Source organism: Vanellus vanellus (genome assembly GCF_965231255.1).
Source record: "Vanellus vanellus genome assembly, chromosome: 4".
NCBI classification, from domain to species: Eukaryota; Metazoa; Chordata; class Aves; order Charadriiformes; family Charadriidae; genus Vanellus; species Vanellus vanellus.
This window is the reverse complement of record NC_138909.1, coordinates 73,897,625-74,041,803: the sequence shown is the minus strand read 5'-3', so window position 1 is coordinate 74,041,803 and position 144,179 is coordinate 73,897,625. Positions and strand designations below refer to the sequence as shown.

Below are 144,179 nucleotides of genomic sequence, written 5' to 3'. Positions count from 1 at the left end.
CTCCTGTATCTTCATTATTAGTGCCTCGTGCCTTTCTGCTGTTTTTCTCCCAATATCAGTTCAAACAAGTAACGCCTGGCCCTTGGCATTGCTCAGTGATTTCCTAGGACGTACAAACATACAAGGTGAGCCACGGAAACAGGTGAATGCTTTGGTTAAAGCTGTCTGTAGCCTCCTCTTTCACTGGTGGCTGCTTTGACCTGACTGCCTAGAAGAGCTTGATGACTTCTTCATATTTTCTTCAGTAAAAATAGACCAAATGTAGGGAAGCTGTCCAACACTTTACTATCATGGACCTGGGTTTGACAAACTCTGGACTTGGTAAGAGTCAGATGTCACAAGGAATGCTCCTTTCCCTGGACCTCACCTCTGTGCGTAGCATCTGACAACCTGCAGAGATACCGTACTTTCAAACAAGAAATTACTAACAACTGGATATACAAGGCATTATGGATTAGCACAGATTCACCCCAAACCAAAATACACAGAAATATAAATTATGAAGCAATAATATGTTTCTTGTTCCTTTTGGCTCTTCAGGAACTTACACTGTAGAGGTAACCCAAGGCTTGAACTGATTCTAAATTCCTGACCTGCTAACTGCAAAGATTTAGGTACTGACTATGGCTATTTAATACAAAATCCGTCTCTGCACTGGCATTTGCAAGCAAATTTCTGTGGCTGACATTCTCTGCTGTATGCATTAATTTTTAATTCCTTCACTTTCATTATCTGCAAGTAGTGATTTTCCCATTATACTTGTAAAGGTGCAGCCAAGAAAAAAAAAAGTACAAAACAACAAATGGCCACTGGGCAGGAAATGAATCACTCTGGCTTTGAGTGTGCTAACTACAGATACTGCAAATATACAGAAACACTTTGAAAACTTTCCAAGGACAATGCTCTGTTAAAACTATAACGTGTATTCTGGGGATCTGGATATATTATTACACAACTCTTTGAAAACAAAAAACAAGCGAAGCGCGCAGTAAAAAACCTGGGGATGTGTTTGGATGGGAAATTTTGTTTTAAATGGGCTGACATCTACTACTCTCAAGCAGTACTCTGTAGCCAGATCTCTGTTCTCCTTTCTAGGAAGGACTCAGCAGACTACTGAATGAGAGTCAGGTTAACTATTGTCAGAGAATTGTCTTATTTTCTGCACATCAGTGTCATCCCCAAAAGATGCTGCGGTAACATGTTGCCAGACAGAGATCTGTTTTGTCAGACAATATGTGACTATTTTTTTTTCAAAAAGGAAAAGTAAGGGGTTTCTCCATCTCCTGCTGGGACATTTGGCATTTTCAGAGTATGTCTCGGCATTTGCCACCACATTGACAGTTTACGTAATGTTCCCAGCTGGGTTTGCCTGATGGGATCCCACTTGCTCAAGAGGGCTGAAAGATATGTAGTTAAAATTGAAGGTTGTCTCAGAACTGTTTCACTCTCCTCTACTCCTACATTGCAACCAGAGCAGAATATTTAAAGAAAAGCTGCAAGCTATGGGCACAATTCAATCCTGACTCATCCTCGTTGACTCAGTTTAAGTGATGGGGAACACAAGCGGTTTGGATAGGATCCATTACTTCCCAACATTTTACACCATGTCATTAGTAGACATTATGTTTATTTCATCATCTTTTTAGGTACGCGCAGAAGGTTATCTAAAAATCAAATAAACTATTGACCTTCTTTTGGAGACCTCTTCATTGTGACTCCTGTTTGAGCTGCCCCAATCTGGCTGGGATAATAGGTGACTCAACCAGAGGGGAAAAAAAAACCCTAACAAAGTAAAACATCTGTGGCTCATTTTGAAAACATCATAACAAACAATATAAAGTGTGAAAGTTCATGCAGCTTTATTTGAAGAGGCTAACTCATATCAAACTTTCTGTGTTTCTTTTCCCTCAAATTGCCGCACAGAATGAGGTTGGTCATAGCCGGTTGGCCTTCAGTTGGGGCTGCAGCTGGGTCAGCTCTCAAATTCAGAGTTGCTGGAATGTTTCTTATTTTAAAAAAAGCCCAAGGGGAGAAAAAATAGTAAGTAACATCTGTTACTTACTCAAAAGAAAATTTTTAACTAATATATTTATAATTAAGCTAAGCTGGAGAGGGACTTTTCACAAGGGCATGTAGTGATAGAATGAGGGGTAACGGCTTCAAAATGGAAGAGGGCAGATTTAGATTAGATATCAGGAAGAAATTTTTCACTCTGAGGGTGGTGAGGCACTGACACAGGTTGCCCAGAGAAGCTGTGGCTGCCCCATCCCTGGAGGTGTTCAAGGCCAGGCTGGATGGGGCTTTGAGCAACCTGGGCTGGTGGGAGGTGTCCCTGCCCATGGCAGGGGGGGTGGAACTCGATGATCTTTAAGGTCCCTTCCAACCTAAACCATTCTATGATTCTATGATTTTAGACACATTTCAGACATAAGCATGGCAGCAAGAGTAAGGAGTGTGCAGGTTTGGTTGCTAGTCCAGGATATGGGACAATCTCCCTTCCCTACTTGACTTCATGCAACTCCTTCACACAGAGTTAAGAGCGCTGCGTGCTGCTCAGCCTGCATGGACATAGCCAAGGAACCATCACACAAACTAGCTCAGGTTCTTGGGCAGATATGGCAACATTGGTAACTTTCTATCCAGGTGCCGCTCTTGGCTACTCAGCAGGATGCAATGGCTATGATGCCTCAAGGACCTTCAACAACTCCTTGTAACTAGCCTGGCTCTACTAATGAGGTAGAGGGGATCGTTACCTCACTACCATGATTTGATATGAGAACCTCAGGTTTCACTGAGCAGGATTTGCATGGAGACTGATAATGGGTGCATGGCCAACACGAGGGCTGATGCTGGTGGGATGGAGTGTGCCATCTGCCTCTGGGTGCTGCTGAGGTGCTCCTCTCACACACAGTGTATCTCAGCACAACCTGGGCAAGCAGGAATCTGCAATGCACGTTTACCTCCACCCTTCACCCGAGACTGCTCCTGCCTCGGCAGTTCCCAGAAGCAGTCCAGTGCTCATCTGAAGTCAGCAAGAGGTGGAGAATGCGCCACTTCCCCGGCAGTCTGCTTCACTGATAATTGCCCTTGATCCAGCGCTGTGATCAGATCACTATGGCTTTGGCTTCCAGCTGCCAGTTCTTGCTATGCCTCTGGGCCCAAGGTTTTTCTGCCTCTGAAGGTAAATTCACAGTAATCAAAACACTTTTCATTTTTTCCATTCTCCTTCTTTTACTGCAACCTTCTTCTGCTCTTTCTCCTGAGCTGCAATGCCCTCACCCCAAATGTGGTCACAGACCTGTACATGGTCTCCATTACTTCTGCTTTACACAAAGAAAAATATTCCTCTGCTTCTTCTCCCTTGTGTATGCCATCAAAATTCATACGAAATCTTTGCGGCTGCTACAGATCAGGATTATTTTTTTGTGCACAGTAGTTTCTATGGTATTCCAGGGGACCGAACCATCTGCGTCCAAGAAAGTAAAGCACATAAATGATGCTGATAGGAAAACAGGCTGATGTAAAGCTTTTGGATGTTGCGTTTGTGTCTCACTTCCCATTTTGCACAGTGCTTGCTTAGTGCTGGGGGATCCTATCCTGCTCCTGTGCTCCTTCATTAGCAGGAGCTGAGACTGTTTAATGGGACCAACAACTCTCCATCAGCTGCTTCGCACTTTTTGTCCACGGCACCAAGAGGTGGGGGCTTGATGCTAGAATGACAACACTGCAGTCTCACAGGAGAGGACAAGAAGCTAACTAAAGCACTCCAAGAAATGTAAAATTAAATATTATTGCTTGAAATATAGAACTGTGTCCTGGGCCAGGAATAAGCGCAGCATATGAGACTATAATTGGGATTTTAGGAGGAAAATATTAGATGTTTATTAATTGATGTAGTTTTTGAGCAACAACAAATTGGAAGTTATTTGTTCAAATCTTATGTCCCAGCAAAGCATGCCCTATAGGCACGTCGGGCTCTGGTGCTCTCAGCAGGGATTTCCCTGCTTGTGATGCAAAAGGAGGAAATGGAAGGTGGACAGAAGGTCACAAACGAGAGCAAGTAGCTACTAAAGGGGGGGTCATCTGACATGAAGAGGGGCCTAAATGAAGTTATATCTCTGCTGTGCTTAAATCCATGTATAGATGCTGAACACTCATATACATGGATTTGAGTATGTATACTCAAGCATATGTACTCATTTACATCAAGGAGACTCTGGAGGAGTTGCACACACTGATCCTCCAGTGTCTTCTTCCCTCTCAGAAATCCCTTCTTCACTCAAATTGCTCCTGGGCTTTTATTACACATTTCTTTCCTCTGATACACAGCGTCAAAACTCTTTTTAATTAAGCCATCATGAACAGATTATTGCAGAACACAACAGGTAATAGGAATAAAACTAAGGGACACTCTACCTCGATATAGTAATCCTAGAGATTTTAAACTTCACAACCCGAAGAAATGTTTCTCTTTCAAGCAGATGTCTAAGGAGTGCAATGAGAAAACTTTAATTTGGAGATCACAATGTAAATAACAAATTCAGATATCACTCAAACGTATTATTCATGTTATTGGCAAATATTTGCATTAGGAGCTTTAATGAGCTTCTAAAAAATAAGTCATTTAGGGAAGCTTGTGTAATTCATCTTCATAAAATACAGAACCTGGTTACATACGGATAATAGTAGATAAGCCCCTGAAAATGAAAAAATAGAGATTTGATATGATGCACCGAGAGACAGGAAGCCAGTGACAGCTTTCAGAGTGAGGTGACAAAGGAAGAACAGCAGAAAAGGAAGGTGACCTTCCCTTGCAGCAGTGGTTTGGGTAGATTGATAAAGGTGTAGTGCCCTACCAGGAGACCAACAAAAATACACAGAGATAACTGGAAAGTGACAAAAATCTGAGGAAGTTTTTTAGTGGCTTAATATAACAGGCTAAGATAAGAAGGGCAGTCACTGTGCCAAGTGAATCCAAATTCTTCCCAAACCAAATTACCTGCGTGCTAATGGTTTTCTGAGCATCGATGTTTTACAACAGAAACTAGAAAGCTCTGACTTCAATGGATCTCCTTCTACCTGACCTAAATAAAAGCACTAAAAAAAAAAAAAAAAAGAAAAAACAAAAAGCATATAAATTTTTGGCAATGAACAAGTTTATTTATGGAGTTGCATTGCTTGTTGTTTAAAAACTTTGTATCATAGCCAGGTTATTGAAGTTCCCCAAACCCAAAGGGCATCCAGTTCTCCTGGCGTTCTTGTGCCACGTCAGCTCACTGCTTCCTCACTGTCCTTCTGTAAAACCGGTCGTATCTGGTATTACATTAGTGATTTTTACTAAAAAGCTTCATTCTGCCAGTACTGTATGGACTGTGCTATAAGATCCAAGTCATCAGTGCACCTCAACTCTGTTAAAACTAAGCAGGAGAAGTGTATCACATGGTGGGGGGGAAGAGAAAAAAGAAAAAAGACAAGTTGACAGTAATTAATGAACAAATTGTCTGCATCATATTAAGTCAGTAGTTAAAAACTTATTTTTTCTTGTATTTTAACTAGTTTATATTTTAACTAGTTATATTGTGTATATGGTAATGCAATGTATGCTTTTATGCGATGCACCCAATAACCTTCAATAAAATACTCTAAAGGCTGTTATGAAGCACGAAGCACACGCAATCAAAACACATTAGCGTAATTAAACTCCTTAATCTAGGAGCGAAGATCTGCGGTTGCAGTGCTGCTGTTGCTCTTCAGTAAAGACAGACTGGAAGCATTCTCACCACCGTTGCCTCCGTTTGCTTCTTTATTTTCCCCAAGAAAAAGGCGGCATGTCCAGCAAGAGGAGCTTTCCCCGGGGCTGCAGAGCCATCTAGTGTCGGAAGGGCAGGGTTCCCCCATACAGCTTTCCGTGCCACTTATTTTTAATCACCCAAAGGTTTCCCCATTCCATGCTTCAAAGATTTTATCACCGTTTCACAGAATTATCGAATGGTTGGAGTGGGAAGGGACCTTAAAGATCATCTAGTTCCATGCCATGGGCAGGGACACCTCCCGCCAGCCCGAGTTTCTCAGTCTCCTTTTTGTTCTCTGCATTACCTTCCTTTCTCTTCATTTTCTTTTCAGTCTTTAGAAATCTTTGGGCATGAAAGCACTGCCTGACCACATTGACTGCCCCTTACCCATACACAAATGAGGGTAGGTCCAACTGTCTGTGTTTGTTTCTTCCTTAGGATAGAAAATACAGGGATGGAGCTGAGCGAAGATCCTTTTATTCATCCAACCCTCTGCAATACCTAAAGGGTCAATTATACCTAGGCTAACCCTAGTAGATGTTGGTCTGTCCTGTCCCTAAAAACATCCAGAACATCCCCATTGCAAAGGTAGGAATTCCATATTCTCTCTTGCTGGCCTGTCCCCTGTGCTTACTCATTTTCACTTGGGCAGTTTGCCCTCAAGTCTACCTTCAGTCTGCTTCTTGCAAACCTAGGTGGTTCTTCCCTGAGCTGTCTCCTTGTCTACCCCTTTCTCCAAGGGTCTATCCCTTCAGCCAAGGCTTCGCTAGTGCAACGTGAGGGCAGCAGAAGGGCCTTACAGGTGACATAGCCGGTGCTGAGCTTGGGTGGCCACCTCAGGTGGGGTAGAAACAGTCTGAAGGGCTGCAGAAATCCCAGAACACAGCAAGTAAAGAGAGGTCTGAGTGTGGGGTGCTCAGAAAAGCAGGACTACAGGCTCAAATGGGAAATACTATGGGCAGTTCCAGGTAGCTCGTGAATACTGGTGGCCCTCTGGGTAAGGAGGAGTAATGTATGTAACATATATATGCGCATGCACAATTCCTACATTCATGAACACTGAATGTTTCAGTTCACTCTGTACAAGATAATGCTTAATTGTTCTAGAGATGGAATAAAACTGTCTCATTTGGCAGACTAGCCGGAGAACTGGTTAGCTAAATAAAGGTACGGTTTTATTTTGTGACCAAAGTACTTGTTTCAGGCAACAGAAAGGGTCTATGTAGATGTCTGTTCTGGGTCTTTTAATCAACAATTGAAAAAGAACGAGAAGTTTGGAGCTAGAAAGCTTCCCTAGTTCAAAATTATGTTTGTCTGCTCGACTTTCGGCTACTGGTGATGAGTTTCATTTGTATGCGTGGTGGTATATGTTATCCAATATGATCTGCAAAAGATAAGCAGCTCTATCCTAAACAAGAGAGGACCTCTAAGGGATGCCTTTTATACTCAAGTCCAACTAGAGCAGGTTTCAGTGATCCACTTTGGAAGGGGGGAAGAAAAAAATGATAGACGCAAGCTGCCATCCAAAACCAGGGGCAAACATAAATAGAGAGCTGAAAGGGTCCGGTGGTAGGAGGGATATGGTTACCTAAACATATGAATATCCATGTTAGATAAAGAGAGGCATTTATCACTCCTGCCTCTGTTTAAGTATCGGGAAATAGCAAGTCCAAGAGGATTTTGAAAGCAATCTGGCAGAAAGTGGGTAACCTCAGATTTCCACTGAGACGGTTTATTTTGAGGCTGGTTTCCTAAGAAACAAAGTGCGTGCGATCACACTGTCTGTCTCCCACTAATAACTTCTGAACCTGCTGGCCAGGTTTGATGGAAGGCTGGCAATTTCAAAGATATGAAATTCCTGTATGTTCCATGAAAATCAGCCACTGGGTGGAGGAAAGAGACCCAAATGAGTATGTCCATGGAGAGACAAGTCATGGAATGAAGTCAGCTGGTTTTGGTACGATTTGGTCTACCGGCTGGGCAATAACTAGGTACCGGGCAGACAAGAAATAAATGCGTGCACATTGCAGACCCTGGTACAGCACAGCACTGGCTGCTGCCTTTTGGGGCTGTGTAGTGTCCAGCTGTTGGGCAGAAACTGGGTGTCCCGGGGGAAAGAGGGAATATGAAAGCGATGGTGGCACTGGGAAGGGGAGCTCTTACTCAGGGGAGTTCTTACTCAGGGGAGTGTGAACTACCTTTAATATTGCTGGTGAGTGGAAGATGCTGGATCCTCTTCAGTGATGTAAATAAGGTGTCTGCTTCCTCCTCTGCTATTCTACCAAATAAAATATCTTAGATTTGTCTTAGCTTTTGTTTGTGTTAGCTACCCAGCAATCAATAATTTTATTAATTGGAGATTACTGTTTTGGGGAAAAAAAATCACTTGTTTGCCTCATCTTAAAAAAAACCCCATAAATAATACCCCCCCCCCCCCCCCCCCCGCATTTGTAAAAATGTTTGGCTCACAATAGCTTTTAGGACATTTTAGGACCATGGGAATGGATGCGCTTTCAGACAGACAACTGCCTGATGGAATACCTTAGCAGAGTTAGCAGAGCACAAAAATGAGAAAAATAAGGTGGTGGGTTGTGCATCTGTCCACTGGAGGCTGAGGGGCGTGGGCTGCCCCACTTCCACAGATCACTCCTCAGGAGAAAGGAGGTACCACGGAGATGCCAATGACTTTGGTAATATGAGGCTATGCCAGTAATTGGCTGACAGCATCCACTGGTTCCTGAAAGTATGTGTTTACTCCAGGCTTTCTTTAGAGGCTGTAGTTTCACTGGGTTATTGCGACATAAGAAGTCTCTGCCTTACAGCGGGTTTATTTGTGAATTCCTGACATTTCTAGCTAGGGTGAGGTAGAGAAGGTATTGCTATATCCTCCCATCTTTTTCCTTCACCTAAGCTTCACCTGTTGCTGGAAAAAGATCAGAAAGCAAAGTTTAAGACCAGAAAACGGGGTTAAACCACAAGGTAAAACCCTGATCATAGAATCATTTAGGTTGGAAGAGACCTTTATGATAAGAGCTACTTGCAATTCCTGGACAACAAGTGTGCGGATTATTCCAAGAATAGAAGCAAAAGCAATGTGTTTTCCCCCTTATTCTGTCTTGTCCTTGCTGCTGTGACATACCTGAGGGGAAATGCGATTTATCCATGTAAAAATCTATATTTCTACGCATTTTATACAGCATACACGCATGGAAACCCCTTGGACCTTCTTTGGGGGTCAGTTCTCTGCATTTATAATGTGACTGTGTAATGCCAGATGTGTAACCTGAGCTCTCCCAACCTTCAAAAAAGATGATGGCAGGTCCTGCTCCATCTTCTTAGATCACATTTGCTGGGCAAGCCAGTGGCCGGGAGACCTCCTCAGCCAGAAGCACCATCAGCTCTTGGCTTGCTGGTATCCCCCCATGCTGATGAAGCTGGAAGCTCTTGTAGTATCCAAAGTGGAATAGGTATTTGGATCAGCATATGAAATGTCTGCAATGGTTTGACGGGTGGTGCAGGAACCAGTGGCACATCAGGTGCTTTGGTGGACCCATTGATGGCCAGTCCCAAGTCCCTCTCTACTGCTCATCTTACCAAAGCTCAGTCCCGAGCTCTCGATGGCACTGACAGTGGCCTTCCCACATTGCTTGAATGTGCAGCCTCTAATTAAAACCCAAACCTTGATAAACCCTTCTAGTAACTGCTCTGTGATCTCGTGCTTCTCCCCTCTCAACAGCCTGTGTCTCATCTCCCCTTCAGCAAGCTTCTTAGGCAGGTCACAGTTCTGGTAGAGCTCCTCACTTAACTGATACGTCTTGTATGGCACCGTGTCAGATGCTTCGCTGAAATCAAAACAGAGCAAATCTGCTGGGAAAATCAACTGTCTTGTCAAAGGAAGACACTGGGTTGGTGCGGCACTGCCTGCCTTTCAATGAACCCACACTGCTTTTTTGCCTTGTTTGTAGCTTACCTTCATGTCTTGCATTACAGTTTCCTCCCTACCAAGTGACAGCTCTTGGGAGGGAAGAGCCCGGTACTCAGACCAGACCAGCACCAGTGGTCATCCCTCTTGTAAAGAATAGGGTTCTTGAGCTATGGGTGTTCCTCAGTAACTACTAGCACCTTTGGTCACAAACAGGAATTAATTAATCACAAAAAATCCACACCAGTATCGTAGCCTGGTATGCTAGCGGTTGTTTTTCTATAAAATAGAGGCAGGTAGCACTAAGGGGTCTTACTGCCAATGCTGGCTGGACAAACCCATCAACTTATAGAATCATAGAATCATAGAATGGTTTGGGTTGGAAGGGACCTCAAAGATCATACAGTTCCAACCCCCCTGCCATGGGCAGGGACACCTCCCACTAGACCAGGTTGCTCATAGCCCCATCCAGCCTGGCCTTGAACACCTCCAGGGATGGGGCAGCCACAGCTTCTCTGGGCAACCTGTGCCAGTGCCTCACCACCCTCAGAGTGAAAAATTTCTTCCTCATATCTAATCTAAATCTAGTTTGAAGCCATTCCCCCATATCCTATCACTACATGCCCTTGTTAAAAGCCCTTCCCCAGCTTCTCTTTAGGTACTGGAAGGCTGCAATAAGGTCTCCCCGGAGCCTTCTCTTCTCCAGGCTGAACAACCCCAACTCTCTCAGCCTGTCCTCATAGCAGAGGTGCTCCAGCCCTCTGATCATCTTCGTGGCCCTCCTCTGGACGTGCTCCAACAGGTCCATGTTTTTCCTGTGTTGGGAGCTCCAGAGCTGGATGCAGTACTCCAGGTGGGGTCTCACCAGAGTGGAGTAGAGGGGCAGAATCTATGTGCTGGAAAGTAGTGTGTGTAAACTTTTTTACACACACACAGCAGTGATTAGATGAAGAGATGAATGACAATTCTTTTATTCAGAAGTGATTAGTGGAGATATCAATCAAAACATGAGCAGTACCTGGAACAAGCCATTGAGATGACAGTGGTAATATAACCACCACTCCCACTATCCGGTAGCAAATTCCTGCCAGTGTAAAGCCGTGGGGTGTGTAACAGCCTGTCTGCTGTTACTACCAGGCACTAAGAGCCCAGTCCCACCGCAGTGGGTGCCAGAGTTTTCCAGGAATCACGTTCAGTTTGCAAGCAAAGTCTGTTTGGTCCATTTGGGATCCTTACAGACCCACCGGCTGCAGTGAGTCAGCTCTCGTCCCCTTTTCTCACCGAGGCACAATTTTCATTCCCATCATCACACATATCTGCGCAGAGACGTGAGCCGGTGTAGCCAAGATGGCAATTCGTCCCTCTGGATGTGTTCCCGAGGTAGGGGATTGTTCTCTTCTCTCTGCACCTGAAGGTTGGGTCACTGCCACGTGACGCGAGGAAGCCTGGTTAGGTCATAGGAGACGTTCAAATGCTGTTTGGCCTGTGGACAAGCCTTGTTTCCCATGAAAAAGAAACAATGACAGGGCTATGCCGGCTATAGTCTCGTGCCCTTGTTCTCCGCGGGGCACGGGGTAGAGAGGGGAGAGAGGATATGGTAGCAGATCACTGCTCATTTTTAGTAAAAAGCCCGGCACATTGGAAACGACGTCTTTTGTCTTTCAAACAATGTCAACAGCTAATGCAGGAGAATTACTGCGATCCCGCAGCCCCGTGCAGCGGGTGCTCCCTTCTCCCAGTACACTGGAGAGAAGTGATTGTCTCCAAATAAGTAAGTGTAACCAGAGCCCTGAGTCTCCCTGAATTAATAAAGAATTATCGGCAGTGAGTTTCACTGCCATTCTTCTGGAGCTTTTCAGCTGCCGCTCTGCAGCAAGGAGATAAACACAAGCCCTAGGAGTCTCTCACAACTTTCCCACGTACTGTAACATAATTTGGAGATCTAGAACAACACAACAGAGTCCAGCGGAACCGAGCAGCACCACAGAACCGCCGAAACTGGGGAACGGGTGTGAGGCACTGCACTGCGCTTAAGTTGCTTGGCGAGTTTTGCAATGCCCTTCAGCATTTTTAAGCAAACAGACAATTCTCGGGCATTGAAACAAACTTCAGTAAATACAGCAGACCAGAAGCTCTGATTTTAAAATGTTTGGGTCAGCAATCAGGTGATTGTTACGCACAGTAAGAGTAATAAGAGAGAGATGACTCTTGCCTGACTTGAGGTGCCTGTGAGGCATATTTACATTCCAGATTAGTGACTAAGCACCCTTTAGAGTCAGCAGAGTTAATGAAATACAGACAGCAGCTACTCTTGCCTAAAGCAGTTGACTAGTTTGGGCCAGGTGGATTAGGAGATCTCAGCTGACGACATCTCCTCAGGCAGGATGGGCACCCAGGCACCAAATTCAGACGCAGGCACCTACCGCTGCAGTCAACGTCTAATGTTAGGCAAGATGAACATGGTCTAGATATCTAGTACCTCCTCAAGGTGACCAGGTACAACTGTTACAAGAATAATTAAGAAGATGCTATTAGCAACAACCAATACAGTGCCAAAGCAAAACCTTCTCAGAAAGAGCTGATTTCTCCCCTGCTTACTGACAGGAATAGGAATCGGAGAGCCTGAGAACAACGAAACTCCCAGAGCGCTTAAGAAGAGGAAACTAAAGGGATTGCCTGAACATCAGAATTATTTATAACCCACTGAGCAAACGTGTCTCTCCAGCAGCACTCGTGGCATGCCCTCACTTCCGAGATAGCTCTCAGTGATTGAGAAGTTATCGGCATCTCCTCAAAGCAAAGCCCACCCTGAACTGTAGTGCCATGCTGGTGAGGCCCATGTTGGGCTGGGTCCGTATTCCCCAGCTCCCTGGGCTTCTGCTGGTCTGTCTCTGCGGGAGGAGGCGAGCAGGAGCAGGGCAAGGAAGGGGAAGCCAGACGGCACTTGGTCAGCAGCACCTGCAACCTCGGTGCAGGGATGTGGGTCTGGAGATGGGATGAAGAAGATGCTGCCCACTGACCACCCCCAAACCCAGGGAGGTCACCCAGCATTAGGTGCTTCCCAAAACACCTGTGTGGTTCCCAGGAGCAGCTGTACAGACCTGCAGAATCCTTATCAACAGTAAAGAGCAATAAGGTTTTTGTCTTCGTAGGGCTGTACTTTTCTTAGTTGCTTACTGATTGAAGCAAAGGTCCTTTGCTTGCATCTTCCTTTCACAGGGCTTTCAAGCACAAGCAGGAATCCTTGCTGCCCTTTCTTTCTGTCTCTGTTGATGGTGGGACCTGCACGAGACCTGAAGTAGAGATGCTCCATGGTCACAGGCTGACAACAAAGTTTCTTCTTTGTAAAAGAAGTGCATTTTTCTTCTTAGATATTTGTCATTTGTGCCCCGCTTTAAAGAAAACAAAACAAAACCAAAACCAAACCAAACTATTTATAGGTGAACTAAATTAACTAAGGACCACAAGTTACAGATATATATGTGTGCATGTATGTGTGTGTGCATATTCTAAATCTGGAAATATTTTTTGCCCGTTTTGTCTCCTGAATTTTTTACATCTTAGCAGTGAATAATTTAAACATTATTAAAGTGTCCATGATCAAGCAACTGCAATATAATCACTACCGGCCTGCACAGAATGCAGATAATTTACATACATCACTTCTTTTTGTATATGACATGCATTAAGAAGTATACCTAAAGCAATATTCAGTCCTCGCTGAATTTTGTTTTAAGAAACAAGTGGATTCAGACTGACAGCATTAGCATATTTGGGCTGTTGTGTTAAACAATATCAAGAGATTTAATTAAGGAAAATCACCCCATATTGTAAGTAACACTGCGTGACCATAGCACCGACAAACCTAAGCGATTCCTTGATGAACGCTGCCTCATAGATTACTAATGTCAGATGAATAAATAACGCTGTCCCCTGCTCCTCCTGAAGCCCCCTTTCTCAGCAAGGAGCCCCCCCCGAGTGAAATGCTAAAGAGAGCAGTTCAAAGATTTGCATAGGTCAGGATGTAAACCTCGGGGGAAGTGACAGATTTCTCCAAGCAAAGAAACAGGAAAGGGAAAAACAGCCGCTTTCCTTCTTCCGAGAGGGGAAAACAGATAAAGGGTCCTGGTGGCTTCTGCCAAGTCCTCGCACCCGCTGTGCCGCAGACAGTCCTGCCTTTCATAGGCCGCCCAGCAGCGGCCATTCATTATCAGCAGAGATTTAACTGCTTTTCCCATCTATTTTTTCCTTTCGAAAGTATGAAAACTGGCTCGTGGGAGAAGCTAAGACTTCGCTTTGCTGTATCCTGCCACTAACGATCAACCAAGAGCATTAAAAAGTAGAAGCAGCGATAGGTTTTGTTTGGCTGGGCCTTCTCTCCCACCCCCCCTGATAATTATCAGTCCCTAGTTTGATAATTGAAGTCAGTGTGCTAGAGATGGAGAGCATCGCCTGCCCGGGAGCTGCGGGTCATGGCAGCCCCATGTCCCCAGAAGCCCAAGGTCAGAGGGCAAGAAGCGGTGTGGCACTGACAAAGTGAGATGTCAGAACGGACGCGTTTCCTGAGAAGCCCTTCCATCTTGATGTCTGGGCACTTTCCCACGCAAGACACTTCAGTGGAAAGTTGATTCATATCTGTTTACAGCCAAACTCATCCCTGTAAGGCAGTTATATGTTAAAAGCTAAAAAAAAGCTGTGGTTGGTGGGGAGGGTTCCTACTGAAATAGCAAAATGTTGACCTTCGCTGGTCTCGTTGCTCTGAAATCTTCTGCTAGTGAAGCGTACTGCAGTGGGTGGAGAAAGGAAGCTTCGTCCCTCTCCAGAGCATCGATGTTTTTTGTGATCTCAGGCTGCCAAAAAACTTTTCATCAGTTTTATAGCCCCAGAGAGGTTCAGGACTACAGCCAAAAGACGACTGAAGTGCTCAAAGCAAAGCTTGGTAGGACTTTAATTGCCAGAACGAAAGTCCATCTTGCAAATTTTGCTCCCCGGTCTGTGTACGGTTGGGTTTGGGTTGCAGTTCTAAGGCACCCTACTTTCCCCCTACACAAAATGGGAGGGCAGGTGACTAGGTCTGGGCTTTGCATTTCCAGTCTGTAAGTCTGAGTCTGCAGACCAACGTTTGCCCCCCAGGGGAGTCTTCTGCTGCTTCATTTCTGGACCAGGCTTGGCTGGTGGCCGTGCAGTGCTCCTGCCTCCCTCTGCGCCCTGCAGATAGACCGTAGCCATTCCTCTGCTCTCGCCCAAAGTCAAGCAGAGCCTGAACCGTGACCTCCAGCTCACAGTTCTTCTGTTTGCTTTCAATGCCACGCGTGTCTCGATCCCTCTTCACCCTCGTGAAGCCCGCGCATACTGTGTCTTTGCGGCAAACACGACGCGGGACGGTCCTCCTCGCTTAACAACCAGGCGGTGCACAAGCCCTCAGCTCCTCAAAGCACAATGAGGAGTTTCTTCGGGGCTTTCCAATGTTTTGTTGCGAGTTCATGAAAACTGTCCCAAGAGCGTACTTCAGGCCCTCGCACGTTTCAGAGGCTGCAGGCAGGGGGATTTTGCGCAACCTTCTCGCATTCGAGCTCTTGCCACAGAGAGGCAGCCTCCGCCAGTAAGACAGACAAGGGGAAAAAAAAAAAAAAAAAAAAAGGAGTGAATGGGAAAGAGGAGCTTTGTAGGAAGCATCAGTAAAAGGACAAATAGGAAGCGTGTAGTTGGGATGCGAGGCTGTGCCTGACCTGCTCCAGAAGTGGCCCTCCACTTTGTACTGTGGATGGGGGCAGCGCTCCGCTCCAGTGCGGTGTTTTACATACGGTGCCAAGGGTAAGTTTTTCCTAACTCATGAAGGCAAAAAAAAAAGTTTTACCTGGTGTGAGATATAACAGCAGCATCTTAGTAGTGGCTGGTTCTCAGGAACGGGGCAGCAGTGGTACCTATCCTGATGGTTTCTGTGCCCTCGCTGAAGGGCTTGGGGAATTCCTGAGCCCACCTTCTGCAACCTTGCTGGTGGAGACCACCCCATTCAGGCACACTGGGCAGTGTAAAGAGGGAATGAGCAATAACTTACAGCCGGTAGGGATTTACCAAAACAATGAAAACCATATATAAATTTTGTCTCATATTAAAAGACCAAATTGAGGACTTGCTGGTTTTTTTTTTCTGACTGAATGTATGGTCCTTTTTTTTTTGAACTGGGAACTCTGCAATATCAACATTCCTGAGGACAAAAGTCCTTAGCTTTCCACCTGCGAGTCAAGGATGTTTTTCTATTAAAATCCTACTTGTATCAATGAGGTTTATTCATTGTTTCAAAGCTACTAGCAACAATTAGCATGCTGATGTTTGCTGATTAAGAGAAGAAGGAAAAAAAAAATGTCTAAGGTAAATAAATCAACTTAAAAATTATCCCTTTCTGCAAACAACAGCTGCACAGGAAAAGGAAGACTGTTAGCCATCTTTCACTGATGTACTAGGCTGATCCAGTAGATGCGTTTCAAGTACTCTGCGGCTGCAAGTTAATATATCCTACACTCCACAGGAAAGGACCACGCAGGAAAACCAAAAAAAAAAAGGCAGAACAATTGTGTGAACCAAACGCCCCATCTTATTCTGAAAACATCTGGGCCTCTGAACATTTCATTCATTCGTTTGGTTTATTCGGTGCAAAAGCTGCCCAAGCGTTAGCCGCCTATCTCAGTTAATAATAGAAAAAGCAAATGTTGCTATAGAGGTCCTTTGCCTTTTATTCGGGAGGACATGGACTCGGAAAACAGGAACCGCTCAGGGGCTGAGGCTATACAGAGTATGAAGAGATTCAGTATGGAGGAGGACGGCCGGGACATCAACGCAGGGGTTACGGGAGGGGATAATGAACACCAGGAGTTTTGGAAATACTGGTTTATGGAGAGCCTCAGTTCAGCACAAAGTACAGGAATGCTGGAGAAAAAGACTAGAGGGGTGAAAGAAAGAAATGGAGGATGAAATGAAGATTGAAAAAAGTCTGGGATGAGCTTGGCACAAAGCTTCCAAAAAGCCAGGATTTTTTACCAGTCAGGATATCACAGTTTCCGGCAACTTCTGCCAAGCTCAGCCATGGGACTCTGCTTTGGTGCTGAGGAGTGCCCTGGAAAGGGTTAAGCGGTGAAAGAGCAACTGCTTCATTTTTCGTAGATAACACAACAAAGCCTGGAAATGCAAATACGTTCAGAAAAAGCCTTTGAACAATTTTTTTTTTTTTCCTTTCAAAGATGTTACGTTATAGAGGTTTAAGAAAAGTCCTCACTGTTTATTGTCGCGTGTTTATTACTGTGGACGTCAGGAGCGGCTGACAAGTTTACATAAAAAATTCCGGATCTTAACATTTTCCCAGTTGTTACTTTTCCTTTTCTACTGCTTCCATCTTTACAGAAGAAAGGGATTAAAAAGTGATGTATTTTGTCGCACTTTTTCCTGCGGTGAATTAACCCTTGGCCAACAATGACAAGGAAGGCAGCACAGCTATATGGAAATTAATACAGCCCATAAACACGAGAGCCCGTTGTTCACTGGATTTCATTTTAATAGGCGTTAACAAAGCTTTTGGGTTAACTAAGCAAATAGAACTAGCCCTGAAACTATCATTTCATTTCGTAGCCCTTGTCACAGGGGTTAGCTATCAGTCTGAAAGGCCTGTGAGGCTTCATCTGGCTTTTTAATTCAAGTTGTACCAAATCCATCGCAATTCCCTTTTGCTCCTAAAATGCTACAAGCAAGTAAATAATATTCATTGTGGATCCTTATATCTCTTGGTACGTGTCAGATTTTTAATGAGAAATTTGAGGTTGGAATGGTGTAAACCTGCACTGCTCCACCAAGGGTAGATCCTGCCTATTCCCAGATCTTAAGTTAGCAGGAATCTTAATTCTACAATGACAGTTTTGCTTTAAAAAATGTCAAAGGTACATCCAGGAGCCTAAGGAACAGCTAAGCCTGTTTCGCCTCCTCTCAAATTTTAGGCACAGCTTGTGCCTGGGCTGAACTTGAATTGGGTCCAAGCTCTCTGGGTTAGGGCGCCAAGCTTGGGTCACTCTGCAAGTTAATCAACATTGAAGTGACATTTCACTACAGTCCTCGATGCTATCGTTCTGCTCATCATCCTCCTCAACTATCTTCCCCTCCCAGAAGTAATACAACAATTAACAGCTGAATAAGAACAGGGGCGTACTCTGCACGCTTTGTTTGGGGGGTAAAAGCACGCAGAGTAGCCACAGTGCCGAAGAATCAAGATGAGTGGTTTTAATAATCACTTCTGGCTGAGAGCAGTGTATGGGAAATTAAAATAATGCTTTTATACACGCTCGGGCTGAGCAAGTCTTCCAGTCAAGAGAAACCACAGAGCTTCCTAACGGGACAGTCAGGAGCTCTCTGTAGGTGTTCCCATCGGGCCCACGGACGGTGATGGTGGTACCAGGCTGGATGGTCCCAGCTCTGCACAGAGGCACCAAAGCTTGAACACTTTGATGATCCCGAGCAGCTTAATGGAGTTGTACCACCTGGTGCCTGGCATACCAGAGAGCAGCCCCCTATTTCAAGCCAGCCCTGTAAAACTGAGGACCACACTGTAAGTGGCACGGTGACTACATCGCACCTTGACCGGGAAACACCTGAGACTGAACGGTTCTGAGCAGAAGTCAGTTGGTGCTGACACCTAGCGTAGGACCATACCAGTGGTTGGTCATCGCATGGTGCAGGGATACTGCTAAATCGGGGCTGAAAAACGGGGGTCTGAGGGGGCTGATGTTAGAGCATGTGACAGGACAATCAGCTGTGCAGCGCTACCATGCCCGTTGGTACACGCTTCTCAAAGCACTGAGTATATGGAGTTGGGTGATTGATGTAGAACTGTTTTCCCAAGGATTTGTGATCAGATCAGCCATGCTTGCATCCTTTTCACCTGCCTTCATGCAATTGTTTGTTTGTATAGATATTTGCAAAGAGTCTTTTATTTATACGAGTAGGTATTATTCACACAAAAGTGAATGTGTTGACGCATGAACAAGTGTGTTCCCAGAAACACAAGCACACTCTCTCTGGAAGTGATCACCCTGCCACCCCATACGCACACATTTACGTGATGAGAACGTGACTAGAGAAACCAAATGTAAAACATTCAGGACGGCCAATAAACATCGTTTATGATGTGTCCTGGTCAGGAAGGAAACCGGCTATTTTTAAAACAGGGATTTATAAATATAGCCAAACGTAAGGCATGCTCTGAAGAGGACAGGCAGGAATTGAAGATGCTCGGTAGCTTTCCTGGAGCGCACAGCTTATTCACCATCGCTGTTACTGGCCCAGACCCAAGTAGAGCAGAGCCTTTCTAACACTCTCTTAACGTGAGCGTCTTCTGCTCTTTTAGTTAATAGCATCAGCACGTCAAAAAAAGTCTGTTGAAATATGCAGGACAGGGCTTAGCACTGTTGTCGATTTCTGGCTCACGAGCAGCAGAGGGGTTGAGAGTGGAGTTTTCTGTGCGTCTGCCTTATGCTTTCATGCATAGACGCTCACCCTTCACACGCATGCACCTGACTGTGGTTCTTCACATGTTGGGCCAAGACAGCATCTCTCTACTTTCTTTCCTCTTTTCAAGAACTCAAAAAGACCCAAATGGGTTAAATTGTCCTAGCAAAATCCCAATGTAAGGACCGTGTCTTATGGCTCATTCAACACTCTCAAGTCTCCATCAATACCCCCACTGGAGGATCCTACCATGCAGCTCCTGTAAGAAGGATGTCCTCCAGAGAGGTACATGAGCAGGATCCTTGCATGGGGGTGCCGTCTGAAACTCAGAATGCCGAGAAGCTCAGTGCCTGGAAAAGTCTGTGATTCTGTGCTAAAGAACATGAACTTAAATATTGTATTAAGATCTCGTATATAACATCTGTGATCTCAGCAAAGGGGAGGAGAAGGAGGAGGAGGAGGTTGTCATGAAGAAAACAGCAATGTTTACTACACGAAGGTTTCTATTTCAAAGATTTTCAAAAATATTTAATGTGTTATTTGCAAAGATGTATACTAATTAAAACATGCACTGAAATATTTATTACAATACTGCATCTCGCTCTTGGCTCCCTCTCTCAAGCTGACTCGGAACTATTAGATCAGCTTTGGGGGGGGGGGGGATTGTGTACAACAAACAGCCCAGAGGCTTAATTTTGTGCAGCACTTCTCGAAAAGCTGCGACTGCAAGCTGTGCTTCAGCAGAGTGTGAGGTTGAAATGTAGCAAGATATTGCTGTTTTAATGTTCCTATCACATGGGTATATAAGGCACGGGAGGTCATCAGTAGCTGGTTATTAAAAATCAATCTACTCCAGTGTTCTACAGTGCAGACATCCACCATCATAATTAATGTAAAAAAAATTTAATTTTATTGTGAATCTGCTAATACGTGGATTAAATTTTCTGACTTTTTTTTCTTGGAGCTGCAGTTCCTGGAAAAAAGAGCACTTGGAAAGGTGGTGTGCATTAAAACGTTTCTGGACTGATAAAAAGACACAGGTGTTGCCTTCTTAATTCCCTGCTTTGAAACCATTCTTATGATTTCACACCCCTTACTAGTGAATTCACCTGTCACTGAATTTTTGGGTTTCCCAGTCCTGCCTGCATTGATTACATGCAATAATTAGCAATTAAAATGATGCTTATGCTTTAAGGTAATTTTTTTTCCATTCTTCCTAAATTTGAAGACTTGATTTTACTCTCTAAATTACAGTTATAGTCCGTAGCATGAGCTTCTACTGGGGCTGTTCAAAAATTGTATTTTTAATATCTGTTTTCAGTAGCTTAAGAGACTGTTGAATTTCAGTGTGTTTGGGGATGTTATTTTCCAGTGTGGGAGTCCACCTTCTCTGAACAAATACTGTAAGAGTCTAGAGGAAGAGAGGAAATGTTTGCCCTCCTTACCAGAAAGGGATGATATCCCTCAAGAGAAGTTATTGCCTTCATGCTTTGAAAGGATGGCTCACTGTCATGCACACAACCGGGCCATGTTTAAATGGCATTATTAAGATGGCAAACTCATCCATGCAAAAGGTCAGAAATGCCAGAATTATAACAACATATTTTCTGGGGGAAGTTCTTTGTGCACCGCGATGTTGATCCTATGGAAAGGATTGATTGATATTTCTCTGTAGACACTACATTTTGCCTAACAAGTTGCTTTCACGTAACTCAAATACATCTAGTTAAGTTATAAATGCTGGAATAGAGGAGGTGAAGCTTCTCTCTTTTGTTGTTGACATCCCTTTTCATTATGGTTACAAATATCCAATGGTATTGGACCTTCGCATCTCTCCTACGCAGCCTGCACAGCACTGTGGAGGAACGTTTGTTATGAAATTACAGGTATCGATTTAACGCCAAGAAGGACATTTGGTATTCTAAGAGCTGGATTATACCAAGGTAAGACACTTCCTTCAAAGCTATTCTAGATTCACGTCAGTGATAATTTGGGGAGAGGTAAACCTCCGCTACAGGCTCCTTTGAGGCATTTCTGCAGCCTTGGGGCTCCGTGGACTCATGTGCTCTCCAAAACTGTCTCCTTTAGACAAGGAGCAGGCACCGTAGCCAGTGGCAAGATCTTCTCCCCCTTCCTCTGCGCTCCCCGCACATCACCAACCCCGCAGCTGAGCAAGGACTGCTGCTGCGCGGGAGGGGGTCAGTGCTCACATACCCTTCTTTCCCCAAAAGCAATCTCGGACTGATCACCGGTCTGAATAGCAAAAAACCCAAAGCAGACAAATTAATGCAGGAATGGCAGGAATCTCCTTCGGAGCCAGTTTGGAAAGCTGTACTGCTGCATGTGCACGCTGGTTCTTAACGGTACTGCTTCACAGAGGACTTTTTGCTTAGCTTAGTTAAATGGCAAACAAATGCCAAATAAAAGATCATTGCAAAAGGTAGCAAAATAAAACTGCTTTCCAAATGCCTTGTGATTAGGACAAGAAATATCAGCAAAGGAAGCTGATGTTAAACTTTATTCCTCACTTTCTACCTATACGGTGAAGCACTGCAGCACTAAGGTGGGAAGCTGTGGAAACGCCATCCTGGAGGGTTTTAAGGACAGGTTAGCAAATATCTCCCAGAAACAGCTTGGGAATCGCAGATCCTGCCTGGGGGTAGAAGAACAGACCGGATGAGCTCTCAGCATTTTTTTCTAGTACAACCCATTGCACACCAGAAATGGGGCTGCTATCCCAGTTTAAAAGAGATTCCCGGAGAAATGTGTGTTGTTCATTGGCACTGCCATGGGTCTCCCAAATCCCACGTTGAGCAGGCTGCCTTGTGCGGTCCCCAGCACTTGCTGCTGTTTCACACTGCCACTGAGCCATCAGAGAGCAGAGCCCGGCCATCACCCACCCAGGGAGAGCGGCCCCAGTGCCACCAGCAGTCACTCCAGCAGCGCCGTGGCAGGGGAAGACGCATCCTCAGCCCCTCAGTAGCTGCAGACACCTCTCCCTGGCGGAACCACATTAGCTTTCTGCTTCGTTGTTTGTGTGAATGCGGTTGCCCCGTGGCCCACTGAAACAGCCTATAGCCAGCTACTGTTCCAGTACATCCAACATCTGCTGCTCTGCACTGGCTCGACTGAGTCACCACTGTTGGAAACACATGCTTTGGAAGAGCACAACAAGTCCATCTCACTTTGCCTGCAAACTAGACTGATTGTCTTCCCACAAAGAAAACAAAAAGAAGTCTCTTTCAGGGACTGAATTTCAACCCTTCCTCCATCACACTCCATCATCCCCACAGCCATTGGTGGTGTAAGGAGGTGTAAAAGCTTTAGCGTAACCACTGCACCTTGCTAACAGTAGACACTAGTGAAAAAGAATAGCTGGAAGGTTCTTTAACTCTTTTAAGATCTCATTTTAAGATTTTAAGTCTCGACAGAAAAAACAGTGTGAGTGTGGCTCACACCGTCTTGAGGGGACAAATGAGCTTAGACAACTCGGCAGCCAACGAGCAGAAGATGGGGAGCTACCGAGCAGGACAGCTTGATGCCAAGAGCGAGCAGGGAGCTGATGTGCCACCAGCTTCATCTGAATATTCAGGAAAGTTAGTTAAACGGTGACACCTTGTCCTGGCACATGTCCCTATCCTCTCCTGTAAAACAAACCCTGGCACACAGCACATGTCGTGTCACTTGCCTTTTTTCTATCGGAGGAAGAGCGAAAAAATTCTGCACATTTGTGAGACATCTGCATTTAAAGCCACAATAGCAGAGAATGTAGATGACTTTGCCCTTCAAAAAGTAACTCCCAGGGCATATTTTCATGGAGTGCTTTGTGCCCTGCCCTTGCTAGACTTGGGAGTCTTAAGACCACAGTCACATGGATTAAGGCAGAGGCACTGCATAGACTGAAGGTACCCGCCATGCTAAGCAAAGATTTCTGGATTAAGAGGCATAAAATCTAGCAGAAACTGAGATGGTGAAGATTTAATAGTGCTCCTAAAATCGCCTATGTGAGTTTCCTGGCTGCTCATGGCCTGGAGGAAATGCTTTCTAGGACCAGGGCGGTGCGTGTGAATCTGCAGTTCACACCCACCAGAGAATTTGGGGGGAGCGGGGGGAGCCGTGTAAAAGTGGGATGCGTTTGGGAAGCTGTGGGGCGAGGTGGCAGGCAGGGTAAGGGCAGCAAGAGCAGATGGAGGAGTGGGCTGTGCTAGGCTGGGCAGGGCGCAGGGAAGCTGGCAGAGGAACCCGGCTCCTTTTTGGAAATAACTCCGAGGTGCAGGACCAACTGCTTCGTTAGTGCAAAGCGAGGGCTGTGGGGAGGGTGGCAGCTTTAGGGGAGATCACCCAGAGCTCAGTCCCCTTTCCCTCCTGTCCACGGCTTTCGTTTGCAGACCTGGAAAGTTCTTGGCAGTGCTGTGTTCCCCCTTGCCCAGCTCACCTGGGAGGATCCCAGGCAGCGGCCACCGAAACACCTCCCATAAATCCTCCTCAACACCCTCCATGCCCATGCATGCCCTTCGGCGCCGCTCAGGATGCCCAGATGGCTCACGCGGTGGCTGGACCCTGAGTGGGACAGTCGGTCACGGAGCAGTGACTGGAGCCTGCCAGCTCCGCAGCAGAGCCGGTGCGGCCGCCGTTAGCAAAGGGGTCTGAACTGAGGAGCAAAGAGCGTGTTTTCCAAGGAGATTATTTGGTGCTCGGTGGTTCGCCTCCCAGGTGACGGTGTTGGTCATCGTAGCAGGGACTGTGCATTAGCTGGCTTCAAACACAAGGTTCGTCCTGCAAATTACAGATGAAACCAGAAAAGGTGATCAGAAAGATAGGCTCTTCAAAACCCAAAGGTCAGGTCTCTGGCTTGGTGTAGACACAGGTTCTTCTCTAGTGGTGGGTAATTATTCTTCTGTGGAGTACGGATTTTGTGAAGCATCACAAAACACTATCATAAATCAGAGAAGGCTAAACCCTGAAACCTCACATCGGAGACACTGAGTTCAGGCTTCCCCTAGAAACTCATCCCTCTGGCTCTGTATCCCAGCCAAATCCAGGCTGAGGAAGTGCCCATGTTAATCCAGTTAAGGAGGATCACCACAAACATCTCATGACAGCAGCTGACCTTACAAGAATGCCTCCCTCACGATGGCTGAGACTTGACATAGAAGCCTGAACTTGCACAGCATTTGTCATTTTGAAGTGCCGCGTTGGGACAAGAGTTCCTAACATCCTTTGGATCCCCAGGCCTTGCTCTCTAATTGCTCTTCAACCTGAAATCCAGTCTTCAGAAGAATTCAAGTTAGAGTTTTGCAGTGTTTTTCTTCAAATATGTGAGCTGACTTGGAGAAAACATGATCTTTTCATCTCCACAATAGCCATTTCTCAACGGAAATAGAAGGGACTTGCTTTAAAGGTAAAACAATAATTCTTTTCAGCTGGTTAATAATGAAAAAAAATTGTATGTGAGAGTTTGTATTGTCAAATCCTCCCATTAAACGTAGAGAGAGAAGGGTTGCAGAGCATGGCTCTAGGACGGGACAGTCATTTAGTATTATCCCTATCTATTACACCTTTAAAAATGATCTGCAAACTGCTCCTTCAGACAGCTCAAGACAAAGGGTCTCATGGAGCCAGAGATAAGCACCATGTTTTATCACTGAAAATTCCTTCCGTCTCCTGCCTGATTCAAATAGATGTAATCTAGACTGGAGGCCTAATGTTCATGTACCTTTTGATATCTTTCTGACTATGTAATGGGACCACAAATGGGGCATAAGTATAATTTATACATACTATAACCTCACTTTTCATTGCCCCAGTGGAGACTTGCTGACTATGAGACTCAGCCCCAGAAAGTTCACATTAATTCAGGCATTTGTTGTTTCCTCAAAGTATTAAATGGCAGTTGTACAGCGGAAAAATCCCAGTGGCAGCACCGTAGCTTCACAAGAGGAGACAAATAAAGCATTCAGTGTTCAGAAAATACCACAAGGGCCGGTCTTGGTGAATCTGCTGATCTCCCCAGCATCCATCAAGCAAAGTCTTCTCAGAGAAAAAGCATCTGTGTTTGAGACTTCCCATACATCTGACAGCTCCGGAGGTGACTCACCCAACTGGGGGGCTGGTATAGAGTCAAGCTGGCCAACCTCGGTCAAAACCAGCTCTGAGAGCAGAGAGAGGAGCAGGAAGAAAAGAGAAATAGCCCCGTTGTTACAGCCACGCTGTGTGACCCGAGCCCAGGCTGGGGCCAAGGGCAGCGGGGAGGCTGCCGTTGTTTTCTTTGCCTCCTCCTAGAAAATCTGGGCTTCCAGGCATTTTGTTTTCCTGGATTGCGGAGCAGCCAACGCCATTGGGCTGCATGAGCATCTGAGTCCGCACAACCGAGGGATCGGTGGTGGGCAAAGGCAGGCGGTGGCTGCTAACGCCCCACAAAGGCTCTGCCAGGCGATGCTCCCGAGATCATGGCACTTGGTGAGTGGGTGTCAGTAGAGCTACGATCCTGTTTGCATTCGCTGTACCCCAACCTGTGTTACCACGGAGGAGGTCCGTGAAGAAGGGAGACCCAAGCGGTCAGCACAGAAGGGGGGAGACTTCTGGGGTCTGAAACTGCTCCTCTTGGAGCATCCATCTCACCGTCCTCAGTCCTCTGTACCAAAAATGTTGTTCACAATTAAAAGCAGTTCTTAAAGGCGTGCAGACTAACTCTGCTGTTTAACAACAGATAGTAGCAATGCATAGATAACTTCTATTTATTTTCTTAATCTTACATTAAGCCAGGAATGTGTGTTTACATTTAGGATTTCTAAGTATCATGCTTCTCATGTGTGCCTGATTTTTAATGATCTCCTGAATAATTCATTCTAAAAGCCTCTTTATTTTCTTCTCCCCAGTTTAATTAACCTCTTGGTGCAGTCGGTGGGATTTTACCATAAAAGCATAATGCATTTTGCATTAGCATGTAACTCATGCTGGAGGAATCTGAGTACAGCCACCAAAGAGTTAATAGCAGGCTCTGACTTAATGCCATTTTATTATGGATGATGAATAATAACAGAACACCTTTTTTATATGCCTGAGCGCTACCTCAGGGTACCCAGAAAGGAGTATTCATCCTGCCCAGTGCCACTGGCCAGACCTCTATACACAGCCCCCTCCTCGCACTGAGGCAAGAACAGCATCCCATGTTAGTTTCTTATGGAGTTCTCCCTACCCTTCCCAAAAGGCTGAAGAAGGCTCCCAAATGTATGCTGGTCCTCTGCCAGAGCCTCAGGTGACAAATATTATGGGGGATGCAATTGCAACATCAGGAGGCTCTTGACAGACACGTGATTTTGGGTTCCCAGGTAGAGGATTTTTGGATTCCTACGGATGGACCGCATTGACCATCCCATCCAAAGACTTGGACTTCATCTGCAGCATTTCTCCTTTGTGCTGCAACTTGGCAGTGATTATCAATAACTGTGTGAGCTAAGGATCCTTTTTCAAGGAGCTAGACTGCTTTCTGCAAGGAGAAATATTTTCTGCTTTGCAAATGGAAGTTGCTGTAACATGGTAGTCTTTACAAATGACCGTGTATGAGGTATGTTCTTACTTCCAACATGTCTTCTCTTCCAGGGTTTGTAACTGCCCTATGAGTGCCTGCAAACTCACCTGCCTAATTTCACAAAGTTTGGAGATATTATTCTTTCTCTTACAGAGGTTAGGAAATGGACATACAGAGAAATTAATAAAATTGCCCCCAGTTCTGTCACCTGGGTAGAGACACCAAACTGAACCTGTGCTTGCTGACCCCAGCATGGTGTTTGAACTGCAAAGCCAGCTTTGCTGCAAAATGTCCCCTGTGCTCATACCCACTCTCAGCAGGTGCAGAGGCAGTTCATCGCTACAGCTACTTCAGAGACAGAAGACCCTCGTGATGCCTTCTGCATTTGTCCCATCTCTGGGCAAGTTTCTGTATCTCTTACTTGGTACACAGTCATACTTAGAAACATACAATCATAGAATGTTTTAGGTTGGAAGGGAACTTAAAGATCACCCAGTTCTAGCCCCCCTGCCATGGGCAGGAATCCCTCCCACCAGCCCAGGTTGCTCAAAGCCCCATCCAGCCTGGCCTTGAACACCTCCAGGCATGGGGCAGCCACAGCTTCTCTGGGCAACCTGTGCCAGTGCCTCACCAACCTCAGAGTGAAAAATTTCTTCCTAATATCTAATCTAAATCTCCCCTCTTTCAGTTTAAAACCGTTACCCCTCGTCCTATCACTACGCTCCCTGATAAAGAGTCCCTCCCCATCTTTCCTGTAGGCCCCTTGACCAAGTCATGCTTGGGTCCCCTTAGTACAATGTATTTGCAGCGGACCGGCCGAGCATCACTTTGGTCCCGTGGTGATGGCACGGGGCCATGTCAGGCTGCTCTGGGGAGGACCCAGAAGATGTGCAAGAGTTTGTAACAGCAAGGAGCCGTGTTTTTCCCTGGGCCTGTGAAAGATAACCCATCATTAGATAAAAGCCCGTCCCTGAAGATTAGAGAACAATTCCTAAAATAGGCAAATGTTCAAGCCCCAGCTGGTTTGGTCTGGACTAATTGAGGCTGAGCCTTTGGCTGGGAAAAGTGACATGGGATTTAAATGAGCCCTGCACCGTTTCAGGAAACAGACTCTCTTGTGCTGGTTTGTTGGGTTCCCCCCCTGCCCCCCCATAACTATTGTCTGGGTTCAGATTGTCAAAACACTCCATGGCGGTTCATCGCTGTTAATTATTCGATCCTTTCTTAAGATCCTCTTGCGCAACGGCTTCGTTATGCAATTAAACAGCAGCAGGTTGCCACACGCCAGGCGGGGTGCGAGGAAGCCGGCCCTACCTTAGATAAGCGTTGGGGGGCCGGTGGCCGGGGGGCCGCGGGCCGGGGCGAGGGGGGATGCGGGGAGGGCAGCGCTTCCTATGCACAAGCCGCACCAGCGCCACGGCTTCCTGAGCATCTGCGGCTCACGGGACGGGCAGCCCTCCCAGCTTTCCCAGCAAAGGCCTTTTTGCTTCCTTTCCGCCCAGACGAAAATATAATAAACCACTTACGTTTTGCAATGGGGCTAAACTGAAACCGCCCGGGTCGGAGGGGGGGGTTTCTCATCTCCCTCTCTCCTCACGCACACAAATACACCCTAAAGAATGCAGTATATAATTCCGAGAAGAGACAGCCCAGTTCCTTTGTTATTTTTCACAGGATTCTCAGTTTGAAATCTTTTGCAATTCTCTTTACTGGACCTTATGGACATTTATTCTTTCCTCAGTGCACAACGCAGCTCAAGCTTTAATCTCAGACGCAACGGCTGCCTTCATGAGAGAAGGGATGACTCTCAATTATTTTGCTCCTGATGGTTTCTGAAGACATTTCAGTTGTTTGCATCCTGGCTTTTTTCGAGTGGGGAGGAAAAGCCAACACTTTCTGAGTCTTTGATATTGCAAAGCGTCACACGCATGTCCACAGGGGCTCAGAAAGGGACAGAGATGGCACTGGAGCGGCTCCATTCCCCGTGATTTGAGGGAGCTCAGAGAGGGGATCTCAGAAGCCGGAGCTGGGCTGCTTTTTGCTGCTCAGGCTCTCGACACGGGGGGGTCTTCCACCTTGCCCTGGGCAGCAGCTGGCAGTGGTACCCTGGCTGGACATGGGGAAAGCCTCACTGCTTTCCCTCACGTGCTCTCACCTGGCACGTAAAGCCTGGTTTGCAGCTTATTTAAGGGGAAATTTAAGGGACGGGTTTTATCTGTGAAACCTTAAGTGATGTGGTCCCTGGGCACCAGCGACTGCCTCGCTCCTCATAGGACACGGTGGCCAGCCAGCTGGCAGCCACGTGGTTTGTGGGGAAAGTGCTGGCAAGTGACATCTCCAGTCGTCCCTGACACTGGCCCATCATGCTGATCTGCCCCAGCCTGCATTTGTGGCTCTCAGCCCCTGCCCTTCTGGGGAGAGGGGAGAGCCCAGCAGGCGGGGGGGTGGTTTTAGGCATGGGCATTTGTTCAAGTGTAGAACCATAGAATCGTCTAGGTTGGAAGGGACCTTTAAGATCATCAAGTCCAACCATCAACCTAACACTGCCAACACCACCACTAAACCGTGTCCCTCAGCACCACATCTACCCGTCTTTTAAATACCTCCAGGGATGGCAACACCAGGGTTTAGTTTATTAGGATAACACCACGTATAAAAAGGCATTCTATTTTAATGTATTTTAATACATACTTAAATGCTTCCAGCTCCAAAGATTTCTCTGAAGACTAATTTAAAACTTTTTTTTGTGTTGTACATGGACACCATCATACTGTTCCACAGAAGGGAACATACTCATGAGGACATTATGATAAGCCCTCTTTTGATGTGCCTCCTTATTAATTTTTTTTAAAACTCTTTCTAATAATACACATTAGTTCAAAAAACTGGTATCCTGTATCTGGAGCTTCAAAATTAAGAAAGCATTCAAAGACTATTTGCCTCTGAGGGCTTCAGAAAGGTCCCAAGCAACAGTTCTCAGAGAAAAGAAAGCAGCAGTTTGTATTTTTCATGTTAAATAATTCTAAAAGTTAAAGAAGTTTAAAATTTAAGGAAGTTTAAAATTTAAGGGATAAACTCTTTGGCTCAGATCCATTAAAAGAGGAACTGTGCATAGAAAATATATTTTTAATTTTTTTTTTTCCCTGTGCAATCAAGTAAAAATTGTGCAGTCATACTTCAGGATATTTGTGTTTTTATCTTGTAATAAGATGCTATTTTTTCTACAACATCTTAGCATCCGAAACATATACCAAAACTGTTGCTTAAATTCCAGCCAATTTAGACTGTTTGGTCTTGTTTGTTCCCAAGCTTCATTCTCAGCCAAGAAAGTTAGATTTCTGTGTCCTAGCTGATTATTATCATCTAAAATTATTTGCACTGAATGAAAACACATAGGAAATGCAGATAGTTTGTGGGCTTTACGGATTGCTGAGGAGGAAATTCCTTCAACGTACAATCTGTCCGTCCAGCTGTAACTTGCCATGTGTTGAAACCTTTATATGACAAACATATGGTATAGGGTTTAAGCCCCCTCGTGCTATGGATAGCACATCTTTGAAGGCATGACTTTGACACGTTCCTTCTCTCGGGAGACCTACCAACGCACAGCAGCACTCTCTCTTCGAGCACATTGAGACAGTGGTCCCCGAGTCTCCGTCTTTACCAGCAAATTAACTGGGGAGGGGGACAGACTCAAGCCCTGCATTAGGGTGGTTTACGTGCTGCAGGGAAAGCCCTATAGTCCCAGCAGAGACCGTTTTACAGAAAACCTCGAACGCTGAGGTGGTGCTTACGTACCAAAAGTGTGACTTCTCAAAAGAAAAAAAGACACTCAGAAAGTTTCCGTTGCTGCAGGACAAATTTTCCTTACCGCGGCGTTTGTGCCAGCACGTACGCTGCCATGTTGCATTTCTAAAGGTTTTCCAGTCCAACCCAACATGAACCTTCTTGCTGAATTTTCTAGCTGGGGATCGGCTTTCCAAAAAATCTCTAACTACCCCGTGCATCTCTTTACAGGATAGTGTTGCGATGTTACAAGAAATGTCATCTAAAGAGCATAGCGTAATGCTCCGCCATAAATTATGTTAGTCAGTCTTCCGGAAAGCTGAACTGCCAAGGGCAAAACACCACCCCTCTGTGTCTGTCAAACCGGGGTAATAATAATACTTACCTATATCACAAGGGCGCATTTAGGATTAATTACCCCTCCTCATGCCAAGGATGAATTTATCCCCATGGCGTTTGGTACTGCCACCCATTAGTGGTAATTTGTATAACTAATTATTGTGAGGCCTGACTGCCAATGTTTTCAAACACACACACACATGCACACACTCGACATCGTTAACTTCTTTCTAGTAGATCTTCTGGCACTAGCAGAAATTTTGGGCAGATCTTTCCCAGCTAGGTCTTGCTCATGTTTTCTTTTAAAGAAGTTTATCTGTAAAGCAATCTTGACTGATGAATCCCCAAGCAGTCCGGGCTGCTTGGCCATAAGGCGCAAGTATTTCCTGCTGACATTTTAAGATACGCTTTCAAGCATCTTTTAGAAAAGGAAGTAGAGAAGGACCCAGAGAGATCCTGCCCCCAAAAGGGGCTGCGAGTCTCTCTTCCAGCTGGTGGCATTAGATTACGGCATGCAGCTGGGCGAGAAGACCCGTCCAGCTCGGTCACGTCAGGGCTGAGGTAACGCTCGCTTCCCCAAATTAATTGGAAACCTAGTTTCCATTTCCAGAAGTCATTTGCAAACTGTCTGAAACTTTTAATGATTAAAGGATTCACCTCCCGTAGCTTCAGCAGCATAAATGCCGGCTTTGTGGGCTTGAGTGATTCATCCCGGCGCGGAGTAAAGCACCCAGGACAGGTGAAACGGCCTCGCCGTCGGCTGCAGAAACCAACCGGGGCGGGGGGAGCTTGGTCAGGACGCCTAACGTTCAGACAGCCCAAATTAACCGAAATTAATCCCGCTTTAAGATGCTTTTTTGAAGAGGGGAATTAGTTCGTAAAGTCCCAGCAGCCCGCGACGTCAAAGGTCAGCGAGCACCTCACTCGGGCTGTTTTCCTGGGTTTGAAAATGTCCGCTCTGCATCACGTGAAACTCTGGTGCGCGGTGAAAAATGCCCGCCCGGTTGCGCCTCTGAACTTGTGAATACAACGTCCTGTGTATAGCACAGTGCGCTATACTGTTTGCATCCCTTAAATCTTCTTCCACTGGAAAATTGGCTCTCTGGCTTGGGCTATGTGTGACACATAGGAAGGATGTCTGTAATCACTTACACAAATGTCCATATCCTTCTGTTCTTCCTGCTCCTTCCTTACCGTCTCTCATGCCCAACCAAACTTTATCTTAAACTGGGAAACGAGAAGCCGTGAAGTCTTTTCAAGCAGTTAGAATGACGTTTGGGTCTCGAGTATCATAAAAGCCAGAAAAAACTGCATTTACTAAAGCCTTTTTCTCTGAAAATGTATTAATAATGTATGATCATACTTTGCAGATAATGCAATAATTGCTTGCTCGATTATGTAGCCAAAATAATCATTTTCAGAGATGCTTGATTTTTGCCTGGTGACTACATTTTGTATCATTTTCAGGGCAACAGATGCTCGTCTATTTGTTCTGGTTCAAAAAACAGCTCTAAATTGAAAGTGAATTACTGCAAACCTTCCGCAGGCATCTAATTTTACTTTAAAAATACATGCAGCCTAAACGGTCTTATACTCAGGAGGAGAAAATCCACACACGAAGTCCATGTTCAGAGGACTCAGCGCGCTGCAATTAGCGTCACACCATGCCAAAACGGACAAATTACGCACCCAGAGAATACACACTCGCACACGCACGCGCGAAAACACGTTGATTCTGCTTCTTTGCCCTGAGATGACAGTATGTCACGCACGGGTTTTAAGTACATGCCTATTTCACTGAATAAATATAAGTAAATAAATAAAGTAATTAAATAAATATAAGTTATAAATGTAAGTAAGTAAATAAACAGAAGTAAGTAAATAAACACAGGACACTTTTAAGACAATAATAATGGACATTTTTAAGATAATAATACTGGACGCTTCAGATTCAGCTGACCTGAGTGTGGGGCCATCTTGTCTAGACCATGCTTTTGCCAAAAAAAGTTGGACCGGATGACCCTTGAGGTCCCTTCTATGATTTTATCATTCTATGAAACATAAGTTGTGACCTTGACTAGGCTGATTTCAGGCTGTTTGGTTAATGATTTGAAAAGTAATGGAGTATGCAAAACCTGACGTGCAAAATGGGAACAAACTAAACATGTATCTGCGGATAAACAAGTACTAAGGAAAAAAAAAAGAAATATCTGTCTTTTGTGATTTTTTTTCCAGTAGAAAGCAGCACAAGGCTGCAGCTGGTTATCTGCTTCGCTTTTAGGGTTGTTATAAAGATATTCTGCCCGAGGTATTCAAAAGTCACCACCTTTGAACTGACTGCTTCCACCTGCTTCAATACCAACAAGACGGAGGCTTGGTGAAGACCCCAGTTTCCAGCCTTGCCCAGACCAGCTTTCTTTTTAAGTGCCTCGGTGTGTTTTCACTGCTCTAACCCACAGGCGAAGGTCCCTGCAGAAGAGGCTTTCCCACCCCTGGTCCGATGCTGTGCAGCAAGAGCATCAAGAAGACCATGCTGCCGGTGGGCAAAACCCACCCGGAGGGGACAGCCGCCGTCACGCCGAGGGCCAGCACGGCCGATACATCACCTGGTGAAGCTGAGCCTCCTGCTGTGGGCATCATTGCCCCAAGGAGGAGCCTGTCTGGAAATCAGATTGCGCCATGGACCACTGATTTTTTATTGGATTCTGACAGCTCCTGCTTGGTTTTGCCAGATACATTTTTTTAAACAAGGGGCAAAGTGCTTTGTTTTTTGCATAGATATGAGTACCTTATTTTCTAGTTGTCTTCTCCCTTATCCAAGCATATTTTCTCCATGGCCGGGCCTGAGGTAGGAGGCAATTTAGGGCTTGAAAAGAGTTGTGACCAGATGCTGCCGGCAGTGTAAATGGGCTCCCTTCTACTCAGCCCCACTTATTAGATCCTCATTCAGGGTGTTGCAATTAGATGAAGTAACGTCTGAGACTAAAAGAGGGAGAATGACTTTGTTAAGGACCTTTTTTTTTTTCTTTTTTCTTATTTTTTTTTTTTTAAATAAGACATTGAAACGAAAACAAAGCACTGTTGCACTGGAGAGGAAAATGCAAGAAAGAATCGGCCAATCTGATTAGGGAGAGGCTACTTTAAAATCTGTTTCTAAACGGGAACTTGGGGTGGAAAGGGAGAAGGAGACACCCCAGGTATGGCTGGTCATGGCACGCAGACTAAAGGGCATCAGAAAGAGAATCTGTGCATGGCAGGTGGAAGAGGTTGGTGCTGAGGAATGACATTTTGGGTGGGAGGTGAGGAGGAGCTGCTCTCGCCCCTCTTCCTGCGGTCATCTCTCCCAGCTTGGCTTCACCGCCGTGCCTCCTCCTTCTGCTGCCTATGCCCCGTCCCTTCAGACCGTGGAAAAGATTTCAATAAAAATGAAAAATCCTGGGAGACAAGCTTAAAAAAAAATTAAGAAAAAATAGAGGCAATCTACGCAGTCATTAACCACCCAATTTAAGAGGTGATTTTTGCAGTCATTATATACCTGATTTCACATCTTAGGGTATAATGAAATATGGTTAAAAAAAATTCCTTATATGATCTGTGTCCAGTCGCAGCCCCTGGTTGCTGTTCCTTGAATGGGCATATGTAGGTTAGGAAATAAAGTGGGAGGCAAAAGCAATGCCGCTTCTTGACTTCAGCTGCTTCTTCATACCATGCGGCACAAAATCCCAGGGCTAAAGGACCAGACGATACTTTGTGTGTTGTCTAAGCATGAACTGAAACCTTCTTTAGGCAAAATGTAATGGGAACTACCTCTGTTTCCACAAGGCCCTTAATGGAACGGTGCAGGCATCAGTGTTAGGCCTGGGTTTATTTACTATATTTCATTATTCATGATCTAGAATTTTACAAAGGAGTCAATTAATTACAGTTGCAGAAAAAAAAACAAAACTGGAAGGTACATTACTATGCTGCTGCCAGTTGTTAAAGTCAACTATTTCTTTGCCAGGAAGATTTTTTTTTCCTACCAGCCAAAATTAAAAGTGCAATTACCCCGAATTGCTCTGTCTCCTCGTCCCCAGAGCTACTCCTTCAGGTGGTGGAGCTGGGTGCCACCGACCCCCCAGGGTGCCTCCTGAGGGCGTTATACGTCTGATGGCCAGGCTGCCTCAGGAGCTGCGTGACTGTTCTTCGAGCTTGTTTGTTCAGACCGCGGAGACAAATTAGGACAGAATCCGTGCTTTCCGAGCCCTCAGAGCATCGAACCTGTCTATTTTTATCCTTTCTATACACTTCTTCCCACATATATCTGGGGCAGGCACGGAGGAGAAGGGGAGCAGATGCGCAAGGGCTACAGGTGGGTGCTGGAAAGCACCGGTGGGGACATAATGAAGAAGATGCTTTGGCAGGAGCCATCCTAGGAACAGCGAGCATCCTCCGGGGAAACCAGTTCATTTGGCAAGTTGCATCTGCGGGCAGTTGGTAAAACAGTTCTCTTGACGAACTTCTCAAAAATAATCACATCTTTTTTCATGACAAAAGGCCTCTGGATGGCAGGATGAAAAGCGCTGCACAAAGGCTACGTGGAAGAATAATGCGAATTCTGAAGTATTTCTTGTAAAGTCTCCACAGTAAGTCTGTCATGCATAGTCATGTCATAATATGCATAATATGCATAAACCATAATGCATAGACTTATAGCTGGCTGTCAAGCAGCCCTGTACAGCCCACTTTCTACACTTGGGGTAAAATGCTAAAATCTATTGCAAAAGAATTATATTGAGTGTGTCTGCTTGGAAGTGAGAGACTTTCCAAAGCTGCACTGATGTTCAGGAATGGTCTTTTCAAGTTCAGCATATACTTATCTGGGAGAGAGGATTTGGACATTATTAGACAAAACGAACCGTATTCATATGGTGTTTATAAAATACATTTGGTTGTTATTTCCCACTGCGGCAGATGGTACCCAAAATAAGAAATGACCTGGAACCTCATTACCAACTGCATCAAGTCTGCACAAAACTGCACAGGGAAGTAGGAAAATATTTGACTCGTTTTCATTTGAAGAAGGCTTTGCTTACTTTGGGTGTCCTAGAAAACAAATTTTGTGGAAGGTATTAATCACAAATACTGCCGTGACACTGGGCAGGATGGAAAGTTAGAAGAAATATCCAGCCTCATGCTGCAGGGTACCAACCGCCAGTCACTGCCTTGAGTTATGAAGACACATCCCCGCCATGAGGCAGTTGTTCCTGAGGTGTGTGTGATGGGCGACTTGTTTCCAACCTCCCCTGAAGCAGCTGATGCCCAAGACTGCAACGCTAAATGCCAGCATTTGTTTTCCAGGGAAATGGCCGGCGTCTCAGATGTCGCTAGATAAGTGTCCCGATGTCATACGATGTGCCCATCCTTCCTGCCCAGCCACGGGGACGCAGATAAAGGTAATTATCCAAAGTTCCAACACTTGAACGGGTACCCATCTCTAACACTTCCCTATTTTTGGTATCGTGCGCCATAGATTGCTGGAGTTAGCAGCCAATTAGTTTTTCCATTAGTTTCTGCCACTGTCATGAGTTACAGAGGACAAGGACGAGCACGAAGCACAGGACTGGTAGGTATGGTGCTAAGCCCAGTGCGAAGAGCAGCAGGATGCAGCCAGGAAAGGAGCCTGAGCCCTTGCAGGAGCTCTTGAATCTGAAACTCCTAGTGATCATCTGCACCTGTGTTTGCCCGTATAAATGTTGAATGCAGCCGTGCCTGGGTTTGCTTCATTTGCTCTTTCTGGTTGACCCTTCACGGTGACCACCCTGAAGGCTGGTGGCTGCTGTGGGAAGGGGCTGAGCCAGCAGCACCCAGGCCGTGGGAGCCCCGACTTTCTCCCAGATGATGGACGTAGCCTTGGGCAACCTGGTCTAGTGGGAGGTGTCCCTGCCTATGGCAGGGGGGTTGGAACTCGATGATCTTCAAGGTCCCTTCCAACCTAAACCATTCTATGATTCTATGCTGGGAAAGCCTTTTCCCTTCCCTCTCAGTTTGTTCCCCCTCCCATGATCGTTGTAACCTGTCTGTATGAATAAGCTCTGAGGCTGGATCGCCCCATGTTTTGGGTCTTTGTTGGGTGTCTGACCCCACAGACCCCACTCTCAGCATGGCTCTTACCACTCAACATATTTCAGGGCTCCTTCACTCCCGCAAACCGCGGCTGTGTTGGCTTCCCCTTCCACGCCAGGTTACTAAAAGTCTGCCCTCTCCTTCCCACCAGCTGGGAATGACCTTCAGCGGGGTTTCACGGGAGGCACAAGGGGTTGCCGCAGTACTGGCAGCAGGGGATCCCCACTGCTCTCTCTCGGGGAGGCTCAGCCCAGCCCAGCCCAGCCCAGCCCAGCCCAGTCCAGTCCAGTCCAGCCGGTCGGCTCCGATGTCCCAAAGCTTGGCTTTCCTCCCTCCTCTTCTTCCTGCTACTTGATGCATCGTGCAATTTTGTAGTTTGATAGCGAATTTTAGCCTAAGCAAACGGGTGTCAGTGTGTAATTCAAGTTTAATCTGCCAACAGAAAAAAAAAATCACTCTTTTTAATTTAAAATAACCGTCTATCTGCTGATTGAGCTCTTTAATAGTTATAACTGGAGAAAGAGCCATCCCAGAGAATAATAATGCTTCAGTGTCAGAAAGCTGTTTTTAGCCAGTTTTCTAAAACTTCCACTGATCCCCGAGGCTGGTTTTTTGTCACAGAACAGAAACAAAACAGTTTTTGTTCAAGTTCCGTGTGCAAAGGAGAGGAGACATTTCCTTCTCCAGCGGATATGTTGTAGATCAGCCCTAACCATATTTGCAGGTATCGCTGCGGTTAGGCTTGTACCTAACCACAGATTACAATTCGGGTGCCAAACAATCTCGATAGCTCATCATATGACTGTAACGATCTCACGGCGCAGCGCAAGTGGGGTCCACAGTTTTCTGTGCCATCTTCTTTGCTTTGGCACTGACCGCACGCAAGTATAAAACTGCAACCTTCATCCTATCTGGTCTTCCATTGGAAGGAGAAGGCTTGAGTGGGTGGGCAAGCAAGGTGCGCTGGTACCCTTCCACAGACCTAATTTGTGTGTTTCTGTGGGCTCGGGTGAAAATTAGGCTCTGCTCCAGAGAGGTTTGCGGTATCAGAAGAAGAAATCTTGAAAAGGTGACGAATCCGCAGGCACGCTCTGGGCTGGTGGCACCGGCCGCGTGTTGTGCTACAAGACAACTAGGGCAACTAAGATGATTAAGGGCTTGGAGCATCTGCCTTATGAGGAAAGGCTGAGAGAGCTGGGACTCTTTAGCCTGGAGAAGAGAAGGCTGAGGGGAGACCTTATTATGGCGTACAAGTATCTAAAGGGTGGGTTGAAGGAGGATGGAGCCAGGCTCTTTTCAGTGGTTCCCAGTGGCAGGACGAGGGGTAACGGGCACAAGTTGGGACATAGGAAGTTTCGTTCAAATACACAGAAAAACTTCTTTACGGTTCAGGTGCCAGAGCACTGGCACAGGCTGCCCAGGGAGGCGGTGGAGTCCCCTTCTCTGGAGATTTTCAAGACCCGCCTGGATGCAGTCCTGAGTAATGTGCTCTGGGCAATCCTGCTCTGGCAGGGGAGTTGGGCTAGATGGTCTCTAGAGGTCCCTTCCAGCTCTGAAACTCCGTGATTCCGTGAAGACTTGCGGGCATCAGGCCAGAAAATATCCTCGGCAATACTGCAGTGTTGTTTCTGAAGATATTTCTCTTGTAGTATAAGCGGCTTAAGATATTCCTCATGTAATAGCAGTGGCTCCTCGGACTGTCCAGATACTGGACGGTAAATGAAGGGGTTGAAGTCTTACTTTCCAACTGGTTAAAAGATATTTTCTTCACCATTTGTAATTATATTATTAACATCCCTGCACTATACAATGTAAAATACTTTGAACTTTTATCAGGACCTTATTTTTCTCTCCCCAACTCTGAACTAAGGGTAAAGCGTGAGGAAACAGGTGTGATGTATATAGACTCTTAGAATCTAGAATTTAGAATAATTATCTGCCTTGAAAAATGTGACAAATCATAGTTCTCCTTCCAGCCTTCCCCGTCCCTCCCCTCCTTCCCTTCAGGAACCTCTGTTTTAAATGTTCTTTGCTTTGAATAAATAATAAGAGCAGGTCCAAACCACGGTCATATGGTGATTCACACAAGCGTTGCTCGGGGCAGAGCCGACAGCGCCGGTCTGATCCCACGGAGGTAAATCCATCTATTCCTTGTGATGAGAAAAGTGCCGGGGTGGTGACCAGCACACATGACCATCACACGGCCGGGGGAGCCTACGTAATTGCGACAATAGTTCACGAAGATGATTAAAGGGAGATCTGTTCCTAAAGCCGTTTAAAGAGGGGGCCGGAGGGGCTTGTGTCGAACCGCACCGCCTGCCTCAGCAGCGCGTTTGCCTGCGGGAGGGACCCTGCTTTCCACACTAACACACACACACACACACACACACACACAGAGCCCAGGGAGGGAGCCGGAGTCTCGCTGCTGCCGGGGAGAGACCTCGAGCACGCTGCCTAAAACCAGGATCTTCCCCAATTTTGTACTGCCGGGCATATCAAAAATATATGAAGGTGGCAAGATCTGAAGCTGGATGGGAAACTTTATTTAGCAGCAATAAAAAAAAAATAAATTAAAAAAAGCAAAGAAGCCTTAAAGATCATAAAATTTTTATTTATTTTTTTTTTTCTTCCCAGCTCTTTGGGACAGAGGCTGTAAGGAAGCAGGTAATATGCTTCCTGCTGGGATCAACGGGCAGAATAAGAGCGGCCACCTGGGAGGCAAATCCTCTGGGTTAACTCCTACCGCTCCGAGAGAAATTCCTGTCCCCTGCCAAGTGCCGGTGGCTTCTCTGCAAGGGGCCGGTGAGATGTAGTGCGGATGTCCTCCCTGACCCTGGAAGTGCCGCGCGTGGCCCCAGAGGAAAGCTGGCGGGTCAGCCCAGAGCCAGCGCTGCTGAGGATGCTCGTCCCCATGCCGGGGTCCCAGCGGTCCTGCTGCCCTGGGTGCTGCCGAGGCATCCTTGCAGGGGCCGTGCAGCAGGACATACAGTCGCTGGAGGGATCTTGCAATAATATTTTTATAATGAAAAGCTACTGTTTTGTTTTGTTTTTCCATTTCAGTGGCCAAAATCAGCTTGGCTCTTTTTGCTGCAGCTTTACAAGGGAAAGACAAACAACTGCTGCCATTCAAAGGAGCCTGAGAAATCCTAGAAAACCTCTAAAGAGCTGACAGTTGATGGCTGGAGGGGATGGAGAAAGGCGCCGGTCAGCCGTGCCCTCTGGGCTGCTGCTGGAGCTACCTCCCTGGGCTTCTGCGCGGCGGCTCCCCATCGCCAGGCTCAGGCGCTTGGGGACAGTGCCCCCAGGCCTCGGAAATCTCCAGCGTCTTAACCACGAGCTTTTGAAAAGTTTGTTATTTATTTATCGTTAAATTAATCCTGGGCTTCTATTAATTTTCTTGGGAGGGTTTTACCAATATTGCTCATATCGGTATACTTTCTCCATGCCCCGAAACGCCAGAAGCTCTAAAAGCAAAGAACAAAACTTCTAAAATGAGTCATACAATATATATGAGTTATAACTAATCGTAGTGAAGCGATTTGATTTTTATCCTAGTTAATTAGTTTCATCGAGACATAGTTCAAAGGATGCTGACAAACACGCTCTACAAACATTTATTTCTGTTATTAAAAGTGAAGGTATTCTAAAACACACTTAATTCTCCCCCACCTTAAGTGTCTTATTTCTCTCAGATTGAGCAGCTAAAATGTACTACACCAGTAACTTCCCTCCCTTCCCTCAAAATGAAGCTACCGGGATGAGTGAGGACCCCTTTGCGGGCCTGAGTTAACGAAGGGGTAAAGCCAATGTTTTCTTCCCCTGCTGCTGGTACCCAGCACGAGAGGCTCCTCACGCTTCTGCCGCCCCCCGGCAACGCAGCAGCCCAAGGCTGCCCTCAGGCAGGCGGGGGGCTGCGCAACTGCTTACTGGTTTTGGTGGAGCAATTGCCATTTTTCATCTCTTTTTCTCTAGTCCAAGGAGAAGTCTTTCCTTTGGTGCTTTGGTTCAGTGACATCCTGTCTACCAGAGAGAGCTGAACCCCAAAAAACGTTGCACAAGACCTCTGGAAATTTCCAAATGACACTAATTTCTGGAACACCATGACTGGCTAATGTTTGGCCACAGCAAAAGAAGAAAAATGCAGAGAGATTTGAATGAAAAATGACCGAAGGGGAAAATACAAAAATGTTTTCATCTCATAAACGAGTTTGAATTGTTTTGCTATTTTAACTCAAAAGAGGAAATGCCAAAACCAGCATTTGGGAGGTTGCTATTGCCCTTTTTAAATTTTCTGAGCCGGAGGCGTGAGGAACGTCTTTCACCCCTTTCATCCCCAGCCCACCAGGGCCAGACCCGGGCCGGCTGCCCTCCTCCCACCCTGAGCAGGCAAATCAAACGTCACACGTTATTTCAGTCACCAGAAGTGAGTGCTCAGATGTGCCACTTAGCCAACTTGTTTCGGTTTGTTTTGGTTTGTGTTTTGATGACCACGCCAACCCCTTCCCCCCCTCCCCAACCACATATCAAGAGCGAGGCCCCCTGCCCGGTAACGATGCTTAGACCAGCCAAAAACACGTGCAGGATAAGCCACAAAAGAAGTACAGCCAGCCACTGGTGCTGGTACTCCTCAGAATGTACCTATTTGGGGAAAGCCGAAGATTATTTTGCACCTTCTGCAGCTGCAGAAAGCACGGGGGTAGCTCGCGCTACACACTGATGTGTACTACAGGGGAAGCTCCACACTGTGCCTTCCCGCGGGGTGACCTGATGGTTGGATAGCGTTAAACCCGCCGCGCCAACCCCGTATCTGATGGTGCTGACGTTGCTTCGTGAGGGGCGCCGAGCGCAGCCTCAAAGCCCAAGGGGGCCTTTGGGGGTGAACTGGTTTCAACTGCCTGTCACAGCCTGGCTAAAATGACTTCCAGGGCATGGACAGAACCACCAAGTCACTGGAGCTATCGCTGCTAGTAAAGCATCTCTGCTGCCTGGCTGGCAGCTGACAGATAATAGTTCTCATCGAAAAGAGTGACCGATAATCAATTTATGAAGTATGGACAATCTTTCAGAAAAAATAGCCTCAGAGCAATTTTTGGACATAAACTTACTAGTTACACTGTAATCTTTTAAGAAATTATTGCTCAGGAAACGTGGCAATTGAAGGTTGTCTGTAACCATTATTCATAGTTACAGAAGTTTCTAGAAACCACAACAGAACTGCAGTCGGTTTTCATATTTTTCTTATAGCTTCAGCTCTAAGCCAGGGGCTAAAAAGTCTATGCAACTGCTCCTTGTTCTCTGTTGAGACTCAGACCTCCCCACAGGATAAGTAGGAAGTTTCCTAACCCGCGTACAGGAAGGGGGAAACGTTTCACTCTTGGTTTCAGCCTACAACCAGCAGAATTAAGGATGCTGTTATCCAACCTCTCCAGCGATCGCTGTGAACGTTTCGGTCCAGGGTGTGACCGGTTGTTCCCTGGTGACTTGGGCAGCCGCATCGTGTCCCCGTTTACAGACAACCTCCACAAAGACTTACACAGCATACAGACGTGAAGGAGAACCAGAAACAAAAAAAAAAGCTGGCGGTGGTGATGTATACGATACTGGTCACTAGCTCCATGCATACTGTAGTGTGTCCACAATCTTTCTTCTTCTCTCCCACAGAGTCTCCCAGTATTTTCTTCTCTAGCTAGTAAAGAGAACAGAGGAAGAATCATTCTATAGTGTTCAGTACAAGGGTGGGATTTTCGTTTTTACTTCGGGCCAAGTGAACGTTACAGCTGAGGTTCTCCAAAGCACTCTTGCTGATTGCAGAATCACAGAGGGTTGAGGTTGGAAAGCACCTCTGGAGGTCATCTGGTCCAAGCCCCCTGCTCAGGCAGGGCCACCTAGAGCCAATTGTCCAGCACCACATCCAGATGGTTGAGTATCTTCAAGGTTGGAGACTCCACCACCTCTCTGCCAAACCTGTGTTGTCACCCTCACAGTAAAAAAAACAGTGTTTCCTGATGTTCAGAGGGAACCTCCTGTGTTTCAGTTTGCACCTGCTGTCTCTGGTCCTGTCACTGGGCACCACTGGAAATAGCCTGGCTCTGTCCTCTTTGCACCCTCCCTTCAGATATTTGGTCCATGATGGCCCATGGTCCTGATAGTCCACGCTGGTAATATGGTGCTGATTTCTCTTTATGTGTGGGTACAGTAATGCTTTGAAGGACAGATAAAATACACATTAAAGGCTTTCCCGATGTGCTTTTCCATGTAAGCTATTGCTTAGAACTGGCACAAGAAAATTATTCAGGGGGAAATGGTCCGTGTGACCATGAACAGGAACAGAGGCAGTAATCATTGCGCGCCTTGTAATAAGAAAATAGGAGAAAGATTTTTTTCCGAAAGCAGAGATGCTGTATTCTAGGTTGCTTCAGGAGGGGAAACATTTCAGGAAAATAAAGTTAATGACATGCTAACCGAATAAATACATAAAATAGCTCCTTTGGCTATGCTAAATGAGAATTCGTGAATTATTTGTACCACATCAGCTACTGGGATGCCTTAGTATGAAGTCTACTTTGCTTGAATGGGGGGGTGGACAAGTCAGGAGAAAAAATGGTCCAAAATCAGCCACAATCTTGGTATCTTCCGAAGCATTATTTGAAAACTACAACAATGCTAATTGTGGCAAAGCTCGCACCTTCTGGCTCCTGACAAAATTAGTTTTTAACTTCACAGAATCATAGAACGGTTTAGGTTGGAAGGGACCTTGAAGATCATCGAGTTCCAACCCCCTGCCATGGGCAGGGACACCTCCCACCAGCCCGGGTTGCTCAAAGCCCCATCCAGCCTGGCCTTGAACACCTCCAGGGATGGGGCAGCCACAGCTTCTCTGGGCAACCTGTGTCAGTGCCTCACCACCCTCAGAGTGAAAAATTTCTTCCTCATATCTAATCTAAATCTACCTTCTTCCAGCTTGAAGCCAGAAGAATTTACTTAATTAGTTTTAATAAACAGACCCAAGACCTGGGTGGAAGCAAAAAAGAAAAAAAAAAAAAAAGAAAAAAAAAAAAAAGGAAGCTGTTTTAGAAAGGAAACTCTGAAGGAGGGAAGCTCTTGAAGGAGGGCTGCTGACAGAAGAGAGACGTTTACGGACCAAAACAGTTGAGGTTTGTCTCTCGTATGAGGGGTTTTGGGTAAGACAGTTCTAGAAACTGTTGCTTATATGCGCTGTTCCTACTACTAAAGCACGCACCAACCATGCTGATGCAAAGCGTTACGCGGCAGAGGAACAAGCGTGAGCAGGTAAGTCACAGATTTCCAACCTGGAGTAATTAAAGCAGAGGGTCTCCCACTAAGAGGCGGGGCACCTGCTCAGCAAGGGAAGCATCACGTTTTCTCTTTGTGACGCCCCCAACCCAAGCAGCGTTAGGTATCTCGTGCTGCCTCCCCCGCCAGCGCGCAGGAGAGGACAAGAGTGTATATGTGCGCACGCGTTTGAGCGAAGGGGGAATCTCCAGCATCGCTGCAGCCTTTGAGTGGCTCCAACTGCCTCCGCAACCAAACCCTTAGTAACACTGGGATATTTTAGTTCCGTTTTAAACACTATTCGTGACATACAGACTGCATCGGCAGCCTACAGGATTCATCTTGTAGTTGCGATTTTTTCCAGAATAAAGCTGCACCCAAGCTTCCAAGTATTTGTCCCATACGTTCACAGGTAAAGAACTTTCATAACAAATAAACATTCAGGTTTTCTGGCACGCATCTGCAAAAATGTTCCAGAATGCCGGACTTGACCTCTGTGTGGCCAGACACTGAGAGTTTGCTTAAACCCAAGAATTTATTAAGACTTACATGAAAATATTCCTTCTTAACATAGTACACATCAGTAGCATTTGAATACATATTTACAGATTTATTTGAACTTTTCCGAACTGCAATTCTACAACCGAGCAACATACCCATAAGTGTTTCATAAACTTTCAAACACTTACATATTTATACATATAGTTTTTGCATATATATATATAAAAAAATATTTTTGAGACTCAAGGACCGAGAATAGTCAAAAGGACATTATTGCTACATTTCCATATTTACAAAAACAATGCATAAACCCATTCAAAACACCAAGCCATTGCAAAATAAGTTTCAAAAATCCCCAAATTATAAAAATATAAATTTCAAGAACAAAAAAACCCAAACCTCTTTCAGCTAAGTGTCCGTAAAGTACCGAGACATCTATAATTATAACAACTAGTTTGCCTACAGTTGCTCTGAAAGCCAACACGTTACGAAAGAGCTTTTATAGCATTAAACTGAAAATGCTCAACAACAAGTATGCATAAGAGTGCCTCCAAACAACTGGCTAACTTTGGAAAGGTGCAACAGCCTAAGTAAGTTCAGTGCAAATGGCTAATTTTTGACTTGACTCTGAAAGACAGATTCCTGTAACAATAAACCAAATGCACAGTCATAGAAGGAGCGTGGTGTTCAACATGACCCAAAATGTACTACCAGTGTGTGTATTTACAATTACTTTATATTTGGGCAGTTAGTTACACATTTAAATTGCATGTAAACTCAACCAAAATCCTGGTAAAGTATAAGTTACAGAGTGCTTAAGTGCATTGTAAATAAATAGGTACTCAACTAGTACTCTGCCTCTGACAAATGCTCTTCTCAACGCCTTTACTAATTTCCAGGGAACAGAAACAAAGGAAGAAAAGAACTAGCAGTGTTTCCGATGGGAAGAAAAGGGGTTAGAAGATACTGGAGCCCAACCCTGGGCTCAGCAGATACCCACCCCCAAGCCTCACGTCTGGCAAACAAGACTGAAGGGATTCTTTCTTTTATCCCGTTTACAAAGTCAGCGCTCCCCAGTTAGGCTCTTCTTCGTTATGATCTCTGTACTACTACAGAAAGATGAAACGACTCGGGCGGGGGAAAACAGCCCTTTCCAGTTAGCACTATCCAAGCCTGCCTGCGGGAAAGATTCACCTGGGTAGGTCAAGATAAAGAAAGGGTCCCCAGGAGAGAAGTTTTTGCCTCTGCTCTCGCTTAGATAAGATGACTCGTTAAACGGCCTCTCCTCCAGACACACAAGTTTACTGGAAGCAGCCCTCCTCCTCTATTTTGACCAACTTGGCAGGGCCCACCTATCTTTGGTGAACACTTTTGGACGTAACTATTAGCAAAACAAGCATCGAAGCCCTGGGGCTCCCAAGGCAGAGGGGCACGGGAGCACTTCAGGCTCCGTGGTGGGGGGAGACCCAGCGATGAGCAGCTCCGTCCCTGGCGGGGAACGGGCCAGTGGGAAGTAGTGCATTTACCCGCGGAAACCTTGGAACCGGTCTGCAAGGCTGACAGCGCAGGTGGGAAGAAGATCCACGCTCTCTTCTCCCCTCCTCGGGTTCAAACCCCAGAGCTCCCGGGAGGGTTTGTTGCTGCGCAGACCAACTTTGGAAGGGTCTTGGTCCCCTCACCCTTCTTGCCCAGGTACACACAGCACCCTCGCTGGCCTTCAACCTACAATACCTGCCTGGGAAAGCTTCTCAGGCTTGGCTGGATGTGGAAAGGGGTTTGCAAAGCCATTAGCTTCATATTCATTTATTTCTTCAATTCAGCAAAACAAGATTAACTAGAAAATGACTGCACGCTTTCCAGGCACGGATCCAGAGAAGGATCACTGCAGATTTGGTTTGATCCGTAGTCATCTCGTTCCACACCCTGGCTCAGGATTTCTTTTGTTGGTTGTTTTTTTTTTTTTCCTTCAGATCTGGCTCTCTACTGCAAATACACACAATATAGCAAAATATATACAGCTTCAGTTAACGTTGCAATGATGCCTGTAACCGTGCTCAGCAGATTAAGTTTATATGTAACAGTGTGTGGTAAAGGACAGCAGTACAACAACGTTTCAGCTACACAGTGGTAGTAGTGAGTAAAAGTAAGAGAAATTATTGAAGTCGTCCCTCTCTCACCCCCTGCACAATACAAACAGCTAATACATCTGGGCTCCTCTTCTTCCAGATGTCACTCAAACATCTTCACGTACCAGGAGAGGCTGAGTAGATGAAGCACTGCTACCCACGGAGTTAATCCTCACTGAGTGATCTGGAGCGTTTCCTTGACTGGAAGGCGGAGTTGAAAAATTCGCATAAACCTGCAGAAGCCAAAGACCAGCGTCAGCGCTGCGCTCCCTTCACGCATAGTCGGAGAGCTCTCCTTTCCGAGCCTTTCCCCACTGTATGCTACACACCAGCATGGAAGGGATCCAACTCAGGTGTTTCTTTCCAAATCAAAGACAGTTTCAAAGGGTCTCGGGCTTAACTCCTCTTTTAAAGAGCCAAGTATCTCAGTCTCAGTTGTTAAAACTACCGCAGCTTCCAACTGCACACCAAATTTCAACTGAGCTTGAAAACACACAGCTCAGGTTATTACTAAAACTCCCCCAGAAACCTCACTAATATTTCCTTTGCATTCTTGCTTTTGTTTTAGTAATGCCTGCACCTGCCAAAAATACGCTACAGGATGCAATCGAACACCAGCAGCTTTCAGTTTCCTCTTTTCTCAAATTGTCAGGAAGCCATGTACTGGGTGCCCAAACAAGGCATCCAGAAGGCAAAAGGAAGCTTTATTTTTAAACCAGGTTTTAAACTTACTTTTTAAAACCCCAGTAACACATAATGCTATTGCGAGAGAAAATCCAAGTCTCTGATGCGCCTCCACTTTTTCTTTGGACTGTTTTGTCCAGTTACCCTCTCAGAAAAAGCTTTTTCCGGGGAATGGAGCCGTGAATACAGTTTGTCGTGACATACCTCCAAGTTTATACAAATAGAGCTGGGGGAAGGAAGTGAGAAGAGGCAGAAGAGCACCAAAAGTTCAACCCCTTCATCCAGAAAGCTTTTCTAATAAAAGCTGAGTATACTTCACTTCTGAGATTTTTCCCATGGGAATAGAATTTTTCATAGTTTAAGATAAGATGGATTTATGCAGTACCGTTGCATTTTGTAACACCAAAATTGTTGTGCCAGGTCGATTTTGAGTGAGAAACATCAAGCATACAAAGAGTCTTCTCCAGCTGGTACCTGTTTCGGGCATAGGCTTAGACAGCTACTGTCTACTGGCACAACAGAGCAGAAATGAGTAGCCCGGGCATCATTCCTACCACCTAATCTTACAGTGCAAAGCTACATAAATAATACCAGAAAATTAATGAAGCGCCCAGAATCTTTGCTCCTTGTGGCTCTAGACTAAAATCTTGCTTGAAACTGTTTTGACTCCAAAAAACTGATGATCCATAACTTACCCTGGGAGCATTATCTGAAAGCTGCTGCTCTATCAGCTGTACGATTTGTTTAAATGTGGGTCTCTGTAAAGGATCAGCATCCCAGCAACTCTTCATTATGTCATACCTGCAAAGATACTGAAATTAAGTACTGATGATGAGGAAATCCTGAGTTCTTATCTTGCTTCCATTACTATTTGACAGAAAAGTGTGACCCAGTATCACAGCTTACCTTCTTCAAATGACTTTTAAGAATAGAAATAGTGCTGCTAACACCTGTGCTTGAGACAACAAAGGACCGGGTACTAATGAGAATCTCTGAATGTAGTTTTTGACAGCTTGCTAAGTGCCGATCCATTTACAAAACAGTGAAGTAGGGATGGCTCATAAAGAAGATCAGAAGCCAGTCCTCTTGCTGTCAGGATGTACAGTACAAATGCAGATGCTGTACAGTCTGGCGATGCATCTCACTGACTGCTTTATCTGAATTAAAAATGTTTAATTATGTTCCGTGATTTATCAATAATTTATTGACACGGAGCAGATGCCACGACAAAGTGATCAGATGGTACAAGGCACAAGTGTATTTCATTGCTTGTAACAACACAAGCATGTATTCCGGCAGTTAGATTACATGAATTATTTCAAGCATGAAAAGAACTTAAAAAAAAAAAAAGACAATGGGGCAGTGCAACCATCCTTAATGCAAGTCTGGAAGCTTCTCTTCCTTTGCATCATTGCTGATGTTTGGTGATTAGAGGTGCTGGTTGCTCACTTACATTTCGGGCGGTGCACACTCAGGGCTGAACATCCTGTATCCCTCCTTGATCATTTTGTAGAACTTGGAGTCCACGGGCATCCCTGGATACGGGCTGCTTCCTGGTGAGAGAGCATGTGAGCAACGTGATTCCTGCATCTGCAGTAAACCCAAGATTAAACAGAAATCGCCTGAAGTACAGATCTTGAAGGAGCTTACCTAAAGAAAAGAGCTCCCAGAGCAATATCCCATAAGACCAGACGTCACTCTCAAAGGTGTAGACGCAATTGAAAATACTTTCAGGTGCCATCCACTTCACAGGAAGACGAGCCTTTCCAGGGAAAAGGGAATAAATTAAGACAGTGGACATAAGGCATACAAAATTTACTAGATACCACAACCTTTTCTACTTGTTATGTGCTTTAAATACTCGTTAAATCAAGAAATAGAAGTATCCAACCAAAACCGGAAATCTCAGTATTTTAGAGTCTCCAAGTGCTACACAGTAATTGATCCATCCTTCTGCGGGTCTACCAAACTCCTGCAGTTCCTTGCACTCTGATTTTCTGTACACTGTGTGATTCCTTCTGTCTAGTTTTTAAGGGATGGCAGGAAGTCAGAGCAAAATAATATAAATGACCGTGGCATGGTTCCTTATGCAAACATGCAAGTCTGCTTTCGTGGACCGGCTACCATAGGCACACAGATGAGATTCACGTAGTCAAGATGCTTCAAGGCTTTAATCAACAGTGAAGACATCTGCTTTAGCTCCTCAGTGTATCAGGAAAAAAAAAAAAAAAAAGAAAATTCACATGAAAGAAATATATATTGACATTTTTCCTAAGTTTGCGTGGGGGCAGACATCCCTCAGGAATGCTAACTGGAGCAGAGAAAAGGGCACAGAAAGCCTTTGGATTTGCTTCCACCTTCCTCTCCCTGCTTTGGCCTTTCCTTGTCTGACTGCAGGAGCCGGTCCGGCTTCTGTCCTAAGCGTTTGTTCTGCTGTGGGAGAAACCAGACCTCTTCCTTTTTTAGTGGTCTTCCAATGAAGTGTCCAAAGACATATTTCAACCACGCTATAGAGAAGAGCTTTGATGTCTCGTAAGGAAAGGAGACCCAACAGAGAAAGCAAGTAAATGGAAAGGAAAAGAAATGAGGTGGAGGAAAGGCAGCATTTGCCATGGGCTGGCTCACCAGAGAGGCAACCAGAGCTGTTTATTTCCTGAGCAACACAGACAGCAAACACTCTTCCTGGCCAAGCCCCCAGGTGCTGTGAGCAGCACTGCCTCCCGGCAGTGTCCCCGGTTAGGGACGCCCCAGCACTCCTGATCCGCTTTAAGATGGGGCCAGATGCAACTAGACGCCTCCTGCAGCCACGGCTCCCTCTCTCCCCAGGCTGCTGCAGCCTACCCTCCTCTGACCCTTGCAGGCTACATAAAATCCTATTGTCAGGCAACTCAGAAAACTTAACTGGTAGCCTAGACACGTAAAAGTTCATTACTTACTGCCCACTTTCCTCCAAAGTTGTTGGTCTGCACTTCCCACTCGGAGCCTTGACTGATCAAGCAGCTCCTGACCCTGACCCTGAGCCTGAAAGCAGCTTTCTTACACTCAATATTTTGCCAGGACAGCCATTCCTGAATTATTTCTGCTCCTGTTGTTCCCTAACCTCAACTTTTAGGCACCCAGTGGCTGGTACCAACATTGTTTTTGAAGACAACCAATAAACCTGTCTCTCCTGTAGCCTAAAATAGGGCTGCTGTAGGTACCTGGGACATTGGGGACCGCTGGGTGACAGCAGAGCAGCAGAGATATCTCAGATACCTGAGGTGCCACGGACTGACTGCGGTTAACCAAGCATGGCAAACCACTTTGGCGAGAGATGCTCAGGTGTGGGTCAGCTTGCCCAAAGCCCGGATGGGCAACCTTCGCTTTGTGTGTTGTAAAGTCCCTAACTAACGACCAGCCCCTGAGCGTGGAGCGCTCAGCGGGGCTGGGGAGGAGGGCTGCCTTGCTGAACACGGATCTTCTCTCCTTTGAAAAACCGTGCCAGTGAAAACAAGTGTACTCGGAAGGCAGTGGATGGCTGCGTGTGTCTGATGCAGACTTACAACATTAATCCAGGCAGCGCAAATCCATTTGAGAAGCCTATGCCTATTTCGTAGCACACTTCTCCAGCTTAACCACAGACAGACTCAACTTTCTTTTGTAGTAGGGCTCCTTTTACTGCACTAGCCCTTTAAAGAGGACTTTGAGTGCTGCCAAGGTAATCTGCATCACTTCAAAGTGTCTTCGTACCCCTGCAGAGGTCTACTACGTACCAGTGTAATCGGTACTCTTCTACACAGGAGGTTTCAAACTATTCTCATCCAAATGTAGTGTCTTGTTCCAACCCTCTTACAGGGTTTGAATTACAGCTGCAAGTTAAAGCTGTATGTTTCACATACAAGGTTAAAATCTGTATATGGAATCAGAGAAAACCAAGGATTTTTGCCTTCCGCTCTGCCCTAATCAATAAATTCACACTTCAGAATCCAGTTTCTATCGTCTGAGTGATGCTTTATAGCAAAGAACAGGATGCAAACCCCTGATTATTTAGGTATTTTTAAAATAAACTATTTCAGTAATGGAAAAATACAGCGATGCCCAGAGAAAAAAAGTTTCAAAATAATTATATTTAGGATTGGGCTACCAGAATATCCCAATGGCAAAACTTGCAATTACTCACAAAGCTGTAACTTTTAGTATGTTCAGGTATAACAGAAAGACTGGGCGCTATATTGATGCAGCAAAAACATCTCATCCACTACAACGTACATTCAGACACTAGCACATTTTTTCCAGTATAACAACATGTATACACCAAGGGGTTTGCGAGCACACACATTTACATCAAGAATCGCCCCTCCTAAAGTTCCTGACCAGCACGGATACATGCCAGAATTGGGAAATCTATATTTCCATCTAAGAAAGACTTTTCTTTGCTTGTTAAGACAACAGGAACCCCCCTAACTTAAAACAGGTGGATAAAGTATCATATATACTTACGTTTCCTTTGACCACATAATTTGAGTCATTCCTTATATCTCTTGCCAGGCCAAAGTCACAGATTTTTGTTATTCGACCGTGAGTTAGAAGAATATTTCTTGCGGCCAGATCCCTATGAATGCACTAAATAACAAACAGACAAACAAACAAACAAAGCTATTTTATAATATCCTTAGCAGGCTGTTGCTTGGTTACATGCTTACTTAGCTATTAACTTACTGCATTATGCATTTTATGGCAAGCTGAAAGTCATAATGAAGCCATGTGTTAATAAACTTAATCACATTCTGGTGGAGTATCTTTACTACCATGACATTGATCCGCATGGTTAAAGTTGTCTATGCATTTTTTTTAAAAAAGACCACTTGCAGTCACTTTGAATTTTCTAGTGTTTCATGTTTGCAGCTAAAGTTTAACGTACTTTTTCTCTGACTTTCTATCAAAAAAAAAAATCACTGGCTTCTTTCCTAACACAGGACAAATAAGGGGAAAATGTGGCTCGCTTCTAAAATAATACCAATCTTCTATTAAATAACTATTGTGGTTGAGGGAAAAGTGCTGAAAAGCTGAAAATACAGGAAATTACGGTAACAACTTCAAAGCACACAAGTCCAGAAACTGAATCCCATTTCAGAAATACTCCTCTGGAAGACCTGAATTATTAAGTACCTAGGAGAGCTTTATAAGCATTTGAAAATACCGGAAATTTTCCCATGCCAGTATCTTTCAATGAACAGTCAGGCGTTCAGTGACCTAGCTAGCCTATATTCCAGTTTTCAATTGAGAAGTGTGTGCACGTGTTTGCAACCGCAGCTCCAGAAGGGTGCCTGAGTTTCCCAGCAGCCGTCTTCCTTTGCATGCAACTGTGGAGCCCACGTGAGTTTGTTAGAGAACGGAGGTAGTTCTCTAACAAAAATGATCTCTTTTTCCATCTGGAAAGGAGAGGGTGAAGCTTCTGCTTTATTGATGGTAAATAGTACGCAGGCCACAGCTGTCTAAAAAATAGCTGAAGATGGTTCAATTTTTCTTTTTTCCTTGAAATACAAAATTTCTGGAATTCTCTAAAAAAAAAAAATTACTTAAAATATCGAGAGTTATGCAAATCAAACTCAAGAAAATAACTGCAGGTTGCATAAGCAACTTAATCTCTGTCCCTTTTGTGTGCTTACAGGAGGAGTTATTTTTAGTGACAATGACTGTCTCAGGCGACTCTCCTTCACCTCCCAATCCAACATATTCTGCACTTTGCATATGTAAAGCTGAGCGTAAAATTGCACTGAAGCAGTAAAGTGAAGGAATGGCCAAGCATCCAGCACGCCTCTGCCTTGTTCCTCAAGTCAGTGCGGTTTGCATTGAATAAAGACTTTGTCCATTGGAGGAAGCGCTGTCTTGTGATGAAGGCACCGTGTGCTTAATAAGGGAATTATCCCCCCAGGACCGGCTCCTCCTGCACAGAGGCACTTTTATGTCTCTGAGCCTTGACACACAAGCAAGTTGCAGAAGAGCCGTTGATCTGCGTGGACCCTCCTTTCCCAAGGGCGTGAGGCAATCTGAAGCATCTTATCCATCAGCCCCCAGTACTCTGCATGTGCTAGCTGGACCTGAGAGTGGGTATATACGCAACGACCGAAGAGGACCAAGCACAGCCATGTGTTAGCGCACTGCAACTTAATTCTGTGATAAAGCTGTTAATTCTGCACTGCCAAAGCGATACTGCACGTTACTTCCCAGCCTCACGGTGAGGTGGTGTTACATTCATTATTGCCTTTGCTACTCAATGCCACTGTGTCTGTCTGTATTCATGGAAAGACTACAAAGAAAGCAGTTACTGGGAATGATGCACAGTGAATCCTGGGGCTACTCTTTAGGAAAATAAAAAGAAATAAAGAATATGTGTGCTAAGCACTGGGCATACTGAATAGTGAAGAATGCAGGAGCCTAGCGAAAACTATGAAAATCTGTAACTTATTGTGTTTGCCTGCCAAGCCTGGTTTGAAGCTGTCGATAGATGAAAAATAAACTAAAGGGTTTGATGGGAAGAGCAGCTGGGGGGAAGAGACAAGTGCAAGAGCAATTACTAACATGGACTTCCTCCAAAGCAGAATTAGAGACACATTTCCCACTATCAACCCAAGATCCCAGGACTACCTTATTTTCCTTGAACTGCGTAAGTTTGGCTTTGTGCTTTATCCAAGGTGCACCTGTACAACCTGTCTCTCTATTAGTTACAATGTTTACGTGTTAAATGGCATTTCTCCAATAAAATGTGAGAACAACCATAGAAGATCATAATTATGCTGTGCTTAAGACTTCTATTAGTTAAAACGCCCTTTCTGTTATGCAATACCTCTCCTATGAAACCCGGAGAAATGTCTATTATGCTCAGGGTAGCCAACGCAGATCATTTGTGGGTCTCTAGGCTGATTTTATCTTTCCAGAAAATTGAAAAACAAGACACATCCTGTGCATTAAGCCATACCGCTAAAACAAAAAGAAGCAGACGATGTGATACCTCCCCTGTTTAAGGCAGTATTCTGCATGAGAGAAGTAGCAAGTGTTTAAAACTCATGCAAACAGATAGCTTTGCAGCTGTCTTCACACTGTTATTAATTTGTAAACTCTCCAGCAGTGCCACAAAGACTAACTCTTAAACTCTCGAGATTTAATTGTTTTTGAAGATGTTCACATGTTGGGTTTCTGGTTCTTTCCTGAATTCCATTTAATTCCCATACACCACAGAAAACTGAATAAATAACCCCTTGGGGTTCCTATGGGTTTCACTGCCTCCAAAACCACCAGTTCTCATGAAATTACCTGGATGCCCCAGGAAACAAAGAAAGGGCTGAAGATCAAACCCGAAAGAGGCACCACCCAAGCTTAGGCAGGGTTCAGCTGCACCTGCCATCTCCCAATACATGATATTATTCATCAGTGGAGGCTCAGGGTGCAGCAAATGTACTTCACTGCAATTCTCTCGATGTTTCTATGACTAGTTTCTGTTCATGAGCAAGGCCACTGCTTCTGCTAGCCTGAACTGTGGACACACAGTAGCACTGCTTCACGTTGACTATCGTGCACCCTAAATTCTGTTTCATGGGATATAAAACACCACTTTTGGCAAATGAGGACAGTACCGAACTCCAACATTAGCCAAAGCTTCACATACGAGAAGGAACGTATCAGTTTGCAGCGCTTGTTGAAAAGAACATGAAGTATTTCAGCATTTAAACGTCTGGATCAGATTAAAACACTGAAAGTGATGTCAAAGGAAATCAGAAATCTGCTGATTCCGTCCAGCTCTGACAGGTTCTTAACTTACGTTTTTGGAGGCAAGGAAGCTCATGCCCTTTGCCACCTGGTAAGAAAAGCTTAGTAGATCTTCGACATCTAGAGCAAGCTCATCATCTTCCAATATAGAAAGGGTAACATCCTGATCGGTGTAGGATCCTACGCAATATAAACAACAGCTTTTGAGTGGACGAGGTATAATCGTTTTGAAACAGATTCGTCTTACGTTAAACAAAACGGTGATCTTAATAAGTACCAGACTAGAGGCGCATAAATAGCCAACCGCCAAAAAGCCAAAAGTAAGCCTGATACTCCATTTAAGTGTGAAGAAAAAACAAGACACTGTAATTTATTTTATCAGTCTTTCTTAAGCCTTCTCATATCAATTAATGGTATGTTTTAATTGTCCCCATCCATGATAGAGAAGCATGATAAAACTGAAGAAAATCCATGAAGCCTTCCTCTCTGCACTGCTGCCAGCAAACAGAATTCCTTGTCAGTGTACTCACCAGACTTCACTGGTCTTTTTTTATCAGCTTTTGGTGGGACTGCGTATGACACTCCCGGTTTCATGTCCATGTACTCATTGGCAACATCACTGCAAAGGCAGCAGATGAAAAGAAACACAGTTTAGCGAAAAAGGTCTCAAAAGCCATCCAAACAAAAACCCAAGGTTATGCCAATCCTCTAAATATAATGCTTTACGAATGATCAGTAGACTGGAAACTCAGGGGTGTGTAAAAAAGATGAGGAAAGGCCTGTGCAGAAAGAGAGGTTTGTCAGTACGGCTAACAAAAGGTCTCAAAGTTTGGGGTTTGGCTCAGGTGAGCAAACAAAACCTTTCACACGGATACTGTTTATACAGACTTCATTCTCTATAAATTAACACCCAGATGTTTCACAGGACTTGCTAGTGCTTCCTTCTTCTGCTCAGGCCAACTTCTAGCAGAATATTTCGGCAACTCAAGTAGTAATTGAAATGCAGAAGACAAATGGTAAAAGATGTCAAATGCAGAGATTCCCAAGTTCCAAAGGGGATTTGTATATATTTCAAAGAATCAGCCGAGGCTTGGGACAGCCATCTGCTACATTTTTTAAGTTTAAGTTCTCTTATTGCTATATATAATTCAAATGTACAGATTTTCATACTACATGGTTTATAAATATACCGTTAGGCACCTTTAGGAATGATGGATGTACTTTGGCATTTTTCACTTCATTGCCATTAGAATTCAAACACATGACCCTTCCTTAGCCTGAAATATCTGTTTAGTTTATGAACAATAAACGCAGCCACAGAGCTAACGTGGAAAGGAGTAATGAGATCACCAATAGCTTTAGTCACCACCACAAAAACATCTCGCACATTTAGCAGCTGCAACTTTACAGTAAATACGTATACGAGAATTTGGTAAATACTCTGCTGTTAATACCTCAGTTTACAATATGTGCTGAAGCAGTGAGATTCCCGCACTGAGCAGTGGGCACACCTCCAATGGCAAATCACAGGTTTATGTTCATCACCTCTGTGGTCCCAACCTCCCTGGGGCATCACCAGCTATCCATATATTACCGTGGCACAAACAGCTCCACCAGCGCTACGTCTTGCTGGGACAAATGACTTTACCACCTCCTAAGGGTCTGCCTGGTTCTTTTGTGTCTGCCAACACAAAGTAACGGGCCCACTGGGGCAACAGAGAGACTTAAAATAAAAATGGGCAGGTATTGTAACAGCCCCTCTGCTTTGGCAAGTTATGTCTCCCTCACTTTGCAAAGGGAAGGAGCGAGCAGGAAATCTGCTTGGAAACATATCTGGAAAGAGCTCTGGGCTGGTATTGAAAACAGAGCCGTTAAAAATATACAGATGAAGTAACTGAAAAAAGCTCAAAGTACGAGAGCAAACTCAGAATCGTGACACGGGTCGTGTCATCACAAAATCTAGCGAGCTATCGGTGGCAGCCTGCCTCTGATACTGTAAGGCGCTGGTTTGATTTTGTAAGAAGTCATTTCTGAAGGCAGGAACTTAAGAGAGCTCAGAGTATTAACACCCCAGCACTGGGGGAATTGTCATTCAAGCCACCAAATGAGCACTGCCAATGTTTAACAGGAACGATAAACGCAAATACTTGTGAAAATTGGAGCCAAGGAGTTGCATGAAATAACTACGGGAAATTTGATAAAGAAGTAAACCAGAGAGTGTATGTATACACCCAATCGCGCTCTGTTAGAATAAACCGCCCACTGTACAAATCATCTCTTTAATTAAATTGTTTCCTTGCACAGCAAAGAATCTTCAAAGCCTGCTGCATGAAAGGTTTCTCCGCATCTCTTCTCCCTAATAAACTTTGATATCTCCTCCTTCCCAATCCTCTAAAAACACGAGTACATTTCAGCAGGTCATACTCACGCCGCAGGCTCAGCCTGATGCAAAAGGTTCTCGTAAACCGCTGCTTCTGCGTGTTCTTCATGTTTGGGACAAATAAATGAATCTCGTTTCCGTCTCAGAAAATTTAAAAGATCACCATAGCAGCAATATTCTGTAATGACCAGCGTGGGACCTGTAGATGTATGGGAGGTTTAGAAAGCAGGTGAGTATTGTTTTTAAAGCAGAAAACCGTACATAAAGACAGCATTCAGCCAAGCACACAGGCCGAGCTATTAAAAATCACACTGCCTAGCGCTGTCTAGACTTGAAAAGTTATAGAAAAGTAACCCTGCATCTTCCCTTTCACAGATCAGCAACTATGGTCCAGCTAAAGCTGTGTCGCTCCCAATTAATTTTCCCTCCGTCAATAGCATTGCATTGTACAAAAATTAAACAAATAAGTCTTTTTCTCTTTCTTCATGTGATAATGTTTCTGGCCAGACACATCTGTTTGATTTCACTCACTTCCTGAAGGAAGTTATTTGTTCCAAACGTTAGAGTAATTCAAGCTTCAAACATTAATCCTTTTGATTCACTTCTGTTTACAGTAGAGCTTCACACTCCTCCAGTAATGTTTTGGAAATGATGTAGAGTGTTATATTCTGCAGTATAATAGGAAAAATCATTCAAACAGAACAGCCTGCTGCGACAGAAAACTACATTGCACAAGGTCTTAGAATATTAAAATGAAATCGGAAAGGAGAATCAAGTCATCTCCACCACGGATGTTTATAGATCAAATATACGTTTTCTGAGCGAATGACTCCAGCTATGGCCCTTGAATATGTAATTGCACTGCCTGTTATTTCATCTGTAAGGTTATTCTGTGCTGCCGTTCCCTAACCTCACTAGTGTGTTTCCATTTTTCTGCAGTTAAAAATTAGAGCTTTCCTAATAGCAAAAGCAGTGTTTGTGGCGGGATTTTCTTAAGAGACGCCACATTTTTTCAGCTGAGACAGACATGCGCTCAGGCCAGCGAGTCTACTTTGTTGACTGCTTAAACAAAATTGTTTCATCCTATTTTTAAGTCATTAAATGTGAAAGTGAGAAATGTTTTGCCTCCATCTAACACTATGAATTTTTACAAGCTCCTTTTCTTTGAAAAATGAAGCAAAAACTTAAAGAGCAAATATTTGTGTAAGAAGCGACACCATCTTTCATATTAAAACGCACATAAATTAAAAATACAGGACTGTATCGCTCTGTATTGATGCTTCGGCTGTTCTGTAGCTTTTACTATGTATGAAAGCAAACTTATTAAGTTAATATTAAACGTGAAACATTTGGGTTGTGCAGTAATTTATTTGGAAAATTCTTTTCCTCAACTTTCCGCTGCTTAGAATTTGTAACTTCAGCGGTGCCTTAACAGATATATTTGCAGTTTAAACAGAAGGCTGGAAGACTATACAAGACAGGGCTGTTGACTTCACCTTGGATACCAACAAGGAATCAGTTCACGTATCTTTTCTCATTTGTGAGAAACAGTGTGGTTGAGGAAAAGACTTTTTCATTTCTCAAGAAGAAAGCGCACAACGGCTCACATAATGAGGGTAACCGTAACCTTCCTTTTTAGCTGCAGCTACAGCAGTCTCATTACTGCTTTTAGGATGAGCCTAAAAATCTAGATTCGGGGATTCACAGGTGCTAGTCATGATGATCTGCAACCTGCCTAAGCAAGAAACGTATTTGAGATTTCTGCACTCGGCGGCACTGCATTCTTCTTCACAAGGTTCCTCCTTCTGGCAATAAAAAAGGAACAGAAGTAATCGATAATCTGTTGATAACCCCACCTCCAATAGTGCAAGCTCCAAGCAGATTCACGATATTAATGTGGTTTCCAAGGTAACTCAGCACTTTAAGCTCTGACATCAAGGCTTCTCTCTCTGTTAAATGGGCGCTTGCTGCAAGGCAAAGCACAATGTTCAGTACGTAACACGTCAACCAGAAGAAAGTGAGAAAAAATTGTACAGTACGTTAGAGCAACTTACGTTTTAACATCTTTACTGCTACTGTCATAGCGGCATCAGACTTAAACAGACCGTAAGCAGTGGCTTCAACAACTTTTCCAAAAGCTCCAGCACCAAGGGTTTTACCTAATAAAGCAAAACAAAATACTCTGCAATGACTCGGAGCACTTATTCCTGAAGGGTTCAACATTTTATTTTATGATATCAAGGAAGCTATTGTAGATACGCCTGCTTGCTTTTAGTCCCAAGGTAAGTATGAGCAATTATCACTATTTGCATTATTGCACAACGCTTTTTTGACAAAACCTTGCTGTGTTTGACCAAAGTCTCATATGAGACCTGAAGGTTTCACCTTGCAGCTGAAATTAAATAAATCTAAACTAACCAAAACTCAACCGGTTTCTAGGAAATTCCCATTTGTGATCATAAGGAAGTTGCGTTGGGTCTATGTAAACATAGTTGTTTCCATTTATTTCTTCAACAACTTTCCACTGAACTTCGTATTTGGGTTTCTGGAAAAGAAAGAGAACGGCTTTAACTACCAAAGCCTCCGCAGGCAGCTCACACGCTTTCCTAACTTGGATAGAGGGGCTTCTGATTTTACCTGCAAATAGATGTACACCAGGATCATGACTATGATGCACATCAGTCCGGCAGCGACTCCAAATGCGATTAGCAAAGGGGTGAAAAGGGTATGGGTACGGATTTGTTCTGGAAAGGAACAGAGAAAAATTCTGCTTGAACACCGAACAAGAAAAACTATATTAAAGAGTTGCAGGTGAAAAATCTTTTCTTGGTTCCTCCTTGTGAAACATGGTTTGGGGTTTTGACTTTCCCAGATGTGCTCCACGTCCACCAGAATGACTTTCCTGAATAAGCTGTGGGGGACAGAGCCGGCACAGAAACCATCCGGTTTGCTGCCTCGGGAGTCTCTGCGTCATCAGTTCAGGAGGGGTGATGCTCAGTCAAGTTAAGTTAAAGAAAGAAGCTTTTTTTCCCTAAGCCCTAATTTCTTCTCTTTTTCCCTCCTCCAAGTATGATCTTTACAGCACAGTCTTTACAAGTAGAGGTTGTGCCGAGTAGCGAAGGAATATCATTCCAGTAAAACCCATCTGCCCCAAATCTGGCTTATTTGTTTATGTGTTATATCTGGGTGTAACAGAGGAAAAAAAAAAAAAGCAGCAGAACATTTGATTTTGCAAAGGAGAGCACAGATTTACAAACACATTTCGAGTCATCTATGTTCTAGCGCTGTTTTTTCCCCCACAAACCCACAGATACTGCTACAAAACTCATAAGCCCTTCTGCAGTTTGTTGTTGTTACTTTTTTTACAACAGCAGGGCCCTTCGGCTCCAGTCAAGTTCGGGACCGCATTTTCCTGAGACATTGTAAAAACACTAAAAAAAATGCAGTTTTTCCTGGAAAAATAAAACGATGGCCTAAACAGTTAAAACAGACAAAGACAGGAAAAGAAAAAAGGGAGACAGAGAAGGAAAGCCAGTGTAATGCTGTAGCCGGTTTGCCCCTGTGCTGCGCAGACAGAAGAAAACCAGCTACCTACTGCGCTGCAGATCTGGCGCCGTAAAAAGATGGTACCACAATATTCACTGAAAAATTAAAGCAACGCTTTGACAGGCAGAACACGTAGCATAATACATTATACACTCAGCCACAGTACCATAAACTTTCTTATGGCAAAGGTAAACCACTTAAGATGCTCTTGCGGAAAGAGCTGAATGGCACCCACGTTTTCTGGTCTCATTCACTCCAGCTGTTACCTTTAATAGCAAAGTTGAAGAAAGCAGAGCTCCTGTCCCCGTTGCTGGAGGCCTCGCAGCACACGGTGCCGGTGCTCCTGAACATGCTGGCGTTAATGGTGCTTTCAACCAGGATTCGTTCAAACGACGGCACCGATGAATTTGCGTAACTGATTTTGACATCCATGGGGGATATTGTCGGTGAATCAAAACACCTGGGAGAAACAACACTGACAGTTACCCGCCATGGATTACTACCTGGAATGGATGACAGGTCCTGCTGTTGAGGCAGCCAGTCACTGCCAGACCGTCAGACAACTAAACAACACTGCTCTATAAAGGGGTTCAGCTGAAACTCTTATCCTCGAAACTCAGCCTACTCACGATGCCTCATTGTCTTGTATGTAGTGGGTGAAATGGATACATACACCAAGACTGACCCAACCGGGCACCGTGAGGTCTTTGCGTTTGCTTTTGGCTAGAGATACCTACAGGTCTGTAAGTCCGCTAGGGGTTTTGTACCATTCAACCTGCATCTCCAACCTCAGCTTCGAGCAGTTGTGGAGTTGTGGTCTATTACCTACTCTTGAAAACTTTCCCCAAGCATCGTTTTATCACAGCACAAAAAAAAACCCCCATGATGCACATACACCACCATCAAGCTTATACGCAGCCAGAAAATAGCCAGTTCTCTTCTCTCAAGATGCTGCCTCTCCTTCATATGTCACATACTTGCTACATGAGCATACAGTTAAGATTAAAAAAGTGCTATTTAAAAAAATTAGGGAAATAACAATTATTTTAGGCATAAACCAAATTAGGCGGGTGGAAGACCCATGACTTTCTAGTACGAGATCTACAACCACGGTGGAAGTTAGCCAAAACCTTAAAACGTGCTTCACAAATGCTCACTTCACAGCGAAACTCTACAATCTTTTTAGAAATGTGGTAACCAGACATCCGGTTTTATTCATAACTTGTTTACTTGTCATATGCTTCAAGTGAATAGAAATCTAATTACTTTATGTCTTGAAAAATTATATCATTGCATAATAAACCAAAAGATAACAGCCATATTCACAAGTGATTCTGTGATTGTCATTCTGTGAAATTGCATACCGAACGTGTGTCATTTGGGGCCAAACTGATACAAACCTTAGCTAGCTTGCAGCAGGGAGAAACTTTGGCTTTTACTTTTCTGCAGCAGAAAATGTTGGTTATTCCCCTTTCAAGGAGAGGATGCAAAGGGGAATACTGAAACGTACCCCTGCTTTCGCCTCAAACCACTGCAAGTAATGCAATGCCGAAAATGATGAAAACAGTGATGCAACGTTTGAACACAACTGTTACCGAGTCATTTTATGTTCTTACTTTTTAATTATAAGTTGGGTGCGTTGCTACTTAGAATAACCTTTGGAGACTCTGGTTTACTTAACTCACCTCTGCTCGGTTCCTGGGCAAAAATACCAGTATATGGTAGGGGCTGGGAATCCAGCTGCTACACACTGGAGAATACCACTGCTGAGCATATCCAGAGTGAGAATCTCCGGTTTTGCTGCAATAAACAAATCCAAGAATCACACATTAGGGGACCACAGAATTTGCACTGCTATTTGCTCTTCACCCCAGCAACTTGTGTGCATCATCGTCTGTAGAATTACTCAGGTGAACAGAGCTTTGGATGTTCAAGGGTGTCCGGGTCTGAACTGGTGTCCTGCGAGCACTGCGAAAATATCAGTTCTACATTGGTACGCTCGGGCTGGATTTCAGAAAAATACCTTACTTCCACTGAGTATTTGGTTTGATGAAAGATCCCAAACCAGCAAAGCCCAGAGCTTAAACAACCCAGAGAAGAAGTGTGTGCTTGGAAAAACAGCGCGGTTCCTGTTCCTGCACAGCATGACTTTACCCGCCTGTAAAAAGGACAGTTTCTTCACAGTTAGAAGCGCACTAAATCTGTCAAACCACATCTCTCTTACATCTACCCTCTGTATTAAATATTACCACCGCAACCAGAAAAGGAACTACAGTGCAAGGCAACCAGTGCAGAGAGAGTCCCCGCAGAGGACACGCATCCCTCTAAGACAGCCCTACCGAAACGCCCCGCTGAATGGATGCCTGTAGGAAACATTGCACACAGAGGAAGCAAATATTGCGCTGAACATATTAGCTCTCCAAACGATAATTCATGATTGCTATGGTAGTATAGAAAGCAATCTGGCCAGCCGATGCCTCCCGCCACGTCCTGCACCCGAGCTGGTCCTGTGCTCGGTTCAGGAGCTGCTGTTTCGAGTATGGTGGGAAACCAGAGTGATCAGATGGACATCACAGTCATTAGTCTGACGTCGCAGGCTTCAGCCAAGGGCACCGCCAACCCAGTTCTGACAAATATTAGCAAGATGTTTTTCTTGGAGAAACTTCAATTAGAGGCCTTATTTCCATTACTACCGTGGCTTCCTTGCAAAATCAGCCAAAAAAAAGATAATGGAAAAACCCCAGACTGTATTGCAATGATGTTGCTCACCTGACAGGTACAAGTTAAGACTCCATTATCGGTTAACACAACTTTACAGCAATGTGAGATGAACTTCTAGTACTCTAGAAAGTTGTGAAGCTGTATAGACTACACTGGGGAAACGCCAACTTATTTCAGATAAAATCCACGTGCAAAGACTGCACGGTGTCAAGTTTTTAATGAATATTCTACTTGCTGATTAAATTAGAGGCAATAAAGCACACGTATATTCTCAATCACATAGCATCTCCTCATGACTCATGTTACAGGAACCGAATGTTCTTTCATTTCTAAATCCGCATGTTGTGTTTTATGCAAACCACCAAGGACCAAACATTGTTGCAAAATGTTGGGACGGATTTTCAGCATTACTCATTCCGTGAGGAACTTTTTGAGAGCGCACAGCATCTCACTCACCCATCTCATCCCATCGGTGCTTATGGAATACACGTAATCCACATTTCCTAAACCCCTACCAACAGGGATTGTGAAATTGTAATTAGCTAATCTACTACCCACGTGCAAGCAATTTGTTTAGGTATATGCTATGTTCTAGGCAACATTACAACGCAATGTAATTCAAGAAATGAAAAGTCAAATATAAGAGGAAAATGAACATTAAGTCCCAGAAAAAATATTGCGCCAGATTTGGGCTGCATCTAACACTTTGAGTGAGGGAAATGAAAATGCCCACATTAACCAGGTTTTTCTCCCTGTGCAACAAAAGCACATGCCCATGCTCTCAGCCTGCAGCAGCGGAGGGTGACGAGAAGCCGCGCAGGGCTGAACGTCGCCGGCAGTCGGGGCAGAGTGGTCCAGCCCCGGTGCCACGGGGAGCTGAGCTGCAGCAGGCGGCTGAGAAGAGCCCACCTGAGAGCGGCTCTACTCCTGACGTCCCCTGGTGAAGCTCTTTGATGTGGCGATTAGCGTGATCAGCCTCCCCCCACCAGCACAGAGCGCTCCCAAGCCTCCCTGGCTCAGAGAAATTAAGGGATGCGTTTGACTTGCGACAGCCGAAAGCCCCCCCCCCAAAAAAGCTCCGTACCCAAGGGGACGGATGCAGCGGCTGCCAGCATCACCCCGGGCTGCGTGTCTCAGCACCTGCACCCCTTTCTGGCAGCCGGAGCTTCTTCCTCACCCACCAGCATAGGTGCTCCAGGGGATGCTGGAGCAAAGATGGACTGGCTTTGGCAAACAGATGCCAACCTGTCACTGAGCATCTTCTTTTTAAAAGAGATTTTATTCTGCTAGATTTTATGACTTTCACTGCCTAATTACCCCTGGTATCAGACAGGCTCCTAATGACTAGACTTTGCTTACTGTTTCAGCTTTAACCCTTTAAATATTTAATGTTTCATTACATTACTTGGCATATATACATATTGCCTTCCATACTCAGTCATTAGATGTCTTAAACTTCTAATTTCACTAAATTTATTAACTGCTTTTCAGCTTTTATTAATGTTGATTTGGCATGTAGCAAAGAGGATTTCTAAAAGGTCACTCCTATTTTAACTCAATGCTCTTGTGCATTTAATTGCTTTCTAATGCCGATTTCGTTTCCTTCATCATTAACAAAGTAAAGGTCTAAAAAGTAACATTTAATAGGTATTGTCTCATTGCAGTCAAAGAGAGAGAGCTTTCCTCCTGAAGCCACATTTTCCGGATTGGAACAAATCTTTTTATAATATCACGGTGACTCCTCAATTGTTCCCTGCATATTCCAGCGAGAGAGAAATCCCTGCACTAGGCTTCACGTGTTCTATAATACCGTGACCAGTTTTCTCTTTGCAGCGTAAGCCCCAACTGCACAGGTAATATTTTGTTGACTATAATTAAGCCCAGATATTATTTTGCACTAAACTCAGATGCTAGTTGGAAGATTCCTCCACTAATTGCTAGACACACCGTACCTTGACACTCTGGAGATTTCTACAATTTCTTAATTGTAACTCAGTTCAGCATGCTGCTTGTCAAGTTGTAATTTTCTTTTTGGCTCCTAATTTCAGAGCTCCTTCCTTACTTTATGTCACATTTACTATGACTGACTACTTTTTTTTTTTTTTTAAAGCAATTTAGTATTGTTTCAGATTAGCATATGCAATTGCTAAATGTGTTTAAATCCAAGGCAAGCATTTCTGCACAGGGTTTTTCACGGCTTTCAGCAAATGCTTCAGCATCAATTCTTGTTTATGTGAAGACACTCTCCTGATTATGAATCCTGTTTTACCTGTTTGATTACTTTCTGCTGATTACTCGCCCAAGCCAGAGGTGTAAACATCACGAGCTACATCCCAGGAATTTATGCGAAACCTCTGATGATAACAATGCCACGTCAGGACACACTATTAGATCAGGATCTGACCCACCCACACAGTGCCAAAGAATATGGTACGTTGTCGTGCAGTTTGCGTTTCACACCTAAATGATGACCATCTTACAAGCCACCGAAAACGTGAGGTTATTTTTCTTAAAAACAACCCCCTAGAAGGATCAATCCATTTCACCTTTTCCTTTCAAAATGAAAAAAAATATTTGCAGGAGCTTAGTCAAAATGCCAAAAGAAACTCTTTTTGAGTCAAGTGCGTCGAATCCATCTGCTTCAGCGATGTCTGCGGTCCACCCAGGGCCACAGTGCATGATAACCTGGGCTCTACTGAGATGCCTTAAATGTCCTCATTGCATCCCAAGGCTGATCTTAGTACTTCCCAGGCCAGGAGTTGAATCAAGAGAGGAGAAGGCTTGAATGCTGCTGGTGGCACAGACAAGCCATTCAGAAAACTAAGTCATCCACTCTCCCTCCTGCCTTGGCCATACTGCTCCACTCTACTGCTCCTAGTCTGGTTTCCTAACTGCGACCCCAGGGCTTCGCAGCTTTTATCAAGTAGTAGATCCCTCAAAAGCGGCAACACAGAGCTCTGCACTGAGAACTGACACCTTATGATGACAAAACCGCGGTGGGTTTTTTTTAAGTTACTGTGCCCAGCAGAGGCTGGGAGAGCTGGGAGGCCCAGGAACAGCCCCTTGGCTCCGTGCACACTTATGGTGCTGCAAGTCAGCAAACACCATCCAGCCTCATCTGAACTGACAGCTCCATGGGCAACCTGCAATTTCTCCCACTCCTTCCCAGTAATTAAACTTCTGGCTCAACAGTTTGCTCCACTAATCTGTAAAATAGTAGAATTACCCCTCATGACTGTAATCCACACTTATCCAGGGTGGCAAATGACATCTGAGGTCACCAGTGCCCTCATCTCAGAAATCACAGCTAGGAAATGGAAAAGGCACAAGAATATAAATGACAGCCTTCACAGAGGAAGGAAGAAATGCCACGTTCTGAAAGGGGCCCAAGTGACATTTCTAGAACCAAACTATGGCATTGCTAATAGTGATGCTACAAATGTTGACCTTCAGTGATAAACAAGAAGAATTCAGGAGTTAATATCTAGGATTTTGTGTATTTGTGGAAGTCTCAACAGTCCTCTGCATTAGCCTATGCCCAGAGAAGGACACACATTGCTGCTGAAGCACAGCAGCAACACAGACCTGCACTTGCAGCACATTCACTCACTTTCTATACAGTTTCTCCTGCTGGGCTTGAAGGCTTCACTGTCTCCTTCGCCTTAGTTTCTCCATTCTGCCTGCAGTCCCCTCCTGGTTTAATTTTCCTTAAGCTTGGCCTTTAGTATCTGCCAATATTTGTCTGCTGAGAGCATTAAATTCTCTAACAGGATGGCTCTGCTAAGAAGGACAGGGTTTCCTGAAGGTTTCACTGAACTAATTTTGAAGTTTAGCTTTTGCCTTGAAGAACGCTATTTGGAACCGAAACCAATGCTCTTTTTTAACAACCGGGTCCCAGAAATGACAGCACATGTGTTTGTAAAGCTACGCAGATTTCTCTAAAACAATGGTGATCTATATTATTATACAGAAGTATTTATATGCCAAAGGGCACAAGTGAATAATTCTCCTGACGAGCTTTCAAACTCTGCATCCAACCCAAATAAATGAACGACAATTAATAGCTTAACTTAGCTGCCAAAAATGCAAGCGATAATCCCTGTATATCCTGCTCCACCTTAAATTATCAAAGATTTATGGTACATGCTTATTTTTGCAATCACGTTTCCAGGTGTTACTTTTTTTTTTCCTGCATAAACTACCTAGCTGCTCTCTGGTAACCTCTGGAATACGTTTGCTAGAATGTAAGGTCATGCTGGATAGTAGGTGGATTTGTGTAAGTACTCTGCACTTTTATATCTTGACATTTGAATAGTTTTCCAGCATGCGCTTCACTTCAGAAAGCCTCTCATATGCTGAACCACACTGTGACATCTTGTGCATACATTATGTTGTATAAAATACAATGACTGCGATAATGAAATATTTCAGACTGTTCACTTTACTTACTTTTCACATAGACATTAAATGTTACAGAGGAGCTGGCATCAGAATTGGACACAAAAAATGTGTAAATGCCTCCTTCTGTTCCTTTTAATCGAGTAAGGTGAAGTTCACTTGTGTAACTGTAAAGAAAAAAATTAAGCATTACTGATGCTCACAACTTGCGGTGAACAGGCAATTGCTGTACGAAAGCTAAGGAGTGAATTATTTGCGCAGCGTCTTCTTCTGCAGACACTGTCCACGCCGACACTCTTATCTTGCGTTATGACTGCCTTTGCGCTACAGCATCCAGAAGCTGTGCCACTTCTAACACCCGGCTGTGTGCTCACATCACAGCCCAGCACCAGGCTCGGACCCCGCACACGCACCACCACCTCCTCCTTTTCTCGATGAGGGGGGAACCCAGGTACACAACCCAGGCCACACGTGCTAGGTGCTACACTGGATTTTTGGAGGACCAGGGCTCGGGAGAGAACAGTGCACAGCAGAAACAAAAGCGTAAGCTTTTGTCCAGGGCACTGGGCTCTGCTGTGGTGGGGGAGGGCGCCTCTGCACACAAACAGCTGTACCTTCTTATTTTTGCGTATTGGGCAGGACTGGCATCTTGTAGGCGAGTAGTGAGTTTGTGGCCCACCGGTCCTCAGACGGTGTGATTAGCTCAATGCTATTCCAAATCTGGGTCAGCAGACTTTGCACCAGTTACTGTGGTAAGCCATGTGGACTACGAGATCTTTTATAATCACAATTTTCTCACCGTCTCTCCACTTTCACCCTTCCAGAGCAGACTCTAGTTTGCTGTTCCAAAGTGAAATCGATAGCACTTACAATCATTCATATTACCTGTTATTGCCCACAGTCTTGAACTTGACGTAATGGTCTGATGAATTCTGTAATGTTTCGTTCATGTACATCCAGACTTCTTCCCTCGGCTTCGGATATGCCTCATATTCAACTGTTAAATTTCCATTTTGTCCTGCATTTATATCTATTGTGGTATTCATTGTTGCAAACAAACGGACAAATCCTTTAGCTGATGGCCATAAGAGGAGAAGAAAAACAATTTCAGGGCCATTTAGAAGACTGTCAGGACTCTAACCACACTTAGACTACTTCGAGATCCAGTGATCAAACATCCAGCTGTGAAACAGGAAACCTTATCTACAAAGCAGAACTTGAACCCTCACCTGCCGAAACCCAAGGCCACTAGCTATATATAGCAATGAGGCACAGGACTTAGAGCAGCCTTGAGTGCCTTAGCAGAAATAATTCCATCTTTTAGTGATGAATAGCCTCTATTTGCTTTTGGAAAAATGCAAGCACGTGCTTGCTTCTGCTCAAGTATTTACATTTTTCCAAAAAATCCAAAAAATGTATGGTACAAAAGAAACGCTAAGAAAAAAGCAAGATAAATCGATCATTTATGGCAATATACTAGAATATTTAAGGTTTCTTTGTCAAGTGTAATTAAGAACGACATTACAAATGAAGCTATTAAAAACTGTAATTAGAGAAAAATGTGCTAAGTCCACAGGCCTGGATACCAATTGTCTTAAACTAAAGCATTTCTGTTCATCTACTGCTGGGTTTTAATCTTTTATTTGGCAGATACCATTTATCATTGTGCAGTTCCGTTCCAAAATACCATGTGGAGCAGCATCCTTACTGCAATGGTTTTAATTTCATTAATAAACTCATCAGCTTCAGGATTATTCACTTTGAAAAGACAAATTTTTCAGTCCTATTCCAAAAACTCATATGGGAATTATCAGTTTGACAGGCAGACTGCAATTACAATGAAACACATTTACCGAGAGAGCTTGAATTTAGACCAAAAGTCAATCTCAGATCCCTGCTTCTTCCCGCTTTCTAGTAATCAAACTGCTGTGGCCAGCTGGGCACCTGAGCTCGGGAAAACCGAAGCCAGCGGGGCTTGCTGGAAGCATATGGAGCTGCCAGAGCACTTGACAGCTGCTTCAGAGACGAACGGATGAAGTAAACTCACAGCAGGCAGGTACGCTCTAAAATGCTCTCCATCATTAGAAATGAGAAAAAGGTTTTAAATCTGGAAACTGAAGATTTTTAGTTCCTTCGCAGAGCTTTTTTTTTTTCTATTTTCTGTATAAACACAGGATCCCCTATGCACCCCGAATTCAAAATCTGACCCAAGAGCCTGCAAATAAAATTTTATGATTGTGCTACCAGTCCCCGAAACAGTTCTAGAAACTGTTTATGATTAGATAAATCAACTGTTAAAAAAAGTAATTGGGAAATTTACCAAAAATACCCATTATTTCTTGTAAACCTTTTGGCTAATGTTAAAGCCACAGCTATTTAGAAATTGATACAATCCCAGGATCTCTCCAGTACTTCCCATATACCACTTCCCAGGACTCTGAAGCCGGCACAGTTCAGATAAATATAATCAGTTTGAAAATGAATGGTGAAAGGCATCCAGGAGACAGAAGGTTTGGGTTTTTTTTTTATTTTAAGTCGAATTTGAGAGGCTGGGAAGAGAAAAGTATCTTGAAAAGAGAAGATTCCAGCTTTTCTCGGGTATTTTTTATTAAATACAAACTTTGCACTTTACTAAATGCAAACTTGTTACGTTATTTTCTACTTTTTCTAATGCCATGCTTTATTTTAGTCCCCAGACCTTCCAGAGTCAATCCTTTTTAAAGCCACATTTGCATACATAGTAGTCCTAAGAATTTCTTTAGTTAAGAACTTCCCTCCTCTTACAATAAAAGCTTTCATATTGTTCCCCTTGGGTAAAAGATTTTCTTTCCTACTTCACACTGTTTCACTCTTTTACATATGAATTTAGTCTCCCTGGTAAAAAAAAATGAGGAAAACAAGCCCCGTCGTTATGAGCCCTACCCCCTCAAACGGCTGAGCAAGGTCAAGGGCACTCAAACCTCTGCCGCTCTGCTGAAGATCTGACCCACGTAGGTCACACACTTCTGCTTTCTTCAAGTTATGGGGAAAGCAAAACAAGCAGTGATGCAGGAGTAGCCGTGCAACAGAAAAACAGATCTGAAAAGGCAAAAGGATCCAAGGCTACACTGCCCGCAGTTACTACACCCTTGAGTGGTGGGGAACTGAAACGGTTGTAGCCAACTACGCAGACGTCTTCAGAATGATCTTATTAACTATACCAACGTGTCCTTAATTTATCAAATTAGCAGGTTTGGGCAGCTTTAAAATTCAAAAGGCACTGTGTGTCACCCAAGTTAATACATAGCAGATTCTAAACGAGTCTGTTATTAAACAAGAGGAGGGAGGGAGTTCACTGACTGTTAAGGGACACGATCCAAAACCTGTGGAAGTGATGGATAGTGGATTTATCACGGGGATGAACTCCGGAACAATTTCAGGCTGCCTATGCACAGTGCAATGTTCCTTATGGCATTATTTTAAATAGAGGTACATATAAAGCTTCTATGTGAAAAACATTGACACTCCGATGTCAGCAAAATTTCCCGTGCTTGGAAGGCAGGTATTAAAGATACGCTTTGCGCTTTGTGCTGCCAAATTACTTAAGCGTAGGGATAGTACCAGGCCAAGGTAAATTACTTGCTTCATTAAGACTGGATTAAATTTAAAATTAAACCAGGAAGGATGAGACAAACCAGAGAGATGGAAACACCGTTGGATGGTTGTTCTAACATCACATTCCAATAACATGCAAACGCTTATAGAAATTAAAGTAGTCATACACACACCACAACACTTCCTCAGCCATCCCATATGGTACCAGTCAGCAATAACCTTTTAATAAAGCAACTTTACTCACTGGGGTTTGAGGGGAAGGAGAGACACGGAAGGGAAGGCTCCCCAGTGTTCTCACTTTCCACCTCCCACTTTTGGAAATGTTAAGGTTTCTACAAGAATTAGTTACCTAGTGCTTTCAAGGTTACTGTGGCATTGGTTTTTCCGAAAGGGTTTTCTGCTTGGCATGTGAATTCTCCAGAATCATTAACTCCCACTGAACGGATGTTCAATGTTAATTTCCTTTCGTATCCATAATCACCCAAATTTCTGCTTTTGCTTGTAACAATCTGTCGGTAAAAAACAATTAACATCTAAAACACTGTGTATGCAGCATCTTTCCTAGATAAATTAAAAATAGAAGTAATTATAACTTTGCTATATTAATATTCATAACTTTAAACCGGAATAATAAGCCAGCACGACAAACCTGTCACTAGAATCTCTCCATGCAAAACAAGTGTGTGATCAGCGGTCTTTGGGAGATAATGTCCTCCCTAAAGTCCTATCCCCTCCTCTTATTCCTTATTCTTTTCCTCCTCAAGCTCCACTGTAAGGCAAGAACACATGTGTGTGCGTGTGTTCACCTGCTCCGAGAGAGCCAAATGGGAGAGACCAGCCCAAGCCACAAAGCTGAAGCTCTAATTTCTTCAAATATTTCGATCATATTGAGAAAGGGGTGTTGTGCCCATCACACCCGGTTCACCCTGGCTAAATTTCTAATGCTGATGAAGGTGAGGAACCGACAGCAGGTTTTATATGCACTAACAAAGCTTCAAGCTGTAGGGCTTGATGCAAAATGAACACTGGGTCTTGACTCTCCTAAAGCTCAGAAGCTGCAGCTATAGTAAAAAGTCACTGCAACTCTGAAGTGTGGTTCACAACTCAAGTGGTGCCTAAAAATCACTGAACTCTCTAATGGTTGCAATGCTTCCCAATGAATGACAAGAGAAAATTTAAGGTGCTAAAGCTTCATTTTAAACCGGGTCGGCTCTACGCCCCGAGGCCGTGGCATCTCTTCATTGCAGCCATACTGCAGAGAGACCTGGTCATGGCACCTTTACACGGCATCCTTGCTCCGGAACCCACACTCTGCTGCTCGATCCATAACAATCCAGACTTATTAATCTTACAGGCAACTGGAAACCTCATTTTCTCTCACAGAATCACAGAATGGTCAGGGTTGGAAGGGACTTCTGGAGATCATCTAGTCCAACCCCCCCGCCAGAGCAGGGTCACCTACAGCAATCCAAAGCATTGGGTATATCATGACTCTATGCCTATGTATGCGCGCTGGAACTAAATAAAAAATAAATGCTTTGAGGTGTTGACTTTAATTTCTGTGAGAATGCTCGGTGTGGCTGCAAAGACTGATAAATTTACACTGATTAATCCAAATGCAGACCTGGACTTGTTATGATTTTCTAGTAGAATGATTTCAATTCTTGGAGGTGCCTAGAGGTTCTAGATATATTTTGGTTCCTCCTGAAACATACTAATGACAAATAGCAGTTTGGTTTGTACGGATGTGCTTGCTTATAACAAGTCTCCTAATTTTCAAAAGTGGTGATAACTTCAGTCACACAAGCAAAGTGGTTTGTTTTTGTTTTTTTTCCTTGGACCTAATCGGGACAAAATGCAATTCTGCATCTATATAAACATGAATTTTATGTATTCCGTTTCAGTGCGAAATTTAATTTGATAGTCAATATTTAAAAGATAGCATCCCATGCTATTTACCAGAAGGGACAGAAAGGTCAAACTTATTTGGTCAAAAATATTTTCCTTGTGGCTTTCACTCATAAAATGGAAAGTGATAAAGCACAAAAACTTAAGGCAAGACCCTGATTTCATCACACTGACACAAAGAAAAGGGTGGGAATGACAGAAGAAATTAAGTTCTCAGATGAAAGACTTGTAGTTGACCTTGGCACAGGACCAAAAGCCCCATCTGCGTGTCCCATGCCGCCTTCATGTCATTTAGACCCCCTCAACCCTTGGAGCTGCGAGGCGGGATTTCTGGAGTGGCGAGCACTTAGTGGGAGCCGCTCTGCCAGAGCCGCTGGATTAGCTAAGTGTGGCATACCCTGCCCCAGGGAATGGGCCTCCCGTTCGCTTTTCTGCCCGAGGACATGTGATTTATCCAAACACCACAGCATCACAGAAGCCTCTTTTCCATAAACACGCGGAGTGCAAATTACGTATTCTGGTCACTACAATTAGCAGTAAAAGACCAGCCAATTAGCACGGGAGCTTATACAGCAGGAGTTACTAACAGGTCGTCACAAGGGCTTTTAATTCATTTACATTTCAGGGTATACGCAGAACACCAAGAAGCATCCTTAAGAACAACCCAGTGCCTGCTGCTCATTTCAAAGGCAGAGCTGGCCGCACACTGGCTGACCAGGGGAGGGGATCTCTCTGCCCCTCGTCTGCAGAATAGCTGCACTGCCGGTAACGAACTCTCCTGGAGCACTTAGCCAATAATTTAATTTGGTGATGCCAGGCAGTAACTTCATCTATCACTACAGACAGAAGCCAGTTGACTGTTTCATTTTTCTGAACTTTCCCTGTTAGTGAGGCACACCATGTAATTTAAATGAATTAATCATTCCTGCGAATGCTTACTACTATTCCTGTCACATACAATCCCATGCTAATTAGCAGGTATTTTACTGTTAATGATAACGACTAGAATATGTAATTTGCAGTCCATGTGTTGATATTTGCAGCTCCCATTGATTGCAATGTGATGTGTAGGCACTCCGTGCTTCCGTATTTAGGCAGCCCAACAGAGGTCACCTAAACTTCACATTGACGAGCCTAACTTTAATTTCTGTTTGGGAAGAGAAGCCCGTGCGGATGCTTTTCCTCCCAGTCATCGGCACGGGCACGGGACAGCTGTTCCGGGCCCCTCACCAGTCTGTGGGATGCGGAACCTTTGGAAATGCAGCAAATCCAAACCCATCCAGCGTCAGGCATCCAAGACAAGCATGAGAATATCTACAGAGAGTTTGTGTACTACACATATATGATACAATTAAAGGAACTCACCCCACTTTTGTGATAAATCCAACGAGCTTTTACACTGCTATCCACATCCGTGATTATGCATGTAACTTCAAACTCTTCCCCTTCTTTGAGAAGCTCGTAGCTTTTGGATAAGGTGATGACAGGAAGAGTTTTATGAACTGGAAAACAATTTAAAAGTGCGTTACTTTTCATTAGCTTCAGAGCTTCCAAAGGGGGATAAAAATCAACAGTCATTAACTTTCCAATAAAATTTCAAGCCTCCGAGAGGTATTAAAATTTCTTTAACATATTACACAGTTGTTCCTTTACAACAAGCACATTTCTGCTTCAATCTCCCTTCAAATTACACTTAAAGTTAGATAATACTTGTTAGAGCATAGCAACTTGCATGAAGAAACTTGAACGATGTTGAACTGTCAATGAGATGATTTATTCCATGATGATTCCATGATTCCATTAAAACGTTGCACTCTGGAACCTAAAACACTGTGATGATCAGCCACTGAAGAACCGCAGCCTAGCATTAACTGCAACTTTTAATTACAAATTAGGACAGCGGACATGAGGAACTGTCTGACAGGTCCCTGAAAAGCCCCTGACGGACAACCTAGGAAGGACAGGTACAGCTCAAGGACTTCAGCACGCACGCCCCCGAAAGCACCACAACCTCTGCCCACAGTGAAGGTTCACAGAGGTGGCTGGAGCCAAGACCATGGACAAGTTTGTCACCCAAGAGGTAGGTGGTTACTAGCAGTCGTGGGCTAGCTGTACCCCTCTTCTGCTTCAGGGTGTCTTTTGTCAACAGTCAAGTATATTTGAGGATTATGTGCCTCTTATCTCCACAAAGTTCTTCAGCTCTTCCTCTGTTCCCTCTACTGTTTGTTTTTCTGTTTTCTTCATCCTTTCTTCAAATTTTCCTCATTCAAGAGACTCCACTGAACTTCCCACTAGGGCATTTATGCAGGAAGACTCACTTTCAATCCGTGAATGCAACACATATCAGATAAGGCCTTCCAGACTCTCTTCCTGCCTCTGACACAGGCTTTGTAGTTGTCTTTTAGGTAAATTATATGAAACTTAGGAAAACTCCATGCTTTTCAGCCATTCATACTTTAACAATAATGTTTTCCTCATGTTCTACAGAAGAGAACAAAGGACCGTGTTTGCTCTCTTCAGATATAAAGGCTCACATAAAAATCCCCCCCCGGCATTCAGCAGTACCCAAGAGACAGGAGGAAGCCAGTGCAGAAGGCGTGCTGTGTTCTCACCCGCCAGCAACGTCTACAGACAACCAAAAAAAAAAAAAAAAAAAAAGCCGTAAGGCTATAAAGCCCCTCATTGTTTGGAGAAGGGCTGGACATAAACACTCCCTGTGCTATCGTAGCAGAGCTGGTGCGCGTCTGAGTACGCCTGCACAGCTCCCCGTTTCATGGATGCCATCTTTCTGCACCAGAAGCTCAAGCCTGGGGGTCTGAGCGACACGGTTATGATTACAGAAACAATGCCCACCAAAGGGTCTCCAACACACTTAAGCCTTCAGCCAAGGAGAAAGGGGGAGTTTTACCTAGTGAACTCGACCAGGATTGAACACAGCAATCACAACACTGAGGGTGACAACGCTGCTTTGCTGCTGATAGCCTCCAGCAGATGCTTCCACTTACCGTACACTCTTCCACAGATGGAGACGTGGGCAGAGCGCCCAGGTCTCGCCAGCCACCTACAGCTGCCCACCATCAGTGGGCCACTGGAGATGGATGTCAGGACCCTCCCATCTGAAGTCACCGCTCTATCAAGCAAATACAGACTCTTATCCCGTAAAAAAAGGCAATAGTGCAACACCACAACTTGCATTCTCCTATGTCAGAGATATGTCAGTTATGCCAATCAACCGCTTGCTTTCTTTGGCCATCACTGAAGAAACAGTTGAAAAAAACCCTTGTTACAGAACAAACACCAGAGACAGCAAGAATGGACTTGATTTTTGTCATCAAAGGAGAATGCCAGAGATGCCTGCACTGATTAAACTTTTGCACTCATCTCATTAATTGAAATTTATTATTCATTAAAATTCACTATATCAGAGTTTCCAAATCGCCAGGAAAAAAAGACTTCTTCAATTTGCCACAGCGAAATGCAGACTTGAGACATCCCCCACCACCGAGAAGCACAGCACCGGGCAGGTCACATCACAGAAGCTGCCGGGGCACAATGCAGGGGTGTGCGAGGACAGGGGGTGCTCCCTCCATCCCTCCCTCCCCGCTCAGGCCGACCGGCAGCCTCTGCGTGGCACACACGCCGCGGCAGAGACACGCTCGCAGCCGCAGCGAGGGCTGACTTTGTTCAAAACACCCCAGAGCTGCGTGGAGAGCAAACCTCATTTACTTCCCCCTGAGGAAATGCTGAGCCATACCGGGCGTGCTGAACCGCTCCCTCCACTTCGCTCCTGGGGATTTATAACGTGGATTAACGACATACAGGGTAACCGCAGGCTCCAAAACGCCCCCCCAAAAAACAGCCTGTAATGTGCTGTGCAGCCAGACGTCGGGCTTGTCCTCCTTCCCAAACCCATTTAACCTCCCAACAAGGGCACGTGATGATCAAAGGTAGGGCATCATCAACAGGGTCGCAGAGCTAAGCGACACATCTGGCCGTTCAGCCACAACACACTCCTCATCGTGATCTGGGTGCGCGGTTGTGACCATCCTCACTCATGGAGATGGAGACAAACAAGGGCCTTCTGCTGTCCCAAGCTCTGCCTCTCCACTGAATACCTCTTCTTCAATACCATCGATCAGTTCCTCCTGCTGTCACTTGTGGGCAACAGACACATGAGTCAGGCACTCAAATCTCCACCTTGCCTGCACAAACCTGTCCAAACCTCAGGACACTGGTTTGCCCTCAAAATTTAACAGCACAACCCACATTTCTTAGAATAGTGAAAAAAACCACCTGGAAATCACCAGGAACAGAAAATGACAGCAATCGTGGCCAAACCTGCTCAGCACTGCCACAAGCCAAATGTCACGAGATCAACTTGTGACCCCACACAACTTGCCCAGAACAAGCTTTGCAAGCCCACCACCTTCCACTGGACCGCCTGCAGCAGTCACAGGCACCACAGAGCAATCCCCTGGTGTGCAAGCACATCTGGCTTTGAGTAGGAGAAGACTCCAAAAGCCTCCAGAGGAGACCACCACCTCCCCATAACAAGGTCAGGACACAAGGTGAGGCTTCACAGCAATTCCCATCAGTTCCTGGGAGATAAAGAGGAAGAATCAGGTGCTCTACGAGAAGGTGAAAATCCTGTGTTACCTGGCCTCACATTCAGGAAAATGTGCTCCGATATCTTCTCAACTCCATTGTGCTTGGCCAAGCACTGGTAGCAGCCCTTAAACGACCTCTGTACATTCTTTATAATTATGCCTTTCTGGGGATTGGGAATGAACGTCATATTTTTGGGGAGAGGTTTGCCATCGCATTTTCTCAGCGTGAAATTTGAAACATCTGGATCTGTTAGGGGGCACACTAGCAGGATGTCACTGTCTTCTTTTCCATAAATCAGAGAATCAACAAGGAAGAGCACGTTTGGATCTGTGAAGAAACACAAAGACCTGTTAGAGAAGCTGACATTGAACAGGGAACTTCTGATGACCCTAATTCTGCAACTGGGCCCTTACATCAAAGAAAGTTTTACATTCAGCCAGTAAAACTTAGTATTACCCAATTCATGTTTACCAAGAGATATTAAATTTTCTCTTAAAAGAGCAGCACAACAGGAGCTGTGCAGTAGCATTCAATACCAGACACACTAAAGAATCACGTGCACTAAAAATAATCCCACTGCTTTTTTATTTGGAGATGGGGATCTTTTTTTTTGCCTTGTTTAGCTCTAAAAACTCCACCCTCCACCCCCAACAACAGTAAACAGATTTTCACAGACCATTAAACGTAATTTGCTTTTAGCTCGTGGCAGGGCTGTAAGGTTTCATGCCCACAGGAGGATTTTGAAGAAATTTATGAGCAAATGGAAGTCGAAAAGCACCTAAATTATGGTTTTCACTTCTGTAAAATACATAATCTAAATGAACACACATTGCTACCAGAGGAAGCACCAAACAACTTCTCTCTCACATGCGCCTCCCTGAAAGCAGGGGTTATTTTTAGCCTCCTTAGAAAAAACTGGGCATACAAACGGCGTATCTGATTGAAAAATTGTCATGTAATCTTTCACAAGGTAACTTTTCTAAAGCATTTCATCTTGGCCAACCACAGCACACAAACATACAGTACTTTAAACAGTTTTACAACCAAAGTCGAAGCCCATGATAGCCGATGACCCTGAAATGCTAAGAACCTCAACATTAACAGCAAACCCAAAAATAAAGGATGATGTGGTGAAAAACTCTGTAAATGCTTATTCAGTTCCCATCTGCCCTCCCTACAGAGTAGCTTGAATTAGAGATGTAGAAACAGAGGGAAAAGTTTTCTTTCTTTTTTTCCAAACTGACTTTGTACAACTTGAATTATTAGAGATAAAGAAACCATGACTTAACACAAAAGACTTAGAGAATTTGGTTAAGACGATGGACAATGTGCATTTGAGTTAGGACAAGAAGTACCAGGCTGAAAATGAAGTACGGGACATTTACGAAAGCAATTAGGAAATGCTAAGTTGAAGGTTGCTCATCACTGAACAGAGAAGTTACGGGCTGGTTTCTAGCTTAGAGTGAGGGTATAGTTTTAACCTCACTTGATACGCCTGCCCATGAAGCCTCCACAAACTAAAAGCTTTGAAGCATCAGTCTAGAACTAGAGGATGGAGACTACTAACGAATGAAAAAGTAAAGCACGACGTTTGAACAGAACCGAAGTGTGAGGTTTTGCACATGGAGATACTTTGAGAAATGCTATGTGCTATGAATAGCTGTCGCTCCCAAGCTGGAAGAGCATGGACTAGAAGACCTGACCTAAAATGTCCCTCCCTGACAGACTTAACTGATTGCTTTCCTCTCAGTTCACTTTTTCTCCAATACGGACCGAGCCAGCATTCCTTCACTATACAGAAATCATGGTTCCCCAGGAAAACATAAACGCACTCTTGAAAGCAGAAGAAAGGAACAAAGACCTGTTTCACCAACTGCTGAAATTGCAGGCAAGGCCTTGCTGGGGTAAGCAGAATTGCTAAGATGCTCCCCTTCCCCTTTTCCATCCCCCTCTAGAAGGGAGATGTCACAGAGAGAAGATATGAAAGGATTTGCCATAGGGAATCCAGGCACAAAAAAGGTCATATGCTTCCCTTCATGGCTTTCCACCCCAGGTGCAACTCAGGTAGCACTTGCTTTTTGGGCACACCTCAGGTTTCCAACACAAGATGTGGTGGTGCTTATCATTGCTTGTGTCTGAAAAGACCTGAGATCAAAATCAAAAGGTTTTTCTCTCTTATGTAGGTGTCTGAACTAGCTTGATCTTCACTACACTTGTATAGGGACACAACTGGCTTCTATAGACAAAACACAGGCACTTTCTGCCAAAGCAGAAAGGTGAAAGAGGTAAGCGCCTACAGTCTGTCAATACTGTGTCATCCTTGGTCACAGAAGCATAGAAAATTCATTGTCAGCAGATCCAGATGGACATAAGAGAGAAACAGCTGCCGCCATTTCATGTGCCAGTTGGGACTGCACAGGATCAAGGTTCTGCTTCCAGTGAGGTACTCCCGGTCCTATTCTCTCTTCATTACCAGCTTTACAAGCAGAAAGCATATAGGGTTCTTCTGGCAACCCCACAAGCAGCTGAGCCCATGGTAGCATCTTCAAGCTGTTGTAAGATGTCACTGAGCCCCAGCTACAAAGGTTACTCTATTGCAAAATGGTGGCCAACCTCACAAACATTTTACTGCCAAGAACTTGTCAAAGTGAAGCTTGCACATTTTTCACACAATTAATACAAAGAAATTAACAACGTGTTGCATGAGGGCCACACAACTTCTCTGATGGTAATCATGTTCAGGGGGAGGGTTGTCTGCTATCCTGAGGTGAAGGAGTCACTTACTTAATGGAAGGCACAAACATCTCTCTCTATGATCGCAGCTGCCTGGGATAATTACCATGACCTTCAGAAAACCAGTCATGGTAGATAAAGTCAACAATGGTTTTCACATATAGGTAAAATACATGACAGATTTCCTTTAGTTGCAGCCTCAGAGAAACACAGAAGGTCAAGAAAACTCATCCATGGTAGCTGCATGGCTATTTGGACAATTCGGGAGTGGTTAAAGGAGCACTCTTTAAATTGTGTGGCCACTATGTCATACATCTTCCCTTGGGAAAACACTCTTTGCTGTGCTGTGCTGGTATCTCCCTGTCTTGGAAAACCACCTTGTAGTAATTCTTAAAGGAGTGGCAGGGTTCAGAGGAGGCTCTTTGAGGCAACCCCTGTTGGACAAGGAATGCTGTTTCCAAGAAAGTGGGTGCTGTAGGACTTTTTTGCATCAACAGGGAAAAAAGACCACCAGAGCCATGTAAAGGAGAAGCAAAATAACTGTCTAGCTTGGAAAGGAAGAGGGAATGCCAGACATGGTAAACTGTCAGCTTGAGCCACAGATCAGGAACCAACAAAAGAAGAGAAGAATCTGAAGAAAACACTGGACAAAGAAGAAGGGTACTAAAGGATCGGGAAAATGTGTGAAAGCAGAGGCACTTCTTTCCCATCTAAGACATTTCTGATCAGTCACACGGTAGATCAGGAGCTGGAGGCAGAGGAATCATTGCTGCCTGCTGGCTTAAGCCTGAGAGCGCGGCCCCGAAAAGCCAAATCCTTTAGCTAACTGCCTCAATAAATCAAGAGCTTGGGGCCAAACCTTACATGACTCCATATTGATGGATGGCATGGAATTAAAAAGACATTTCCACATATCGCTTGCTTCCTCACAGTACAACTGACTCATACAACTGATTCAGGTCACTTGGCCAGCTTCTAGGAAGACAGCTCAGGTATATTTCACCACAGAACAACGGAGGTGTAAAGAGAAACTCATCCGGAACTTTGCTTTGGTGACAAAGGCCATTGCAAACAAAGCTGGGAGTGAGTTTTCTTTCTGCTGGACAGGGAAGATGATCTCTTCTATCAGACTGTGTTCTCCCTCTGTACCTCAAATTCATTCCTTCCTCCAGCATTGACTGTCCTATTCTTTTGGGAGGGGGAAGAGGAGGGGAAAGCAAAAATAATGCCTTCATTGATATTTACCTTTTACAAAAACATAAAAAGAGGTGACAATACTCCCTTTGCTTTTGCATATGTATCTGCCTATATCTCTGACTGTTGCATTTTTGGTGTACCACTCTTTCTCACTGGAAGTCCTTTCTTTTGCCGATGGGTCTGAGTTCTGGAAATTCCAAGTCACGGGTCCATCCTCGTTGCACCTCAGCCTTAATTCCTCCCCTTTATTCACAACCAGTGAAGATTCTTCATGGGGCAGTGAACAACCTGGGAAAAAAAAAAGCATGGAATACAATGTCTGTCAATACAACACTTCCTTTTTTTCTGCAGCAAAATTGTTATTTATAGTTGTATATGTGCAGTTAATATTTTGGGAGTTATTTCTTAAAAGTAATAAGCTGCAATGGCACTGTGCAGTTCTACAGACATCATGTGGCTTGCAAGACCTTCGGCTCACAGAGCAAATAACCACTGCAGATGGAAACCGGCCTTTAAAACACCATTTGAAACTAGTTTCAGATGCACCAGTTTCTGCAATGGTTTGGCTTTTGAATGGGAACAGACCCAAGCTATTTAAAAATTAAATTCAAGAACATATGAGCCTGATTCTACATGGCAGCACTTTTAATCATTCTTTGTCATTTACTCAGTATGTTGCCAAGAACTAAAGTTTCCTTGCTCAACAGTTATCTTTTTTTAACTGCTCTCTCATGTATTCAGAAGCTCCACTTACACTCTTAGATTAGAAGTGTCCAGTTTAGTGAAGGCATCGGTGCATGCTTTCCATACTTGCTTATTTCTTTAGTTGAAGAGCAAATCCAGCATTTCTTACTTCCAGAAAAATTTCATGCATAATGTTCTTCAAGCTTCCAACCCAACACTACCAAATTATTTTCACTGAGGTACCAATCTCCTAGTCACTAAAGCTGTCCTACATGACCACTTGGATTCTCTTTCACTGAACATGCCATAACACAACTATTAAAAAGTCGCCAGAAAATAAAGCTGTGTAAAATCAGCAGCCGCAATTCACAGTTCCCAACTACTTCCCAACTTAAACCGCGTACTCGGAGAAAGGAGCACATTCAGGCTTCTCTGGCTCCACTAAGATAAGCCAAGCAGGGGGTTGCTGAGTTAGCATATCCCTGATGTGAAAGTCTTAGTGAACCTACAAAATGGGATTCACAGCCAAAACCACAGCTAAATTCTTACTACTATGGACCTATTTGAACATCACAAGAACGTAAGCAAATATGGAGGTGGTCTTGCAGGAACAAACGCTTCCCCTTTCAGAGTAGCTCTTTAGTCCTACAAGTAATCCTTAGCTTACAGTAAGTGTGCCGTTAGCTAATGTCCCTCTCGTGTACAAGACTGTACAACGTCCATATGTAGCAGCAGAGTCATGCCACTGAAAATACTACTTGCATTCAAAAAAAAACCCCACACTCTGCAGCTCCTTTCAGAGGCTGAATTTCCCTGCCCACACGGAGAACAACAGACGTTCAAGCAAAACAATCGGATAATTAGTTGGGGCGAGGTTGTGTGCTCCAGACTTAATTCACTCATCTCACAGCTTTAGTTGTTCTTAAGGTATATAGCGGATTAAGACCAGGGTCAGGTAACTGCTCCTCTTCCTGACAAATCCACCACGGAGCAGGAAGCAAAGGAGGGTCAGACCACCTGCAGGGTCTAATTATTCGGTTTGTGGCCTGGGTTTTGGAGGGAGCCCTCATTCTCTCCCCATCTCCTTCGGATTCAAATTTATTTCTCAGTGCTAAACTCAACAGGCAGTCATTTTTCCAGCGCCACCACAAATTTTCCACGAGGTCCACTAACCCCGCATACACGCTTCCGTGACTGAACACATAAACAACCATCCTAGAAATAATAATCGCCAGCATAAAGGCGGGGGTGGGGGGGGAAGCACTTTTAATTTCAAATCTGCTACCTCAAAGTGCAGGTGTGAGCCTGAGCCGTGACACAGCAGCTCGACCGAGAAGAGTGCAAGTCCAAGGTCTCAGGAGCCCAGGTCCCAGCCAGCAGTGGCTCTGCGGGCAGAAGAGCTGGAAAATTTGGAAAGCCTGGGACAGAGGGGGCCTGACAGCAGCATAAGGAGAGGCAAGGAGACCTCTGGTTTGCAAACCCCTCAAATCAGAGCAAGCAACCTGAGAAGGCAGAGGGCAAAGACCTCTGAGAAGGTCTCAGGAAAGACCGTGCAGATACTTCATGGGGATGTCTTTGGAGGACTTCTCTGCTGCTTCCCACAGGCCATGGGATGCTTCAAGCAACAAATGACATGAGCTGCACAAAACAGCAGACGTGCAATGCCGTATACCCACTACGGTCCTCAGAGGAGTGAGGGAAGGTTGGGGAAGGAGAAGATGGGGACATCCTTCCCTGGAATCACTCCCTGCCTGCCGCCAGCACGGTCTCAGCCTGGGCCCTGCCAGGGAAAACGCATGTGTGGGCAGACTGGGATGTCCCCCGCTGCCCACCCCCTGCCCCACCACCGAGGAGCACGGCACCAGGCAGGTCACACCACAGAAGCCGCCAGTGCACAACCCAGGGGTGCGCAGGGACAGGGGGTGCTCCCTCCATCCCTCCCTCCCTGCTCAGGCCGACACACACGCCATGGCAGAGACACGCTCCAGGCCACAGCGAGGGTCACCCCTTCGTTCACAATACCCCCGAGCCGCGTGGAGAGCAAACCTCATTTACTTGCCCCTAAGGAAACGCCGAGCCATACCGGGCGTGCTGAACCCTCCACTGCTCTCCTGGGGATTTATACAGCAGATTAACAACTCACGGGGTAACCGCCGGCTCCAAAATGCCCAGCCTGTAGCACACTGCGCAGCCAGGCATCGGGCTTCTCCTCCTTCCCAAACCCACTTAACCACCCAACCCCAGGGCACAAGGGCACGTGAAGGTCAAAGGCAGGCCATCATCAACAGGGAAGGATCGGCGGTAGTGGCGCAGAGATTAATGTCATAACGGACCTATGCGACGGGCCTGGATCTGCCCAAGCATGCAACATGGCTGCCACACGCGCAACTGCTGACGGGGGGCTGCAGCGACGAACCTTTCCCCTGCTGAAGGCTGGATCTCTAGTCCCACACAGAACCGTCGCCCCATGGCCCGCTGATGCACAGCACAGCATCCCACAGCCAGGCGGGATGTGTAAGAGCCATGCCTGAGCCGGCGGCGGGAAGGGACACATCCAAAACCCGACACCACTTGCATGCAAAACCGCACTCTGCAGCTCCTTTCAGAGGCTGAATTTCCCTGCCTACATGGAGAACAACAGACGCCCAAGCAAAACAATCGGATAATTAGTTGGGGCGAGGTTGTGTGCTCCAGACTTAATTCACTCATCTCATCACTCATCTCACAGCTTTAGTTGTTCTTAAGGTATATAGCGGATTAAGACCAGGGTCAGGTAACTGCTCCTCTTCCTGACAAATCCATCACGGAGCAGGAAGCAAAGGAGGGTCAGACCACCTGCAGGGTCTAATTACTCGGTTTGTGGCCTGGGTTTTGGAGGGAGCCCTCATTCTCTCCCCAACTCCTTCGGATTCAAATTTATTTATTTGGATTCAAATTTATTTCTCAGTGCTAAACCCAACAGGCAGTCCACAAGTGCCTGTTTTCCCAGCGCCACCACAAATTTTCCACATGAGGTCCACTAATCCTCTACACAAACGCACATGACTGAACATATAAACAAGCATCCTAGAAATTAATAATTGCCAGAAAGATTAAGGAAGACATAATTTCATATTTTTATGCCACTTCTGTGACTTTCACCTACTTTTTCCCCTAGCACTCATCATACCCCTTCAGGTTAGGAGTTCAAAATTTTGGAACGCTTATCAGGACTACCTAGCAAGTTGGTGGAAAGTTTTAAAAAATGGTAAACAACACCGCGGAACATGACTCCATCCAGAAGCACAAGACATACGTTACGTACCGGAGGTGAGGAAAGAAAGGCATAGAGGGAACAAGCACACTGTGTCACTCCACAACAAAAGCCACGATATTCCAGTTGAAACCACCATTCGTATTTTGAGACAATCTTGTTATGGTTCCTTTACGCAGCCTACAAATTCTCAGCAAAATGAGTTTACAAATCCAGTTAATGCCTTGTGCAAAGGATTCCCAGAATCTGAAGGGTTTTTTCTGTTGCCTTTTGAAAACAACATGTCTTCAAGAAAAATATGGCAGTGTAAGAACAGGTTGTAAATGCAAGAACTATCAGATGTGCTTAGTATTAAGCAGCTAAATATTGCCTGTCTTTAAAAGATAAGAATTAAAATGGTGCTTAGAAAGATGGGAATGACTTTGTACCTCCTTTTTGGACGAATAATTAAGTAACAGAAATCTGAGAGTTTAACCAACAACTTGTAATCCAGTGTACTAATCCCCACAGTACGTGTCCATCTGCTGTCTCTTGACCTTTTCTCAGACTGCTAAGGCCTCACATCCGAGACTGCTCCGTTTGTACCTCACCTGAGGTTTGGTACATCTTGCACTCCAATCTTGCGCACTCCAGGAACACACGTAACTGTGACAGTAACACTAATAATCCGGGAATCAGTTGTGTTGGCAGTGTGTATGCCAAGGATGGTAAGAGATCTCCAAGTGCCGAACCCAAAGGCATATGGAGTCTGCTCTCTCCTCCCAGGGCTCCAGGTCCACCCCAGGCAGGACCACAACTGTACCTGTCACCAGTGGGATTGTAAACTCTCTGAGCAACAACCCATGGCTATGTCGCCACTGAAGATTTCCAGGTGTAGGTGATCATCATTACTCTGTTATCTGACCCACACCTGGGCAATGCCTCCACCTTCTCTCTACCTCCTTACACCTTGGAAAAGGAGATGGACCACTACCTTATTACTCAGCTGAGTGTCACCACCTTCGTGAAGCCCACCTGACCACAGGGACCTCAGAGGACATGGAGAAGAGACAAAACTCATCCTCTGCCCCTATGGCCCCTGCGGGATAATGGGGGCAGGTGATCCCACTGTTAGTCAAGGGCTGTGGATCCCACTGAGAAACATCCAACACTCTCCATACACTGCATAGCCAGAGTGCCACACCGGGGTTCTGGATGACCCTCTAGAATTGCTATCAAGGGCAACTAGCAGGTAATTATTTATGCTAACAAAATATGTTGATAATGGCAAATATTTAATAAGTAACAATAAATTAAAAAAATAAATATATATAGACAGAGAATAAATTGGAAAGCTCAGAGTTGGACAGCCCAAGACCCATTTTCGATGTTCTAAATTTGTGTCCCACAGCTGAAAAGAGCCACTTCCACTATCCTAGCTTCTCCTTGTAATACAACAAATCTAAGTTAAAAACTACAGTGCTGGGATTGCTTGTGAACAAGGCTGTGTAACTGAAAAAAGAAGCAGAATATATGAATATATTACAAGCAGCTTTCTAAGCCCTAAAAATGAAGTGAGATGGAGGAAAGAGGGGGAGTACAGCAGTTGTGACTTCTGCATGCAGAAGGAACATCTGGAAAACCAGGCTGGAGGAATTAGAAAACGCAACAGCTCTAGATAATACTGATAGGAAATGCAGGTCAAATTGCAGGGATATGATTAAGGACAGCAGAATGTTCCTGTAACAATTAAGGGATGTGCAAGCAAAAAAAAAAAAAAAAAAAAAAAAGCTTTGGCTAAGGAGTGCACCATCCTGGAGAAAAAAAAAATACGTTTTATGTGAGAGCTTTTTCAGCCCCAGCCACAACACTGCTGTAGCACGGAAAAGGACATCAGGTGCAAGTCCACATCCTGCTCAAGAGCAACTGGAGACCATCTCCAGCTGCCAAGCAAACAAAGGACGTGGGACTGCCATGGAATCAGATGAAGAGTCGAGCGGTGTGGATTTTATTCCCAGCTCTGCCACAGATTTCCTGCACAACCTGAGGCCAACAGGTTAGTCCCTCTGTGGCCATTTCCTCTTTCAATTCTTATCTAAACATTAAAAGGAACAAGAAGTTTGTGGCAGCTCTACAGCACAACAGATTGCTTTCAGAGAAAAAAACAAAACAAAACAAAACAAAACAAACCCAAACCCTGTGCCTTATCCCACCTCCTTCCACATTAAACTTATCTCAAACATCTCCCAAGACACAGTACGGCCACAACCTGCTCACACCCAGTACCAGCCTTTCTGCCAAGCCCAAGGGACTGGCAGTGCCCTGCCAGCGGGTTCGCTGCCACCCAGCAGGAGCAAATCCCTCTCCCTGCCTCTCCCAGGGCTGGGACACGCTGTAAGGGCACGGCAGGCTCTTCTGAGCTTCTGCCTCTTCCGTTTGTGGTCATCCATAACCTTCACCAGCAGCACCGGTCCCCATGTAAGCTGTACAAACACCGCACAACGAAAACAATGTCCTGACCATGACCTGATCCTGCCCATGATTTCTAAACCAGCTAACGTTTTCCTATGACAAATGCACTGAGGAGGTAAACTTCAAGGGACAAAACGTCTGCGACTCGCGTGTAAGATCGGGGTGATTGCATACGATTAGAGAGACTACTTTCTTCTCAGCGCTTATTCATTCTGGGCACTGGGCTCATTTCAAGGGCTATCACACAGACCTTACTCACCGCATTTTTCAGTTTCTCCCCTACAACAACATAAGAGAGCAGAAACAAGAGATACGCCTTATCAGTTAAAGTAATGGCACTGTTAGAGATGCAGTGGTCTGGGGATATCAGCAAGACATGGCTTGCAGGGAGGTAATATCCTCTTTCAGCATACCCAGCACTGCTGGAAAAATGAACGTGTTTTGAGACGCACAAGTGTCCTGCAGGTCTGAAAGAAAAGCAGAAGTAAAAACGTCTTTTTTACACAAGTGCAGAAGTCCTCGCCAGATGCCTGCCCGGTCCTCTTTACAGTATTAGTTGGTCTAATGGAAGAGCATTGCCTTTCCTACTCTGTCTCTCATTTGTTAAAGCCACTATGACACTTGACATACACTATGATGGGGATGAATTTAAGACCTTTTCAATTGTATTTCCGTTGCCCTGCCATTTCATGCCCCAGGGAAACAAATAAAAGTGTCAAACTCGCATGTTAATCACACTGAAATGACTTTAATTTACTCTGATGTATAAAATCTCCCAGATTTTTCAAAGGAGAGGTGCTATCATATGCTTACTTGTTTTGTTCCACTTCACTAAACAGACACTCTCCCTTATGCTAGATGAAAAGTTTAGCAATGGCAAATGTCAATTTTAAATGATTTGATCTGAAAGCTACATCAGCTCCCGTTTCGGCTAGGCTGCGGGGGAAGAGAAGGCTAGCAATGTAGCCTCTTACTTCGCAAAAGAAACCATCCACGCCAACACCCATGCTTAGCGTCTTCCTCAAAGACATAGACCAAAAGAGACCAAAGACTTGGTTGTCCCCCTTTAAGCGTCACGGACTCTCGGTGTACACGAATGCCACGAATCTTTGCTGATAGACACGCTGATCGGCTCCTCTGCCCCAGCTTCAGCTTGGAGACTGAAAAATAACTGTCACTGGGCATGCATTCCAGGGTCCGGACTGATTAGGCTTCCCCGCAGAACCAAGCGGTTTGTTTCTAACCCATCTAACAGAGTCAGTGCCATCTGCTGACCAACAGGCTCTTCAACACCATGTGTTTCCCAAGCAGAAAGGCAGAGCTCCTGCGCTTGGCTCTGAAGTTTTGGATCCTCAGAGGCCATAAGTTACTAAGCAGAACACCAGGGGAGAGGATTAGTGGGGATTTTGACATTTATCCAGCTGCACGAGGGCAACCGCTGTCTGTCTTCTCACACACACCCCCCTCTGTAGACTCTTTGCCCCGACAGGGAAGGGGGCAAAGGAAGGGCACTGTAGAGGGCAGAAGACAGGAGCTCGCCAGCCCGGCACGGGTATCCCACAACACAAAGAGGGAGTGTGGAGCCAGCCAGCCCATTCCCACCCATGGCAAACCCCAGGGAGGAAGTGGAAGGCAGCTGGAACAAAGGTTGTCTTTATCATCTTGGGCAGACATGAGCGTGGGGAGCCACAGAGGCAGCTGGACCTTGGCCGCAGCTGTGGGACACCCCCCCTTTTGCAGTGACACCCCATGGGAAGCTTTCAGCTCTACAGATTGGGGTTGCTCCTATACGGACCTGCCTCACTAAACCCCTCACGCCCTGGGAGGACACTCCGCAGGACTAGTAGAAGGCACTTGGAGCTTAACCCTTGCAGGGAAAGCAGCTCAGGAGACTGAGGAGACACCCAGCTACGCCTGAAGAGAGGTTGTGCACCCCTCCGAAGGAGATGTGGTTCATCAGAAGCAGCCAGCACCAGAGGCAGGTGGCAAGAGGACAAATCCACCCAGCTCTCCAGCTCTCCAGCCCCCGCGCTTCCCACTCTCTGAGCGACGTTCACGGGATCTTCAGGCAGGACGAGCCCGAGCACCCGGGCTGACCCCCTGCTTGTGGGTGGAAGCCAGCAGGTCCTGCTGGAGCGGGTCTCACCGCAGCGATTAGCAATGCAGCTAATCGTACTTTGCTCCCTTCTTTCGGAAGCAGGCTTAGCAGAGCAGCTTCTGCACATGACCTCCAAAAGAAAAGTGAGGGAGTTGCCCTACCGGCGTGAGTGCCACGCTCCCTGAAGGCAGGGGGCTGGGAGAAGGAACCCCACCTCCCAGAGACACAGACCCACCTTCCTCTGCCCCCCACCGCCGTGTTTTCCCTTGCCAGGGGGGGAAAAGAAGCTTCAGCCACCCAAAGTGGCCACTTGTCCTGCCGATGGAGCAGCTTGCCCGTGCTGGCTGGCACACCTGATTCCACCAACAGAGGTGTTTGTCAAAGGTGGCCGTGTAGCTGGTCAAACGCCGTGCTGCTTTCCCCTGGATGGGTATCAAACCCTTCTGAATCCTCCTTTTCCTGAGAAGTTATGGCTTTGGGGCTTTTTCTGTTGTTTTAGGGTTTGTTTTTTTGAAGGAGCACCGTGTGCACTACAGCAGTCCAGTCACTCATCTTGAGGCTCTATGAGCAATAACCTAGCCTAGGTGATTAATTCATTTTATTATGGCATGTTGACACACTATGGCCTCTTATACCTAAACTCCCCACCACAGAAGGAATCTACAGGCAACGTGCCAGTGAAGAAAATCAAGCCCAAAGCATGATTGACCTATCGGGGTTTTTTTAAACTAGAATGGTCTAAGCTTAAAATAACTACTAATTCTTATTCAAAGAAAAATACAGAGGACAGATAAATATGTATGTATGTACACACACATAAGTAGGATTTGCAAAACAAGAGCAACTGTTTGCGACAATACTTGTCACTGTTGAGATTTATACAATTATTTAGACTGATCCTTACTCCTACAGAGTTATTGCCCTCTTCTCTCTAATTTCCAAAATGACTTATTAACCAGCTGTTAGTTTTATCGGCTGTTACAACATATAAACAAACAAATTACAAAGTAAGTATGGAGAATGATTAAAAGGAATGAAAAAGCCCACTTATGCATAGTGTATTCAAATTCAGCTGTCATTCATCCAGTCTATTCCTTTAATGGCTTTTTCTTCTCACTTCTCTTTGCTGACATTTACATTAAAAGGTGCAGTATCTTTCAACTTCCATTTTGAACGAATGTTCCTTGTAATGAGCAACACGGGCTTGAACGCGTGTTTTCCGAAACGCAGTGAAAAGGTAGTTTTAAAGAAAAGAAATGAGAAGACTGGAGGGAAGTGAATCGTTTTGCAATCTGAATTAATGCCTATTTGGAAAAGGCTCAACTGAGGAAGGAGATGTAAGACTTTTGGCAATGCGAATTCTAATTATTTCAAGTCTTGGCAGTAATTTTATCAAATAGTAGCAATTTCATTAAAAGGTGCACTGGTAATCATCTACATAAGGCCTCCAGAGGGAAAAATATACCAATAATTGCATAATTATGTTATCATTGCTCTTATGATGGACCACATTAAATACCACAAAGAGGAGCACTGCTTTTTACTTTCTCTAGATATTTAGTTCAGTCCTTTTTCCTAGAAGATTACAGCAATAAACAAGACTTTCAGATTAATAAACACATTCACCAAATTTTGCAGAAAAGACACAGCTATCTTTTACGTCCCTATTACTTTGTATTCCCTTTTCCTTCACTGAAAGAACTGACAGATTCATGAGAAAAATGCTGGTTTTAGTAATAAGATAGCTAAAGTATTTATATAGCTCTTTTACTGAAATACAAGTCATTGCATCGCATGTCATGCATCCACATGGCAGCACACAGATCCATGTAAGAAGCAGGTTTTGGAGTATTTCCATATTTCTCCATATATATTAACTTTATTCAGTGGTGTTTAATAAGCCTGCAGTAAGTTAGATTTCCTTTGTCTAACTAGTGTACAAATTTTGCTGCTAATTAGGATGCTGTTAAAAAATTCTTGTAAAAGCGATGTCTTGTAGACAATACCAAATCTAATAAATGCATTTTTAATTTAATTAGAGCAGGATCTTTGCACATGCCTTCTGAAACTGTGACTAGGACACCTTGCGGAGGATTCATCGGCAGGTTCTTCAGAACCTCCTAGGGTGAACAAATCTCACCTCAGGTAATCATGCTAACACCCAGCAAGATCTGTCACTGATGTTGTCTTGGAAGTACCTTAAACACAGAGACTTCGATATTTTTCTGACAATCCAGTTTCATTTCCCTAGTTGTCTTCTGGCAAGGAGATACATAACTCCACCATTTAACTTAATCTTCAAAGTCAGCAGAAGCCCCGCTTAAATATTTCGCTTGCAAATAGTTTACTAACAAGCCCTACCATAAATTGCATATACATGGCATATATATAGGTAGCTGCTGATTGAAAAAGTGGTCCTCCTTCCTACCCCAGGAGAGATACACAAAAGGCATCGCACCGTGAGCGCCGTCTGAGTACCCGCCTAAGCAGGGAATCCCATTTCAGCATCGCTTCTGATGGCACCTAGTTTATGGGAGGAGACCAGAAATAACAGGGTTTACTCAGCTCCTTCCATTTGACCTCTTCTATTGTGCTGCATACCTCAAATCCTAGGTATGATAGTATTAGCATTACTGCAAAGTCAGCAATTTTACGTATAATACCTGGAAGTCAGACGTGCTATGGAATAGGAAACTTCAACAGCTTCTGTTACAATGAACGCTTCTGGGAGGAAGCTTTTATTTTGTTGAAGATAACGTAATTTCTTTTCAAAGTTAAAAAGTTATGCTCATCCAGGCCTAGAAAGCACTTCCACGCCGTATAAAATAGCAAACAAAGAGTTAGGCAGCAGAAGTAAAGAGAAGAATCTGGCAGTCACTGAGCAGCAGAAAAGGAATGCCTCAGTACCAGGTCCTAGTGCAGAAGAGCATCTAAGGCATACAAACAGAACCACTTCAGGTAAAATACCCCATTAAACTGCGTATTTAATTTAACGCTACATTAAAAGTAAAAACATAGCATTTTTATAATGCGCCTTTTTCCATTTAAAAAGTAAAAACATTCAACAGTAATTTTGCAAACACAACGACATGAATTTAAACTTCCAACTCCTCTAATCGTTAAAAAAAAAAAAGAAAGGCAAAAGAATTATTCAAGCCGCAAATTTGCTGCCAACATTTTAAAGACAATCAAACTACTGAAGTCAGAGAAGTCAGCCGCTGAGCACCTCTAGGCAGGTTGTGCTTCAGCAAGAAACCAGCCTTCGGCATCTGGAGTTTCCGAGCAGGTGCACAGAAAATATTTTCTTTATTTCAGTGCATTCAGCACAACTCAATTAAGCAACCAGTCCATTCAAAGAGGAGCTACTGATCATGAGTCGAAAAAAAAAAAAAAAACAAAACCATGAATGTTTCCTTCCATTGCCATTCTAAGACTAAAAAGAGGATGAGATGGACTAGTTCTAAAATTTTTACAGCACAGTGATTAGAAACCACCGCTTTTGACTACAGATAGGCCTTTCAGACATTAATTCTTTATTTCAAAACATTTCTCAATGAGTTCTTCTTCTGAATTGGCTGGCTTCTATGTGGTGCTATTTATCTAACGGAAGAACATTTCAGAATTCTCGTTTCCTTCATTGTAATCGATGCAAATCATCAGTAAAAAATCAATTATCTAATACAAGAAATGTCAACACTTTCTATTTTCATACTAAAACATACACATGAAGAATCAGAATAAGTGTATATATAACAAGCTACATAATTGCTTAAATACAGGCACAGTGATTAATCAAAGTAAGTATAACATTAAGTGCAAAGGCTATATTTAATTAAAACTCTATCTCAATGGTAATAAAGGAGGTTAAACCTTTCTTTACAAAATGATTAAGTACAAATGCAAAACAGTTAAAATGAGGCTTACTGTTAGCTGATTTAAATCATGATTAAAATCAGATTTACAATGCTTTGAATCAAACTGAAGCACACAGCACACGGAGAGGTGACTATTTTGTTAAACCTGGGAGGGCTACATTTCTTATCTGGAGTCAGATGTCAATTTTACACATGGTATCTGGAGGAAACGCAAACAAGTTGGAGAAGGCTGAGAAGAACAAGAGGAGGGGAAGTTACAGAAGATGCACCAGAAGAAAAAGCTGAAAAAGGTCTATCATAGAGAAGAGAAACTAAAGATGTTGTATTAATTGTCAATGTGTAAAATGTTATTAGAAAGAGGACGGTGATCAGAGTTCATTATGTCCATGAGAGCAGGGAAGAAAAAAAGGATGGAATTAAGCGACCAGCATGGGAGATTAGGTTAGGAATCAGGAGAAGCTTTTGACCTTTAACAACTAATTAGGTGCTAGAAAAAGCGGGTGGTAGACTCTGCCCCACAAATCTGCCGTACAGCAGGTCAGACAAAAGTCTACCTGGGGAGATCCGCTCCATCTGACCCCGGTGGAGAGCGGGGGACAGACCAGGAGACTCCTCCAGCCTTACTCTTAGAGTTCTCTGGGAGCCTCCTACGGCGTGCCGTGCCTCTGAGGAACCCAGCTGCGGGAGGCAGGCAGGCGAGCGTGTGAGAAAGTCAGATTTCACTCAGCAAAGAATGAAGTTTCCAGTCCCGAGGGCTGCAGACAAAACCTTCAACACGTGACGTCGGTGCAGCCATTAACTCCTGAACAAAAAACAGATTAAGAGAGCCAAGTGCACATTTTTAATCTCCTGATACCCTTCAGCAGGAACCTCGTTGGTTCTGAACGGCCTAGGTATGCGAATACCCAAAACACTTCCCTTACACAGCTCGTTGGGACCTTTCTCCTCCTCTGAAACGTGCAGGCTCTCAGTGACAGGTCATAACCAACAAGTTTGACTTCTTTTCCCAGTGTGGCTTTTGCCCAAAACTTTTCTTTAAAAGGAGTCCGCTCCATGCCATGAGGAGCATGTTCACCCAGCACGAGCGGAGGAGCACTACTTAGCTCAAGACAATTACTGATGGGAAAAGAAGGGAGAACGTAGGACTAACCTGCCATTTGCCAGGCTTCCAAAGAACCTGGAAGAGATGCATCTCGCTGACTTTCAAATTTCCCTGCCACAGTTTTCATCTCTTATTAACTTAAATCAGCCCATGCATCCTCTTTATCACTTAGATTTACAACTGTCAGTGCCTAGTAGACCAGCAAATTCTTCTCCGTATCAGATATTTAATGATTATGTTACATGATTACAGACTCAGCTGTCAGGTGACATTTAAAATCATAGACATTTAACACTGTCAGCCCCCCCAGTGGCAAAACCCCCTCTAGCTGATCATTTTATTAAACGACGCCTCTTTTTAGTCACAATTTTGAGGAATGATCCGTATGGAAAGTGCAGGAGTTGCATAGCGCGGTAACAACATTAGAAACTTTTCTGTCGTTTACATGCCTGTAAGAGACAATGTAAAGATCATATAACCAAAAGCCTTACATGGTGCACGAAAAAAAAAAAAAAATCTGTTGCGACACAAAAAAAATCATTAAAAATCCATTTAAAGGAATACCTGAAAACCTATGTTTTCAGAATAAATCAATATAATCCCCAAGTGTAAATCTGCAGAGAAATTAACATTTACTGTGCTTTCTAATTGGCATACCCTAGAAAATAGGCATCGCGTTCTCCCTTCAAACACAGATGTTTACACTCCCGTTACGCTTTTATCACTAACGGCAGCAATCTTGGCTGCTGGACAAACAATACAATTCGGTTGCCATTAGGTTTGGCAACCAGCCAAGGAGGCTACTCACACACGTAAAATTATGTTCATTTATGACTGTTCGCAGGGCTAAAGAGGGTCCTTTCGGAAAAAACCCTTCTAGTTTCCTAAAAGTCACTGAAAAAGCCAAGCACAATCCTCCTGCAGTAAAATAATATAGAAGAGTAATAAAGATTTTAAAATCTCCTTTATGTCAAGTCCTAGTAACTTGCCTGTGCATTCTCTTTAGATTTTTTATGATAAATGTCCTAAAGATGTAGCACACTGGAACCCGGATCATCATTTTCATTAGGTATCTTTAGCATCAGCTCTCCCCTTTCGCCTAAGGTTACAACGAACACCTTAAGCTCTATTAAGACTGAAGAGACTCATCATCTGAAGGACAGAAACAACTGCAAGTTGTTTCTTGTGCAGGGGAATATTCAGAAATTACAAAAAGGCTAAGTTTTATACCTAAAGTGAGAGGGTACTTACAGTAAATGCAATGCATTAGGATATTAGACCTCATTTCCTCCAGCCATTCTCTCAACAGCTGAAAGAGACTTAAGGAAATGAGTCAAAATCCTGGAAGATGTTTGTACTAGATGAAAAAGAAAACAACATCTGTAAAATCATGTGTCACATACATAGAGCAGGACAATGTGCAACGCTTGATCTCTGCAATGGCATTCGTTTTCAGGGGCAGAGAGAAAAAGCTGAGAAGTGGCTTAACCTTGAGCAATTACTGCCTCTCTTCTACAAGATTGATATGAGATGAGATCGGTTGTCATGTATTGTAGATAAACATATATGTTGTTGAAACTCTTTGATGCTGTACGGTTCTTGTTTCACCCAGAATTTGTTATTCCTTACCTTCAGATGACACCGGAGTGTTTACTGAAAGTTCAGGCTAGAAAGCAGCTTTCCTTCAAACTACAAATGCATAATATTTGGTATTTAGTTTGACAGCTCCAGATATGCCTTAAAAATCTTTTGAATAGCTCGCACTAACAACAAATTATAGTTCAGACGGAAACCCAAAGAATATAGATGTATCATTAGAGTCTCTCACAACAGACCAGAGAGAGAAAAGGACAGGTTTCACTACAAGAAACTCCTACCAGACTGGAACATGACTCAGATGTTCCTCCTAAGATCTGTCTTAGCTCGTGTTCACATGTGCTAAAGACATATCCTTTCTCATTCCACCTGTGTCCTGGTGCAACGTGTCCCTTCTGGAGGTGACTCAGGATCCTTTGATCAATGCAAGCACCTGCAAAGCCACGTTACTGTTTGGACAATCAACGATGGGTTTCTGGGAGGGCTGAGGCAAGGCGGAAAGCCCACGGAGAGCCAGCGTAACCCAGCGGTCCTACAGCTGCAGTCATCTGTGGATGAGAGGCTTTCCCTCGCAAAACGAGCACGTGGAAGTGCCTCCAGCCTCTGTGAATGGTACTTAAAACGGGATGCAAATAGGAGTCTCACTTCTTGCCAAATTTGTCACATTCTTTATTATAAAGCCTGAAGAAAAATCACTTACGCGCTTGCTGGGAGAGGGTTCCCAGTTGTACCGGAAGGAAAAAGAGTCGAGGATTGAGCGATCTTTGACATTTCCATTCTGCTCCTGGCAGTGGCCTTGGGCCACGTTTCTGCGCAGGAGAAGCTGCACAGCCGCAAGGGAGGGAGGAAAAGGAGAAGGGGAGAGCAGAGACGGGAACGGGGGAGTAGGGAGGGCAGGACATTCGGATGGTTTGAGGGGGTCAAAGCAGCGATTGAGTGACAGCAATCAGAATCCTCATCAAGTCAATCTGCCTCCTTCAAGCCTCCCCCCTCCCGGCTGACAGGTAGTGGGAAACATCATGAAAACAGACATTCTTCCCTCTGGGCACAGGGAGAGCTTCCTATTACTCTGCAGCTGACTGGAAAAAGAAAAGGCTATATTGACGGATGCTGAAAGGAACCACGTCCAGTCTTCCATGACCGCAGGATGGAAATGCCACAGAGACTCCAGCAGAGGACTGGGGGGTGGGGGACAGGGTGAGCCTGGGGGCGGGGGGGGGGGGGAGAGGCACAGAGAAAAGATCGTTCCAGAATACCACATAAAAGGAGGACTAGGCAATCCCCAAATGGAGGGAAAAGTGGAAGCATACGTTAGGATGTAAGAAAAACAAAAAATAGGAAGGGACTGTGGACAGAGGAGGTGAATGGTTTACCCTCCGAGAAGCTACATTAAGCTCTGTTTTCTACATCTTCCTTCCCCTATTTGCAACCAAAGGAAGGAGCTCTTGACTAAAGGCCAAAGAAAGATACTTAATATAAATTCGTATACCGATAAACAACAACAGGATAGGTCTGAATAGGGGCTGTGGGAGATCATCCAGCCCAAGCGCCAGCACTGAGGCAAACCCAAAAGTAACACAAGGTCACGCTAGCTCCACAGCCATCCCCCACAGCAGATCAGCTCTGTCCTGCCTGTCACTTCTGATGGCCCCTGCGCCCCTGCCAGGACACGAGCCATCACTCTGACACCTCCTCCAGCCCAAAACTACCCCTGAATATCCCTGCACCTGTGTGATACACAGACGATGCACATACGTACCCAAAGTTGCCTTTTGCAACAGCAAGTCATTTATGCTCACTACGCTGTGTATTTTTGCCTACACCAGTTTGTCTCCTGTGCCCCTAAGGTGAAATATCTCCAACAAGTAGGCGTCTGAACCCAGAACCGGAGGAAGGATCACGAGAAAGGTTCCCTCCCTAACCTCCAGGACGCTGGAGCCTGCATCTCATGACCTCCAGAAGATGCTGCCAGTCTGACCTGTTTCTCAAGCTTTCCTTAAGGACTGTAATTGTACAACGAAGGATAACTTTCAGGTGCAGGCAAGAAATACTTGAAGTAAAGCAAGTTGGTGGATCTTAATCACGTCAACTTTTTTTTTTTTTTTTAATTTATTTTGAGGAATAACCCATAGGTAGGAGAGTTTCCCATCCTTGTAGCCACGGCACTACCATTTTGCAGACCTCTGTGGGCATTCTGAATAGGAAAGTCCAAATTGTCAGATATCACTCTAGTTCAGATTGTCAATAAACAAAGGCAGCAAACCAAACACCTTACCCAAACAAAAATATTAACAAAAAATGTTCGCAAATCAACTACAGCCCTCTCTCACATCCCAAAGTGCTTAACAGTGAAGAACCGTACGTTGGCACTCCTGTTAGCTCCTGGAATTTTAGTTTTACTCGCTCCCGGCAGCGTGGGCAGAGACTTGCTCTGGCGCAGGGCTGCTCTGCGAGGCTCCTCTCTGTTGGTGGCAGCAGATGTTAAACACCTTACCCCGCGCATCGCTTCCCCTCATCCTCGCCTCGCTCTTAGTTAAGCGGCAAAATAACCTTTCGCGTTAGCCGCTTGCCGATTTCCGTGCGCGGGGGCCACATCCCTCCCCGGCTGCAACTCCTCGGACACCAGCAGCAGCGACCTCCTTACGGGCACCTTCGTCTGCCGACCTCCAAATACTTCTTAAGCATTACCCACCTGCACGGCCGCCCCGAAAACCATGTGCAAAGTCACCCAGTATTTAAAATCACTCGCCCTGTGTGCCGGGGCTGTGCGGTTAGGCGAGGAAACCCCTCTTTTGAGCAAGGAAGCGGAAGGGAAACTTCCCAAGTTTTTGGGCAAGTGGACCCCGCTCAGGCCTTCGGGAGATCGATAGATCTCCCGAAGGCCTGAGCGGGGTCCGCTTGCCCTCCTCTTCATCCCGGAGGATGGGAGCAGACCGGCTCTGATGCCTTGTCCCGGGGTGAGCCGCCTGCCCGGCCCCTCCGGACAGCGGGACACCCACCCGCCGGGACCCACCGGGGGCATCGACCCGTCGGGGCGCACCGCGGCACCGATACCGGGGCACGGACCCGCCGGGGCGCACCGGGACACTGACACCGGTGGGGGGGGGGGGCACGGACCCGCCGGCGGGACTCAGCGGGGCACCGAGCCCATCAGCATCCCCACCACCCCCACCCCCACCCCCACCACCCCCACCCCGGGGGGGGGGGGGGGGGGCAGCTTCACCTCCGGACACCTGACGGCGGCGGTTCGTTCCCCGCCTATTGTTCAACGCGCACTTCACCGCGGGGACATTTTGTACTCATCGCCGGAGAGTTTATTGTCAAAACAGCCCGGGCCGGGGAGATGAGATGAGATGAGATGAGATGGGAGCGGGGGGAGATTGGGGGGGGGGAGGGGGGTGTCCCTTCTCCCAGCCCCCGGCTCACCGCGCACCGCAAACAAAGGACTTTATTTCCCCCCGGCGGGGCGTCCCGCCAAGGCGATGCCGGGGCAAACGCCGGGCTGCCCCCCCCCCCCCGCCCCACTTCCACCCCCCCACCCCCCCCCACCGGCACGGCGCTACCCCCGAAGTTTTCCCCGCAGCCTCCCGACACCCCCCCACCCACCCACCCGCGGAGGCTCCGCTCCTTCCCGCGCCCCGCGGTTCCTCACCTGCGGGAAAGAAGAGGCTCAGCAGCAGCAGCGCGGCGTGGGCCACCTCCCAGGCCAGGTACGCGCCCTCCATGCCGCCCGCCGCCCCCCGAGCGCCCCGAGCCCGGCGCGGCTGCCGTTCGCATGCACCGCCCGCCGCGCAGAGATGCCCGAGCCCCCCGCGGGAGGGCTAACGGGAGTACAAGCCGCCCCCGCCGCCGCGCACGCCGCCGGCTCCGCCTTCGCCGCCCGCCCCGCGCCGCGCCGAGAGCTGCGCGGTGTGTGTGTGTGTGCGTGTGTGTGTGTGTGTGTGTGTGTGTGTCCCCTCCCGTCCTCCTCCGCCGGGCCCTCCGCGCCTCCCCTGCCCCGCCGCCACGGGGATGGGCGCAGGTGAGAGGCTGCTGTTCCCCACCCCCCCGGGGAGCGTCCTTGTGTGCCCGGGTGGGGCTAACCATCAAGACCCCAAATATCGCCCCAAATAAAATAGTTTACAAAGAAAAAAAAAAATTAAAAGCATGACACAGTGCTGCTGGGGGGGGGGGGGGAGGGGGCGGGCGAGGGAGCTCCTCACCAGGCATCCCTTCTGCCGCACTGGGCACCAGCACAGCCTTGAGGATGACTTGGGGGTGTTGGTGGATGAGAAGCTCAACCTGAGCCGGCAATGTGCGCTCGCAGCCCAAAAAGCCACCCGCATGCATCCTGGGCTGCATCCCCAGCAGCGTGGCCAGCAGGGCGAGGGAGGGGACTCTGCCCCTCTACTCCACTCTGGTGAGACCCCACTGCAGTACTACATCCAGCTCTGGGGACCCCAGAATAAGGACATGGACCTGTTGGAGCGGGTCCAGAGGAGGGCCATGAAGATGATCAGAGGGCTGGAGCACCTCTCTCTGAGAACAGGCTGAGAGAGTTGGGGTTGTTCAGCCTGGAGAAGAGAAGGCTCTGGGGAGACCTTATAGCATCCTTCCAGTATCTGAAGGGGGCCTACAAGAAAGCTGGAGAGGGACTTTTTACAAGGCCATGTAGCAATAGGATGAGGGGGAATGGCTTCAAACTGGAAGAGTGCAGATTTAGATTAGGTCTCAGGAGGAAATTTTTCACTCTGAAGGTGATGAGACACTGGCACAGGTTGTCCAGAGAAGTCGTTGAGGCCCCATCCCTGGAGGTGTTCAAGGCCAGGCTGGATGGGGCTTTAACCAACCTAGGCTAGCGGAAGGTGTCCCTGCCCATGGCAGGGGGGTTGGAACTAGGGAACTAGGTCCCTTCCAACCCAAACCATTCTATGATTCTATGATGCTATGATAAGTGCTGTGAGGAGGGGTTGGGGCTGTGGGGCTGGATAAGCCCAGGGGACAGTGTAGGTTGCGGGGGGGATGGCCAGGCTGGGCACGGGGCCTGGGAACAGAGGGAGCATCCCTCAGAAGGCAGGCACAGAGCCATTTGCTGAGCTCTAAAATCCTCACTTGCAGCTCCTGGAGGTGTCACGGCAGATTGTATATACACCAAAGGTAACTCTTCTGCCCTGGCTTGACCACTGAGATCTCAAACTGTGCCCACTCTGGGCTGTCACCTATTAAGGGTCAGTCAGAGCAACAGAAGTGAGAGTTAAAAGTATGTCCTGTGACACAAAAGGAAGGATTGAAAGAACTGGCTGGTTTGGTATGGAAAAGAGAAAGCTGACAGGGAGCTTACACATGGAAAAGGTTCTTAAGAAGAGGATTGTGAGCAATTGTTTTTCATGTCCCTCAAGGGCGAGATAAAAAGTAATCCATTTAGTTCTCAGAAAAAAAAAAAAAAAAGAAATAGCTTAAATGTTAGGAAAGCACTTGCAAAGAGTAAGGAGAATTTAGTCTACAAATGCATTGCAGAGTAGAGGTTGTGGAATCCCACAGAGGGAGATTTTTAAGCACCGATGAGACGATTGACAAGGAGGATCTGGGAGCACTTGCTTCTGTAGCTCCAGAGCCGGAGTGGAGCTGCTCTTCGGGCAGAAACAATACAAACCACAGAAATGTCTGTCTTTGACACAGCTTTGTCAATCGGTGTCACACGCTGCTGAGGTGACTGAAAGGTATATAGGTGATCCAGGCAGAGGAGACATCCATGCGTTCGCCCGCTGCAGCTCTGCCCGGGTACCCACGGGCAGCACCCTCGCAGGCAGCAGGGGGAAGGACACACAGACTGTCAGAAAACCCCTACCGACACTTCTGGGTGTAGAGAAGGATGTAGGGGACACATGGCCAAACCTTCACCCGTGGAAAAGCATAAATGTAGACTTCTTGAAACGTGCCGGTACAGATCAGAAAAGTTATTGAAGGTAAATTATTCCTTTTTTTTTTTTTTGTCTTCTTTTCTTTTGCAGTACTGTCAGATTTTTTTTCCCAAGGTTAATAGCACTGTCCCATATGGTCCAGCATGAGATGAAAGTCTTGTCTTATATGTTTAAAATGGCTCTCTCCATTTCTTTACTCTCTTTCATCTCTGACAGCCAGTCTCTTTTGATGGGTGAATCCTTCCTCCGCTGCAAAACGGAATACATTTTTGTTAGCACACCAACAATTTCAAAATCAAACATCGTTTTTAGATCGTATTTCTCACTAGGTGCTAGCCTCATCAAATTAATTCTAGGTAGAGGGAAAAAATAACTGAAATGCTTAAATTTTTAGTGCACTCCAGATTTTCCAGGTGTCTTTGGGTATTATTTTTGCAGGAGAAAAAAAAAAAGAGAGTTGGAAATCTTTTATATAAATGCTTGGAGCATTCGCAGTTTAATTTCTTCAAGATGCAAAGGCAGCGCACAATATGCTGGGAGAGGTCTCCACTGGAACATTATCAAGGAACATGTGATGTTGTTATTGTGACAGGTTTCTCTCTGTTCTTCTTGATTAGTGCTCTTTCAGTTAGTGGCCTGCCTTGATGTCCTGCACATCCCTGATCACATGAAGCCAAACTCCGCATGGCCCCGCATCATGTGCCTCGTTTCCACGAGCATTAGCTGAATGTTAGACAGCTCAAAATCGGAGCGGCAACAATATTCTCCATGTACTTTGCCTGGCTATAAATAGCTACAGTAAGTGGGAAACAAAGGTGAATTGGTTTTAACCTTGCCACTTCATTTATTTTTAATAATCATAATGATAAATGCAGTTGCCTTTTCCACCTCTGTCCGATGTATTGCAGTGAACGCTAGAAGTTCTCTCATCCGTGTTCTGTTTGCATTATAGAAGAAAAAGAAAGTTTCTTGAGCAGTGGAGGGTTCTCTTCGGTCTTTTTTCTACCTTTGTCCCAAATAGGTGAGCTTAAGCTGAAAAGGGTCTTCTCTGCGCGTGCAGCCAGCCTCACGTGTTCCTCTCTTCAGTCGTCACTGCGGTACTGTGGCAGTATGTTAGGACAGGTAATGCCACCTCTCCTCATCGTCTGCTGGAACCAGCTTCCAGTAGGTTGACATTTGGGGGGGGGGGGGAGGAGAGGGGAGGAACAGGACAACACACAGAGAGTCATCTACAGACTTTGGGGGACAATGAATACAGGTTTGGAGATAAGAATGCTAAGCCTGGAGAAATATATAAAACTTTGTATTTGGAAAGCTCACCTCGGTTTGAAATCCTTGAAGTGATTTACCTTTTATGGACCAGCTTGTTTGAACAGTCAATTCAAAAGATTGCTTTTACGCATCCATGGGACTGCTTACTGGAGCAAACATTGAACAGATCGATAATATCGGTAAGATTAAGCTAATGTCATTGAACAACTGGTGCCCTAATGAAGGACTTGCGTTATTTCTGTATCTGAAATTAGCTAGTTTGATGTCTTCAAGTAGTTTATTTGTCAGGGCTATGAAAACCTTTTTATTCTAAATCTTTACAGCATAAGTAATCCAAGGCTTCTATTTTATCTATGGCATGACATATCTAATGAGAAGAGGGGAAAATACCCTTCCGATACAGCTAATCGATGCCAGCTAGAACCCCTCCCGATAAACCCTGTGATAACGATTTCTTCTATAACGTTATGCTTTCCTTTTTCTAAATTGCAGATTGATAGATCTTAGTCTGGGGCATCGCTGTTCCATAGAAACTGGCAGCCCCAGCCAGCCAGCTCCAGAATTAACTCCTCTGTGATTCCTGAAGGCTTTGGGAAATTATGAGAGTTTGAAACGTGTATCGATTTACCAATGTTGTTGTAAAAGCAATCTAATCATTGGCATAAAAGTTTGTTGAGCTTTTTAAAAGTGAAAAGTGGTTAAATTTCTGCCTTGTGCGTTCATCTAAACCAGCATTTCTGAAGCGTGGCTGTCAGGAATGTCATATGACCACTGTGCAAAAATATGTACTCAGCAGTCTGCTGTATCTTAATTTTAATCGACAAAACCGTAGCTGTGAATTTTCAAAGCCTCTTGTTTATTAATAATAATAAAAAAAAAAGTGTGAAATCTGCTCCTGTTGGTACAGGAAAGTATAATCCAGCTGGACCTGTTTTCTAGAAGCCTTGAGATTTCGGGACATCCCACTGTATTTAGTTTTATTAATTTCCAGCCTTCTACATCCTCACGCTGACATGTAAGGGTGGGTGAGTGGGGAACACTGGTAGTATTTGATAGGCAGATGTCTTAAGACTTCATCTGTAGATGGTAGAATTGTAATGTTTTCCGTGCAGTTTAACTGCAGAGACTTCCACTATTTTTAGCAGGGATGACACTAAAATTAATGCAGATGAAGTGGACACCTTTATCTCATTCCCCCTGGAATATGAGCCTTCAAATTGAATCCGTTCGGTCTTACTAAAGTGGGAGGTATCTCTTATTCCCTTTTAATCCAATTTTGTGAAATACTCACTAAATCCCATTGTGCTCGTGATCTTAAATCAGCGTTGCTATCCTACTTAATTAAAGAGTTTTCCAGCATCGAATGTCAAGAGCTGAGATATAATCGTTATTGAAGCTTGAAATATATGCTGTTTTTAAAGACATCTCTTATTATCACATGCATGGCACACTATTGTAAAAACTGCCTTATCAGTATAGGCTTAAGTGGAAAATAAAGGCTCTAATCTTCTCGATAGCATTTTTTGTTATTTTATAGCCTGCAATCTTACTAAGAAAAGAGATTTGTCTTTATGAACTGCCAAGTACGGTTCTTGCCTTTATCACTTGCTGCTTTTCTCGTAAAGGCCGCCGTTGAGCGCCGAGTCCGTGCAGCGACTTAGGTCTTTTCGAGTCTTGTTTTTACTTACTTCATTTTGTTGCTGGGTTGTTGTTTGGGTTTTTTTTAAACAAGTTTGACATATCAACATAATTGTGGGGAAACAGCTGATTTGGCTTCCTCAAAAGCCAAATGAAAGCCTCCTTTCCTAGCTGGCTGCCCTTCCCATCCTTCCCTGGCCTTCCCACGCGTGGCAGCTTTGGGCTGCAGACCTGGAGAGCCTCGTCCTTGCCCTCTCTGCCCGCTCCCAACAGGATATTAATGCCTCGGTTGCTGAAAACATATCCAGGCTCTGCATCTCGTGACAAGAACTAACTTTGCTTTGCTGTTCATAAAGAGCCCTTCTGTGTTTCCTCACAGCGCTTTGCCGTATCTGAAATCTAAATAAATGGCCGGAGAGGGGTTTTGTCAGGCGTTTTTCTTCTGAGGCGATTAAAGCCACATGAGATCCAGTTGACTCCTTTGGCATTTTCGTTAAACTGCACTATTTTGCGTATGAATTTGGGGGTCAAATAAGAGCAAAACTAAAAGAAGGGCAAAAGACCTCCCCTCGATTGAGATAGCACGTGTCCAAAGTGTGATGTGGAGAACAGGGTGCTTGTGGTGTCTGTGTTCCCCGAGTCGATAATTTGAAAAGCTTGTTTGTTTTATCACTTCTGTTTGTCGCGTCGCTTCTCAAAGTATCTTTCTTCGACCTGTTTTGATTTATCGTTATTTCGCTGCATCAGAATTTGCTCGGATCCTTTTTAGCCTTGCAAGGCATCTTCACTGCTCTTCAGGTCCCATTTTGTTTACATCTTTGTGTAGTTTGCAGAAATGTGTCTGTTCCCCTTTATTCAGCTTTAAAACTCGTTACCAACCTGGGTTGTACTTTTTTGGGCGAGTGGCCCCTCTTGACTCCTCCTGCCAGTGTTTCTCTCACATGTCTGGCCCGGAGCACTCAGCCTTTGTCAGGGGAGCATCATATGAGCCTCCCGCTCTCTCCTGGTCCCATCCTCAGTGCCCGCTCTGCCCGTCTCCTTGTACAGAGCGAGGCAGATTTGTCACAACCCTGCCACCTCGTCCGGAACAAGGATATCAGTGTCTGGCCTTAAAACCAACTGCTATTTATTAGACTCAAAGCGTTTCAGAGAAGACAGTTCTTAAAATAGTAAACAGGCTGCACATGTGACCCATTTACTATTTTTCATAGAAAAACCAAGAAGTCTGGTTTCCCTAGCTGCTGCCCCGCAAAGCTTCTCTCAATTTCTGCTTGGTTTTGTTCAATTCCCAGGATGGCCATGGGCAACCGCACTTCTTAGGGACCAAGACACTTTCTAATTAGCATCTCCCATCTTTGAGCAGGTAACTCCCAGCTTTGGTAAAGCAAAGCTTGCAGTTTGCTGCAGACAGACGGGGTATCCGCAGAGCTGACAGCTTCTCCATCGCCTCTCACTTCTGCCCATGCAGCTTTTTGAGCAGCCCCAACTAAATTAAAATGCTGTAGACGTTGTTGCCCTTCTGTACAGGGTAGGTAACCCTTACCAAGGCAATGCTGCAGTGTCTTAGGGGACCGCGCAGCAGGTAATGTATGTATTTACGTTTTCATTACAATCTCTCTTCACAGTTCTTGGTAACCAAAAGTCTCTAAGAGATTATTTTCCTATCAGTCTTATTCCATTTTCATACAGCTATCTTGTACTGCCAGAGGCCTTTGGGGCTTTTTTTTTTTTTCAGCTATGTATATTTGCGAATGCCGTGTATATTATAATCCCCGAGCCCACAGTGCTGATAGTCGGCAGGAAAAACACACACCACTGGGGGAGTAAAGGGCAGTCAAAGGTGCCTCCCCATTAGGAAGGTCATGCCCATCACACTTATCATCCAATCTTCTGTTTCATTCACCTGTAGAAGTTTTTTTCAGTCTTTTTGATAAGAGTTTTCAAACCGAGATGGTGCGGTCACCTTTGGGAATTTCTGTATGTAGCCTGTTATGTAGTGTAGGTGAGCTTTTGCAGACACTTCCAACCACCTCCCCAACTGATGCTGACTGCCTGGCGTTCTGGGAAGGCCTGGAATTGCCCCTTGATGAATTTGCATTTTGATGACTTAGTTTGTCCAGGCTGGATCACCAGAATGAAAAAAAAATCAGTTCGTGGAGATGCCCAGGAATAAATAGGGTATTTGTCCCTGTGAGACAGGTGTTGTAAAGCCCACTGATATTAATGAAATCATCGAGCTTTAGAAGGCTTGTGTGTTTGGACCTTAAGAGGCAATATTCTGTTAAATGAGGTGGGTACTTCTCCTTTTTTCTCCTCCTGTTCTGAGTTTAAGTAGATTTAGTGGGGCCATATCGGTGTAGTATGCTCAAATTCAGTCAAATGATTTTTAGGATATGTTTTCTGGGATCCTTTTCCTACTTTATCTCTGTTCTTTTAAGGAGTCGATATTGAAATGATGCATTACCCAGCTGTGCAATGGTTATCTAGATGTTTCTGCACTTTTTTCTATACATATCTGTCTGATACACAGTATAGACAACTGCCTTAGTGTAAAAAATATATTCTAAAGACCATATCTGGTTTTGCCCTGATATTTTCAGCTGAATCCTTCTTCTGTGTTGTTTCTCCTCCCGAATTCAAAAGCACTGCTGGCAAACCCTTAATCCCAGCTGCCAACCCTACATGAGGCCGGGCTCCGGCTTGTGTACAGCTTCCCGCGCTCAGAGGACTCTGCTGTTAGGAGGTGACCCCCAGCAGCTGCACCGAGGTGCCTTCTCAGAGCTCACCAGCTCTTTGCAGTGGAAAAGCCTTTGATTCTGCCTGGCGAAAACCTTACAGACGTTCATATCCTCCCTTCCCTGCCCCGGGTTCCTTAATTAAATGCCTGTAGGGCCATCCCCAGCTGATAAGCAGCCGCCTTTGGGCAGGGAGCTGTTGTCACCTGGCAGCGCGCAGGACCCGTTTGGGAGGTGAAAGCGCCCAAGTAAAACTGAGATTTGGGATTCTTTGGGGTTCACGTCAGAGCTACGGAGCGCCCCTGTGCCATCTGCTCCTTGTTGGAAATAATGCACATGTAAATGTGAGTTTTGCAGCTTACGAGCCCGTCAGCCCTCCAGGCACACAGCCGTTCTTGCCGAGGGGATGTGCGTCCACTGGGACTCGGCTTTCACAGCCGACAGCGCGGTTTCTCTGCCTGTCCCCATCCCGAACTACTCCTGTGTCGTTCAGGCCTGCGTTTGTCACATCGGTTTGTAAGACGCTGCCTGTGAAACAGGCTTAGGAAGGTCCCGACCCTGAATTCTGTCCCCCGCTGCGGGCACTTTGACTTGCCAGCTCTTTGTTTTGCTGCCACAGCTATTTGGAGGAACCGCAGAAAAGGTTATTTTTCACCCCTAATCTAGTCCGTGATCTGGTTACTCTGTGGCTTCGCAAACAGGTCTACTGCCAAACCGAGGGAGGAAAAGCGATGAGAACGAGCCGTGAGAGGGAACTCGCGCTGGCTTGCTGCAAAAGCCAGCACCTCCCGAAAGCAAAGCCTTTTAGCCGACAGGAGCCGACCTTTAAATACCAAAGTAAATGCCATGCTGCCGCTGTCCGAAGCCGGGTGTGAAGGTACTTACAGGTGATTTCCCCACTGTAGACGGACACCTAAATAGCCGGGGCGGTTTAAACAACGCAAGGCAGCGGCCGGCTCCTCCTGGGAGTGGGTATCTTGGTTATCGCGGGGCTATTTCCCCTGCCTCGCCTCGGCTGGCCAACCCTTCTGTGCCCAGTCCGGGCTGCCACCGCCGCTGCCTCCTTAATATATCCGTATATTAAATGTTATACAAGATGTCGGTTATAGGTACAATCTGTTAAATGCGTGGTCCCCGCGGTGTCACCAGCCCTCTCCCTGCAGCCCACATATGGCCCATTGTTACCGCAGATGTCGGCCCGGGAGCAGCTCGCTTATCTCGTTACACCTCGGAAAGCCGGCGGCTCTTCCCTCCCAGCTTTCGCTCCTGTTCACGTCTCAGAAGCGGATCATTCGTTTGGGGCTTCAGGGATGAAATTAGTATAGCGATTAGGATGTGGCTGTGGCAAACGTCCGCTCATTAGTCTGACAATGTGCACTGGATTTATGACGGTGACGAGGAGTCAAACTAACACGGTAGGGTAGCTCCTTTCAAAGGCAAATTTAACAGGTGCTGTTTGCGGAATCTGAGTCACAGTCTCAACCTGGGGTTAAATCTTGGGTCAATATTATCTGTAGAACCTTGATGACATGTTAATAATTCTCACTGCACAGCCACTGTGCAGCCGATAAGCAGAAATATTCAGTAAATGTTGTAAATAGTATTTAGAATTCTTCTTTCATCTTCTTTCACAGACGATTTCTCAGTTTCTCTAACACAATCATATGATGAAGCATGTGTCATATTGACCCTTGAAAGCCTGGAAGAACATTAGCATCTCAAGTTCCTTTCCAAACACTTCAGAAATCCTTCTGCAAACAAACACTGGAGATATCCAGAACGAGCAACACATCACAGCCCGTGGGTTAATGTTTGGCTGAGACTATCAGCCACTGATAAAATAGAAAACTGCAGCCTATGTTCAAAGTGGTAACAGGGTCCTGGGTCAGCGCATCAAATGCCCATTCATTCATTCATGCCATAGTGTCGTGTGATCAGCTACAGTGGATAAAAAGTTACTGATTGACAGCTCATTGAGTTTTGTTTCTCTTAGTTCTTTAATGAAATGAGCCAGCTGAGGCTGAGATTCACCTGGCTCTCAGCCAGCTGACTGGGTGCTGCCTGTATCCAGTGCAGAAACGCAGACACCTCTGGAGTGATAGTCACCCAACCTGAAGCAGGTGGGGCGAATCATCCTCTGGAGATGTCTTTCTCCTCCTCAGAGGGAATCTAGACAACTACGTGAAAGCTGCATATGCTGTTTCGTCTCAAAGGTTAACAGTCATTTCCTTTAGATGCCTGAAAAACGATAAGGTGGACGAATATGATCATGAGGAGTTTCCTCCGTAAATAAATCCAAAGCCGTGCTAACAAAATGTTTAGACATGGAGACTTGGTCACAAGGACAGATCTGTTTCGATCTCCCATCACTACCCGCTACGTCTTGTATCACTTCACCCTTTTCAGCTGTGAATGGCACAGCCTTAAACACGTCTGCAGGTCTCCTTGGCTCAGCGGGGAAAAAAAGGACCCCGCGGCTGCCATATGGCACTGGGATTTGGGATCCCCCTTGCACTGCCCCACTGGAGAACTTCAGTGAAGTTTCTCTGGGCCACAGCGTCTCCAGTTATAAAGCGCACTGACCTCCTTTGCAAAACGCTTTGTGCTCTGTGGCTAATGAGGGCAGTGTAAGAGCGAGGTATTAGCCCCCCAAAGCAGTTACTCAGCATCTCCAGTGCGTGCCCCATTCCTGTCCGGTATGCCTCTGGGCCTCGTTCGCTGGCTGGCGTGTATTCCTCCCTGAAGCTCCACTCCTTCCTTTGCATCTAAACCGACGTAGCACAAAGGCTGCAGGTTGCAGACACCCTCCCACTTAGTTTCCTACCAATACCTTGCCTGAACGGTCAGCCTTCCATTATCGGTGACGTGGAGCGAAGAGTAATTCCTGACGGAGTCAGCAAGCCCAGCAAACTGTACTGGTGGGTGAATGCCTCTACTGGTGCCCACTGCCACGCTTAATCCTCCAGCAGCAGGGGTAGGTACCAGAGCCTTCCGCATCCCTGCATTACTGTGGTGCCCCAACACCACCTATGACCAAACTGGTTGGGCTGCCGTGACTTGTGCTCGGCCCTCTCCCCTCCGTTGTGCTTGGCAAAGGTGTGCGTGGCCACCTGGTGGATCCAGGCAGGGAACTAGCCTGGCTGAAGCGTTGCTAGCCACAATACAAAAAAGGGAGGCGGAGAACAGGGTTGCTTAAATCAACACCACTGTCAACGAGGTGCGTGGTGGACTGCAGCCCACGCAGTTGTTTGCTAGGTCTTCGTTGTTTCCTAGAGCTGACAGCTTCTGGCTGCTGCCTCTGATAGAGTTTTCAGTTCCTTCAGCCAGACGATGGTTCCACATAGATTTGTTTAATTTCCTTCTACCAAAGATGTTTCAGATAAATTGCAGCTCCTCTTTCGCAGACATAGCAAAGGAGACACAGGGAATGCTCTTCTCAGCCCACCTGCGCAGAACCTCCTCCGGCCGGCAGGTGCAGAGCACCCCCAAGCAGGACCCACTTTGAGGCAGGCGAAGGGGAGAGGGTGGAGATGGCTCCCCAGGCAGTCAAAAATACAGGGGGTTACCTTTCCTGCAGCTGCAGCAAGGGTCTGGCCTCAGGAAGCTCTGCACAACGGACAGGCAGCATTACATATTTCAAAAAAAAAAAAAAAAAAAAGGGATTTCCTCCTGGCACTGGCTCTTGAGTGCGCTCCAACGTACGCCCAGAGGTCTCGCATCCATGTGGGCTCACCGGCGGGCTGGGAGCGGAACCTTGGGGCTGCTTGTGACTTGTCGGGGCGATCCCCCTTTGCAGGGGGTATTACGGGAAAGTGGTTAGCCCGGGCTGCACGACGTCTTTATGCTGATGTCACTACATTAAATAGCATCATCGGAAGTAAACCTGTCCTGGCAGGACCATGGAAAGGAACCATTTGTGCGCAAGTTGCTGGTAGATATTAGTACGTTCTCAGGTATGATGTCTGTGAAAAGGCTGAAGCTGTATCTTACGTTTTCCACAGACAACTTTAATTCATATTCATTCATAGCCTTCTTGCACTGTTTGATTGACTGCAGCTGGATAAAAAGGGAAATGTTTGCTGACTCCTTTTTAGCCAAGTATGCAACGGTATCTCGATTTTAACAGCAAGCCTATCTTTAGAGGGCATCTTTTTGTTAAGCAAATTATTATAGATTTCGCCCAATCTATAAAAGAGCAGTTTCACTGCTCTTCTGATTCTCTTTTACTTTTATGATAATCTCAACATTTATAAGACAAGATATCGTTTAGATGTTCAAAATAGAATCATATTTTTGGACCGTGACATCAGTTTTTATGCCATTTCACTCTATTTTGAGCTACAATTAAAAGTTCTTTTTTAAACAAACTGTGTCTAATTTCTGTGCTAAATCAAACCAGGCGGCAAGGAATGTTTTTACTTTTAACTAGAATGTCATTAGAGTCAAGACATGCAAGTACAATGCGGAATTGTGAAATTGTAAGATATCTCTGCAAAAAAAAAAAAAAACAAAAACAAAACCCAAACCAGAATTGACTGCAAAGTCTTTGTCTACACTAGAAGTCGGGGGGTTTTGATAGAGAAATGCCAGCAAACCCTCATGAAGAACGACTGCTCGCACCAAAATAAAGTGATTTCCCACTACAGCTCCTTCCAGTTTTCTGAACAGAAGCAGCAATACCAAGAACAATTTTGCCGGCCCGGCAGCGTTCGCGAGCGCGACTGCGTTGCCGAGAGCTGTGTATTATTGACTCCTCCTCAGCGTAATTATTCCGGCAACAATTTTGGACCCAGCTTATGCTGCGTTTTGGAGCTTAAACCAAAAGAATTAACCCAGAAGTGACGTTCAGTTCTACACGTGGAAACAGTATGCAGAAAATGTGCAACAAGTATTTTTTTCCCTGTAGAATATTAAGTTTGTAAACAGACCAGTGTTCCATTAATTTTTACAAAACTACATGGCATGCTGGGCCTAAATTGCTTTACAGTGTGCCTTTAAAGCGCCACACACTGCATATATATGTGCTATGTATATGTTATATATAATTTTGCTGCTTCTTCAAACAAATCATTGTTCTCTGAGAATACAGCCCGTGGCAAAAAATGCAAAGTTTTGAAAAGCAGCTTGCTTTTTGGGTTTGCTAGGCACAGAAACAGCCTATGACCGGTGTCTCCTGCTGCAGTTTTCACGCTCAGCTGGCACGGAAAGGTTAAACTGCATTTAGCTAAAATCCTCCAAAACGTTGCGCGGATTTCTCAGCCGTAGATGACCCAGGTCAAAAATTCAGCCCTTGTGGAAGTATTGTCTTCAGTGTGAGGCTTAGACCTCGGGACTCCCCCAAAACATGTTAAGAGTTGAATTCCTCCCCCAGATGGTATTAAAGACCTGGAGCACTCGTTACCTGTGACCCAGGGGAAGGCTGTAGTAGACACCTGGGACTTTGGTGTCTCTGGCACTGGTCAGTGTTGATTAAAAGCTGGGTATGAGCTCCGCGAGAGGCGCATGACTGCGCCTGGTTAGCTGCAGGAAGAGTCAAATATTCAAAGCCTAAAATTGTAGTCTTAGATCTCAGCCTTTAACAGCAGCCATGGCTGACGGGGCGGCTCGCAGGGTCATCCAGCTCTCTCTTGCCTTACTCTGGCTCTCGGCAGCTCCTGCTGCAGGGAGGTGTCTCCTCCCGGGGCCGTGCTCCACGGTGGGGCGAGACCCGAGCTCAGTCTTTCACCTTATCACCTTACTGATGGCCAGGGCCTACCCATTCCTCTCCTCCGCCTGCTGCCTCACTTCATTGTGATTTTCCTCCTTCCCAGCCTCTCCTTTCTCATCCCTGGCCTCCCACCCACCCCTCCAGCCCCTTCTCCTATCACTGCCTCACTGACAATTAAAACTTTGGCAAGCTAAAAGTCGTGAGGACTTTTCCCAGGTTATTTCATCTCCCGGTAAATACGAAGGAGTCTGCGGGCATTCGGGGGGGGATGCTGCTGTGAGCTGAATGTGAGACACTGCACCGCGTCCTCACTTGAGTGTCCATCCAAGGAGGAGAAAGTAGGTCCCTCTGTTCCTGTCTGCCTGGCAAATCTGCATCTCTGCTGACCCCAGGAAATGTCTCCCAGACACACATGAATCACCTGCTTTGTTTGGCCTGTTTCCTATCTATTAAGCAGAGGGGACTTCCCCCAGTTTCTTTTTGGTCTCTTTCATCTTTTCTTTTTTTTTTTTTTTTTTTTTCTTTTTGGCTTCTATACTCCATTCTAAATAAGAATTTCCTAATTATTTCTAATCTAACCCTTTAAAAGTTTCATGTGATGGTGACACAGTAAGGAAATGAAAGAAGGAAGATATATTTGTGAATCGATCGGGTCACCCTCAGGCTTTGAAGTGGGAAAATTTTAGGTCTAGGCAATGCATTTCTGATGTAAATGTTTCAGTCGTATATCTGGAGCCCCCATTAGCGATGGGGCAATCTGTCATAGGCTCTCCCTATACGAGACGCTTTGTGCTCTCGTTCTGTGAAGAGAGAGTTGTAAACACAGGAGGTGACTATTAAATTGAGGGACTGAACACACCACTAAGAATGTTCATTAACAGCAAGAGAGTTACTTTTTTTGTTTGTTTGTTTAATGTAAAAGGGAAGCAGAGAGATTTGGTTTTATTGATATCTGCAAGATAAAAGAAAAAAAAACAGCTATTAAGTCTTCAGATAAATATGTTTCCTTGCAACATGAGATGTGTAATTCCATGGAAACAAACACACAGACATAAACTGCAAGATGCTCGGGGGCATTTTTAACTTATCAGCATAGGAAAAAGAGCAAGTAAGTATAAATGTCACAGAAGCTATAACCAAAATTAAGAGAGCATGCATTACGTTTAAATCTTACGGATAATGTGCTAAAGATTAAGTTGCACACTAATAACACCCAGCACACATTTTAAAGCAGTAACACACAAATCGGGTGAAAAGAACAAAAAATAATTTAGTAACATAATATATATTATGGGCGTATTAATATAGGTTGGTATCTGGTGCAATTCTTGCTCGCATTTTTAGGGGGCTGTTAATCAAGAAACTATGATACTAGTCCCATTTTTCTAAATTGCAAACAAAACCCAAGGCCGCAGTTGTGTGTGAGAAGGATTTAACCTCTGCAAAAATCCCGCTGGGCACATTAGGCAGACCAAGTTTACTAAAACTGATGTCAGATTATAGACATAACGACTCTAGCAGATACTCTACTCGCTGATGCACTTTGGCAGCGTTGTTTCATTGTTGGTATCATCGGACAGGGTTGCGGGAGCTGCCCCATGGGAATCCCGCTGCGACCTCAAATATTAGCATGAACAGCTGAGTTTCTGCCAGGTTTGGTGACCCCGCAACGAGCTGCTGCAAGCTCCCTCCAGCTTGGAACGCAGCCCTGTCCCGTAAACGACTTGCTGATGGTTTGCCCCGGCCTTTCATAGCCCTGGTGCAAGGTTGGAATAAAGGAAGCTGCTAATTACATCTATTCCTCCAGACGTGATAGTGGAGCCTGTGGGCAGGCGCATTGCTTGGATCTCATCTGCTCAAATTGATTTCAATTTCATGGGCTCTCTTTTATGAGTAGGATGGGTGGCTGCTGCCGGGAACATAGATGCGTACATGGAAAGGCGGCAGTAACTGTGCGGGCGAACCACATAGGGTCTTTCCCCACTTTTTTTTTTTTTTTTAACCCCTGCACCAGAAAGGTCACATTTTGAATGACTTTCCATAATTCCGAGATAGAAACTAGGGAGGAGAGGCTCTTTCCAAAAGCCCTTCTCAGAGCACAGGTAGATCCGTGCGATGCTCTGGCCCGCTGAGTCTTGACAATAAGGCAGCACGCCCCGAGTCCAGCATTTGTTCCAACAGAGGACCTGAGAAAAGCTTGGTTAGCTTCCAAATTCCTACATTTTCCTGCCTATTGAGCTGTCGCACCTCTGGGGCAGCTCGATTCTGCAGCACGTATTTCCTGCAGAAATTTTTGTAAGGAAACTTGAAGTTCCCTTTCTCCTCCACTTGTCTGGAAAAGGCACTGACCTTGATTTGGACACATCCGGCATCACAAAAGGAAAAGGTGGGAGAAAAGTGAAATTGCTGTAAAGTTCAAAACGTTTCTAGCAATTCCTAGCAGTTTTCCAATGCATCTAAGTGTTGCAGTGTGAATTATGTCTTCAAGCAGTTCTTGAGCCCTTCACAATACAGATTTTCAGATATATTTGTTTATGACTGAGGCTTACTGCATAATGCAAATAATGTAGCAATACGGCAAGCGTGAAGCATGACATAAAAAATACGATTAATGTCAAGCTCAAAGATCCAGTGTCTGTGTGATGCGTCCTCAAAGCGCCCTTCGCCTCTAAGATACACATTTGAAATCAGGAAGACGTAGCCTAATTTTCATTATCTTTGGATGCTCAGCAGTGTTTAATAAGAATGAAAGTTGCGCATGCATTTTCTCATAAAGATCAGATCTTGCTTGGGAAACTTGAGAGCTTTTCTTCGGTGGCTCTTAATTCTTTTGGTAAATTAGCAACTGAAGAAAACCTGTTAGTAGCAATTTGAATTAAAAACAGTAACAGCGTTTGATACAGTGCCTTACAAAGTCTTACTCTCAAAATTAATTCCGAATAGTTGGGGCATAAAAATTGCTATGCAAATTGAAAGCTGCAAGCCTTAAGCATAACAAAACTGGACATCTAGAATGTTTTTACAACCAAAAAGCAGTTCCTCCTCCATGGGAAAAACTTTCCAAAACCCAGTAATACCTTGTTTGTAGAGCTGTGGCCCTGACACGAGAACTCAAGACTTTTTAGAAAAGTTTATAGGTGCTGTAACTGTTCTAGACACGCAATCACAGTATGATTTCCTATGCTGATGAATTCAACCAAATCCATGTTGCCTGACGCCTTGGGAGTTCTAGATTTGCCAGGATTCTGTTATTTGGAACACCTTCAGGTCTCTGACAGACACACAGCTTATTCTCAGTCATTTTTCTTTGCAGTTTCAAAATTCCCTACATCGGATTCCTCTACTTGACCCGGCGTAAATTGAATAGAATTATTATTGATACTGTTTATGATTAGTATAAATAAATAAATGCATTTTATGCACAGGGTGCCAAGTTTTTAGACACGTTCTTCTCTGTTCCCATCTGGATGCCTGAAGAGGAGCCCCAGTTTTGAAAGGGAGAGCCTTCCCGGCAACCTCCTTTGAAGTATGTTAAAGACACTTTAGAAATGCAGGTATTATTCATCAGTATTATGTCACTGGACTGCTGAGCATTTTCTGCATCTCCAGAGCCTGTGGCAATGAGGCTCAGATGTTCTTCCAAGTAGCAATTATACCTTCAGACATATATATCTTTGTAGTTAAATACACTTTATTATGAACATATATCAGATAAGTATTTTCAGGTGTAGTTGTTTTGGACACTGATACAGTGCAGTGCAGTAAGCATGACTTAAACAAATAAAAGATATATTCCTCACCTTTGAAAAGTTTGCAGAATTACTCAGTCCCTTCTGTAATGTAAATAAACAAGGCCAGAGCTTATCTGGACAGTCAACACTCCAATCTGGTACAGGGTACAGGGGGACAGTTCTTCCCCATGCCAGGTAAAGGGCAGGTCACTGCTAACAGAGTTGCCATGATTGATGTTAACTGCCGGCAATTAAAGAGCCTTTACCTAGAGGAAAAGGCTGACTGCTTTGTATGGAGAGGTGAGAAAACAAACATTGTGTTCCTTAACAAGCACCCTCCCAGAAAAAAAGAGAGGAAGGGAAGCTGTCAAGAGGGCCATACTTTTGCCTTTGCCTGGTAAGGCCCAGAGACCAAAGGGGTCAACTCTTCCTGAAAGTGGGGACTGACTTCTTTGACCTCCAGAAGCAGTTCAGTGTTTTAAGCTCCTCCAAGGGCCTGTCGTTCAGATACAGGGCAAGTCTGGTGGGGGTGGGCATGGAGCTGCATCTGTCCCTCTGCCCACCTGGAGACCTCACTGTGAGCCAACTCCTGCTGCTCGGATTAGGGATGGTGCTCAGGAACGTCTCAGGGATTAGAGACATCTTGGGAAATGGGAGTTTGCTGTGACTGAGGGATTTTGTATGTGGACGGACATACGTTAGTACCCCTGTATGAAGTTTGTTCAGCAATGGGATCTCATGTGAATAGGAGCCAACTGTGAGAAAAGTTACCAATAAGCTTTATCCCTGTTTTTATGGAGTCTGAGACTTATTCAAATCAAGATCCCACAAACATGCGGCCTTGAGTGCTTCCCATTCCAACCATCTTTGATAAGAGGCTTGGAGGAAAGCTTTGAAGATGGATTTTTCCATGTCTCTAGCATGTATCAGCAGGGACTCATTACACAGATGCCCTTTGATGAAGATCTGTGGGCTTGGCAGCTTGGTGAGGGTACAGTCACGCATTAGCTGTGTCTGCGCCCAGAGCTGGCAGGACAGAACCAAGCTCAGCTACAGAGGTCATTCAGTCATCTGCTAGACTCTCAGATGGACTGATTCGCTCTGGTGCAGTCCTGGTTATGCCTCTGGGGCTCAGCTACCTCCGTGGCTACAAGTGGGCAGCTCATGGACAGAACCAGCGTGCGTGGTGGGAGCCTGGCTGGAGGAATAGCTTGCTTCAATGAGACATGGTAAGGCAAAATCATAAGATGCTTCTTCCCACCCCGCTTTCCCATCTTTGGTGATGTTAATTTTTAGGTCTCTCCACAAACACCCTCAGTCACGCTCCACTGATTCCAGTTGGTGGTCTTCAGCTCCATAACACGCAGCCTCTTTGATGTGATGTGTGGTTGGATGACTTGCAAACGTGGACAAGGAATGGATTACTGCTTTGTTGCAGGTGGCAAATATCATTTGACAGGGTACATTTCCCTAGCCAGGGTAGGGCCAACAACTTATTCACGGGAAACGCTCAGTAATACTCACTGTCACCAGAATTCAGTTGTCAGGCCCAGAAATTTACCCACTGGTGATCAGCAACATCTAAAACCAGTTCTGTGCTGAAAACCTCTCCATCTAATACTTTGACTGTCATTTTCAAGCCCTGAATGAGCACTTGGCTGTGCTGGCTCTGCCTGACTGTATTTCATTGCCCAGGATACACTTGAGGATACTGCCTGAAAGAGACTCATCTCTCCCATCCCAGCCAATATTTCAACCATTGTGGGGGTCTCCCTCTGACCCCAAATTTCTATTCTGGCCCTAAACGATCTTCTTGCCCCATGTGTTTCCATGAAAATTTTCCATTCTTATGAATCTGCATTTTCTCATGAGAAACTGCTTCATCAAAACATTCCCTATCAGCTGCAGTTTTGTTTCACTTCAAAGACAGATGCTATGGCAAGACCTGCATGCTGGGAAATTTTTGAGTCAGATGTCTTGTCTTGAAGGTTAAAAGGAGCCCTTTTCTGAGTTTTGTACACAACACATAATGTCCAGCGTTAAGTATTTGAGGTAAACCACATTAAACTAGAATAGCATCAACAGTATATAACATTTAGCACTGCCTGACCTGTGACCCAGAGCCATCAATTTTTTTCTCATCACAGACTGCGGTGCCTCCAAAGCGTTGACTGTGTAGAATAATGTTTAAACCCATATGCTTACTAAACCCCCCTTGTTTGCTTGCGAATAAAACAGCGTGTGTGTGTTGGCTGTTGACATGTCGGATTGCCTGTGTGCTTGTCTGAGTAGGGGCAGTACAGAAGGAGTTTGGCTCTGGCTGGAAACCTGGGTACGGTTCTTGTTCTGTCTGGAAACCTGGGTACGGTTCTTGTTCTGTCTGGAAACCTGGGTACAGTTCTTGTTCTGGACGTGTGCTGACTCCCGTGTCATGTTGCAAACAGGGACTTGGCCACTCTGACTGGAGAGGCAAGGGCGGCCACGTGCGAGGTTTCCCACATCCTCACCATGATCTGGAGGAAAATATACCTGCCAAGGCAAGTGGGAAGAGAAGGTGGAAGCACGACACCGTCAAAAGGGGAATATGACAGTGAGGTACTTCTCTCCAGATCAAGACATTCAACATTTTTCAGCTATGTCTGCTTGAAGTCACAGCTTTGCTGGTAGGTGGCTGGAGACTGTGCCAGAGGAGACAGTCTTTGGGTCACAGACCTTTGTGTCAGGTACATTGGGGACATAACTCTTATATGGCTTATCTTCATGGAAAGTACTACCAGGATAGTTATATTAACACTCTGACAAAAGTCAAGTGGGCTTTCCTCTTCCAGAGCAAGTTCATTATCCGTGCTGAGATAAGGATTAGTGTCCCTCACCATCACGGTTCACATCTTACTGCCACAGATAAAAATACCTCCGGCTTCTCTAAGCAGTTGCCCAAGGATCGCTCCAGCTTCAGACACACATCCGTTCCACATTCACAGCATTTTCTTTCAGCTCTCACAACAAGAGGCTTATATATTTACAAAAATGAAAGACAAGCTAGATTTTGAGATGTATGTATACATTGTAGATCAGTATACCAGCCCAGTCTAAGCTCTCAGAAATAGCGCTCAGTCTTTCCTCTCCAAACCGGGCTACCTCTGATAAAGCATTTTGGTCCAGCGTGTGTGCAAATTTGTGCTACTTTAAATCTGGTGATATCACAGCTCTCCGGCCGGACTGTCATTCCAGGCATGGAGATAGAAGATGTTAAACAGCAGCTACAAAGCTTAAACATTTTAAATCAGCAGGTCTGGATAACCTGCACCTGTGATTTTTAAGACAGCTAACTGAAGGGAACCGAGGAGCAGAAATGGTGATTTTCAGCATACTGGAAAACTTCCAGCAGTTCCCAGAAGACTGGAAGAAAGTCAATGGCATGTCAGTATTTTAAAAACCTCTAGCAGGAAGCTCAGATATTACAAGTGTATCAGAACTATTTGGAAGCAAAACAAAACGTTGAATTGTGAGTACGGAACTTGATTTTAAGGGTAGAAATAAAACTGTTTCAAATCAAAAATTGGTTTATGGAAAACAAATCTTGTGAAACTAAAATAATAGCTTTTTGTAACGAGACTGACCATTGCTGGAGACAAGTTATTAAGGGGAGAAGACACGGTACTACTATTTTTGCAGAAACTCTAAAGCATCAGAAATTTCATGTTTAGACTGAGACTGAAAAAGATAAAGAAATATTTAAACCCCTTAGCCAAAAACTTGTAGAAATAGCTCTTGGGTTCCAAAATGACTAAACACTTTGGACAAAACCTTCTCTCCTTTGCTATCAAATTTGAAACATAGGAAAAGGTAGGATCCATATTGCTCACCCGTGTAAATGGATTTTTGCATAAATGAGGCAAAAACTAATGATAGCAGGACAGTGGTGGCTTTGATTGCTGCTGAGCAGCTCAAGTTATGCAAATATACAAATACTGTTTCAACAAACGAGTAAAGGGCAGTGGCAGGTAAGTTCACCAATAAGCCTTTGTTTGGGATGTTCTTTCTCATATATTCTCTCTTAAATAGTCAGGCTGTGGCATTATGCACCAAAATAAATAAAAGTTAGTCGTCTGCTGCACATCAGCAGTATGCACCAGATGTTTGAAAGCTGTGAATACATTTAAAATGCCATTTTACAGTGTCTGATTATTAAATAGGCTGAAAATTTGGGGCTCCATGCAGGAAGCTGCAATGACTGCCTTATCTATGAAGGATTCATTTGATTTGTGGCAGAATGGCTGCGTTTCCCCGCTGCCAGAGAAAATGGGGGAAATTAGCAGAGTCGCACTCTTACTGAAGAAGATGGGAGCAAGCCTGTGTGGGCGCATTCATGGAGATATCGGGTTTACGTAGGTGCAAACTCACCGGGCCTATAAATTGAGAAAAGTGAATGAATCCTTGTTTAAAACCCTGTGTAGACATTCCCATGTGGAATGAAATTGGTCTTATTGCATTTTGGTTTAATTCACTGGTGGGTGTAGCAATCGCTCCTCAGTCTCAGCTGAGAGTTTTCACGAGCTGATCCCGGTGTTTTCCATTGTGGATGACCCCATGAAATGCAGCCACAGACCAATGAACACAAAGGATCAGGTAACCACACTGTAAAAAGTTCCTTGGCTGAGAGTTGCCACCATGAAGGTGGGAGATGTGGAATTTATTTCACTTTTCACTGGTCTGGAAAGCCCGGGTTTAGGGTGGTGGCATCTCCAATTCTCCAACCACTGCCTGCCACCACCTAACACCGGCCAAAGGGTCCACGTCTGAGATCTACAAAGGTACTTGGGCACCTACTTCGTATTGAGTTCCCATGGGTGTCGCTGGAGCCTGGAGATGGAGCCAAACCACGCTTCACTGAGGATCGCTCCTTACCTATGTTAAGGGGTCACTAACATAGCTGTACTGTAGCAGCCAGGACAGATGTACTAGTGAACACTAGTAACAGTCACAGCTTGTTTTGGAAGAAAGAGAACTTTTGCCAGGATGGCTTAAACGAATAAAATGGCCTGTACTTCCCACCAGACTCTTCTGGTGGTCCCATCATTCCTGAGTTGAGGCGTACCCCGAGGCGGCCCAGGGTGCAGCAGCACTAGCGATTCCATGCCCATGAGGAGGGTGCTTTTGAACGGCACGTCCCGGTTTAGCACACTTTGTGAAGCGGTGTTGAAAAGCCCAATCTGGGTTCTTCTGGGATCAACCTAAACCAGATAGTGAAAATCAGGAGCACGCCCATGAGGTCCTACCATACAAAAGGGGGAACGGACCAGACTAGAGCTAGTCTGAAGTAAAAAATCCATAAAGTTGTATGTCATGAACCCCAGGTTCTCTGCACCAGAACTAATTTGCTTTGCAGTTCACCCTTAGTGCTGCACTGCTGCTGCTGCAGATATTGTCCACGGCCCCGCACCAGCTTGGTGTGTTCGTCGTGTCTAAATGTCGCTGCGTAAACCAAAATTGCCTTTTCTGTCTTCCAGCTGTAACTAAAAGAGCTGCATACTCACACAAACTATTCTGTACAAAAATGCCCTTCTATTTGGGACAAAAAAAACCCAAAAACGGTCTTCAAATAAATCTTGAAATAAAATGAAGGAGATCTAGAGATACAGAAGAGAGCAACAAAACACCACAAAGCATTCCTCAGAGAGAAGTCTTGAGTCCTAGCCCATGGAGTGTTTTCTGCAATGGCCTTGCCTATTCCTCTCCAAAACCCTCAGTGTCTCTGAACAAAAGGAAAGATTTTCTAATGTGCCTGAAGAACAGGGTAAGCAAACGACAAACATAACATCCAAATCTTTTCCATCAGGAAAACGGAGTTTTACATAGGATTTTTTTTTTTTTTTTTTGCAGAAGTGGCTTCTTCTAAAAATGCCAACATTTTTTGGAAGGCTTTAAGTTGGATAAAACTCACGAGATTTTCATTTTTCAGAAGTTTTCAGGCTATGATCAGTTTGGGGCTTAAAATCTGGGGGAAATTTTAACCAAAAAAAAACCTAGCGTGATTTTCTTTTTTGCTTATGCATAAATCTTGCTGGGAACAGGATCCATGCTAAAAGAAAACACAGAAGGTCTTCGCTAAAGTGCTACAGTTTACTACAACTGCCACAAAGCAAATTTATGGAAATTTTTTAAGAGCAGAAGAGGAATGTGTGAATTTAGATCCAGAGGTGAAACAGAAATGGAGGAGGATGTTGGCAATTTTTATTCCACTTGTAAAGTAAAAAACGAATGCTTTTTAATTCACATTTTTAATGTACCTAGTTTTTAAATAAAATATGCATGGAAAACCAGAGAGAAAATATGATGTGTTTCCAGTGTGACAGAGGTAACTAAAATCTAGATGCACAAATGCAGACGCAGATGTAGAAATACTGTACTGTTTAGAAAAAGCTAACTGGGGGAAACCTGTGAAAATATTCAAGTGACGTTTGCTTTCACCTGAATGTTATTAGTTAATAGATAACGTAATGAAAATTCAGATAAGAAGGCAGCACTAAAAATCCAAAGCTGTCGTTTCTGACACTGCTGTCTACCTTTATAGCAGCCAGGATTTTTGCACATGGACTGTTCCCTTGGCAGACACAGAAATCCTTTTTGTTATATTTTCTCTCTCGCCTGCTCGCTGCTTCCTGTCTGCATGTGATGACGAGATGTCATTTCCACACACAGCGTGGAGACGTCTGACAACAGCCACTACGCCGTCCCAGCTTGAGCTGCTTTCACTGCCAGGACCGGGACACCGCAAATATGAAAACATCCAACCCGCGGTCTAACGCAGAAAAATATTAGTCCGGATGCTGCAGGTGCGGGAAAGCGCGTAGGAGCAGGAGCCCGGCTGCCAGCTGACGTTGTCCACGAAGCTACGCCGATGCCACCAAGCACGTAGGTCCCAAGGTCTTCCCAGCTGCGACGCGGAGTGAAAAATTCAGAGGGGGTTCCGGTGCCACGCATACTGCCTCAGAGGGATGGGACGGTCTGGCGTGGAAAGCAAGGTTTCTCGTATTGTTCAGACCACAGAGCTAATGGCTTCCACTAGACTCCGTGTCCTGTGTCCACGCAAGTTGGTGGCAAAATGCCACACGGTAGGATGCCCTTTAGAGTCTTATATTGCGGGCAAAAAGTCTCCTTTTACAAAAAATTGTGCTGACTGGTACTGCTTAATTAATTTTTATTGCTTCAGTAAACCATGGTATTTATTTGGAGTACACTGAAGTGTTGAGCGGTGATACGTTTTTCTTAACTTGTAATATTGACCGGTGCCTGCTACTGCAGCACAGGTAGCGCTCCTACCTAACGTCCGCAGCCCCCCGCAGGGAGGCTCTCTGGCAGGAGGAGTAAGTGCGGGGCTGTGAGACGGTGCCCACCGCAATGGGAAACAAGACAGAGGCATTACACAGAATCACAGAATGGTCAGGGTTGGAAGGAACCTCTGGAGATCATCTAGTCCAACCCCCCCGCCAGAGCAGGGTCACCTACAGCAGTTGCACAGGACGGCGTCCAGGCGGGTTTGGAATGTCTCCAGAGTGGGAGACCACCACCTCTCTGGGCAGCCTGTGCCAGTGCTCTGCCACCTTTAAAGTAAACAAGTTCCTCCTCATGTTTAGATGGAACTTCCTATGTTCAAGTTGCAGCTCCAGAGGGGTGGCAGGAGCCACGAACGTGGGTTTGGGTTTGTGGGAGGTAGATTGTGCAGCGAAAGGATGGGGGGCTGTGGAAGGAGCAGGTTGTCCTCCGGAAGGGAAAAGGGTTAGAAATTCTTGTAACCACCTCCTTGCCTGCATGCTGTGCTGCCTGACTGCCACCAGCCCTACAGCTCGCTCTAGCCACCAGTGGTGACACCTCAGCAAAATAAATCTGGCCACAGGTGATGAAAGCAAGCCACCTACATTTTGACAGTAACTTGTAGTGGAACCTCAGAAGAGTCCAAGGATGGACCCTGTCTCCCACTGGACACCAGGGCTTGGAAAGAAACCTTTCGGCTTTCCCTGGACAATTCATCAGAGAAGTTTGTCCACTCACATTGCCGGGGATCCCTTTCCTCCTTTAGCAATGTCTTCCAACTGAAGAACAGTTTTCCTATCGCCTAATGTAAATCACTCTAAAGCCCCTAAATCTCTTGCCCTGTCCACCCGGCATGAGAGGAAGAGTTTGCTCTGTCCTCCTTCCAGCTACTGCTTACATATCTGAAGACTGTTATTACGCCTCCCTTCCATCTTCTCTTATTGAGGCAACCATGACAATAGCAATGTTCTTTAAGGTTTGTAATCAATGGACACGGAAAGAAAAATCAATCCGATTGATTGATTCTTGAGGGAAGCGAATTCTTTGGCCTAGTTTGCAGCAATGAGATTTCCTGACTGACCAGAGTGTTGCTCTGCGTGCGGGGGACGGGGAGGCGGGAATAGCTCTGTGCTGTGGAAATTAGGAGGGCAAGAGGACGACGGTGCAAAAATATCTATTTACCTGTGAGATTTTTTATGGTTCTTTTCTGTGGCAACAGAAGAAAAAAATTTCAGAGGGACTTAGCCATTAAGTTTAAAAAGAAAGACAAACGCAACCTCAGAAAGGACTTAGAGGTGCTCCACCATCTTCAAAAGTCTTTCCCAGCATGAAGTTATCAGGGACTCTGGCGTAGAGCCGCGAGTCCTGCTCATGCAGGACAGTGCATGAAGGAAAGTTATGGCGATGGTGTGTTTCAAAAGATCGAATTCCCCTGAACAGAGGCAGCAAAGCAGACTCGGCGTCGCCAAGGCCAAGCTTCTTGCCAAGGGGAGGTCCTCTGCATTTCACACATCGTGTCCTGCTCTTGCATGGCCACCCCAAAGTCTCAGAGGCAGGTTTTCGATGTGAACAAAGGAAAAAACAGCACGAAGTAATTATTACGTAGTTTTAGTTCACACACTCATCATCTGATGTTTAAAATAAAAGCTTAAAGGGAAGAGGGTCAGACTGCAACAAAAGCCACAGTGATAAGTGCCATGAAGGGCTACAGTATAATTAGTGTTATGTAGTGTTTGTTTCAATAGTCTTATTGTAATGTCATTGATCAATAAAACATTTGGAGATTTTATACAAATTAAAAGCTTCAAAGTCTCACTGCAGTATTGGTTTTATTTTTTCAGTCAGTCAGTCATTGATGAAGACGGCATATGCTGCCATGCTAATCAGTTCATTACTCCCCGCAAATACCAGCAAATAAATTTAAATATGATTAATTGAATTATGTTAATACTAACACAGATGCATGCACTCCCATTAACTTGAAACAGGCTATAATCAAGTAATTAAAAACTAGCCTCTGGATACTGGGAGATTTTTAAAGAACACAAAGACAGGAAAATTCTGGGGACTGAGTGATGACTGTACAGCTCACAAGTGCAACAGATCCATTAACAAAACAACCAGCTTTTCAACTTACTGTTGGCTATAACCAGTGTGTTTCTCAACTGTAATGCAAGATAAGAACACGACAGTTATTAATTTCAATGACTCATTAAATAATAGAGAACAAGTACATATAGCTTTATCTCATCTCTATAACCACCATAATCAATGTTCCCACAACTTGAAGGAACACTCTGTTGTCATTGACTGTCAAAATAAGCTACAGCTGAGAACTGGCTAGGTTTCTGATTAAAATAATCTGGCAAACCGAAACAAATTAACCCTGCAGTGAAAATGAAGCAGTCACTTCAATGGGTAAAAGTGCCTTATTATGTGCAACGCTCCAGTCAGTGCTTAGATGATGCTCTGCAGAGCAGTGCAAGGAGAAGGGTCACAGTCTGGCACCTTCCTGATGCTTTGAGGTATCGTGAGGCATGGGCTTTTTTTTTTTGGTTTTGCACACATACGTACACCCACACAAATAATCCGAGAAATGCTCACTGAATCTGTTTCAAAATTACTTTCGCTGGGTGCTATAACATTGTTTTCTTTGGTTTCACCGAAAAATACCGATATCCCGTAACACAACAAATTCTATTTGTGAAGCTTATAGCCCACTGAAGCAACATGTTCGTACGACTTGTCACAACAATAGCCTGATTTGCCTCTTTTAGGAAGGAAAACATCATCCTCTGGCAACATGCAAAATATTTTATTTTCCCTATGACAATTAAGGCTGCATAATGAAATGTATCCCTATAGCTAGGGCTTGAAGCAGCTGTGGCAGATTTGTGCTCGGCTTCACCTTTGACAAGTCTTTCCTTAATCTTGCTGTATCTGTAAAATTTTGGTAACGCTACTTCCTACCACTCTTTGTCTCGTGCTTGGACTGTAGCTCTTCAAGGCAAGAGCTGTCTCTTTTTATGTGCAGTACTGCCAACTTAAGATGTTTTTCACGTGTCTCATGATATTTGATGTTTTCCCCAGCTCTTGTCATTATGTGAGAATTTCAGCCTTCATTTAAGAAAGAAAAGTTCCAGTCCTAATGGATGTAGATAAAAGCTCAAATATGGGCCATGCATATACTGTAAGCCTCAAAGAGTAGAAAAAAAAAAAAGAGAGGATAACAAATAACAGGACCCCTATGTTTTTAAAACTACTGGTAGACCACAGAATCACAGAATCATAGAACGGTCAGGGTCAGAAGGGACCTCTGGAGGTCATCTAGTCCAACCCCCCCGCCAGAGCAGGGGCACCTACAGCAGGTTGGACAGGACAGCGTCCAGGCGGGTTTGGAATGTCTCCAGAGTGGGAGACTCCCCCACCTCTCTGGGCAGCCTGTGCCAGTGCTCTGCCACCCTCAAAGGAAAGAAGTTCCTCCCCATGTTTAGACAGAACTTCCTATGATCAAGTTTGTGCCCGTTACCTCTTGTCCTGTCACTGGGCACCACTGAAAAAAGACTGTTCCCATCCCCCTGGCACCCTCCCTGTAAGTAGTATTTTTGTGGGGGGTAAGATTTGGCACTATCTGCAAGCACCTACTTCTGCTGCTGGTCCACCCCTGACAACTAAGCGGTGTTCAGCTGACAGGAGAGCTGTTTGCTCACCACTTCTCCTCTGAGGTGCAGCGGTGAGGTCAAGGCTCCCTTGCAATTTTATTCCTGCAAGGGCAGCATCTCCCTGCTAATCCGTGGCCTTGCTTTCAGGTGGTGCCATCCTACCTGCAGAAGAATAACCACTCCCCTTTCTCCGCTTAGAGATTCAAGTGGCATTTCTCCAGCAATACTGTGTTTTGAAGGAAAATACCCAGAATCGTGGTGGAAATCTAGGGGGAAAGGAAAATGAGGGAGGAAGGAAAAGAAACAACATTCTTGCTTAAAGACAAACATCATTCATTACCAGCCGCGTCCATAAGAAATTAAAGAGAGGAAAAAATACCAATTTTTTTCCTTTAAGCTCCAATTTATTCACAGCAGCAGCGTTCTTTTCCCTGTGACAAAAGGATGTATGTATATGTACCATTTGGACCCTCGTTCAGCTATAGATAGTATTTTTCAGTATGGATTTCTCTTGTGGTGGGTTACCTTGCCCGTTATTCCTCAATGACATTGTTTTGGGCAGGAGATGTGTATTCTTTTCCATTGCTACTCCCTGTACGGAAGGGAAATCCTGCGCTGTTGCAATACCTGCGATGGCTGAGGTTTTGGCCTGCAGGGTAAGTGTTGACCGTGGTCTGCTGAATTTTGCTGCAGGAAAGTAACTTGATCTTTTACTGCAAGTTTCATGGTAGATCTGCACTGACAGCACAACTGAGGAATTTGCTTCTGTGACTCCAGCGCAGTGCTTCTCCATGCAGGACTCAAGATGACAACCTAGTATGGAATACACATCTTTAATCTCAGTTTCCCTATCTGAAATTACACTTAATTTGCTGTTTCAAAGAAACATGAGATCCTTTGAAAGAATACACATGATGTCTTATAAGTAAAATGCTGTTGATATTTTTTTTTTTATTTTGAGCAACATGAACTCCTTTTTCCCTTTCCCATATTGTCTGTTTCTTTGCTGCAGTGTAAATTTACACTACTGTCTGGATGAAGGACAGGAAAGTGTCTTGGGCACAATGCACTAATAAGTTAGACCATGGTACCTGATGGCTTGTAGCACATCTGTCCCTTTGCAGGAGAAGCAGCAACAGTGAAAAGATGCTGCACAGGTCCTATGGTCTTATTGTTCACAAGGCAGATAGTGCAGGAGATTCTCTGTTGAACAGCAATAACTGCTCCAGGTTTCCTGAACCGTCAATGAGCTGCAGGCACCAGAGTAAGCTCATCTCATGTATCTTTATATCTACAGTACAGATGTGTTCCTCCTGGCTACCGATTTAGGAACCCTTAAGAGCTGATAGGGAAAACCAGGTATTTTTAGAGAGTAATTAATCATAAGCATTGCAGACATCTGCTTTAGGGTTAAATTAATCATATACCCAAAGCGCTTCTTTTCTTCCAATGAATATGCGTAACAACCAACTCAGATACAGATGTTTTCACTGTAGCCATCTACATCTGACCACATAAAGTCGACACTAGTGGACTCATTTCTGATCTGGGAAGTACTTTAGACCCCACAGATGGGCCTTTCCGTCCATAAGCTCCTTTCAAAATGGCCTTCCTGTCGAGCTCGCTGTCTTCCCTAAAACTCATGCTTGGCGTTGCTTCAGGTGGAAGGCATTGTCATCTCCATTTTACCATTACTGTCTTTATAATGGATGGGTAAATAAGACATTATAAAAAACAGATAGCAGCTATTCCTTTGAGGTTTGCACTTTGGGCTGTGGCTGTGGCCTGCTGAGGTTATCATTTACTGTGATTTATGCTGAAGAATTTTAAGCCAATATCTTCTTCATTGACATTTTGCAGCCTTCACCACGCGTGCGGTTAACTCCGAGTTACCAACCTGGTTTTTGCATCGGTACGTCAGCCAGGTCTGACTTTCCCTTGACTTCTGCTAGGATTGGACTAGACTCCTGAGGCTCACCCTAAATAACATTCTTCGAAGCAATACTGGACATTTTCCAAAGTATAGTAACGGTCTCCTTATTTTTTAAGAACCCAAACGCCTCGTGTTGTAAGAACATGGTAGCAGAACCAGAGGAGCAAGGAAGGATGATAACAGGAAATCTTCTCAAACATATTTCAACTACGAAGTATCTATCACTTGCAGCTCCAGGGGCACTGCCTTGGGATTTTAACAGGCACGGCGTGCAGCGTCTGCATGCACAGGGCTTTTAAACAATGTGAACACTGGCAAAGAGAATGAGACACTTGGCCAGTCTTTGTGAACATTATACCAGGCAGCAGGATTTAGAGATAGCTGTACAGGCAACCTCCTCATTGCTCAACAGCATCTTCCTATTTCTTAGTCTAGTGAAAGCTTTCATGCCCGAAGTCCCGGACTTCCTCATTGGCAGCTTGAACGCCCACACAACTACTGAAACAACCAGTAGAGCCTGATACTACAATGTATTGAGTTCATGGTCTTATGCCGGTTCCTCTCTAGGTACCTGTGGCTCGGTAGTAGTGTTTTGAGTAAACGGACTGTGGTTCTTCCTCTGAGTTTGCAGTTTTGCCCTTGTGAAAGTTAAATGAAGCCTGGCTGACCTCTGTGGTTTTTCCATAAAAGACCTTTTTCAGTCAGAATAACTTACATTAAGACCCAAAGCCACAAACACAGGCCAGGGACAAGACTACTTAGAGCTAGATGGTCAGGAGGTTTTCACCTGGGGGAGGATGCATGCAAGTGCAGGAGGTGGATATTATTCTGGTGGAGCTACACATCTAGCACAGCAGGAGCCAAAGTAATCAAGGAAGAGTTGCAGAGAAGCCCCACCAATAGCACGTGCTATGCAACCCCAGGAGAAGCGTTGGGAGACATCTCTGCTCTGGCTGGAAGGAGAGCTGGAGCAGCCAGCAGAGAAACTTTCTTTTGGTGCGTGGTTCCTCCACATATGGCTCCAGGAAATGGGAATTGTGTGCTCTTTATGAGAGGTATGGGCACAACAAGGAAATGCCATATTCCATGGTCAGCTTCTCCTTAGGCTGGATTCAACTTTCAAGACCCGGATCACTGGCAGGTGGCTTGTATGAAAGGAGCCAACGCAAAGATCAAGCGCTGCATGCTTATACCTCATGTCATCCCTGGTGAAATGGCTGGATGCACAAAACCAAAACTGTTGGGGTGAAGAGACTGAGGAAAATGAAGTCCTGGGTATTTAGGCAGTCAGAGGATGAATGTGGTCAATAGGTGTGATGCAGCCAGAAAAATACAGATGTAATTGTGGGGTGCACCAGCTCAATATTTCTTGTAGTTGGAGACGTGCCCATGCTGTTAGACAAGTGACTGTTACAATCCAATCTACACTATTCTGTACAAGTCCATACTCAAAAAATGTGAATTCCAGGTGAGAGAAGGGCAAAGAAGGGTCATTAAAAAGAAGAGAGAGGTGGAGCATTGATGCAACATGAATAGAATAAAAGAGCATGTGTGGCTTAGAGTAGTAAATGGAGTTACAATAGCTCTGTATATATCTGTTAAATGGCTTATCACCAGGTAGTCATTAAAGAATTAAGACTTATTTAAGTAAGACAGCAACACTGGCACAAGGACAAATGAGAGGGAAGTGGCAATGAAGAACTTTGATTGAGAATTAAAAGAACAAGTTCTCATCTTCAGGTGGCCTAGAACATATTTCCAGTTGGAATAAGGAAGCACGATGTCTAAGGTTTTTAAGATGGGCTTGTTGTGACTAAGTGACAGTAGACAGCTTCCTAGCATGTCCTGCATTTTCCTTTTAAAAGAACCAGGCAAAAAGGAAAGTTCAACGTTTTGTTGACAAGCAGGTCTTTGTCAATGATGGAAAAAGTAACCTAAAAGGACAGCCATTCATATTTAGAGCCTTCAGACAGGGACACGCTTCTTCATCTAGACCCCAAAACATATTTTGTTGGCTCAAAGACCACTGAAGAACAATTTGAAGCCAGGCAATTACTTTCCGGCTTCTCATAGATACTCTTCACCATTTGTAAAATTTGCAGTAAACAATCTAAAACAATTAATTGATGGCAGGAGCTCTCACGTACATGAAGGGTTGTGCTGTGTTCAGTAGTCTTACTCCCTAGATAAAATCCTGGCTTCAGTGAAGTCAAGGTGAGTACCATCCTTGATTTCAAGCTTTTTTTTTTTCAGTATTCTGACACTCACACATTCATGCTTGCTGTTAGTCATCACATGTCAGAGAAAGAAGAAGAACTTGGTAGGATGGTCGAGGCATATTTACGCCCTAAAAAACAGAAAACATGCCAAACCAAAAATGATGGCATTAGAATGGAGCTCAAGGAATTTTTTTTGGCCTTAAAAAAAATTCTTCAGCTATCCACAACACTGTAGATGTAATTGCCCTGTGACATACTAAAATGCTCAGTGAGCAATGCTTGTTCTCAGAGTTTTGTTTGTTTTTTTTTTTACTTTGTAGTTCTTCATTTTTGCCACTTCTCCTTCAAATGTTCTGCTTGACGTTTGTTTATGTTTTTTATCTTCCCCCCTCCTCCATTCCTTTCACCCAGCTGGAAAGATGAAATATAAAGAGAAGCACCTGACATTTCAGATGAGTTTGAATAGCTTAATGTCCTTTCTAGTTTTAAATTCTTTGGGGTTTAGCCTCCTTCTTAAAAGACATTTCTGATTCACTTACCTGAGATTATGCAAATTGCTGCTGAACTCAGAGCAGCAAGGTTTATTTCCCTGAATCAAATTAGGAGACACTTACTAATAAGACATATTTACATTTGCGCTGCACATTTTATCTCACTGGATCCCAAAGCACTGTTGAAATGTAGTAGAACTTTGAAACTGAGAAACATTCTTGAGGAGTTAATTCTCCTCCCGTTCTCACTAATTTAGCCCACTGACATTCGTGGAGTTATTCCTACTTCATACCAGTGAAAATCAGAGGTGATCCAACCCGTAACTTCTTCCGATTATTTAACAAAGTTAATTAATTCATCCTGGACCACTTATTACCTGATTGTGAAAGCTTTCTGCGTGTTTTCTCCAATTGCCTTCCTCCATATATTCACAAAAACATACGATCAAAAAAGGATCTAAAGAGGGCTTTTTTCAAAACCATAGTTATTTTGCACGTAGCTGGCAGAACATAACTGCCCATCCTGGCCTTGGTTTGCAGCCCGCCTGGAGCGTGTCCTTCAAAAGCCTCCATTTCCTACTGTCTCTTAAGATTTTGAATGTCTAGGTGCATTCCTGAAAAGGAAGCGGTTTTTCTCTTTTCCCTTTATTTGTCCTTTAACAATAGCTGGGACTCTTATAATCCCACTCCTTGTTTGGTGAATAGGCTTTTAGCAGTCTTTGTGTGTTTAAAATTATTAACAAGAACTACTTTTCTTTTCTGTTCAGCCTGTTTTGTCCTTCTCCGTTCGTTCCCCACTTTCATGAGCACAGGCTCATCTGAACCTGTCCCCATCCTAGCCCGATAGCTGGTATCCCTGTTTGGTTTTTTCCACGCTTCAAACTGATCTATACAGAGATTTGTGATGTACACACACCTACATCTACGAGTTACATATTTGGTCCCACATTATGATATGTACTTTATGTACATACGTACACGCTTATGATACAGTAAACTTTTAATATAATTCAAATTCACTCTCAAAGGAAAGACAACGGAAAAACCAGAAGCTGTTGGGCACTGCCTAACGGAGATAAATATTTCCAGCAGACTCCGAGAAGAAAACACTGCTTCGTAAATACCTATCACTGTTTCTTGGTAAGATCTTGCTTTTGTTTGCTAACACCTCATTCCGTTGCCAGACCAAGTGACAACACAGAAAATTTTCAAGTATTTGTCTTTTCTTAAGTGTAACATTACCCTGTAACCTGGAAATAAACAGTGAAGCTGGCGTGATATCTAGAAAACTAGTCAAATTTTAAACCTGTTTTTCAGAGGTTCCAGAGAAAAGGCTAAAATCTGTTGTGTCAAATTTTCAGGTAAAAAACCTGAAGCTGGATTATTGATACACCCGCCTGCTTGCATTATCGCGCTTCTCGCCGTTGTCCCTGCATTTGCCCGAATTTGTGCACTCGGCTCAAAAAAAATTGGCAGGCAACAAAGCTTTCTGATAAAGATGTAGGCCTTGAGCCCCAGCCAAGTGTCAGCAGGGGCCTTTTTATGGACTCCGGTAGGAACTGGATCATGCCTCCCTGGCATGAAAACCTAATGTATCACCCGGCAAACGTGGAGCTCGGCTATTAGAAGCCCCGAATGGAAAAATCACCGAAGGGGTTTTGTTCTGTGCATGGAATAATAGTTCTGGATGTGTGGCCTTTGTTATTAGTATGTTGACAAGAGACACCTAATTAGATTAGGAGGGCTTTAAGTAAGGCAGTAGTAATCGGCTGGGAGAGCCCCGTGCAGACCGGCCGGCGGTGAGGAAAGGCAGCTTCTCCCACAGTTACCAAGACTACAAAGAGCTTTGGCGGCTGGAATGGAAGAAGCAAAAACCAAAGTACAGAGTTTAGCACCGAGGCGGGAATCGTAATCACCTTGAGTAAAGGAGGCTGTATTCAGGCATTTGGGGAAGCTCTTCTTCAGCGTGCACAGTAAGGCCGTCTCGGTGACACTGGGGCCATGTGGGACGGACGGTAGGCATGGAGCAGAAGAAGCCCACAGGGACGGGGAGGGAGAAGAAAGGAGAGCACGTCAGAATAGTTTAAAGCACTGTTTGTCATAAACGCCCTTCATGTTCGGTCATGAAATGAGGCAGCAGATATGAGACAAGAAACTAGAAATGCTAATGCTATTTATAAAGCGTGAGAAAAATAAATACATTGCTATTCGATTGCAGCTAAACATCAGCTCACACACGTCTAATTAATTAACATGGCAGTTAATTAACAGGACAGTTTTGATCTGCCGTAGCAAAGCTTTGAAATACAGTGGCTCGCTAAGTCATTTATTTCAGTCAAAATTAAAAGCAAATATCTTTTTATTGGCCCGTTTGCAGAGCTCCGTATTACCCTAATGGCATCAGCGTGGCATCCCAGTCATCTGAATACAGTCAGAATTAATCTGAGATTACAAAAGGTAAATAAAGGTTGATCTAGGTCAGGGAGCACAAAAACAACCATGAGATGCCCCCGGATATGCTGGTGAAGCGCAACTGGTCTCTCACAGCCTCTTGTTTGGTGGTTTGGGTTAGTTCCTTCTCAGAAATCAGAGCAAGACTGAACAAATGAATAACTAGGACAAGAAGACCTTGAATTATTTTTTTTTTCCTCCCTCAGCAATGCACCATCTTACTTGGGCTCCTGTATTTTAAAGGAAACATCACTAGTGTAACTGAAATCCTCGGCTAGTCTAAGTTCCCACAACTCTGCACAATAATGCTAGGATGGCTAGAAAAGTACAGGAAGGACTCTTGCTGCTGATTGCAGCCCCAGGACAAGTGTCTACAGCAGCCGTTAAAGTGGCCCTTCAGCGGTGAAAATATTTTCCTGCTCTAGACATGGTCTAGGGTAGACCTGGTCTCCTACAGACCTGGGGACTGGGACCCAGAGGAGAGGAGGAGAAGCACATCACCGTGGGATCCCTGAGGCATCATAATTTAGAGACAGTTCTGGGGCAGGCCACAAAAAAGTGGTTTAAAAATACCTCTGCCCTTTCGAGGGTTCTGTGTCGCACCCGCCAGAAGCAGAGAACGGAAGCTCACTTTACATTTTAATCAGTCTTTCCCTCGCTTAATTTTAATCTGACCCTGAGTAATGCCCCCTAAGAAGATTCATTTAGAAGCAGATTAGAGTATCTAATTTGCTAATGATGAGACATCGTCCTCAGAATCACAATCTTCTGTCGGTACTTAGTAGGTGCATCAGGAAATAAGATAAAAATGTCCCGCCCCCCTTGGCATTGTCTTACAGCTGGAGCCCTCATCCCCAGCCCTGGCTCCAGTCCTACCTTGGGTGGGAAGGGTCGTGCCTTGCAGTACTGGACCATAGGAAATAAGCAGGAAAAGCCTGGATAAGGGTGTGTTTGGGTTGGAGGCCTGTGGGGAGGAAAAAGATGATTAATCGCTCCAAGATCAGTGGGTTCAGGTCAGCACGCAAGGATGGGTTGAAGTTGGCCCATGCAACTGGGAAATGTGTTGTGGAGAGTCACTGGTTTCCTACATACAGCTGAGAGATCAAATACTCCCAGTTCACAGCCAGAGGGAAGAACGGGGGTTTTGATAAGGTTTCATGGTTAAGTGTATGGGCAGGGTTTTCTAGGAAAAGCAAAAAGGAATCACAGGACACCCCATGAGACTGAAACACAGGGGAGCCTGGACCACTCGCAATGGGGCAAGGAAGGGAGGGAAGGAGCTACAGGGAGATCCTCATGTTTTGCTTAGGAAAGGCGCTTAGGTAATAAAGACGATGGAAAATGTAGAGCATCCTCTGCATTCTCTGGTTATAAAATGTTTTGTGATTACAACCTGATTCAGCTTAAATTCAGTGGAAGACTTAAAAGTTTTTCAATTTCTAAAGGGTACTTTTGTGTAATGAAATGAATTCTAACAACTGAAGAAACAGGAGACATGAATGGAAAGAAATGTTTTTGAGCCAAAGGTGCCGTAGTATCTTCAACTTTTATCCCAAGCAAAAGAAAATCTGTCAGGAAGGGCTCCAGACTAAGCAAACTGAGTCAGCATCTCAGAAGTCATATTAAGAGTAGCAGAGAGCTCAGAAGTATTGCAAAAGGATTTGATCAGCAAAGAAATCTGTGCTCAATAAAAGGAGCACTGCCAAAAGTCAAGCTGAGTCAGACCCGCCAAGTATATTAAAAGACGCGGCAAAAGGTTCTCTAGCTGCAGGAAAGAAATAGGAACAGGTAAGGAAGAAAACTGTAACAGTAAAGCAAAAGATCAAGAACTAGATTCCCAAAATTGCCTGGTCCACGCCCTGTGCACCCAACACACACACAAAGACAGAAGATGGTTGGGGAGTGAGAGTGGCCTTCCCATCTCATGGCGGACCCAGCCCATGGGCCACACAACCTGCCCTGGCTCCCTGCTGGTCGTCGTCATCCCCCCTCCCCGACGCGCAAGCAAGGAGGGCACACGGCTTAAGCAAAGGCTGAAAAATCTGAATGGGGGAACTCCTACAGTCAAATGTAAACGCTCAAACAGAAAAACTCCGTTTCCTGGGTGCCACTGTAGTCCACAGCTCCCAAGGTGGGGGAAGGGGTTTGGAAGGGCAACGTGGGCTATAAACCGAGAAACAGGAGAAGAGCTGCCCCTTGCACCTCCTCTCCAGGCTTTTGCCGCTCTGGCACCAAGCGGGCAGGAGCTGGTGCCAGCCCTGCAGGAGCAGACACCTTCTCTACCTCAGTCTCTCTGGCCTCTGGCCTCCCTTTCTCCTCCTCTGAAACACCTCCCGCTCGAGCAGTGCTCTCTCCAGGATGGACTCCCAGGTGTACCTGCCTTGCACCCACTCCAGTACGGGGACAGGGCACAGAGGGGTAGGGGAAGGGGTTTTGCAGACTCCTCTTGATAGTAGAGGTCTGTAGAAGAGATACACAAACCCAGCAGTCCTGCAAGGATACATGGCATGGTGTCCTTGCTAGTGGCTACCTTCCCTGCAGCCCCAGGTGGTCAAGGACAGAGATTTCTGTGAGATCACTGGGATAAACCCATTTCTTGCGAAGTTGTGGGGGAAAGCCCAGCTCTGAAGAGGGCAATGCTCCAGGGACCGGTATGTTCCTTACATGCCATGCGTGGCAAAACTCATCTGCATCTTTTCTGCATGACAGGGAAGTCAGGATGGGATGGGGAGGGAAGGGTTGGTTGTTCAGAGTTGTCCAGGGAAGGAGGGGAAGTGGAGATCTGGGGCTAGATAAGGAGGCCAGAGACATACCTCCTTGGCAATATTGGTCCTTTTTTTTTTTTTTGGAGTCTGCACTGACAAAGAAGTCAAGAATCTCCTGTTGCTTCCAGTCCTGCAAGGCAGTGGTGGAGCCTTTGAGCACAGCAGGGCCACCCTACTGGTGTTTGCTGTGCACCTCATCCCTGCTGTGTTGCTGGCCCACTAGCCTGAGGGCTGGGAATCATAACACACAAACATTGCGCTGTAGACAACAGGCTGCCTCTCCAGCCTGCCCCGCCACTGCATAACCCACATGAATTTGTTGTCTTACAGTGTGCTTACGTGCCGTTTTAGCCCAGACAGCAATACAGCAGACTAGGTGCCACAGGAACTCTCCAGGACTTACTTGCCTCCTTGAGGATCTCCTGTAGTTCACACAAGTACCTGGGACCAATGAGGCACAAGTGTTAGAATACATTTGTAACAGAGTTTCTCATTTCGTTTCCTTCTCATGCATCAAAAGCCCTTTAGGAACCAAAGCGGCACAAAGTAAATGGGAACGATCAGAGGATTCACATCAAACTGGGCTATTGCTCCAGACCAAATTACTAAGGCAGGCACGGCCAGTGGAGATGCTAAAAGAGGTGAGGAAAGCTGTTCCTCGGCAGAGAGAGGTTCTCCAACAGCTTCCCACAGCAGCTGAGTTGATGGGGAAGAGGAAACTGGTTTTAAGATGGAACTTCATACATTTCTGAACGTAATCGTGTGATTGCAAGGAAACTAATGAAACATTTTTAACCATTTGGTTTGAGTAAATAATGTTCCTGCGGAGAAAAGGTGTTGCATAGGTGTCTATGGAAATTATCGCACGGCCTGGAACTGCACTGCACATAGACAAGAAAATTTGGCTGACTGATATGAAAGTAGGTAGGGCAGTTTCTAATGTGAGCAAATATGTTGTCTGTCGAATTTAACGGGAGATTAACAAATATGGTTTGGCTATCAAATATCCATAAGTGCCATTGAAAAGGACTTGCAAAGATGTCAGGTTTTGCTCTAACTATATATATAAAACGACAAATGTTATACCGTACAATTTTGCTATAGTAATGCAGATTGTGCATGGGCAATAACCAATTACTTAAACCGAAGGAGAAAGAGAAAAGGAAAATAAAACTTATTTTAGCTATCCATTTGCAAATAAAACTGACATTTCATATAACAAACTTCAGGACTGCATTACTGAAAAAAGGCATCTAAAAATATCACACTTACATTTCACCAAAATAATAAAAGTGGGTTGATACGGTATCTTTCATACTCAGGAAATTCCGCGTGGGTTCGCATGATGACACATGGATGCCTGATCAGTTGGTCTGTAGCAAATTTAACTACAACACATTCACCTCTACTCACAGCGGTATTTCAGTTCTACTATCTAAGGGAAGAAATACAAAGTTGGGCAGCATATCAGATTTAGAAATCTGTCTGCATCTTTGTTTGCCTGAAGAAAGTCATGAGCCCTCCAATATTAATTTTTGTGACTTCTTTTTGGAGGAAGAAGGATGTTATGGAACAGGGTTTGAATAAACTGGAACAGGGCTTTAGGAAATAGGATAAGCCAGGTGAGTTGGGGCAAGAAGAGAAATTCCCCTCTACTGTCATTAAATGAGGCTAGCAAGAGCCGAACCAAATTTACATGCAATTGGTGGTAGATGATAGCCATCTGCTTTAAGGGAAGGACATTCAGAAGGAAGTGCTGAAGAATTTCCAGGAAGATACAAGCACAACATTACATACTTATATTCAAATGACTCTCTGGGTTCACAGAACAGCACATAAGGTGCAAAGAAGAACTGGTCTAACCCACCAGAAATATCCAAGTATCCAGTGGCTCTTTCTCAAATCTTCATAGAGTAATAAGTGTCAGTTGTGATCATCTGGTCTGGTGTCTTGTGGAACCTACCAGACCAAACTATCAGACCTTTTAAAGTCAGTTCTTGTTTGAACTAGAGCATCCCTTTCAGAAAACAGGTACTCTCCTGTTTGAAAAAAAAACGATCTTATGATTGGATTCACCAGATCCTCTGACAAGGTTTTCTAGTGGTTAATCACTTTCACCTTTAAAAATTTGCACTTTTCAAGACTTACCAAGCTGACCATTGATTTCCTGCCACTGCATCTTATTAGGTATTTATCTACCAGTTTGAAGCCTGCTGATGAATGTCAAAAGCCACATTCAGCTTTTGCAAGTGCCACATTTCCCAGTGGCCATGTACAAATTCCCAGAAGTTGCCCAGAATCAGCCCTAGTTCACAGCGAGGTCCCAACGAGAGTTTCTGCAGAGCCTCTCCTACCTTGTCTTGCCTCAGAAGTAAGGGTTTAAGCGACCCATGAACGACCGCAAGGACCATAGCGGGCCAGCAGTGAGTGAACCACTGGGGCAGAGAGGCAGTAGCTTCAATCCCCACCCCGTGTGGGTGCCCCACATCTCCCACACTAACCACAAGCAAAGGGTGGCTGGAGCAAGCTTTGCTTAGCCTCTTCCATCGAAGGGACGGTGATTTGACACCGAGGGATGCGCAGCCCTGCGGCGAGGGTGCAGCCCCCGGCGAGGAAGCTGGCTCAGGTCCTAACCTCAAGGATGCAATAAGTGCAGTTCCCGCAACTGCTCAGGGATGCACATGCCAAACCTTGCAGCTGCGACTATCGTTTCACACATACTGTGACACTGAGGCAAGCACTGGGAGGTGGTTCAGCTCCTGGGTCCTCTTGGCAGTAGCCCTGGAGGGCCCCAGCGACTGCTGAAATACACAACAACCAAGTGAAAATTTGTTAAGGCAAGAGAGCAAAAGGAAGGTACCAAACACCACGTAGATTTAAAGAGCTCGGTTCCTCTTTAAGCTCCTAAAGGGGAATCTGATAAAAGCCACAAGGAAACGTATCTCCAGCGCTGTCATTTTTGAAAAGCAAGAAGCAGCATGAACGTACCCGGCATCAGTCTGCGTTGTGCCTGTCTGCCGCTCGCTAATGCACACTTACGGGTGGTGTAAATGGCCTGACACCCTGCGAAGTCTCCAGCTCTCCCACGTCCCAGCATGCTAATGCCGGGCAGAAGAGATGGCCCTTCCGTGCGAGGGTCTGGAGGACCACTCCAGGGCTGCCGTCGGAGTCCTCAATGGGCTGTGGAAACAGTTTGGACCCTTGTTCCCGGTCTTGGGAAAAGCCTGGGGTTTGGTCAGGCATTACAACACTGAGCACAGGGAAGCTTCAGTCTGTGGATGGACTCAGCCACCTGTTAATTCGATATTAAATTTGCCATAGGAAATGTGCTGCTGGAGCATACGCCGTGTGCCTTTCACCGAGCCAACAGCAGAGCATTGTAAAGAAAACATAAATCTAACTAATAGTCTTTTCTCAGCACGTGGCACAAAATCTTCCCTCACGCATGCAACAAAAATTGTTAGAGCAGGAATTTACCCAGGAACAACAGAGGTGGGGCAGACGCAGGCAGGGACAGTGCAAGACGTGCAGGAATGGTAGGGGAGACGGGGGAGAAGGGGAGATACAGAAATCCTGTGGCCATTAGACCATATTGTCCTCCTGGACACGGAATTGAATATTTTCCTGTCTCAGAGGTGTACAGATGGCAGACAAAACCCGTCTTCTTTCACCTTAATGTAAAAACAGCAAGAGGACAGAGGATTTGCTATGGATCTAAAAAGGTCCCAACCCCACTGGTAAGAGTCAAGACAGAGTAACATCATGGAATTAATTTTTTTTCTGTGGTTTGTCTGGAATTTTTTTGAGTGAAAATAGGAAATGGCTTTTTTCTTTCAAATACCACATTACAAAAAAATGAAGAAATTAGGAAATGGGAAAATTAAGAGTTCCTGTCCAGCCTTCATTTGACTCCCTTTATGCACATACTTTACAGCTTGGGCTCTACAACACTTTCTTTTCACCCCACGGGACCCATTTCATTCATTGAAGATACTGGAAAGACGTATCATGAAGGAGACGGTGGTTTACAGGCAAAAAGGACAGGCTTATAGTTGAGGCAGTTGAATGTTGCCCTAGAGGACGGGGGACTGAGTCTACAAAGGATTCAAGCCTCGTGCCAACGAGCCCTGGACCTGATGTTTGTGGCATCTTGGGGTTCACTCAGAGCCTTGCAGAACATCCCAGTACCCCGTGCGGGGACAACACAGGGGCATCCATCCCAGGCAGGATCTCCCGTTTCACCAGGAGAAGGCACTTCGGCTTCTGCTTCTCTGCTGATTCACTGCTGCTGCTGCTGCGACACTGCACCCCACCGTCTCTGGTTTCCCTGAGACTCACCCTGCTCATTAAGTATAATACACATTTTGGACCTAAGGCTAGGCTTTTAGGACTAATCATTTTAATATTAGAAACAGAGGTTCCAGGATCAAATCAGAGGTAAAGCACAGTACTGCTCTGCACTTTAAAACACTCTCTCTGTGCCATTTCAGCGTGTGTCACCACAAAGTCCTCCAACGTGCCCAGGCTGCGGAGATGGGAAGTGAGCGTTCCCACGTCCATCCATCTCCTGTCCTCCTCTCTCCCTGCCCACCTCCTCTTCCCTGAATCATTTATCTCCATCCTAGCTCTTATACCTCACTATTTTGTCTTCCTGCCCCTAATTTGCTTACGCTGCAAATGTAAACTTAATGGCTTGAACTTTATCATCCCCTTTTAGTAGTACCCCTCTCTAGCATAAGGTGACACAACATACCTTTTGAAACCTTTACGCTACACACGGCATACAACTGTGAAACACATTAATCGGACAAACCTTCTGTCACTCTACGAACTGCAGTCTGTTCTCAGCGAGACCCATATGGACACAACGCGGCTGCAGCGTCGAGGTGTTCTGTCCACACTG

General features: G+C 45.0%; 1 protein-coding gene across 1 annotated transcript; it reads right to left on the bottom strand.

Annotated features, from left to right (window-relative positions):
- Positions 1-46,991: 46,991 nt before the first annotated feature.
- Positions 46,992-101,183, bottom strand: KIT (KIT proto-oncogene, receptor tyrosine kinase; the record flags this gene model as incomplete). The annotated part of the gene is made up of 21 exons (XM_082482171.1): positions 46,992-47,117; positions 48,264-48,369; positions 49,022-49,121; positions 49,219-49,330; positions 52,048-52,170; positions 55,367-55,494; positions 55,845-55,933; positions 57,743-57,893; positions 59,551-59,661; positions 59,749-59,853; positions 60,113-60,239; positions 60,332-60,438; positions 61,507-61,700; positions 62,926-63,040; positions 68,411-68,526; positions 69,245-69,434; positions 72,303-72,462; positions 75,227-75,363; positions 78,518-78,796; positions 82,448-82,687; positions 101,111-101,183. 21 exons carry the CDS (start codon positions 101,181-101,183, stop codon positions 46,992-46,994), a joined length of 2,889 nt encoding a protein of 962 aa, XP_082338297.1.
- Between the last annotated feature and the right edge of the window lie 42,996 nt (positions 101,184-144,179).